The following is a 144,179-nucleotide window of genomic DNA, read 5'->3' as shown; positions in this document are numbered from 1 at the left end:
TCTTCTGCAGAGCGGAATTACACTCAAATTGACAGAGGAGCCTTGGCCATAGTGGCTGGCATTAAAAAATTTCATGATTTCTTATATGGTCGCCATTTCACAGTCTATACTGACCATAAGCCTCTACTGGGTTTGTTTACCACTAACAAACAGACCCCACATATCATTTCTCCTTGTATGCTGAGATGGTCCATTTTCCTGTCAGCATATGACTATACATTAATTCACAAACCAGGAAAAGAAATGAGTCATGCAGATGGCCCGAGCAGATTACCCCTGAACCAATTAGAGCCAGATCCTGCTCCAGCCATTAATATTCTCTCCATTCAGGAGTTGCCTGAGTCTCCCCTCAGTGCTAGGGACGTGGCTGCAGAAACTGCCACTGATCACACGCTTACATGCATGCTGACATGGGTGTTGTCTGGATGGCCTGACAAGTGCCCAGATACTGAGTTCCAAAGCTTCTGGCACAAGAAGCATGAGTTTTCCACTTTCAAGGGTTGCCTGTTATGGGGTAGCCGGGTAGTGATTCCAGCCTCATTGAGGTCTAGAATCTTGATCTCTCTGCATGAGGGACATCCTGGTATAGTCAGGATGAAAACACTTGCGCGCAGCCATCTTTGGTGGCCTGGGCTCGATAAAGCCATCAAGGCCCAGGTGCACGGGTGCCAAGTGTGCCAACAGTCTTGGCCTGAAATGCCTCAGGCCCCAGTACATAGGAAACTCAAACCCCATGGTCTAGGGTGCATATAGATTATGCTGGGCCCTTTTAGGGGCAATTCTTCCTGGTTGTTGTTGATAGCCATTCCAAGTGGCTAGAGGTTGTTCCTGTTTCCTCCACTACTACTGCCAGGACCATCCAGGTGTTGAGAGGAATTTTTGCATCACACGGTCTTCCAGATGTGCTGGTTTCAGATAATGGTCCTCAATTTACGTCTTCTGAGTTCCAGGCTTTTCTTCAGTCCAACCTGATCCAGCATGCACCATCGGCTCCCTTCCATCCATCCTCCAATGGACTGGCAGAGAGAATGGTGCGCACCACCAAAGATGCCTTCAAGAAACTGACTTACGGTAACTGGCATCACAGGTTAGCAGATTTCCTTTCCTGCACACCACACCACACCATGCACAGCCACAGGGAAGAGCCCTGCTAAACTCCGCTGGGGTCGCCACCTCATCACTAAACTGGACAGGCTGCACCCTGACCGGGTGGCTTCACAGGTGTCACAACCGCGGGCACCTAGAAGACTCCAGGTGGGTGATCCGGTTTGGGTAAGAAACTATGGGCCTGGACATCTCTGGGTCACAGCTGTGGTTTGCAAGGTCTCGGGGCCGTTGTCATACGAGGTTGCCTTGGGTGACGGCTGCGTTCTTCGCAGACACATAGACCAACTGCGTTGGAGACTGGACTATCACCCTTCCACTCCTCGATCTGCTCGGGGGGGAGGAGGACCATAATATGCATTCTGGGTCACAGTTTTCCAGGACTACAGGCCCTCACTAGCTGCTAATGAGGTGTTTGGGATTCATCCCAAGGTTCCGCAAGTGCTCCTAACAGGAATTCATTGGATAGGGGGTCATCCCACACATCCATAATTACTCCAGACAGGGAGTCACACCGGGGGTATCCACAATATTCACATATGTCAGATAGTGCTCCAGACAGGGAAACTGACCAGGGGTATCCACACAAATCACAAGCAGCAAGAGAAAAGGAATTCTATCAGGGGCGCTTGCCTCATTCTGCAATTGCTCCCAAAAGGAGGTCACCAGCAAAGGGGGTTGCCATGGAGGCAACTCCTGACTCTGGCACCTCGGGCACGTGCTTGGGGGCCACAGAGTACTGGGGCACTTCTGCTACCCAGCCCTCTCCATCTGCTAGCCTTGGGCTTGAGGGACAGTGTTCCCAAGTGGGGTCCATTGTGGACCCAGGGACTTCCATCCCTCCAAGGTATGCTGGCTTGGACTTAGAGGGTCCAGCCAGCCAGCAGCTGGGTGGGTCAACCAGGTATTTGGGACAGCAAAGTCCTTGGCCTGCCTAGCCTGGTAGGTGAGCAGGTAGGCCAGGCACCTTCACCAGGGTCACCTGGGGATTTAGGGCAGCAACGCCTTGGCCTGCCTAACCTGGTAGGCGAGCAGGTGGGCCAGGCAATCTCTCCAGACATTAGAAGATTGCAGCGGGCCAAGCGTCCACCCAAACATCTGAGAGACTTTGTGAAGTTGCTGTCAAATCATGAGGGACCTGTTCATGAGGCCCCTGAATAACGGGAGTAACTCATGTGTAGATTATTTTGTATTATTTTTTTATTTCGGATACATTTATTGTATTAATCAACATTGAAGAGGGTTCGCCTGAGGGCAGACTCAAGTATTCCACACTCCTTGCATATGAATAATGCAACTGTATGCCGCTCTTCCCAATGCATGACGTACATGAGTGTACACAAAGTATGTTCCATCTAGGGGGGGAGGGGTGTTGTGTCCTGAGCCTGCAAACGCAGGCTCAGGACGTTGCATTGGTCCTGGGCATTCCAAAAGCTGCCCGGGGACCAGACAGTGCGGCGCCAGCCTTGTGCACATGCACAAGGCGCAAAAATGCTCTGTTCCTATTGGTTGACACTGTCCGGGTTTCTGATCATATAAAAAGGCCTGCATGCCTTTTGCTTTTGCTTGGTTGTTGTAGAAGGAGAATAAAGTGTTTGTTCAGCATCGCCATGTGTCTTCATCATTCGCACGCGAACGAAGTACACAACAATGTTCAAGGGATACACTAAGGGATAAGAAAGGTTCCTCTCCTTTTCTTAAACAAGCAAGGCTACCTAAAGCCTTTTTTGACATGAAAGAAGACTGGGAATTAAGGGATTATTGGCGGGAACGTAATCAAGAGGAGAGAGACTTTACTTTTTTTTCTGATAGACACCAATCTTTTTCAAGAATTGACTTTTTCTTGATTACCACGGACTTGTATAATAAAGTAAAGAATGTAAAGATTTTTCCTAGATCACTGACGGATCATAGTCCAGTTTGGATGGAGCTGATTCAAGAGAAAGAGGAAAGAAGATCTTGGAGAGTTAATGAAAATTTGTTTAGACAAGAAAAGAATGTTCAAAAACTAAAGGAGTGTTTAAAGGACTATTTTGCTTTGAATATGTATAAGGGGACTTCAATGTCAATGGTATGGGATGCAGGTAAAGCATTTATGCGCGGTGTTTTGATAAAAATGAATAATTTTTATAAGCGAAATCAGATTCAGAAACGTAGAGAACTTGAAGATGAAATTAAATTAAAAGAAAGGGCTTTGATTTTAAATCCTTCTGATGAGAGTATTAAAGAATCTGTAAAGTTATTAAGGTCACAATTTAATATGTTGATAGCAGATCAAGCTGCAACCAACTTATTATTTATGAAACAAAATACATTTTGTAATGCCAATAAGCCTGGGAGATGGTTGGCTTATCAATTAAGAAAGAAACAGAGACAAAGAATAATAGAGAAAATAAACTATAAGGGTAAATTAGTTTCTCAGAAGGAATTGATTAAAAAATCTTTTTTGGATTATTATCAAAACCTATATAAATCTACTAATATACAAATGCTAGATATAAATAAATATTTAGCTGAGGCAAGTTTTCCTAAACTGACTGAGGATCAGAAATATGAAATTAATGGTTTAATTACTAAGGAGGAAATTACCTCAGCAATTCAACAATTGAAATTAGGGAAAGCACCGGGTACGGATGGGTTAACAGCTGTTTATTACAAAGTTCTAATAGAGGAGATGATCCAACCATTACATGATCTTTTTAATGGTATTTTACAGGGTTTAGAGATTCCTCCTTCATGGCGTAGTGCTTTTATATCATTGATTCCAAAGGAGGATCAAGATCTTACCCTACCAAAAAATTACAGGCCTATATCTCTTTTAAATGTGGATTATAAGATATTTGTAAAAATTTTGGTAAATAGGCTTATGAGGGTGGTGCATCATCTTGTGCATAAAGATCAATCAGGATTTATAACAGGAAGGTATATGAAAAATAATGTCAGACAAATTATTAATTTACTAGAATATTTAGACAAGAACAACCAAGTTCCTGCAGGGCTCATATTTTTAGATGCTGAAAAAGCATTTGATCAATTGAATTGGCATTTTATGTTAAGAGTAATGGAAGAAATGAATTTTGGTGAAAAGATATTACAAGCCCTTACGGTAATATATCAAAAACAAACGGCACAACTTATTGTTAATGGAGGTTTGTCGGAGGTTTTTACAATAGAGAAAGGTACTAGACAGGGGTGTCCTTTATCGCCATTGTTGTTTGTTTTAACATTGGAAATATTATTGATCAAAATTCGAGAGTCTCAGGAAATTAAAGGAATATATGTTAATAAAAAAGAATATAAGTTGAGAGCTTTTGCGGATGACTTGGTTGTTACTTTGTCGCAACCTGATTATTCTGTAGTAAACTTATTACAGTTGATTCATCATTATGGTTTGGTTTCGGGTTTTAAGATTAACGTAAATAAGACTAAAATTTTACCTAAAAATATGTCGAGTCAGGAGAAGCAGATTTTGGTCAACTTGACGGGTTTTGAGATTGTTAATAAGGTAAAATATTTGGGGGTGATGCTGTCTGTTTCTAATGCAAAATTATTTAAAAATAATTATGAAAGGTTGTGGGTCAGGGTACAGAAGGACTTGAAGAATTGGGAAAAGTTGCAATTATCCCTCATGGGAAGAATTGCAGTGATAAAAATGAATATTCTACCCAAGTTTCTTTTTTTGTTTCAAATGTTACCAATTTTGAAAAATGAGATTAATTTAAATGAGTGGCAGAAGGGTCTCAACAAATTTATTTGGGCAGGGAAAAAACCAAGGGTTAAGTTTAAAATTATGCAAGACTTCCGTGAGAGGGGTGGACTTAAGGTACCAAATTTGAAATTATATTATGATGCGGTGGTTTTAACATTAATTAGTGATTGGGTAAATTTGACAAATTCTGAGATACTTTACTTAGAGGGATGGGATTTACTTTATGGGTGGCATGCCTATTTAATATTTAATAAAAAAATAGATTGGGCTTTTAAATCTCATATTTTAAGAATTTCTTTACTTAGGATTTGGAGAAAATATTATAAAAGTGATTTTAAAGTACCATTATGGGCTATACCTTGGCATGCGATAGAAGGAATAAAAAGAGGGGTTAAAATGGATATGGTGTCTTATAGACAGTTACTTAAATGGGATGGACAAAACTGGCAATTAAAATCACGGGAAGAGTTAGCACAAGAAAATTTTACTTATTCTTGGTTCCAATATAGGCAATTATTAGATAGATGGAAGATGGATTGTAAGGTGGGTTTTCTTAGAGAAGATGAAAACCTTATTAAGCAACTGAAGGATCAAAGACAAACCCACATTAAGAGAATTTATGGGGTTTTAGTTGAATTGGACTCAGAAACGGAACTAATTAAAGATTGTATGATTAGATGGGCGCAGAATTTTGGTGAGCCAGTTTCATTGGACACCTGGGAAACTATTTGGGTGAGAAATGTCAAATTTACTCAAGCACAGAACTTAAGGGAGAATTTTTATAAAATGTTTTATAGATGGCACCTTGATCCACAAAAAATGTCTTATATGTATCCTGACGTGCAACCCAAATGTTGGAGATGTGGTTATAAGGAGGCTTCTTATTATCATATTTGGTGGTCATGCAGAGAGATAAAAGCATTTTGGATTAAAATATGGTGGAATATCCAGAGAATTTTTAGAAGGAGGGTAAAATTTACTCCGCAATTATTTTTGTTAGGTATTGTTACAGATTGTGATACAAAGGAGGTTGTATTGATGTTAAACTTGATCACAGCCGCTAGGCTGTTAGTAGGACAATACTGGAAGAAGGAATCTTTGCCTACATTGCAGGAATGGTTTCTTAAAGTAGCTTATCTGGCAGAAATGGCAAAGATTTCGGCTTTCTTAAAGCAACAAACGCAAGAGAAGTTTTTTGCTGTTTGGGATAAATGGATAAAATTTATACAATTTAGATTGGGTATACAAAAATATTATATAGTTTTTTCATAAGTTTTATTTTCATATATATTATAGATAATTTTTTTATATATATAAATATAAAGTTTTTAATTTAATTTTTATTTTTATTTTTTAAGCCTATATTCTGCTCTGGGAAGCTCAGGGGGGGGGAAGGGAGGGTTTTTTTTTTTTTTTTTTTTGGGAGGGCTGGGGGATGGGGTTTTGTTTTTTTTTATTTAATATATGTATTGTTTAGTTTTATTTTTCTGTATATGTTGCCTCTTGTTTTGTATTATTTTTCCTTTTTTGTAAAATTTATAAAACTTTCAATAAAAAAAAAAAAAAAAACAATGTTCAATTTGTTTGTGCTTCTCTGTACTAACTCTGTACTAATACTAATCCTGTAACTTTATTTTATTCTTAGTTCTGCACTTTGCTGATCTAAAGGAAGGTATGTCAAGAAAGGAACTTGGCTCTGAAAGAGAATTTGGCAGGAATGTGTTCAAGACAGCAAGACGGAAAACATGAAAAATGCAGAAGCTATCTTTAAGAAATGGTGTAAGAGGAGGACAAAATCCAAATCTTTGACAGACAGCACATGGGGGTGAAAAGAGAAAGTTACATAACCCTCCTTCATTCTGTTTCACCAAGCACATTTGTTGGGTCAACTACAATTTACATTCTTAGCAGTGAGGTGACAAAGTCTCTCTCCTTTGAAAATCATAGGATGCAGCTTTGGTTTGGAGCATCATCTCACTGAGTTCCCCTCCAACCTATATTTTGTCTATCTGGAAAGAAACTCTTGAAGCTCAGATGTCAGTCAAGAATAAGCAGCAAGATAAGGTCCTTGCCTGATAGGCATGTAAATATCCCTGGAACAGCAGTTTTAATGAATCCCTGGAATACAATTGTTGACCATTTAAGCCAAATTAATGGATTAATCATCAAACTTTTAAAAAATAAATTAAAGTTTACATAAATAAACTTACCTTTTCATCGCTATTCCACCAAACAAGACTTTGGGATATTAAGTCAAGATACATTTAAATTTAACAACTCACTGTTTGAAGGAAGAAAATGATTAACATTTTATTTATGTAGTTGATTGATGTACCACCTTTCAAGTTTTCCCTTTCATTCCAGATTGCAGAATCACGGGAAAAAAACAAAATCAACTTAGAAGCTAAACATATTCATTCCACATAGTAATTAATTAATTAATTAATTAAAGCAAATTTTAATAAATATAGTATTAAAATATTTTAAATACTAAACCTTTAATACTAGTGATTATGATTATGGGGTATGGGCAATCTCTAGTAGATACAATATCAAGGAAATGCTCCTTTGTCTATACCAGGGCTGGCAACCTTGCCCCTTTTATGACTCATGAGCTTCAACTAGCTCAGGAATTCTGGGAGTTGCAGTCCACGAGTCATAAAAGAGGTTGCCTACCCCTGGTCTATACCTTCTGTGTTTATGCTCATTGTTCCACAGGCTAAAGACATCAGCTACAGAAAGATCACAGCAAATGCCATCTCCTATTTGTTTATTATTCACAGTACAGTACAGTACAGTACAGTACAGAAATAAAATTCCACATTCACAGATGGAACTTAGTTACCCAATTTAATATCCTCCAAATGTCTTTTATTACAACCTGAAACACCTCTAGCCAGGAATGCTATCTGGAAATGATGGGGAACACTTTCTGAAGTGTTTCCTCCCTGAAGGAAAAGAGGGTATTTTTGTGCTGAATGCTATGTAAAGCCCAAAGGTTATGAGTGGAGTGAGTTGTCAAGGACAGGCAGGTGTCATGTGTTCTGTATCTTAGTTGACCATTTAGATCCTCAAAGCATACTTCTGGAAGAACATATTCTTCCAGCTACTGAATCAGTAGCTGGAAGTTAATAATTGTGATATATTCAGGACATAAATGTATCACTCCCAGAAAGATAACTTGTCCATTCCAGCTTGTCCAGCAAAGCTATATTGTTTTCACATTTTCTCTTAGAGGCTCCATGGCTTTCATTTAACAGGAAGGAGCCTAATTTTCATACCTCAATGTCATACCAATTACCCATTCAATATTCAATTATCTGCATTTGAATATTAGGCAAGTGAGATACACTGAAGATTTCTACACAGGGGATACCAAAGATAATACACTCATATCTGTATTTTGAACCAATTTGTTTTTCTTCTAATTGATACAAATTAGTTGGCTTGTCTTTATCCATGCATTCAACAAACCAACTGTCAAACTAGGTCCATCGTCGTCCTGAATGAAGAAAGACAGGAATGCAGGAACGTATTGCCAGTTAGGTAGTTTAATGCCTAACGAACAAAGTCAGCACTGGGAGTGGTTTGCTCCCAGTGCTTTTTATAACAGTGCCACACCCACAACCCCACCCTCCACCCAGAAACCACCATCCGCCCGGCTGCCTTTAAAAGTCCACTCGTCTGGCCCCAGCCCTCTTCCTGCTGAGCCCCGCCTCTCTGTCCAGCCTTCTACCTGATTAAGGTGGAGCCGTTTGCTGCTGCATTGTGTTCCGGCTGCTTCAGCAATGGTGAGTCATTGCATGCCTCGTAGCTCTTCCTCTTAGCGTCCTGCCGGCTCCCGACACCCAGCTGGTCGGCGGAGCTTCCGGGCCTGGTTCCCACTGCGGCCGGTGGACAAGCGAGGTGTCAGGGAAGAGCTGCAGCCTGGAACGGCAGTGGTGTGTCCTCTTCTAACTTCCCCCCACCAGCGAATGGCAGGGCTTGACACCAACAATACTAAGACTTTGGGTATCAGTGTGTAGCTGAAGATGATGTGTCTTTAGACAGACCTAGCTAAGTATACAGTATTGGTGAGTTCTAGTCCTTTTCCATTCAGACCTCTTTTTATTGTATTTATTGTGGTTCAGCCACATGAGTTGGCACCCTCTGATCCCCTTTCAAAGGTAATAATAAGCCACCAAATTCTCACAGAAATGGTCAAATCTCCCAAGACGTCTGTATGAAATTTTGCTTATATTTTTTAACAAGATGTTTACATTATTTATTTTGTTATTCTTGAACCCATGATTTTTGTGCAAAATTGTGTAATGGCACCCATCACCTGAAATGCTGGCACCTAGTTTTGTGTGGCAATAAAGGGTTGTTTAGGTACTCGATCCTTTATTTTTAAAATTGATCAGATATCTTAATCAAATCTTGTCTAAGTAGAAAAGCCCTGAAACTGAAATAATTTGACATTTTACAAAATGCTGGTTTGGAAGGTAAGCATTAAAAAAAAAACCCTATCTCCCGGAGACAAATTATATCCATTTTTAGCTTTTGTAGTCTATGAAATATTTTACTCCTTTTTGATGGGGAGTTAAGACCATTTATATTTATTGAAAGAATTCCAATTTCCTCCATAGTTTTAGTTGTGTCGAGATCTCAGTTTTCTAGGAGAGCTTATCTGTCTCTGATATTTAGGCCTCACATCTTCCTCTGGTTGAGTCTTTTTAGGCGCTTCTTCCTCCGTTTGTTTCAATGTTCCTGCAGTCGTTTCCTGTGGTTTCTTAGGTTCCGCCTCACCTCTCTCCAAGAAGTCTCTATGATTATTAAAGAAGTCCTCTGCTTGTTGTGGGGTGTTCAATCTATATCTTTTTGTGTCCCCCAAAATTAATAGTCCTTCTGGGATCAACCATCTGAAGTTCACTCCTTTACTGATCAATTTCCTCGTTAAGAATTGGTATCAATACATCAATACTTGATGTATTGATTGTACTATGTATATATGTTTTGTTCTAGGATGTTTGATTACCCTAGCACCATGGTGTGTCCTGAATATTTTGTTATAAGTATTTAAAAACCAATAAAATTTCTTCAAAAAAAAAAGAATTGGTATTCTCTTTGAGCTTCTCTAATTCTTCTTGGGATCTGTTTGAGAACTACCAAATCTTTATCTTTGTATTTTAGAAGTTGGTCCCTCACTACTCTCAGGATCTCATCCCATATTGTTCTTTTGCTGAATCTAACATGAACTTCCCTAGGCACTCTATTTCTTCTTGCATAATTTGAATTCACTCTATAGATTTGATCAACTTCTCTTTTGATTTGATCCATTTCCATTCCAAGCAAGTCCGCCAATAACTCAGTCATCAATAGTAACAAGTTCTCATCACTCTCTTCTATCACATTTTGGAATCTTAGAAAATATGATGCGGTTCAAACTCCATCATTGCCATACTTTCTTTCAGCTCCATGTTAGATTGCGCCAATCTCCGATTTTCATCTTGGAGAGCCTCTAATTTCTGGTCTACTACAACTGACTTGTCTTCAATATTTTGCATTCATTGTTGAGTATCTGACATTGACTGTTGAAAGGATTCCATTTTTTTATCCATCTTAAGCAGATCATTTTTCAAATCTTCAAGATCCTTTTTCATTTCCATTTTAGAGTCTTCAAAATCCTTTTTCATTTCCATTTTAGAATCCATAATTGCCTGGAGAATGGCTTGTGTATCCTTCTGCTGCATGTCTGGCTGTAAAAAGGTTGTAATCAATTTTTGAAGCGCTGGACTAACTGAGGTTGATGCAGGAGCAGAGGATCCTTTCCTCACCCCTTTCGCCAAATTTGAAACACTCATCTTGATTATTGTATTTATTGTATTTATTTGTAATCCAACATCAAGCCCGATGGCCCAATTAATTGTAATCCAAGGGTAGGGTGTGGAGGAATTTGCACGTGCAGCAAACTGCCGTGCATTGCCCCCCACAAACCTCATAACCTTTTGATACCCTTTGTCCCAAGGAAGCAGCCAAAAGATCACCCCCTTTTGACTTAATATTTTATCTACCTAAATAATAAGTTCCCCCTTATCTCTTCCTGTCTTTATCTCTTCTTGTCTTTATCAGTTCTTTCTCCTTTTCTAATTTACCTGTATTTGTTTTTACCTGCTCTCAACAGGTAATGTGTTACTAGAAAATAATTGCTTATATGAAGGAATTTTTCAATTACTTTATGTCAACAACTAAAGGTTAAACTTCTAAATGTAAAATGTCAGCAGTTAATGGTAAAGCCTATGTATGTAAAAAGTATATAAAAAACAATAAACTCAGAGTTGGAGAAGCTGTGTGAAGATGTGTCATGCAGCTTCAAACCTCTGCCCAAGACATGCCTGAGTCTTTTTCTTAGCATCGTTACAAATGGCGCCTGAACAGGGACATCCCCTTCCGAGGGAAAGCAGCAACCAACATATTTACAGTCGTCTGGAACAGACCACTTGGTGCACCTTCTCGTCTTCTCGTCCTGCGAGATTTCTCAAACTGTAAGTATGGGCTGCGATATATCTCACCATCAGCAAAAGCATGTAAGGGAGTTAAAGTTTCTCTTACACAAATCGGGCATGACCATGCCTGAAAGGGAGCTTAGGAAGCTGGTGAGTGAGATAGGAAAAAAACTGTCCTTGGTATCCTGAAAGGGGGACACTCCAACTTAAGGATTGGGAAAGAATAGGTAACACCCTTCATCAGGAACCCCGAGCCTCAGTGGATGTTTTGCATTGTTGGCATCAATGTCGCCATGCAGTGGAAAAATATGGAGCTGATGCAGTACAATTAAGTTCTACTCCCTCTCCAGGTTTTAATCATGAAAAGGTTTCAGTTCCATCAGCTCCTATATCTTCCACGATAGATGTAACACCTTCAGAACAAAAGAATTCTAGATCTTATGTTTCTATTCGCCATGTATTAGAAAATCAAATGGCGAAAGGAGAGGGAGATATGCAGGAAATAGCAGATATGCTCTCAGTTTGTCCTGTACATTTGACTGGGCAGGTAGATGAGAATGGAGCCCCAGTGGTTGAATATCGACCACTTTCTTATGCAATCTTAACAGAATTGCATAAGGGTATAAGAGATACTGGGTTAGGTAGTTCATATGGGCAAGGTATGTTAGAAGCAACAATGAGGAATCATGTTTTGGTACCAGAAGATTGGAAAACAACAATTCGTATGTTATTAACACCAGCTCAGTATGTGGTATGGGATAGTGAGTTTAGACATCAATGTGCATTAAGAGCAGCAACTTCTGGAGGTGCTTACCTCCCAGAGCAGTTATATGGCTCTGGTGATTACACTCCAGTGGATGCACAAATTGTTTTGCCTATAGCTACTCTTCAAATATCCTCTGAATGTGCTTACAAAGCTTTTGGAAAAGTTCCTATAACTGGGAAACCATCTCAAGCATTTTCAAATATTCGTCAAAAGGCAAATGAACCATATGCAGATTTTATTAACCGTCTGCAAGATGCCTTGAGATGACAAATTGATAATCCTGATGCCCAAGCTGAATTGCTTATGAAATTGGCTAAAGAAAATGCCACCTCTGAATGTAAACAGGCCATTATTGGATTGGGAGCTCAACCAGATTTAGCAGAAATGATAAAAGCATGTCAGGTTATTGGGACTGTTTCTTTTCAAACTAATCTCTTAGCTGCAGCTCTTACAAAACCTCAGGGGAAATGTTATAATTGTGGTAAAATTGGACACTTTAAACAGGATTGCAGAAATCCTGGAGGAGGAAAGTATGCCTCCTGACCATTTAAAAATAATGCTGGGAGACGTCCAAAAACAAAATGCCCTAAGTGTAATAAGGGATTTCATTGGGCTAATGAATGTAGGTCGGGAAACTTCAAAGCGGGCCGGTCTCTGGCCCCGGTCCAAACAGAGACCCTTCAGTAATTCCATCAACAATTAACAATAGCCCTGCTGCCACTAGAGGGAGTGCTGGGATAGATTTAACTATCCAACAAGACGTATGTTTCAAATTTCCCGGAGAAGTACAAATTATTCCTTCACAACTTTCTGGACCTCTCCCTTCTGGATATGTTGGATTAATTTTGCCTCGCTCTAGCATGGGAAAAAAGGGAATTTTTGTAATACCTGGAGTAATTGATTCTGACTATACAGGTGTCATCTTTATTCAATTATGGACTAACATGCCACAGACTTTGCCAAGTAATACTAGTCCTGCACAATTACTCCATTTGCCCTATTTTGTCCCTGCAGGGGGTCGTGATAGGGATCGAGGGGACGGCAGGTTTGGTTCCACAGATCCTGTTGTAATTGCATTAACCACCCCAATCACCACCCAGCGACCCCGTCAGACAGTCTTTTTTCAGGGTAAGCCTTTTGAGGGCATAATTGATACAGGGGCTGATGTTTCAGTAATTTCAGCTAAAGATTGGCCTGCATCTTGGCCCACTGACCCATGCCCTAGTGTCTGGGGTATAGGTGGGCGACAAGGTGCACGACAAAGTACACAATTTCTTTCTGCAAGTCTTCCTAATTCTACTGTAACTGTTCAACTTCGTCCTTTCATTCTTGACATTCATGTCAACTTTTGGGGACGAGACTTGCTTAGTAAATGGGGGGCTACTGTCACCTTCGATGAATAAAATGTTTGTCTTACCCTTAACTTGGTTAACTACTACCCCTGTTTGGGTGGAACAATGGCCTCTTCCTCTGTACAGATTACAGGCCTTAAAAATTCTTGTTCAAGAACAATTACAAGCCAAACACATTGCCCCTTCCACTAGTCCATGGAATACTCCAGTTTTTGTTATCAAAAAGAAGTAGTGAGAAGTTTGTAACAAATTTTTTTTCCTGTCTCTTTTGTTTTTCAACTGGCTGTGTTGCTTTAAGAGCAAGAGAGACCAAAAGAAAGAAGGAAGGGGGGGAACTGTTTGTTTTAAACTTTTTTTCCTTCTCTGCTTAGAATTCCAGTTTGCGAATGGAGATGAAATTTAATCCCCGCTCTTGCAGTTTCAGCTGGCAAAACTTAAGTTTTGTAAATGTTTAACCTACTTAATAGAAATTTGTTTGCATCTTTGATTAACTTGGAATTTAATTTATTGACCAAAGGAAAACAACCTGGAGATCTCATTTGTAGTTCCACTTGCAGCATTTACCACAGTTGAGCAAATTAAGTACTTGAGTACTCAATTTGTGGGCAGAATTTCATATAAAATTTGTCACTTAACACTTTTGATATTTCTTACTAGTAAACTACTTACAGGAGTATTAGCTGTGTTAGAAGCGCAAAAAGTATATTGTATTGAATGGCTTTACTTATCCCATCCCAAAATGTGTTATCTTTTATCCAGGCTGTTGCTGAAATAACCTCAGGACACAATCAAGCTTGTCCTTGAAATGGGACTGATTTAATTAATATTGCTCTTCTTATCCCAAAATTTAATTTTCAATTTTGTTTTCAGAATAACTTATCTCTTCTGCTGCTATTTTAGCTTTCCACACCTTTTCTCAACAGACTTTTAACTTAATCTCTGATTCTCATTATGTGTGCCAACTTATTTTTAATCTTATAGGTGCTTACATCATGCCCAGGATCAACTCCAATCTTATGGCTTTGTTTTTAACTTTACAGCAGCTATCCTTTGTTTCTCACATATGTATCGGTCCTTTAAGGACTGCCTTCATAAACAATTAAAAAAGGAGGGATCAAGGGTACCTAATTTGCAATTTGCATCAGGTCAATAAAGTCTTAATAACTTTAAACCAGCTAAATATTTCTTTTCAAAACACTACTGCCTACCAGCGTCACTTTCAGCAGAAAGCTGTGCTTCCTAATCCATTGGTATAATATCAGCAATTGCCTGAAAAAACCTGGTTAGATCCAATTCCTTTACTAACTTGGGGGCGAGGCTATGCTCTGTGCTTGCTCCTACAGGCCCTCTCTGGATTCCAGCCCAGTGTGTGCAACCAGCCAAAGATGTCATGGCATCAAGTCCAGAACCCAATACTGAAAATGAAGCAGGTGACTCTTCAGACAGCACAACATCCCTTTCGCTCTTGCCATCGCAGTTGACGAACAACCTGGGACAATGTGAAGAACCTGACATCCAAAGCGCAGGAGGTTCTGAGGCAACAGGAAAAAGAACCTACACCAGAGAACTTATGCGCTGCCATATTTGTGGTTTTGACTGCAAATTCCTTAGTCATTCTTTGCCTCTCTTTCCTTCTTAATTGCTGTGTGGGGGCTCAAGCTCTTCCATCTCATCCTTTAGAATCACGGATGAAATATAATATCTGGGTGCAATTAGCTAATGTAATACAAGTGACAGACTTTTGTATTTCTGAATCATATGACATGGAAAATCTACTCTCTACCTGTCTTATACCTGTGTATGTCCCAGCTTCAGTTTTATGTGTTATTTCAATCTTTCTGATCAATCTGGCGTTATTCAAAAGCAAATTAATGTTTTATATAATTTGGCTTTGGATTTAAAAATTGATACCTTAGGAAATTGGTGGAGTGCTCTATGGTCATGGCTTCCCATTGGCCTTCTTGGAAAGATTGTTCAATATCTCATTATAATAGTTGCTATCCTTATCAGCTGTTGTTGTTTATTTCAATGTCTTTTTTCTTTACTTAATAAGATGTCTTGCAATCTTCCATACTAAGCTAAGACCCACTAACTACTCCTGCTTAAAATGTCTTCATTAATAAAATAAAGGAAAGTGAGTTGTGGAGGAATTTGCACGTGCAGCAAACTGCCGTGCATTGCCCCCCACAAACCTCATAACCTTTTGATACCCTTTGTCCCAAGGAAGCAGCCAAAAGATCACCCCCTTTTGACTTAATATCTTACCTACCTAAATAATAAGTTCCCCCTTATCTCTTCCTGTCTTTATCTCTTCTTGTCTTTATCAGTTCTTTCTCCTTTTCTAATTTACCTGTATTTGTTTTACCTGCTCTCAACAGGTAATGTGTTACTAGAAAATAATTGCTTATATGAAGGAATTTTTCAATTACTTTATGTCAACAACTAAAGGTTAAACTTCTAAATGTAAAATGTCAGCAGTTAATGGTAAAGCCTATGTATGTAAAAAGTATATAAAAAACAATAAACTCAGAGTTGGAGAAGCTGTGTGAAGATGTGTCATGCAGCTTCAAACCTCTGCCCAAGACATGCCTGAGTTTTTTTCTTAGCATCGTTACAGTAGGGCCCAATGGCCAGTTATATTCCACCAAAAAGCTCAAAGGAGAGGAGATAAAAAAAAACCAAAAATATATATGTAATCCAAAACCCTCAGAAAAAAATAAAAATATCCAGCAATAGTAATATTAAAAAGTAGGAAAAAATATAAAAAGGGATAGCAGATCTCTGGGCAAAAAAAGCAAATAGAAAAAGAAAAAAGATAAAAAATATGTTTATATCCAAACAACAAGGCTTACAAAAAAAAGTAACAAATAAAAAAGAACAAAAAAGACAAAAAAAGAAAAAAGAATATTTTATTTATAATCCAAATGTAGACCTAAAAAAAACTTCTTCTATGGTTCCCTTATTTTAAAGAGAATAAAATCAATCCACAAAGGGAATCAAACACCAAGCAAGGACAAAAAAAACACAGAAAATAGAGAGAAGTCTCTCTTAGTAATCTTCAAAAGAGGTAGGAATGTCTGGGCAATCAGCCAAGTGTCTGGGCATTGAGCCAAACACCACAGCTGAATCAACAAAAATAGTGTAACCAAAAAAAATAGTGTAGCAGGAGAACAAAGGAAAGAAATTGCAAGAATAACCACCAGGGGACACTGTTTCTTCCCTCACCGTTTACTTAGAGAGAAAGTAAAAAAAAGAGAGAAAGTTCCATCAATCAATACACAAAACTAATATTCCAAAAAGTTCTAAGAAAGAGCAGTTAAGGTGGCTTTTCCCAATTGGAATAATAATAGGTCTTTCTTCTCCTCTATAATGAGACAAGCTGGTTCCTTCAATGTAGCTTCAATTCAAAGGATTTTCAAAAGTTTTTAAGATGCTGAAACCACTGCTTTTTGGGAGGGGGGAGAAGCAAAAAATCCCCTCCTCCTCCTCCCCTTAGGCTTCCAGCTTATCGCAGGCAATTTTCTTAAGGGTCCACTTTGCATCAAAAACTAATATCATCTCACCCGGATCAGTTGCTTGTTTTCTTAAACAGCTGACTCCTGTCTCGGATGATCTGTTGAAGATGGCGGCAGACGCAAAAGCTCTCCACCTTTCTCTCGCCGGTTCCAGAGGCTATTTTGAGTTCCAGGAGCTGGCTGCTGCCAGCTCCCTTTCCTCAAAGAATTCACCTCTCGGTGGCCACCCCTCCAGAGTGGCATTCAGCCCTGATGGGCCCGCCAGCAACAGAAATTCGGAACCTGGGCACGGAGAGTTTGTGTCCCAGGGTCTAGGACCAACGACATTCTAGAATACTTGAACAATCAAAACTTGGTAAACTTTATTTTTCCTTGACATCACAAAAGAAAAGAGGGATAGCTCTATATATAAAAGAAAAGATGAATCCAAAACAAATTTATGCTGATGAAGAGGGAAGAATACTGATGGTCGAGATAACATGGAATCAAAAACAAATATTGATGGTTGTGATATATGGTCCCAATGAGAAGCAAGATCAATTTTTTCAGCAATTATATGATAAACTGATGGACTTAAATTACCATAGCTTGTGTATACTTGGAAACTTTAACGCAATTGTTGATCCAGTATGGGACTATAAAAGTTATAAATAGGGGTGGAAAGGAAGTAATATTCTACCTAAATCCTTTCTAAGAATGAAAGATGAACTTTGTATACAGGACATTTGGAGAGAGATGTACCCGAAAAAAGCACAACATACCTTTTATTCTAATAGACACAAATCGTGGTCAAGAATTGACATGATATGGACTTCTTTGGACTTAAAGGACATGATACAAGAAATTGAAATAGAATCTAACATTTGGACAGACCATAATTCAATGAAAATGACCTGGAAAGAAAAGACCAAGATGGTCCTTGAATAAATCAATATTGAAAGAAAAGGAGTTTTTACAATTCGCAATAAAAGAAATGGAATTCTTTTTTAAAGTCAATAAAAAAGAAGAAACCTCTATTCAAATTGTATGGGACATGGCAAAAGCATATTTTAGAGACTTGGCCATAACTTATTTTGCTAAAAAGAATAAGGAAAAGAAACTTGCTCAGCACAGATTGAAAGAACAACTTAGTATGTTGGAAGCTGAATTACAATCAGACCCTCAAAAGAAAAAGTTTAAAATACAAATGGAACTATTAAAACATAAGTTAAACTTACTTGAGACAAATACAATGGCACAACAGATTAAAAGGTCTAAACAGATTTTTTTTGAAAATGCCAATAAACCTGGGAGATGGCTGGCATATAGATTAAAAAAAGAAAGAGAAAAGAGATTAATAAGTAAGCTACAGGATACGGACGGTGACCTACAATGTCACAATGACTTAATGAAAAAAGTTATGAAGGAGTATTATGTGACACTTTATAAGGCAGAGACAGTTTCTAAAGATGTAATTCAGGCTTATTTAAAAGAAGCAAATCTCCCAAAGGTTCCTGAGAATATGCGTCAGAGGTTAAACGAGAATGTTTCAATGATGGAGATTACAGAGGCAATAAAAAAGCAAAAAAAAAAAAGATAAAACACCAGGACCTGATGGTCTTCCTGCTGAATTCTATGTAGCGTTAAAAGATACTATAACTCCAACTTTGAAAGACTTATGTAATGAAGTTTTTACACAGACAAAAATACCAGATTCATAGACTTTGATACCTAAAGAAGATACTGATCATACACTAATTAAAAATTACAGACCAATATCGCTACTAAATGTAGATTACAAAATATTTGCTGCAATAATGGCAGAAAGAATGAAAAACTTTTTGAATGAATTTATACACCCAGACCAAAATGATTTCCTACCAAAAAGACAGATAAAGAACAACTTGAGGATTATTTTAAACGTCTTGGAGTACTATGAAATTCATCCAGGGAACCAGATGGCACTTATATTCCTTGATGCACAAAAAGCTTTTGATAACTTAAATTGGCAATTTATGTTTCAACAACTTCAAGAAATGGACTTTGGTGAAAATTTTAACAAAGCAATTTAAGCAATTTATAAGAAACAAACAGCAAGAATACTTTTAAATGGAGATTGCACAGATGGATTTGAGATTTAAAAAGGCACTAGACAGGGATGCCCGTTGTCTCCTCTGTTGTTTATTCTTACATTAGAGGTTCTGGCAAGAAATATCAGACAAGATACAGAAATTAAAGGTCTGGAGATTAAAGACCAGAAATATAAGCTACAGGCCTTTGCGGATAACTTGGTCTTCATTCTAAAGGAGCCATTGCATACAGCTGATAAACTCTTGAAGAAAATTGAGAAATTTGGAGAAGTGGCTGGCCTGAAAATAAACAGGGAAAAGACTAAAGTAATAACAAAAAAAATTAACAGACAAACAGAAAATTCAACTTGCTAAAATGATAAATCTTCAAATAATTTAAAAAGTCACATATTTTTACATTTCAGTTTTGAAGGTGGGCTCTCCAATATCTTTACGACCTGAGATAATAGAAGAAAAGTTGGAAGAGCAGATGGTTGAAAGTGCTATGCTATTGAATGTAGGAGACAAACAGGCTGAACCTTTGCAGCAGTCTCTTGAGACAGAAGATTTTTTAAAGGAACCGAGAATGTAACCTATAGACGTAAATTAAAAGAACAGCAGAAGATGGATGTTGGAATAAAGAAAAGGAAATGATGGACTTTTGTAGTAGTTTTTTGAGATAGAAGATGTTTTAAAGGAATAGTGAATGATTTGTATTTAGTATGTTTTAAAGGAACAGTAAATGATTTATGTAGTATGTAGATGTAAAGAAAAAGAATAATAGAAGGTGTTGATTTAGTTATCAACAATTATCTCTTCTAGGAAGAATAGCGACGGTTAAGATGAACATTTTACCAAAGTTAATTTTCCTATTTCAAACAGTGCCTATTAAACTTACTAAGAATTTTTTTGATGATTTAAATGCAATGATTTTAAGATTTATATGGCAAAAAAAGAAAGCGAGAGTCAAATGTAAATTGTTACAAGAATCTAAGGATAGAGGGGGCTTTGGACTTCCAGATTGGAGACTTTACTATCAAGCAGCTATTTTGCTTTGGCTTAAAGAATGGATTGTATTGAGAAATAAAAGATTGCTTTACTTAGAGGGACACGACCTTCAGTTAGGTTGGCATGCTTTTATATGGTACGAGAAATCTAAAATACATAAGTACTTTCAAAATCATGCGATAAGAAATGTACTACTTTCAAAATGGGAGAAAATTAAACATAAAATATATATGAAAATACCTGAGTGGCTCTCAACAATGGAAGCATTTGCTTATCCAAATCTGATCAATTATGACAAACTGGTTAGTTATAAAGACATTTTAGACAAAGAGGGAAAATTTAAGGACAGGCAAACTTTACAACTACAAGGTATTAACTTGACATGGTGGTCCTATTTGCAATTCAAACAAGATACGAAAAAGATATAAAATCGACAGGTTTTTACAAAGAACAGACCCCATTAGATAAAATTTTGTTAAAAACAGATGAGAATTTGATTAGAAAACTCTATAAATTTCTTTTAAACTGGAAGATGGAAGAAGAACAAGTGAAAGAAACAATGATAGTATGGGCAAAGAACTTTGGACATTCTATAGATTTGGAAGACTGGCAAAAACTTTGGGATAAAAATATTAAGCTTACAAAAGCGGTAGCATATAAAGAAAATTTATATAAGATGTTTTATAGATGGCATATGACACCAGTTCACTTAGCAAAAATGTTTAAAAATGTTTCAGATATTTGCTGGAAATGTAAACAACAGCCAGGCACTTATTACCATGCCTGGTGGATATGCCCTACCGCTAAGAAATAATAGTCTAAAATCCATAGATGGTTGGAAAAGATGATGAAACTACAGATAGAATTTAAACTGGAATTGTTTTTGTTAGGAATATTAAGACCTAATTATGGTAAAGAGAATGACTACTTGATATTACATGTTTTAACAGCTGCAAGGATAGTATTTGCCCAATTTTGGAAAAATGAGAATTTACCATCTGACCAGATTATAATTACTAAAATTTTAGAGTGTGCAGAAATGGATAGACTAACATTAGAAATGAAAGAAAAAGATGATTCAATTTATTTTAGAACTTGGGAAAAATTTTATCAATGGTTAGAGACACGTTAGAACTTGAAAGATTCAATATTTTAGAATAGATGACTGATCTTTAATCGAGTTCTAACTAACATTTTGATGATACGATTATTTTTCCTGATTTACTGATTCTCATTTGTTACTTTTGATTATTAGGATTTTTTTAGTAGTGTTTACTTAATAGATCAACGTATTTGTTTACTAATTGTTTTTATTATGTTATAGTCTAAGCTTTGGTAAAAAATGGTTGAATATGATATTTACTCATTATTATGATCCGGACGGTAGCTTGTTTGTTGAAATATGTGATTGCACCTATCCTTATTTTACCCTAATGCCTTATTACCTTCCCCTTCCCTTTCCTTCCACCCCTCCCTTTATCATACCTGTATTGTTCCTATTTTTCCTCATCTATATAAACTTAATAAAATTTTGTTAAAAAAACAACAACCTATGATATCAATGGGAAATGGGAAATATTGAGACTACTACTCTTTTTTATATTTGTGCACATTATATACATCTGTTAATAATAAATTTCTTAAATCAACTACATTTGTATTATCTTCAATCATCATTGTCTGACAGAAGCAATAAAATCTCACTAAATGTCTGTAATATTGCTGTGTTGCCTACTGAGTGCAAGGGAGTATCTGCTTGTGTGAATATAGAAATTGGCTTCCAGTAGTTTAGACCAGGCTTTTCAACCAGGGGTACGGGTACCACCAGTGGTACATTGGCACCTGGCAGGTGGTACACGGCCCTGCCCAGCCTAGCCAAGTATAGCGGGGGAGGGAATGAGTCAAACTGCAGCGCAGGACTTGCCGTGAGAGAGTCCTCAGGAGCTTCAGGGGTAAGTCGAGGACTACCTGTACTTTATCACTTTTTTCCTTTGGGGGGGGGATCATCAAGTTTTTGCTTGCCAAAAGGTTGCAAAAGGGGATCACATGACCCTGGGACAGTGTGACCATCATAAATATGAATCAGTTGCCAAGCATCCAAATATAAATCACATGACCCTGGGCATGCTGCAATGGTCATAAGTGTGAAAAATGGTCATAAGTCATTTCAGTGCAATTGCAACTTTGAACAGGGTTTTTTTTTTTGGTCATCAAGTTTTTGACACCTTGCTAGATGGTACTCGAATATTGCCATATCCTAAAAGTGGTACAGTTGGTGAAAAGGTTGAAAAGCCCTGGTTTAAACTCATTAGATTTTATGTTCCACATTTATATTGTTATGTCATTGTATTTTAATCTAAGCAATAGGTATTGTATTTTAAATAATAGCCCTAACTTAATAAATGTAGTGTTAATAATTGGAAGTTAGATTTTATTTACATATATTACACACTAATGTGAGTATTTTAAATTGAATTGTATCTTGCTTTAGACTGGTCACTGACCAAAAGAAAATAAACTGAACTGAAATGTTTGCTGAACCTGCTCTTCAATATTCTAGAAATGTGCAACCAGACTTCTCTATACACGTGTTAAGTTTGTATCCCTGAATTTCTATTGGCATTGCTGCAACACCTTGGGTTTTTAAAAAAATCAATTTTGTTCAAGAAAAGCAGCAGAGTCAGCAACCTGAGGGCTGCTTAGAATACAAAGATAGTTCTGGGATGTTGAAGAGGAGTCAAAGTCTAATTATTTATATGTTTCGTTTATTGATAAAATATAACAGAAGTGCTTTCATGGACTGCAAACTTGCAAATATTAAGTCACTGCCCCACAAGCTCACTGATGAAGGTACCTGTACATAGCATAAGTAAAATGACCTGTTTCTCACTATGTTGTTTTTTCCATGCAAATTGATCTCTCATAGCACTGCTTTTGCACTGTTCAGTTCATTTTAATTCCACCAATCAGATGGAAACCACCCACAACTCTCTTTCTATTCCCCAGAATCTAAAAATTGATTTACCTAGGTGGTATTATAGCCTCAGAGATACTGGAAACTGTATGTTCTCTTTTTAACTTCTAGAGCAGCGGTTTTCAACCTGTGGGTCGCAACCCTTTGGGGGGTCGCACGAGCCTTTCATAGGGGTCGCCTAAGACCATCGGAAAACACATATTTCCAATGGTCTTAGGCAGGGCTTGTCAACCACCTTCTCTCCCTCCCCCCCCCCCCGCTCCACCTCACTTGTTTGTGGAAAATATGCTGCTTGGCGGCAGTCTGCACAAACTCTACCAAATGTGCCCTGCAGGGGGTGCATGAAGAGCGCAGGCACAGAGCAAGGCCCCGCCCTCCCCAGGGTCTCATTGTGCAACAACCGGATTGACTTCTTCTCGTGCATGCAGGTCAGCGAAGGGGAGGCTGCCGCAGCACCCAAGTCCTGCACCTGTCAGCTGGCAACCCCCAAACTTGCGCTTGTCAGCCAGGAGGTCTGGCGACAGCCACCGGTCTCCTTTGCCACCCTGCCCATCCTCGACTCCTCCTCCTCCACCCGTTCATGTCGAGCCTGCCAGGGCTTGACAGGGAGAGAGGGAGGGAAGGAGGAAGGGACTCCTCCTCCTCTCCTAAGCTTCAAAGCACAATCAGCTTCCCAAGGGCGCCACAGTCCTCACGAAAGCGGGGGGAGAAGCAAAGGGGGCAAGAAAGCTCGCGGTGGGCTTGAAGGAGCACCTGTCAGAGTTGGTGATGAGAAATTCCCCACAAACTCAGGGAAGGGGTGGAGAAAAGGAGCCCCCTTTGGGAGGAAACCGCCACCTTCTTCTCCTTGGCTTTGCGCTCTTCTGTTCCTCAGCAGCCGGGCTGCCAAGCCTCTGCTAGCTGGAATTTCCTTTCCTTCCCTCCCTCTTGGTCTCTTCCTCCTTCTCTCCCTCTCCCATTGTCCCTTCCTTCCTTCCTTCCTTCCTTCCTTCCTTCCTTCCTTCTTTTCCTTCACCTCCCTCTTTGTCCCTTCTTCCCTCCCTCTTTCCCCTTGTCCCTTCCTTCCTTCTTTTCTTCCTCCCTCCCTCCCTCCCTCCCTCTTTCCCCTTGACCCTTCCATCCTTCCTTCCTTCCCTCTTGTCCAGGATCGGGGTGAGCCTCTACAGCTGATCCGCATTTCCGCTGAGCAGCCCAGAAGCAGATCAGCTGTAGCAGCTCTTCTGTGCTCCTGCCCAGCAAACTTGCTCGAGCTTTGCTGGAAAATATGCTGCTTGCTAATTTAGCAGAAGCGTGAATCAGCTGTAGCCTGGCGAAGCTGAGCAAGTGAGCTGGGCGGAGCTCTCCTCTGCCTCTTCCTGTGGACAGGCAGGTTTGGCATGTCACCATGGCCACCGGCAGCAAAGCCACCAGCCACGCTGGCAACCTGTCCCCCTCCCCTTGTCCTTTCCTGGGCACGGAGGGGGAGAGGAAGGAAAGGACGAAGAGGGAGGGAAGTAAGGGACAATGAGAGAGGGAAGGAAGGAACAATGGACAGGAGGGAGGGAAGGAAGGAAGGGACAAAGAAGGAAGGAAGGAAGGAAGGAAGGAAGGAAGGAAGGAAGGAAGGAAGGAAGGAAGGAAGGAAGGAAGGGACAAGGGGAGAGGGAGGGAAGGAGGAAGAGATTAAGGGAGGTGAAGGAAAGGAAAGAAGGAAGGAAAGGACGAGGGAAGAGAAGGGAGGGAAGGAAGGAAGGCACCCACCCCAGTCCTATCCCAGAGACCCACAGATTCATCCCCATAGGCACTCTGCAACCTGAGTGATCAGCTGGCCATGCCCTCAGTGATCCTGGGACACTGTGAACATCGTAAGTATGAATCAGTTGTCAAGCATCCGAATATAAATCACATGACCCTGGGGATGCTGCAACAATCATAAGTGTGAAAAATGATCATAATTCGCTTTTCAGTGCTGTTGTAACTTCAAACAGTCACTAAGCGAATTGTTGTAAGTCAAGGACTACCTATACTTTCCCATTTTTTCCTCTTTTTTTGGTCAAGTTTTTGATACCCCCTGGCCAGCTGGATGGGGGGTTGGGGGTCACCACAACATGAGGAACTGTATTAAAGGGTCGCAGCATTAGGAAGGTTGAGAGCCACTGTTCTAGAATGTCCTTGGGAGGAGCATTAATTGTGCTTTATTTTTGTTTGGATATTCAGTACCCTTTTGACCTTCAGCTTGCTTCTGAATAAACCTGTGTTTGCTTGCATTAGAAAAAAAAAGTCCCTATTTGTGTCCAAAAAATATTATTTGCTAGCACTCTCTCTCATTTATTCTATAATCACATTTCTGAAGTAAATAGTCCAATTTCTTTCTTTAAGCCATCTTCATATGTGGAGAGTATGCAGCATTACTTTGTGTCACAGATCTTGTTTAATTAAAGGTTTACTTTGTTTTGCAATTGTGGCAATTAACACAGGTGGAGGCTTTTATGTTGTTTATCTAAGACTCCTTCCCAGAGACTATTCCCCTCTAGCTCTCGTGCTTCCTCCTCCTTTCTCTCCATCTTCTTTCTACATTTTTGGGTTTGACCAGAATGAAATGAAAAGAAATAAATGAGCTGGAATTTATTGTACCTGTAGTGTATCAGCCCAATTTGACCTTCTCCTGGTTCTGCTCAGCTGAACCCCTACTGCTCCATTGGGGGAAGAACTTCTTTCAGGTCTTGTGCCCAATCCTTCCCCAGAGACAAGGGCTTCTCCACCAGCAGCTGATCTGCTTCTTCCATTCTGGGCTCTTAGGTGAAGCTTCCACCTGTAGCCAGCTGGGTCCCTCCTTCCAGTTCCTGGACCTTGGGTGGAGCTCCTGTCCATCTGGGTCTTCCTTTTCCCAGGAAAGCCAGCATTGGACTTCACTTCTCCTTTCCCAGCCAAGAATCAACAACTGCTCCACACATTCATATAACTTCACATGTCTCTCCAATCATTCCATTTTGCACATACTTTTCTCTCCTCTCCTTTCCTCTCTCTCTCTCTCTTTCCAATATTTAGCACGCATCCCAACAACAGTAGTGGGGGGTCCTCTCTGCTTCAGAGCTCTAGTCTCCAACATTTCTTATGTACCAGGCTAGACCAATGGGACTACTCTCTTTACATTACCCTTGACAGTTATGGCTAGCAACCAGATCAGCTCATCAACCCTTCAAGGCCAAGGAACTTCTGAGCTTATTCTCCCCTTTTATTCTCTCTAGTTGCTGACTCATGTCAGTAGAACAGCAGCCAGATCAGACCACTAAAACCCATATGCCACAGCAGCTTTGTGTCCAAAGCCCAATTCCACCTTCATTAAATTTAGCCTATGGATTTTCTTAACTTCTTTTCATCTTCTCACAATTCTTAGATCCTTTTTACATATATTTTGCTAAACCTGTATCTAACGATAGTGACTAAGCAGGAAATTTAGAACAAACATTTTGGAAAGTTGCTAACAATTTCTTGAGTTAATTATAACCTTTACCAAGTTATTAAAACTTCAGAATAAATTTTGAATTAGTTGAGCTCTTCATCAAGTCAACATATCATTTGCTTCCCTCATTTGTTTTCCCAAACAAATCTCCCTGTGGGATCAAGAATTGAGATTATGTTCTCCTTTTTCTAGAACAGCTCACAGAGGTGGCAAAATCTAGCTAACTTTGTTTAACCTTGAAAAGCTGAACTAGGTAAGACCTGGCAGACCTGGAAAGCTACCATCCATGCAGTTTCTCTGTGTTGTATCCACATCTGAACCCTGACTGAAAAGGGTATACTTGTAGAAGTTGCCTCCCCAACATAGTGCCAACAGTTTCCCCAAAAAGGAGAGGACACACACAGGGCAACAATTATCCAATACAGCTGTTGAAGTAAGGGCCTTTTAAATATACTTAATATACTTTTAGTATACTTAGATTTCAGTAAAGCATTTGATAAAGTAGACCACAACCTACTTCTAGGCAAACTAAAAAATGTGGGATAGACAAACCCAACAAAAGATGGGTTTGTAACAAATGGTACTCAATGGATAGTGCTCAATGGAATTACATTTACATGGAGGAAAGTAAGCAGCGGAGTACCCCAAGGTTCCATTTTAGGCCCAGTACTCTTCAACATCTTCATAAACGATCTAGACCAAGGGTGGGGAACCTTGGCTCTTTTATGACCTGTGGACTTCAACTCCCAGAATTCTTGAGCCATCCATGCTGGCTCAGGACTTCTGGGAGTTGAAGTCCACAAGTCATAAAAGAGCCAAGGTTTCCCACCCCAGATCTACACGAGGGAATAGAAGAGGAACTCATCAAATTTGCAGATGACACTAAGCAGCCAACACCCAGAAGATAAGCTCAAGAGCCAAAAAGATCTTGACAGACTTGAACACTGGGCCCTGTCTAACAAAATGAAATTCAGCGTAGATAAAAGTAAGATTTTACACTAAGGCAAGAAAAACCAACTGTATAGGTACAGGCCCAGGTGAAATTTGGCTTAAAGCCAGTAACTGTGAGAGGGATCTTGGAGTCTTAGTGGACAATCACTTAAATATGATCCAACAGTGTGCAGCAGCAGCCAAAAAAGCCAATGCAATCCTAGGCTGCATTAATAAAGGGATAGAATCAAATTCTAGTACCACTTTACAAAGCCTTAGTAAGACCACACTTGGAATACTACATCCAGTTCTGGTCACCACAATATAAAAAAGATGTGGAGACTCTGGAAAGAATGCAGAGAAGAGCAACAAAGATGATTAGGAGGCTGGAATAAAACGTATAAAGAATGGTTACAAAAATTGACATGGGGCGACATGATAGCAGTGTTCCAATATTTGAGGGGCTTCTACAAAGGTAAGGGGTTCAAACTACTTTTCAAAGCACCAGAAGACAAGACAAGAAACAATGGATAGAAACTAACCAAGGAGAGAAGCAAAATGTCTCCTAGAACTAAGGAGAAATTTCCTAATGGTGAGAGCAATTAACCAATGGAACAGCTTGCTGTCACAAGTTGTGGGTGCTGCATCACTGGAGGCTTTCAAAAAGGGACTGGACAACCATTTATCTAAAATGGTATAGGGTCTCCTGTTCAAGCAGGAGATTTGACTGGGAGACCTCCAAGGACCCTTCCAATTCTCTTATTCTATATTCTCTATTTTAAGGAAAGGGTGTACTATGGCACCCAATCACCAGCTCTTAAGGAATCAAGGCTTTGGCAAATTTGAGCAATTATCTTTTTTTATTTTGATTAAATATTTTAGAAAAGCTGCATAAACAATGCATTTTTTAAAAAAAAAGATGAAGCACAAATAAGTAAAACGGATCTGAAAATATATAGGTTACAACTTTCCAATGTATAATTTTTATCTGTTTAAGAAGCTAAACATCAAAGCTCTGAGCAAGGATAAATATAAAGAATCATGAGCAACACAATGTAATTCAACAAATAACTATAAACCATTATACATTGAATCAAAATAGAATGTGTGTTTTGATTTTTAAATCTGAGCAATTTTCCTGGCCAAAAAAAAAATATATATATCTCACATTTTTTCCTGTTTTTTTTTTTTTTTTTTTTTTGCTGGTCAGTACCTGTAATGAAGAACTACTGCTACAAAACATTATGTAAAATGGTTATAGCTGGCAGGCAGCCAGTTTTCCTCCCTGCCCAGTAAGGAAGGCAGCTAATCAGCCAGCAACCTGTCAATACTGTAAGAAAGGAGAAAAGCACTTTGCTTTTCTTATTGCCATGGTATGGGCTTGAACCTATGCACATACTCAGTTGGGTTCCCTTCTACCAGTTCTCCAGGAATAACTTCTGTTGCTGCTTCTCCTAGAGTTTTTCAGCAAACCAAGGACTTACCTGGGACTGGAAAACAAAGAAAATCTGGCTTGGGAGCACTCACGTCAAGACAGTATATTGTGTCTTTATGGCAGAGGCTTTCAACTGATGGGTCTGCCAACCAGATTGTTTGGAAGTTCCTCAAGTGCCCACAAGAATCTTTCTGGATCCATAAAATATCTAAAATGGACCATTTTTTCCACAGAGATCACAGGTGGCAAATCAAATTACTGTGGACCAGATAGTGATCTGACCACAGCAAAAAATTAGATATCCTGTTTTCCCTATCCAGGTCATCAAACAACTGCTGTGAGGCAAATACAAGGACCAACATATGATGTCCTACATATATTCTCCTGAGATCCTCTTGGTCATGTTTATGGTCACCATAAAAGCCATGAGCTCCCAAGCCTGTGTGGAACCAAGATCCAAAGTATTTAATATTTCAAAAAATACCAGAGCAAATAAAGAGAAAGAAAAATAGACGCAGTTTTTTTTCTTTATGTTACTACTAAATTATACCTGATAATATAATTTGAACAAAAAAGGTCCTATATATTTTGGTCCAAGTTTTTTACAGGGCTGTAGGGACTTTAGGTATTTTGTAGATAAGTACACCATTTCTCCTATAATGAATGGTGTAGGCTCAACCCTTTTTTTATCGGCTTGTGCTTTGTATGCCTGCCTAGCTTCATCTAGTGCTTTTCTAACTAGTGGCCAGGTGTTTTGTAGTTTTTCCATCCATTCTTTCAGTGAAGGGATCGTTGGTTCGTTTGGGGTTAACTCTGGCATAGGGTTGAAACTTTGACCGTTGGCTATTTGAAAAGGAGTGTAGCCTGTGCTGGAGTGGACTGCATTATTGTAGGTAACTTCTGCAAAAGGAAGTAAGTCCGTCCAATCACTATGTTGGAAATTTAAAAAACATCTCAAACATTGCTCAAGTACTGAATGGCACCGTTCCGTTTGTCCATCTGTCTGAGGGTGATGGCTAGATGTCAATCCCTGAGTGGTCCCTAAGAGGGATAAAAATTCCTTCCAAAATGCAGACGTAAATTGCACTCCCCTATCAGAGATGATGTGTTGGGGTACCCCGTGCAATCTGTAAATGTGTTGGATGAAAAGTTTTGCTAAGGCCTTTGCAGTGGGAATCTTTTGGCAAGGGATAAAGTGCACCTGTTTGGAAAACAAGTCCGTGACTGTCCAGATAACAGTATTCCCATTGCTTTCTGACAATTCCACTATAAAATCCATGGCTATTTCCCTCCAGGGGGCTGAGGGACTTGCCACTGGTTGTAATAGCCCTGGCGATTTCCCTTGCAACCTCTTTGCCGATGCACAGGTTGGGCAGCTGGCAACATAACGTTCTATGTCCTTTTTTATTGATGGCCACCAAAATTGCCGTTTAATTAAGTGTAAAGTTTTTACAAATCCAAAATGCCCTGCTGATTTTGTGTCATGGCAAAGCTGCATGAAAGTGATTCTTTGGGTTGTTGGTATATATAACTTTTCCCCTACCCAGGGCAACCCGTCCCTCATTGTGCACACATTTTTGTTTTTCTGGAACCATTCATCTGTTTCCAAACTTTTTCTGAATTCAATTCCAGTTTGGCTGTCCAGTTGTGGTTTTAATTTGGCTTGGGTTCTTGTGGTTACTGGTGCTGCCAGCTGTGACTCTGCCATTATTGGTCTAGAGTCTGTGGTTTGTGCGCTGTTATATTGAGGCATGCGAGATAGAGCATCTGCCAGGAAGTTCTTTCTTCCTGGTAAATGTTTGAGCTTAAATTGGAACTGGTGAAAATGCTGGGACCAGCGGGCTTGTTTGGGGTTGAGTTTCCTGGACGTTTTCAGGGCTTCTAAATTTTTGTGATCGGTCCACACCTGGAAGGGGATTTTGTTGCCTTCCAGGAACTGTCGCCACGTGAGTAATGCCCAACGTATCCCATAAGCCTCCTTCTCCCATACGGGCCAGCGCTGTTCTGTTTCTGTGAGTTTCTTGGATGTATATGCACACGGTTGCAATACTGCATCATTATTTTCTTGTAATAGCACAGCCCCCACTGCCACATCACTTGCATCTGCCTGTATTACGAAGGGCTTGTCCATGTCTGGGTGTCTTAGTACTGGTTCAGCAGAAAAAAGTCTCTTGAGTCTCTCAAACGCTGCTTGGCACTCCATTGTCCATGTTAGTGGCTGGCTAGGTTTTACTGAGGATGCTCCCTTCGTTTTTAGTAAGTTAGTGAGGGGCAAGGCTATCTGGGCAAAGGAGGGGATGAATTGGCGGTAAAAGTTTGCAAAGCCCAGGAAACTTTGTAGTTGCTTTCTTGTGCGGGGTGGTGCCCAATCTAATACTGCTTTGACCTTTTCTGGGTCCATTTCAATGCCCTTTGGGGATATGCGATAACCTAGGTAGTCTATCCTTTCCTGGTGGAATTCGCACTTTGAGAGTTTGGCATATAGGTGGGCGGCTCGCAGCTTCTTTAAAACCGCTCTGACAAGGTTGACGTGTTCCTCTTTTGTTTCAGTAAAGATAAGAATGTCGTCCAAGTAAACAAGGACCCTCTTAAACAGGTGCTCCCTTAGAACGTCATTGATTAATTGCATAAAGACTGCAGGACCCCCTTGTAATCCAAATGGCAAGACTGTGAATTGATAGCACCCCATGGGGCAGTTAAATGCAGTCTTCCATTCGTCCCCTTCCTTAATTCTCACGCGATAGTAAGCTTCCCTTAGGTCTAGTTTAGAAAAAAAATTCCCTTTCGATAGGTGTGACAGCATGTCTTTCATGAGGGGCAGAGGGTATAGGTTGCTTTCACTGATTGTATTCAGGGCCCTATAATCCACGCATAAACGTAAAGAGCCATCCTTCTTCTCTCTAAAAAGGACCGGGGCAGCCACTTTAGGCTTAGCTGGTTCAATGAAACCTCTCTCCAGGTTTTTTTTAATAAATCTTTCAATTTCCTCCTTCTCCTTTGGGCTCATGGAGTATAATCTGGGTTTCGGGAGTTTTGCCCCAGGCTTGAATTCAATGGTACAGTCTGTGGGTCGGTGGGGGGGGAGCTCATTCGCCCTCTCCTCACTGAAGACTTCAGCAAGGTCCCTATATTCCTCTGGTATTTCTGTTAATCTTTTTTCCTCTCCTATGGATGCTTTTTCTATCCTTGATTCTGGTAGCCTCCCTTGGGGTTTTAAGTCCATAGGGTCCCCCTTCGGGAATTTGATTTCTGTCGTCCTCCAATTTACCCAGGGGTTCCATTTTTTTAACCATTCCTTCCCTAGGACCATTGGGCATTCCATGCCTGGGGTCACCACAAACGTTATGTCCTCCTCATGTTTGCCCAGGGAGAGGTGTATTGGTAGAGTGGCTAGGGTAGCTGGCACCCCCCCTGCTATGGATCCATCTAACTGGCCAAATGAGATTGGTTGTTCCAGTCTCCTCGATGGGATGCCCAGATTACCCACTAGCGTTGGGCTAATGAGGCAGCGGGTGCAGCCAGAGTCTATTAAGGCTTTCACCTTCACAGCTTCAGGCATGGGGGGGGGGTTAATATAGTCACTGTCTTGAGGATGGGTGTGATGTGTCCACTTACCAGGGGTTCGCCCTCCGAGCTGTCATCTGAGGCATCCACCAGCCCTGTGGTGTAGGCTGGAGTTCTTTCCCCTTGGTGAGCAGAAGTGGGGGGTTCTGCAATTTCCATCATTCTCATGGCCGTTTCTTTTGGCTTAGCTAAAGACTTTCCGGATTTGTTGATTGGGGATCTGTCTGGGTTGTGCTGGGGGGCTTTGGAGCGGCATTCTACAGCTCGATGCCCTTCTCTTCCGCACTTGAAACACCCCATTTGCTTCTTGGCTGTAGCCGATGATTTCACCGGTTCGGGGGGCGGCTCCATTGTTTTCCTCGGCGGTGCCTCTTCAATATGTCGATCTTTGCTTCCTCTGCCAAGACGTACCATTCCTCAAGTCGGTGTGGGTCCCCTCGGGGCAGGCAAGCGTCATATAGATCATAATTTAGTCCGTCTTTGAAATGGCTAAGGAGGATTTCTTCTGGCCAATTCAGTTTGCTGGCAATGGCCCGGAATTCTTGTGTATATTCAGCCACCGGGCGTTTGCCTTGCCTCATCGTTTTTATCCTTTCACGGGCTGTGCGATCAGCCAGGGGGTCTTCAAATCGTCTTCTCAGAGAGGACATGAAACGGTTGAAGTTACTGAGTTCTGGGGCATTGGAATCATGCAAGTTCACCACCCAATCTGCAGCTGGTCCATCCAGGGCAGACTGCATGATCCGGATGCGGGCTTTGTCGCTGGGAATGTCCTGCCCGTATTCCTCCATGTAGCTGAGGACTTGGGTTATGAAAAACCCCAAGCGTGTTGGCTCCCCTTTGAATTTCACCTCCAATGGTGGACGTCTTGGAATGGATCGGTGCCTCCGTTGTTGGTGGTAGTGTCTTCCGTCCAGATTGCCATCTGTGATCCGGTAGGAGGTGGGGACTACTGGATCAGTAGGTGTCCCCGGGGTTGCAGGTTCCACGTCCCCCTCGGTGTCTCTCCCTTTGCGGCTCCAGGAGCTGGGGCGGCCATAGGGCTCAGGATTCTCCTCTCTTAGGGAGCTGAGAGTTCTCTTCATCAGGTCAATAGCTTTCTCTAGGATCCAGTCTGAGTACGGTGCCCAGCTCTCTCCCTCTTCACTTGCGTGCAGGGATTTCTCCATCTCCTGCTTCCATTCTGGTTGCTTGGTCCCCCGTCTCAGGGTCACTTTCTTGATTCCTTTCTCCACTCACTTTTCTTTCCAACGCCCATTGACCAGCAAGGCTTGTGGTCCCGTGTCTCCACCACTTCTTCTCCTGAGGAATCTGACCTCTCGGATCCCAACATCTGGCAAGGTTCCAATTTGGTCAGCGGCTCTCTTTCCAGGGAGTTTTCCCCCTTTCTTGCTCCATTGTCTGACATGGTAATTTTTTGCAAAAATCCCCCGGCAAGGGTCTCCCTTCCAGGTGGATTAATTTTGCAAGTCCTGTCTAATGTAAGGACCCACCCCACTTTGCATCTTAAGAAGACAGAACTCTTGGAATGATTCTTCCAACAGGAATCCTTTATTAAGAAGAAGTGGTTGCAGGCGGCTAGACAGGACTTGGGGTCCAAGCTCTCCCATTCAAGGTTTTAAGGGGTTCCCCAGCAGTCCCACCCAATCACCCCCCCTTCCAGTGATAGTTTCAGGCATCACAATTCCACCCCTTTGTTCCTTTCTTCCATCTGGATGGAGACTTCAGATAAACTACATGAAAGGTAAATAGGCCCCTTTGTTATGGTAAGGATCTTTGGTGCTAACTACATTCAAACTCTTTGAGGTTGCAATAAACACATTCAATTCCTTAGAAGTATACTGAAGGAAGTGAGGGCCATAAAGCCCCTTTGTTCTCCCCCTTCTCTCCCTCTTATGGCAGAATCCAGAGAAGGCAGAATTGGGGTTTTCTATATTTGATGATTAAAGATGAAATATAATTGGATTCTGACACAAACCCTACTATGAATGAGAGAGAAATCTCTCTAGCGGTTTGCAGACTTTCCTTGACAAAAATATCTCCCCTGCTTTCATTTTAGACTTCCTATTTGTAAGTCTTTGTTCTTGCATCAGTTTGAACAATGTAGCATAATTTCCAGAGGAATTTATTGCTGACAAATAATAAGAATTTGAGTCCAGCCTTTTGCTTCTAATCAGCATGATTAGCTCTAAATCTCTTCTCAAGAGAAGGGCCACAAATAGCCTCTCAGAGAAGAACCACTGAAAAATGCTTGTACATAGTTTCAAGCGCTTGCCCTCTTAACTCTTGGTACTGCACATATCTGTCTGAAGTGGCTCATCCAGGACTGACCAAGTAGAGTTCAGTAGCCTTGAAAACCAGAGGCATAAACTTTTATATGTGGCAAAGGGCTATTATTCCCTAGCGCAGCTCTAGCAGCATGTATCTCTTTTTTACTGAGCAGAACCCATCATTCTGCATTGCTGGACCTGAGCTGGGGGGAGGGGGAGAGGCTGAGGAAGATTGTGTGCACTGAACTGAAAAGAGCTAAAATAAATCAGACATTATTCTACAAAGAGGCAACACTGGAACACCTGGACAAAGAGCAGTGACTTCAGTCAGTGTTGAGCCCCTGTGCAGAGATCAGAAAAGAATGTCAGATGTACGAACAAGAAAGGTAAAAAAAATCAGGAGCCAGGCCTAGGGACCTGACTTTGTGCCTTTAATGAAAGCTACTCAGAACAGTCAGGGTAGATCAAAGTGCACTTCTCCTGACGCCATCGGTTTGCTTCAAGGCCATCTCCAGCAAAACAGGATAGCAGCTAATCACACTACAATAGACATCATACAAGTAGTCCTTGTTTAGCGACTGCCTCATTTAACAACAGTTTGCAGTTACAACAGTGATGTATAACCAATCCTCACATTACATAGGTCTGTAAAGCAAGGAAAAGCTGAAATAAAGTCATAAAATCGTGATGTTTTACTTCACTCGGTGACTGAGCTGCCAATCCCAGTTGTAAACAAGGATTACCCATATTCTTTTGCCTACCTCAGGTGGCAGAATCTAGTTGACCCACATTTATTCTGAAAAGCTAGGCATGATCAGACCTCATTAGGACCTACCCAAACTGTAAAGCCTAAGAAAATTTCCTGAAAGAAAGCAATGGCAAACCTGCAGGAAAACCTGCAGGACATATGGACTCAAGGGTATCTTTATTTTTCATACTGACTTTACACACTGAACTTTATACACCTCCAATTATAATTACTGAAAGCCATAGCTTCCATGAAGCTGGTTATTATAGGATTTGATCTCAAGAGAACCCTTGAATGACAGATGAACGTGTATCATTCACACAGGCACACAATGTAGAAGTGTCATACTAGGCTCATTGGAACTCCTAGCACAACTTCTATTCATTGCACAACTCTTGCCCTTAGTTAAGTGGGCTTGTCGGGAGGGAGATATTTTTAAGGTGTGTCATTTAAAAATAAATCTGCCAAAACTGTTTGGCCAGAAACAATTGCTTGGAGAGAGAAAAACAGATTGCAGGTTGTTTTAACTATCATTCACATCCAATTTTTTTTTTGGGGGGGGGGAATGAAGCTGTTTGCAGCACAGTGATTAAATTCAGGCTAGCCCAGTGTTTCTCAACCCTGACAATTTTAAGGCGTGTGGACTTCAACTCCCAGAATTCCACAGCCAGCATTGCACACCCAAAGATCCCGGGGAAATTCTTTTTCTCCAGGATATTTCTCCAGTTTCATGACAGCATGCTATATGCACTCTGAAGAAAAGGCAAAGCCATAAGGAAAAAAGATTTATTACACTGATGATCAAGTTCCTGGAGTGTTTTGACCATCTATACTCTTCTCCAGAAGAAACCACTCAGTATCTAATCAGACATATACTTTTGAAATCAGCATGGCAATGTAATCTAGCCTCAAATTAACCTACGTATTATTGAATAGATTGGCTTCTTTAACATTTTTAAATAATTACACTAATCATAAAGAAGTTGTTTTGTTAAATCTTAAAATATATACTGAGATTAAAAAGAGAGTATCTTTCCTGAGGTCAAACACAGATGTTCGAAATTCATTCTAAAAAAAAATTAATGCACTTTCTGATTTTTTTTCCTTACCTATTTCTACCTACACAAATAGTAGACACATGTACTGCTCCAAACCCCTCCATCAGTGGCTTCCAAAACACTATGAATTGTGCCCTTCAAATTTGAGACCAAATTTTAGCAGCAATGTTTTCTTTTAAGTAAGTAAAGTAAAAATAAGAATGGGAGTTTAAGGAGCCTGGAAAGTAAAAAGTTCCAATTCCTGTCTTTTCACCTTCAGAAAGGTCAGGTCATTCTTGTCCCAAAGTCCTTGTCTCATCCATTGCCCAGGCATGTCCTCAGACTATGTTTTTCTACACAGAGGGCATGTGTTTTGATTCAAATTATACTTGTTTGTTTATTTATTAAATTTATATGCCACCCATTTCCCCAATAAGGTGGATGGCTATAGCTGCCCCATTTTCCTGAATCTCTGTTTTTAGGACAGACTCTGTTTAATTCCCCTTTTTCAATGGCTAAGGATTGTCATTTGGAGCATGATGATACATTGCTAAAACAATATGTTCCTGTTTTCAGACTCAATTTAACTATTGATTTTTAAAACCTAGTAGGCTGTCCTGCTCCATGTATTTCTCTCTCTTGGACTGAAATCAACAAGAAGGTTCTGCTATAACTCTCTTATGTTTCTGGCTTGCCATCGGAAGTCTTGTGAAACTTCCTTTCCACAGAGATTTGCCTAACACCCCCACCCCACCCCCCATTACCAGCTCTCAGGCACAGGGTCTACCAGCTGTGAAAAGAATAAGTATTTTTAATTGGAAATATTTGTCACTTACTCTTTGCAGGTTTATAGGTAGCATTGATATTTATCTTGCATATTTCATTTTATTCTGTAGGCAGAATTTTATTTATTGAAAACTGCTCAGAGATTTTTGCAACATGGTGGCATCTAAATACGATAAAATGAACGTTTCATAAATGTCAAGAAAGTTAGCTGAAACTGCTTCCAGTAGGACAGATGCCCTGGAGATAGCAGTCTATCTGTTGCACTTTCCCTGTACTCCCACTACAATCTCTCTTGGAGAGGCATAATTTGACTTACGCCTTACCTCTTACAATAAGACATTTATTGGACTGGATTACTGTAAGACACTGTATGTAGGGCTATCATAGGAATGATCCACAGACAGCAGCTGATGCATAATGATACTAAGAAACTTTTACTAAGCGTATATAAGATTAACGTTCAAGATTTTCTTTGTTGGTCTATAAGTTGTATTGATTTTGTAAACAGATTATACAAGGAACTTCCTACTCCCATGAAGGATGACCCAGCTTTATGCTAAGGGAAGGATGCCTTCTTAGTTTGACTACAGTTCAGAATGGGGGTAAGACATTCTCTACATTGGCATCCAGCTAGTGAAATAAGCTTCCAGCACTGCTTTAGCAAGTTGCCACAGTGGAGCATATTCATCAGACCTTCTTTTGATTTTAGCAACTGCTCTAATTATTGCACTTTGACTAATTTTAATAAATGGCTTCATTAATGTGCACTGTTTTTACTGTTTTGATTATGTTTCTCATTATGTTTATTATAATTTTGTTGGAAGGAAGGAAGGAAGGAAGGAAGGAAGGAAGGAAGGAAGGAAGGAAGGAAGGAAGGAAGGAAGGAAGGAAGGAAGGAAGGAAGGAAGGAAGGCCCTCCTTTGAAATATGCATGCATAGTCTCCTTTGGAAATGCAAAGGTGTGCTACAATTTATATATTTTCATAATTTACATTCAGGTTTTTGAAATTAACCTAGAAACTGCATGCTCACATTGAAATGAAGTCTAAACCTTCACTTTATAAATTGAATTGAAAGTCTAAATTGAATTTATAGTGGGATGATGAGATACAAAAGAAGATATTACACGCTTGGTCTAGTGGTTAAGGCACTTGGCTAGAAAGCAAGAGACCATGATTTCCCATCCTGCCTTAGCCATGAAAGCCAGTTGAGTAACCTTCGGCCATTCACTCTGTCTCAGCCCAACCCACCTCAGACAATTGCTGTGGGGAAAACAGGAGGAGGAAAGTATGTTAGAGATGTGCACCACCTTGAGTTATTTGTAAAAATAATAAAGGTGGGAAATAAACACATAAATAAATAAACTTCAAGTGAAGTATGGCAAGTTTCAGCTACTAAAATTTTCTCTTCTATGCAGCTGTTAAATATGAAGGCGTAATCTGTCATCTTTTGCACTGAGCTTGAACTGAAGGTGAACCTTATTTCTCTTTTTCTCTGCTGACTTTCCCACTGGCTTGTTCTGATCTGTAACTCCTTTCAGGATAGAATTGCAATTGGCCATTTGCCCCATTTCAAAATTGAGTTTTGCCTACAGAATACCTTATAGAATTCAGCTCCTGAACTGTAAACTTAATTCTCTGGTCCTCTGAACTCTTTTCTTTAGTGTTTTGTCACAGGGACCGAGTCTGTCACAGCTGTCTTCCTGGTCAAAGAGAAATATTGTCAGAGAACATTTCAAGATTTTTTCCTGGCAGGAAAAAAGATCATGACATGCATGCATAATTTGTCATGAATTGCCTTCCAGAAAAAATGTCTTCTCTATGTTAGATAGCAATGTTACCTTCTTAGTAGACAAGACTTAGAACAAGTTTTCCTAGCACTTGTTAGAAGGCGCACCTTAATTTTACATGTGTAAATATGTAAATAACTTTTTAAATATGTAAATAACTTTGCTTGATTAATGTAACATATTGGCTGAGTTTCCATAACATGATAAGTTATAAATAGTATTTATTAACCACAGTGGTTTACATCACATCAGATCTGTGCAGTTCTTAGAACAAGTTTTCTACTACAGCGATTCAATTGAACTGCCCCTTAGAACCATACAACAAAATGAGATGGTAGCCTTTACTTAGTAGCAGCAGTAGTTTCTGTGAATGCATAACAGCCACTGCTAAAGGGTGGCTTTCCCTGCTTCAATATTTCATTGGGACAATGTGAAGTAATAATCTGGAGGTCATCAGAAGTAAGGAACAATGACTAGGTTTTGATCTTGAAATAGGGCTTAAAATATTAAGCTGCACCCACGAGTGTCATCTACCTCCTTTGGTGGCCATCACACTTTTGGTCTTTTATGATTTTTTTAAAAAAATAATTGCTTTCATTAAATCAAAATTTAAAATATCAAGTGGGAAGTAAGCATGCTGCCAAGCCTTTTGTGATGAGACATCCCATAACTATCTCAAATTCCATAGACTCTCAATTGCCCCAAAAAGGTTAGAGATCCTTGCAATAAGAACTATAGTTACTGAATCCCATCCAGAGTTGGTAAAAAAATATGAGAAGGGAACTATCTTCCACTCAATTTAAAATTGGTTTAAAAACAAAAGAGCATCATCACGCTATATTTAGGATAGCAGTAAATTAACTTGGCATTTTGCCCTTGTATAGAAATATTGGCATACTGTACTCTCAGAACATATATTGGAAGTTAAGGGAAGGCCTATTTTGCCTGATATGTTAGCCAATACTTCATCCATTAGATGGGATGCAGGTTCTACTCAGTAAATGAATTTTTATATGATATAGCTTTTTCAGTTTCTGCCTGTTCCCTCTCGCATCCAGTGCCAAACCTGTAATAGTTGAATTGTTTTATAAGCTTCATTTACATACTTCATGTTCTTCAAATATATTTTATTTTTCCAAACTAAAGGATTCTGGGCCAATGTATTGGGCCAAAGACAAACTACTCTTCCATAAATTATACTACCATTTTAAAAAGTTTTACCAATTGTATCAGTAAATTGTAGTTTATCAAAAGTTAAAAGTTGAAGTAAATCAACTTCTGAAATTACATCAAGTCCAGATACTAAAATTAGAATGCACAACTGATGATTGTATATTTGAGATGCCCATTTGATAAGAATATATTTTGCATTTTTAGCACAGTTAGAACATAAAAGCAAAGAAACATTTTAATAGGCACATGGCCATTAAAAAGAAGGAAATGTGTTTGTATTCCAAGGTAATTGTTTCAATAATCTTTATCCCTTTACCCTTCAAATAATATCAAAGGATTTGATTTCTTTTCATTTTATTCATTGTCCCTTCTCACAAAATTATTCAAAACTTTAACAAGTCTCTTTTGTAAATCCATATGGAAAAGTTACCCAGGTCATTCTTGTATATATCCAGGGCACCTTTTTTGGATGGAACCTTGTAGGATAGGCAAGGCGGGTTGTATGATGTCTGTGAGTTCCGGCACCTTTTCTTTTTTAAAAAAAAAGCACTATATATATCCTTTTTAATTGTTAAGACATCAGATGGTTTCATTTATATATCCTGTGAATCTTTTTTCATATTTTTAGTCTGTCATTTTTAAATTCATTTTCAAATCAATACATTCTTGTTTAATAAAACTTATTCCTCTTCTATATCATCTTTTAAATACAGTCTATATATAATGGCAATCTATCTATAATTAATTTCTGGATCCATTGTTCATAAATATCCTCCAATGTTAAAGTATTTTACTACATTCTGTATCAGTAAGCCAGATTTAAGGGTTCTTCTCCTTTAATTGTAATCTTCAGTTCTCTCTGGTTCCCTGTACTATCCAAACTCTCATCCTCTCATCCTATCATGTTTTGTTTTTAAAAAATTCAAAGCAACACTTACCCATGGGAACAATTCTTATAATTAATTTCAAAATCTTATTTCAAATCCATCTGGACCTTTAGTCCAATTCTAAATTTCCAAAAACTAAATGTTCTAATTATCCTTTTGATTTTTATTCCAAAAAATATGAATTTTTATATCCTTAAACTCTAGAGGTTTCAGATCCTGACTATAGCTTTCCAGTCGCAGTTGTATTTTTCTAATAAATGGTTCACAAATTAATGGAGGAACAATACAGTTAGTGGTAGTACCATCAACATGAACCTCTATGTTCAGAAGCAGTGCACATTTTTTGTAACAAAAAGCTAATCTGAACACATCCTCAGGCAGCAACTTTCTATCTTCAGGCTTATCTTCTTGAGGGAACTTGAAAAGGAAGAGAAAGAAGACACAATTTTGGTCTACTCTGCCCCTGGCAAGAGATCTTAGGCAAAGTGTAGGTGGGCTGACTTCACCAATGTTTCATCCTTTGCTGCTCCATTGAGGAGTTTCTTGCCTGCCAAGCATCAGGGCTCCAAAGAACCCTCCAAGCTAGGGTGATGAATAGCACTGGGAAAGAGAGAGGCTGATGAATATTTATGGCCCATACATGTTTCAGTGAGACACAGAAGTTTGAAGTTGTTTCCTGCAATGGATCATTAAGTGAATAAGATGAATGGCCATTGAGATTCATCAGATCACATAGGTGGATGCGTAGAGAACAAAAGAGAATGCTCTAGCCGTAGGGTTTTCCCACTTCATAGAAACAATAATTTCAGTTTGCATTGCCATCCTTTGCCTTATGGAACATTTAAAAAGAACGATCGGAATCTAATACATCAGTCACAAGTTAAGTGTCACAAAGTCTGATTTAAAGATTCTGCCTGGGAGAGAAGAGGCTGTAGAGAAGGCAGTTGAGTGAATAATGAAGATCCAAAGCCCATAGCTGCTGGCACATTTTGAGACTATACAGGAAACAGCTTCACAGCATCCAATAATTCTGAAGGGAACTGATCTGTTTATGTGATCTCTAAGACACCTTTGCTATACATATTAGGAGACCTTGGAAAACCTGAAATTAAATTACACATGGGAAGGGAAGTTGCAGGTTCCTAGCAACTTTTCTTTTTAGTATGAAAAGGAGGCTATTTTCCTTTTGCCCATTCATCCCATTCATGTGTAAGGGACCAAGACAACAAGCTAGGGGAATTCTTTCAATGATAGTAGAAATTGAGTATCTACAGTCCTATCATAGATATGCAAGCCAAAGAGACAGATGAAGTGGAATAGAACCCAATTGTTCTTCAATGCCCGCCATCCAATTAATCAGGCAATGGGAAGACCCACATGGCTACATTTCTAATCCATACCAATGCTTCAAAAATTGTTATGGGTAGTAATATAATATCTTGTTTTCAGGGGAGGTGGGTAGCTGCTCTTTAGACACTGCTAGAGGACACTGGAGAGGTATTGCCCATGGCATTACTCTCACCAGGTAGTTATCAGATGCAAGGGGAGAGGGACCAAATTCTTGCACTATGAAACTCTTCCGTTTGGTAGCCCTCCACCCAAATGAACATGAAAAACAGCCTTATTAATATATCCTTGAAAGCTGCATGAATGTCACGGAATAAACTAGAGAGGTGAGCAACTGCTTAAGCAATGGGTTCCATGCATGCAAACTCAGAGTCCCCCAAATCCTAATGTTGACATTTGATGGCAAATTGTTGCATAGGGACGTTCAGCAATTCTCAGCTACTGCAAGTTATTCAAAAAAAGTGCAGGCCCAACTGCAAAACAAGTTGCCAGCCCATGATGTAAACCAGTCTTTCTCAACTTTGGCAGCTTGAAAATGTGTAGATTTCAACTCCCAGAATTCCTCAGACCACTGGCTGGGGAATTCCAGGGGCTGAAGGTGATACATCTTCAAACCACTACAGATTACCTAAAAAATGTAGAGGAGGAAACAAATAGGAATGAACATTCCCAACAGCATTTTACCTAATTATGCATTTCATGTTCTAGTGTTTCCATCAGTTTCAAACATGAGTCCATATCATCTTATTGTTTCACCCTTTTTTTTTCAGGCCTCTGCAGATCATGAACCAGCAGGCAATGAGATTAACTAAATCTCAGGATCTCATTTGTCATTTCAAAACTTTTGCCTCAGAATCAAAAGGCATTGAGCTGAAAAGGGAGCCATCCCATTTCCTGCTGACCATGATAAAAGTTTTTAATATTAGCTCCATTTTCATTATTACCAAGATTCAGCTATTAACCATTTGGTTTATAATATCATCACCATTAGGATCAATTCCTTGGCCTGCCAGATGCCAGTAGCCAGATTCTGCCCTAACCACTATTTCCCCTTACCAGTAATGTTCTTATGCGCCTTCTCATTCTCCACTAGTACATGTAGTCCTCAGCTTACAACAGTTCATTTTGTGACCATTCAAAGTTACAACAGCACTGAAAAAAGTGACTTATGACCATTGTTTACACTTGCGACTGTTGCAGCATCCCCATGGTCACGAGATCAAAATTCAGCCACTTGGCAACTGACTCATTTATGACAATTGCAGTGTCCTTCAGTCATGTGATCACCTTTCTTAGCCTTCTGACAAGCAAAGTCAATGGGAAAACCAGATTCACTTAACCATTTTGCTAACTGCAATGATTCACTTAACAGCTGTGGCAAGAAAAGTCATAAAATGGGACAAAACTCACTTAACAACTGTTCCACTTAGCAACAGTAATTTTGAGCTCAATTGTGATCATAAGTCAAAGACTATCTGTATATCACACCCACCCCAGTCTTTGAGATTCTGGAGAAAGGTGGATCTAGACCCAATATCAATTTAAGGTATGTCTATTCAGTTCAAATCCTCTCTGTTTTATTGAGCTTGGATTATAAGGTGGAGCTGAGATCGTTACTTTGTTGGATAATAAATTATTTGTAAAGTCCTGGAGAATGTGAATACCAAAACAATGCAGTGTACAAATTAATGCACAGGAACTTACACCTCACTATCCAGATAGGACAAGGTTGTGCAAAGTGCAGGCAAAAAATAGCCATCAGTACACCCGACCTAGTGTGGCTACAAATTTCATGTAATCACCCTACCCAGCTAAAAGAGATTATATCTCTGTAACAATATAAATACCTGGCTTTGAGATTTTCTTCTTAAATGACAGCAGTAACACAAAAGGTGAGAACCTGTGGTTCTTGCTTTTTGAATGTGGCTCACAGGATTTAAAAAGAAACTGCACAAATAAGCTCTGCGGCTGATTTTTTTTTCTCGGCCATGAAAAAGAAATGCTAATATTGTTTCTTTTTCAGCTGATGTGCAGCCAGCACAGTGCCTTCACCTGCCTGAGTGAATGACTGATGAAATAGGCTCTGCAGGAAGATTGAAACCCAGCCTTTCAAGCTGAGTTTTGTGGAAGCTCTGGTTGCCCACTGGCAGTGGGGGTGAGCTAGATGTAGATCTGCAAAAAAGCGCGGGCTCTGATCAAAGTTTCCTCTGATCGTTTAAAGCAATAGTCCACCATGTGCTTGCTTGGAAGCTGAGTGCTGTCAACCTATTAAGAAGGTAAAAAGTAACTGGAATGCTCTGGCACCTTTAACATGAGGTTGATATATAGAAATTAGAAGGAATCTGATTGTTGCTTGGTAACATCTAAAAGGCAAGCTGCTGTTGAAGACATATCACCAATTTTAAAAAAATGGGCCAAACTGATCTCAAAAGAAAATAATCCTAAGTAACAAGGATACTGTTTTTGTTTTCTAAATCTAATTATTAGCTACCTCTGCTCTTCTGGCATTTTGTTAGGACAATTTTACACTATCAGGATGGAAATGAAGTCAACATCGAAGAGTCAGAGTACTCCAAGGCCCCTCAGGGACCTAAATACAGGACAAAAGGAAGTAGGCAGCAGCAGGATTTGTTCTTAGTTTCCAATTCCATCTGGTTAAGCAGGAAATAGGACTTAATTCCTGGTTTTGACACTATAGAATTATGGAAGTGATTTAATCATTCCAACAGTCAAGTGAAGCTAAGAGGAAGAAATTGAGTTTGTTCATAATAAATAGAAATTCTTCACAATTCTGACTTAATATGACCAACATGAACAATGACTAGCCAAAAAACAATCATAGTTTGGGTTCATTTGGTTCATTAAGCTGGATTTTGCTATACCATATCTATCATATTTAATAAACACAATTTATTATGTTCACAAAATACCAAACTGCAAATATGATTCCCAAACCACAATAGATGGTTCAAACAATACAGGAGACCATAATCAAAAAAGCTAAATACTTTTTCTTGCTTGGCTACCTGGGAATGCAGACCTGAATTTCCCTTCTTGATTTTCTCAAGTTTATAAGGTTTTCCAAAGAATGTTAGTTTAATATATTAATATAATGGAATGTTTGTGCAATGTAGATATCAAAGAAAGCTCCAAATGTTAAAAAACAGGAAGCAGAGAATTGAAAGGGGTGCATTTAAACTAAGACCCCAGAAGGATGTCTTCTTTTGAACCTGCTTACAGATGAATTGGTATTATGGATGAATTGGAAGGTGTCCAAGTTTGCTGCTGATTCCAAATTATTCATGGATGGGATTGCAAATAGTCTCAAAATAATGTCTTCAAACAGAAGAGTGGGCATTAAAATAACAGAGGGTGTGCAAAGTAAGCAAGTGCCAACACACATACTGTACACATAAACAATAGCTCAGTGAAAATGTCACAAGGGCATTCTTACATGTTCTTAATATTGAACTGGCATATTAGCAAGAAAATTGAAAATAAAATAGCCAATGTTGTAATCCTTATATAAATAAGTGCTAACTTTTCTTAGCAGTCCATCTCAAAAATAGCACAAGAACTAGAAATATGCAAACAAGGGAAATGAAAATAATTATTACATGCCCCAAGGAGTAACACAGTATATCAAGTGTTTTAACTTAGAAAATATATCGGGAAAAATGCTCTAGAGTTATATAGAATCAGGCATGAGCTGGAAAATGTGAACAGAGTTATTTGTTTCCCTTTGTTCACATTTTTAGAAAGTCAAATACTGAAACTAAATGTGGGAAAATTCAACACTGGTTAAAAAAGGTATTTTTTTACACAATGCTTGGTTTAAAATATGGAATTCACTGCTATTACCCATGCTGAGGGATAACAGTTCTAATAGCTGGAAAATAGACTACTCAAATTAACAAAGTAGGAAATAGCCACTCTTTCTGATGGCTGTATACTGTATCCCTTTGAGAAACAAAGGACATGTCATGGAAGTGGTTACTGGCCATTTGTCCACATTTATGAATGTTAGGGAGACTGACTAACTGCATGATACAAAAAATTGAACTAGATGAGTCTTTGGCTTGCTTCAGCATAATTTTTATTATATTCTTACATGTGCTGGTAAAGAATAAAAAACAGTAAAATTATTATTTATTTGGTAGATTTATATCCTAGCATTCCTCCAACAATTCAAAATACTATTCATACTACTTGCTTTTTTCCCCATAACAACCACATGGGAGAGAAGTTGACTGGCCCAAGTTATTCAGTGAACTTTCACAATTGGGAGCCAACTTGAATGTGGGAGTCAATTTGGATCTGGATTTACTAGATCCTGGTCCAGCATTTTAACCACTACACCATACTGACATATCTCTAATCAAAATAAACTGTTTAAATGAACATATTCTGACTATAAAAGAGATTCTTCATCACTGTCGTCATTCTCATCATTCTATACACGTACACTCATGTTCTGAAAGGTGTATAATCTTGTGCTGCTTCTGAATTGCTAATATTCCAGCACTTAATGCTCTCAACATACAAATGAATTAAATCAAAGTAGAAAATATGGAGGACAGCTTTGACAAACATGAAGATGAAAGAGATTCACACTTAGATTGTGTTAGTATAGCTATTCTAATAAAAGTAGCTTAAGCTCTATGCAGTGTCTATTTCTTAATCTGATCACCTAACAGGGCTGATAGTCACCACACCATTCTGATACTAGTGCTTTGTATCTTGCAACCAGTGACCTTAACTTCAGGAGCCACAAGGATCCTCTTATTGTATTGTTACACATGTAAGCAACTTTTCAATTGGATCCATCCAGTCAATGATTGAGAGTGATTTATCCACACATTTTCCCAGCTACAGCATAAAGATGCCATGCTAAATATTTTTAAAAGGCATGTTTCCATGATGTGTTTATCTCAGCTCTAACTTACTGCAATTTGTCTTTAGCTATTTATACATCTGGTGCTTTCCCTCTTATTATAGTTGATGTGATCTACAATGTTTCATAAATAATGAAATAAATGGATAATAAGATCTATGGGATCTATCCAGCTCCTATCAGTTATTTTAAGTTGCTCTGGGCACTGTTTTCCAGGTCTGTTCTAATTTTGGCAGCAGGACTTGGAGGGTTGGCAAGTACTGGAAAGACGTGACTTTTTATTCACCTGATCTTTGATCTCATAGATCAGTTTTGAGTGATCCCACTTCTCTTGTGCCTCTTTTCAGTTCTAGGATCTTCAGGAACAGCTTATGAAAAGCTCTCAATCAGCAAATCAGCTGCTTCCAAACCAAGTGTTGAGAGAGAGCTAAACTCATAGGTATAACTCGGTAAAATTTTGCTCCAGCCCCATCTTACATTAAAGAGAAATGTGGGATAAGGCTGTCAATTTGATGGTAGGACAAACCACTATCATCTTCCTTAAGTTGATACTCACTAAATGTATAAGAATAGCTCCACTCTCTGGCCTTGTTTGTGAGAAAGAGTAGGGCTTCACAAAGAGAACTCTGCACATATGCTGTGCACATATTTTTTTTCAGAGGAAATTACTTTAACTTAGCTATAGGGAAGAATCTAATGAGGTAACCAGATAGAAATACTTTAAACCTCAAAAATGATACAAAACAGTTTATGATTTGTAAATGATTTTGTGTATTCCTCATTAGTGGGTATAAAGAAGTAGTGCCACCTGGAACTGAGGCAGTTTTATCTGTACTGTTTTATATCCAACATTTTGTTTACTTATTGCCATTCTAGAAAGGCAGCTGTGTTGTCTTGTAAAGTAAAGAGAGACACCTTGTGTTGGATGAAGAAATGGCCAGGATCTGATGGCAACAGTTTTTTGAAAGAGACTACTAGGATTTCAAATCCAAGCATTTTTTTTTAAGCTTCAGGATGATTGATAAGAAACTGTCCTAACTGGCTTAAGAAACATATACTTTAAAATAAAGGCTGCAATTACCGGTAGCTATTCATTGGTCTTTGGGTGAGACCCAGTGTATTTTTGAATAAATATGTAAATATGACTAGCTGATGTAGCTTTCCATTTTTACTCTTCCATCAGTTAATCTGAAGGTATAAATAAATAGCATTAGCAAAAAAAAAGATTGTAAATTCTGTAGTGTGAATGGATTTATAAGAATTGTCTATTAACAAGGGGATTCTCTTTCCATTTCTTGTTTTAGTTAGAATAAAATATTTACCGGTCAGAAAGCAGTCAGGTGCAAAAATCAAATGAACTCAGGGATTTACTTTAGTACTAGAATTGAGTAATATCTACACACACACACACACACACACACACACACATACACAAACACACACACCTGTATCACAAACTTTCTTCATATCCAGTGCTACCGGGAGTTCCTTCTGTCTCTGTTAAATAATCATGAGTGGGAAATCCATCTTTCTCCATTGTAAATCATCCCCAAATCTCCCAGCAGATCTAACTGTACCTTCTACCAACTTTGCCAATACTATTTGATCAAACTCCTTCAGTCTAGTGCTATTCAGACATTGCACAACTCTGACATTGCTAATGATAGGAGTTGCCATCCAACAATTTTGAAGAGCCCCAAATTAGGGAAAGAGTGAAAATGTGAGAAAATGATGTTTCTCAGGCCTTATACATCTTCCTTTTCTGCTTTCTGTTTTGCTTTTAATTAAATAAAGAGGATTTCCAGTATAGAAATGTGCATTATGACTGAATTTTTCCTTTTATCTTGGAATAAAAAAAATCATATAAAGAAATCTTCCTCTACTCCTCTCTTCTTCTCTCTTTCCTTTCCCTTGCTTCTATTTGTGCAGAACAAGCCTTACTTAAATTCATTCTTCTCTATATTCTATAGCTGAAAATGGTAATTGGGTTACATTTTTGTTTCCTAAGGCTTACAGTTTAAATTGGTATCACATCAATAATGCCAACAAAATAGTATTTACCAGCAAGGACCATGGTAATTTTTATCACTGGGGGAAGTGGCTTTGTCTCAAACTTCCTGTACTTAAAAAGAAAATTATGAGGTAAGGAAAAACAGTAGAGAGTTCAGTTTAGCACAGTAGCTAAGTAGCGGCAACAGCTATTAAATGCTCTCAGTGGATGGTTTTAAATCAATTTCTGAATGAAATGCTAAAGCTGTTTGGACTATACTATTTCAAATTCTTACATGACAAAAGACTTTATGACACAAAACAAAAAAAATACTTTGTAAAGAAAAAATACTAATCTAGACATCTTTCTGACAACTGTTTGTCTCTAAAGTAGTTTTGTGTAAATGTGCATGTTTATATGTGTGTGCTCATCCTGATAGATTTGTATGCTGAAGGATTTTATTGTTGGTTAATTATTGTGAATTTACATATTTTATTTATATCCCTTTATTATTTTTACAAATAACTCAGGCATTGAACAAATCCAAGGACAGCACCTTCCTTCTCCTATTGTCCTCGTTAACAACAACCCTGCAAGGTGAGTTGCATTATATATCCAGAGATAATAGGCACAGTGGGTCTGAAATGGGACAAACCAAGCGCACAGATTTGCCACTTCGGTCATGATCTTCTGCTGAGATCTCTGAGATGCATTTATAAATCTTTAGCCAGAGAGGACAGATTCACATTCTGCCACTCAACATTTGCAGGAAAGCTGGAATTCAATCTGATTTTAGAATTCCTACTGATGTCTGTACTGTGTGATTTGGAACTGACATAAGCACAACAGAACGTTCAAAATGTGGGGGAGGAATACAGATTAAATGGGAGTTTTTGTTCCAGGTTGGCTAGAGTCTTTGAACCCACAATGTAGATGCATCCTTTGTGTTTATCTACTCCTACAAAATCAGGAGGTATTATCTAAACTATGGGAACAATCAGATCCAGTGATAATAATGTGTCATGGCTAGATGACAGATTGGGCTTGTGCCAGCGTATCTCACCTCCAACCTGCCTTCTGTCATTAAATATAGCGTCCTTGCCCTTCTGCCATTGAATGCCAGTGTCCTTCATAGCCAGACTGTGCTGGATGTTGCTGGTACACAGGTGTTCTCTATGGCCTCTGAATACAAAAACTTGGAAAGAGTCACACAAGAGAAGGTCATGATGCTTGTGCAATTGGAGCACACTTTTCAGTTGAAGCAACAAGAAAAACAGTGTTGTGTAGCTGCCTACCTCCTACTGTACAGACCAAAATATCCCCAGGAACAGCAAGGAGAGAAAAAGCAGGGAGCTTGATGGACTGCCACTGGATCTCTCTTCAGATTGTGAGTGAAAAATGGGGCAGTTTTTCAGCTATAGAATAAAAAGCAGCTCTTTTTTAGTCCCCAACCCTACCTGCATGCTCTGCGCCCCCTACTGGTGATACAGGGGACTGCTTGTAAACCCCTTTTCATATAAGCTCTACTTTTCTACTCTGTTTTCTTTGAACATACAATCACCAAAGCAAGGAGCCCTTTCTGAGACCTAATTTTAGAACAATTCATGCAAAAATGAGCAAAGACATAGTTTTCTAATTCTTATGGAAAAAAATAAAGCCCATTATATTCATAGCATAGAATTAGCAAGATAACACTCTTGTCTATAATCAAATCAGAAAACAAAATTTTAAGTGTTTTCCTGCAGGGCTTCTTTCTGAAATCTCATCTACTGAATCTGCATCAGAAGAAAAAATGAGAATAATGCCTTACTCTACATTATTAACCATAGATATATTTTATTTAGACTCTGATTATCAATTCTTAAAACAGCAAGATTAACTTTGAGTACAAAAAACAAACAACACACAGCAAAATGTAATTTGTCATGCAAGCGATATAATCTGAAAATTTCCTCTGAATGCAGTGATTAAGATACAGAGACCCTGTCCATTTTTTCACAAGGCCATATCTACCACCTATGTTGAGAACAGACTCAGAGCAAATACAGACACCAATGAAGGTCTGCTGTGTTTTTATCTATGTAAATAAGTATATAGCGTTTTTGCTACCCTTAAATCTTAAAGCAAGAGTGAGAAACATGTATCCCTCCAGACACTGCTGAATTACAACTCCCAACATCTCTCACTTTTGCCTATGCTGATTGTGCCAGTTGAGCATTTTACAGCAGTAATATCAGCAAGGCCACAGGCTTCTTCTCCCCTCATCATTTTTTAATGAGAATCGTTGTCATGAGAATCTTACGGAACCATAGTCTAAGAAGTTGCTATTGAAGAATCTTAGCAAATTCTACTCTCTGATCTTCAGTACTCAGAGAAATGACTTTCAACCTACCTTGGTTTAGTGCCTGACTTCCCTTTAGCTTTAGGCATAATGTACCATAGTTACCACAAACATCAAGTCTTACATCTGTTTATGATTTTCAATCGAAATTAATCTAAGGAAAGGATTCAGGGATTTTAAGATGTTCATGATCTTGGTTCTTAATGTAAGTTGGGGAGTCCAAGAAGTTGCTTTTTGTTGTCAATATATATTACACTGCATCTCATTGTACTTATATTTCCTTATAATATCTGTTAAAGCAGAGATGAGCAAACCACATTCAGTCCACAATCATGCAAAACTTTACACACGTCAGGTTATATTGATACAGTTCAATGAATCTCTAGGTAAACAAAAGCTGCCACAATCTCCACAATGGCCCAGAGTTAAACTTGATGTCTTTCTGCACATAATGAATGCATCTTATTATTTATGTATACGTGGTGCCTCTTGTTTTTTTACCCTAAAGGGGAAAAATACAAATCTTTAGAATGGCTTTGCAAGCATAACACATAAAAACAACCACCACAAAAACAATCCTTCTGATCCATCTTAACCATTTGTTTAACACCATCATAACATCATTCTTCCTTTCACCCATTCTCCACATGCAGCTTTCAGGTATCTAATTGTTTTTTAACAATCAAAAAAATTGCCTGCTTCTGCATTAAAATATACTATTGTCAGTGAAATAAAATGGTAGTTGTGAATGGTAGTTGTTCTTTATGCCTTCGCTCATTCAATAAATCTTTTGCTTTCCATTTCAACCTTGCTTATATTTTAAAAGTGAGCCTCAAAACAACTTGCCCCAAATGGTAGATGCTGAAAAGAACAGCAAAGATGATTGGGGCTGGAGACTAAATGATGATGATGATGATGATGATGATGATGATGATGATGATGATGATGGAAGAGACCTTGGAGGTCATCAAGTCCAACCCTCTGCGCAGGCAGGTAACCCTATACCATTTTGGACAAATGGCTGTCCAGTTTCTTCTTAAAAACTTCCAGTGTTGGAGCATTCACCGCTTCTGGAGGCAGGTTGTTCCACTGGTTAATTGTTCTAACTGTCAGGAAGTTTCTCTTTAGTTCTAGGTTGCTTCTTTCTTTGGTTAGTTTCCATCCATTGCTTCTTGTCCTGCCTTCAAGTGCTTTGGAAAATAGCTTGACTGCCTCTTCTTTGTGGCAGCCCCTGAGATATTGGAAAACTGCTATCATGTCCCCCCTCGTCCTTCTCTTCATTAAACTAGACATACCCAATTCCAGCAAGCGTTCCTTATATGTTTTAGCCTCCAGTCCCCTAATCATCTTAGTGGCTCTTCTCTGTACTCTTTCTAGAATCTCAACATCTTTTTTACATCGTTGAGGACCACATGCTGAGTATGGCCGGTCAGCCAGCTAAGGAGCCATCTGGTGGTGATGCTGTCTAACCCGCATTTTTCTATCTTATCAAGTAGTAGGTTGTGATCTACTTTGTCAAATGCCTTACTGAAGTCCAAGTAAATTATATCCACCACATTCCACTGGTCCACTAATTTTGTCACTTGGTCAAAGAATGCAACAAGATTTGTCTGGCATGATCTGTTTTTGACAAACCCATGTTGGCTTTTAGTAATGACTTTGTTTGCCTGTGGGTATTCACTGATTCGTTGTTTGATTATCTTTTCCAGAATCTTCCCAGGTATTGAGGTCAGGCTGATAGGTCTGTAATTTCCTGGATCCATTTTTTTTTCTTTTTTGAAGATGAGAACTACATCAGCTCTTTTCCAGTCCTCTGGTAGTTCCCCAGTGCTCCAGGATCTTTGAAAAATATAGTTCAGTGGTTCTGAGATCACATCTGCCAGTTCCTTGAGAACCTTGAGGTATAATCCATCTGGTCCTGGTGATTTGAACTCATCTAGGCTGGAGAGGTGCTCACTTACCATTTCCTTGCCTATCTTAACTTGTATTTCTATTCTGTTTTTATGGCACTATTTTTGATAGGTAGGTCTGTTTTTTCCCTTTGTGTAAAGACAGATGCAAAAAAACGAGTTAAATAGTTCTGCTTTCTCCCTGTTGCTTGTCACCTTCTTGCCACTTTCACCCACTAATGGACCAATCATTTCCTTCACTTTTTTCTTGTTTCTTACATGTTGAAAGAAGCTTTTTTTGTTATTTTTGACTTCGCAAGCCTTAGTTCATTTTGAGCCTTAGCTTTCCTCACTTCATCTTTGCAGGCTCGGGCTATTTGCTGATCTTCTGACTTAGTTATGTGTCCCTCTTTCCACTTTCTATACTTGTCCTTTTTATCTTTCAAGAACAGTTGTAGGAATTGGGTATGTCTAATTTAGTGAAAAGAAGGACCAGGGGAGCTATGATAGCAGTGTTCCAGTATTTGAGGGGCTTCACAAAGATGAGGGGGGCAAACTATTTTCCAAAGCACCAGAAGGCAAAACAAGAACCAATGGATGAAAATTAATTAAGAGAAGCAACCCAGAACTTAGGAGAAATTTCCTAATAGTGAGAACAATCAACCAGCAAAATAGCTTGCTTTCAGAAGTTGTGGGTGCTGCATCACTGGAGGCTTTCAAAAGGGGACTGGACAACCATTTATCTGAAATGGTATTGGGTCTCCTGTTCAAGTGGTGTATTGGACTATTAGAAGACCTCCAAGGTCCCTTCCATCATCATCATCATCATTATTATTATCCAATCCCAAGTCTGTTTGGATGGATGGATGGATGGAAGGATGGAATGAATGAAGGAAGGAAGGAACGAAGGAAGGAAGGAAGGAAGGAACGAAGGAAGGAAGGAAAACTGAGAATATCATCCAACAACTATTCACATTGAGTCCCACTATCTATTTTCTATATTTTCTAATGCATATACACTGGTTGAATATTAAAAATATTTGTTTCATGATTCTGCTGCCCAGAGGAAGTTAGCAAAATAGATTTGGCCAAAAAGTTAAAACAATATCAAAGAATTCTGAAAAGCCCTAAGATTAAGTACAGGACTATTCAATTCTCATTACTTTTTATTAGCTATATAAACAATGTTTTTCTAATACATAAATTTTTTACCAATATTGTTCTGAATCAAATACTTAATATGTTTGCATTTTTCCTTAAGATTAGATATGCATTCAGTCACATACCAAAAGCTCCTAATTTTTGTGCCTTTTTAGAGCTTTTGTTTTCATCTCAGGTTTATTTCTTTTCTGAATTATAATTTCACATTTTAATGTTTTGTTTCTTCAATTTAAGTAAAAAGAAAATAATATCCAATAAGGTTTTTGGAATGCTAAGAGTAACCAGCCATAAGCAATGCCCACAGCCTACTGGGGCCTCTCCTCCCAGACTTATGGTTATCCATATCACATTGTAATATATCTTGACATGTGGCAAGTTAATGTAAATGAAAAGTTTGCAAAAGCCCAGGGGTGGCCTGCAGCAGTAGGCATCACTGATATATTTCCTTAGTGACAAGAGTGAGACAACATTTCCTTTTTCTGAAGTAATGTTAGAGATTCCATGTTTTGTGTGCAGAATATTGGTGCCAGTAAATCCTCCATCACAGGTACCTTTCCAGTCTCGGAGCTAGTTCATATATTACATTATTAAACCCATAAGATTTTTTCCTGGAATTATTCATATAGCAGGAAGTGGGAAGATACTGGGTCAAAGCTGGTCCAAGAAAAGTTCTCTGCATTAAGACAATAACAATCTCCATTTGCAATTCTATATTTAATCTTTTGTTTCTCCCTGAAGGTGGCAGGCATTTTTAGGGAAAACTACCAGACTGCCTCCTCTAAATTGCAAGTATCTGTCAATTTATGACCACTTGTTCAGAGACTGTTCAAACTTGCAGGAGCACTGAACAAGCAGGACTTATAATCAGTCCTTGGAGTTTTGGCCCTTGTAGCTTCCCTCGGGTCACATGAACACGATCCGGGCACTCAGTGCCTAGTGCATGATTATGTCACAGTGTCCCACAGTCACATGATAGTCATTTTGCAGCCTTCATGGCCAGCTTCTCAGAAGAAAAGTCAATAGAGAAGCCAGCAGGTCACAAATGGCAAGCCATGTGACACTTAACAACCTGCAATGATTCATTGAACAACAGCAACTAAGACTGCCAGAATTGCCAGAATTGCCATTGCTAAGTGATGCAGTCACGTGACATCATGCTTCATGAAAATTCCTGTCCCAACTGCTGTCATAAATTGAGGACTACCTATTCTGAACCGGCTCCCTGAACACAACAGACGCACCAATAAATCTCCAATGTTCCTTTTATTCAGGAACGCCAGCAGTTTCAACACAGCCAACTATTAAAGTTTTTAGTTGCCTCCAAACAACGAAGCTCATTCCCTTTTCCCCTGCAGGGGCCTCCCAAACACCCAGAGTTAATCTCAGTCTCTCACCACGCTTGCAGCAAGAGTCCTTCAGGCACGCTGGCTCTCTTCTAACATAAGACACATGCACATGCTCTGACTTCCAGTGCCACAGGATCCGAGAAAACTTTGGCAGGTTTCCAAACAGGAGTTCCAACTAGAAGTGGCTGGCCAGCAAGGAGATGAATAGTTGTCTGCCACACCTATTTGTCTCCACCCCTGCCTTTTATCCACAGCTGAGGGTGGGGCTCTGTTAGCAGCAGTGGCTCTTCTTCCCCAAAGACCGGCCCATAGCCTCTCACTGTTCTCCTCTCCTCAATCACTGGCCCAGTGGTGGGATTCAAATATGTGAACAACCGGTTCTCTTTGTGGATGCCACTTCTGGAAGTCCATTCTGGGCCTGGGCAACAAAAAATTAGCTACCTGTTCTGCTGAAGTGGTGCGAACTGGCTGAATCCCATGTGATCCTCCTCTCCTGAATCACTTGCCTCAAGGCATGGAGGTCTCAGCCTTTCCATCTGGGGGCTGGTGGACAGCCCACCTCTGTCCCTGGCTTTGACAGCTCCATTCCTTCATCCTCATCAGAGCTTTCAGATGGCCCTGATGCTGGGCCCCAATGCTCACTCCTGTGCTTCCTCTTCTGAGTTGGCTGTGAAGTTCTCCCGCAGCCGACAGGCCACAACACTGTAATGGTTTCCAAATAGAGTTTTCCAAACTGTATATGAAGTAGAGGTCAACCACCAAAGGCCTGCAAGAATTCTGGCACCTGTGCCAGAGTATACAATTGAATCTGCTCTGGTCGGATCACTGGGAAAGACTCTGCTGAAAATTCACTCCTCTTACTGAGGTTCATGGTGCATGACTGAGATGGCATTCCTTTTCAACAATAGCCCCCACTTTGTGGAATTCTTTCCTAAGAACTATGTTCAGCATCTTGCTGCAATTTAGTAAACAAGATATTCCAGTATGATTTTGATCCCAGCTCACTTATCATGTTCACTTATCTTGGGTTTTATCTTTGCTTTGCTTTTGTAGATGTTGTTGTTGTTGTTTTGAGCAGTTTTACATTAATTTGGATTTGCTATTGATTATGTTTTTGGTTGATGCTATATACTACTCAGAATCTTTTGGGGTTGGGAAGGGAAAGGTTAGAAGTACTGTAAATATATATAAATGCATACTCTGGAGATAAATTTGACTATATAAACAGCATTCTCAGAGCTTCCCAAAGCCTTCAGACCATAAACAGCAGTCTCAGTGGTGAATTCTGTAGGCAAACCATTATTTTATATATAGAAAATATCCTTTGATGTATTTATGCATTTCATAATCCAGAATATCTACTCAAAACAACACAAATTTAGACAGTTGTTCAAAGTAAGGAGTAGGAGATAGCACCATATTTATAGAAGAGTAGACATTGAAATATATGAGCAAAGTTGCTGAAAGAAATTCTCATTTCTCAGATGAGATGGCACCAGATTTGGCTACAAGGAACTACCACAGAACTTCTCTATTCCTGCTATTGTTTTGCACAGAAGCCATTCAGTTTTGTCCTGTTTGTCACATAGGATATCATATAATGTACTTTAAGGTCCAAGTTGGAAACTCAATGGCAGCTTTAGGTTAGGGAACCTGTAGTAATATCAAGAAGCTGGTAGGAGGGACAACATTTTTGTTGATTTCTAATGCAACACTTCCTACATTATTGATGGGAGTCTTGTGGTTTTGATGGCAACTGAAAATCACAAGATAATTGTTCACTCACATTCTTGAACAACAATTGACAAAGAATACCTCACACAGCATTTAAATGTACCACAGCCAATCTGTATTAGACAAATGTCAATGCTGTATAGGGTTAAAAGATAATTCAGCAGTGCAGTATAGTCCCCAAGTCAAAGTGAGAATAAGAAATGTGAATATGATTTTACAGATTAACTTACAAGCAGTTAACAAAAGGTCTATCAGAAAAAGTATTCCAAGTAGGATTACTGCTGACCAGATATGCACAGAGCTTTCTCAAGGCAATGCAGCCTATCTATGCTTCCCAGCAACATGATTTACATCAGATAATTTCCAAAGGAGTCAGGGTAAGAGGTACACTCTGGGAATGGGTCTCAAATTCAAATCATCAAAAGTGCCTCTTACGCCCTAGTTCACAAGGTCACAAATTGAGGGCTACAACAGTGGGAAAAAAATTCCAATATTGATACAAAAATCTTCAATGATTCAAAACTGAAGAAATGAAGAGTACAACAGTATGCTAACAAACATAACTTTATTGCAAAAGAAAGCCATTTCACACTGGTCATTTAATTGCCAGCCTTTTTATTAACATCAATTGGACTACATTTTTTGGTTTTATTACTGGGATGATATGTAAAATATTTCAAGGTTGTGCACTGCATAAAATGTCTTTGAGTGTGTGTATAAGTTTGAGGAACCTGCTTTAGAAATCAAAACATCAGAGTCTTCATACAATACCAGGCTGGAACCAAACCCTGAGTATTTTATACAAATAACATACAAATAAAAAATGAGATTTATTCCCAAGTAAGTATATGTTCTTCTTCAGTACAAAGCAGCATAATTTAATTTGCTCCAAAATCACACAGATCTCAGTTGAGATCTATTCTCAAGAAATATACAAGAGATCCTACGTACATTTATTTAAAAAAAGACGTTTGTTGTTCTTTCCCAGTTGGTACCCTCCAGATATGTTTGGCCTACAATTTCAAGCCAATTGAGCAACGGATTATGAATACCTGTATTAAGTGGCAATGTACCGTATTTTCCGGTGTATAAGACGACTTTCTAGAGCCTGAAAATCTTCTCAAAAGTCAGGGGTCGTCTTATACACAGGAATATACGGGTAGCTGTTCTCTGAATTTAAAACCAATCTGCCCCCTAGTGGCCAGCCCTATTTTTTTTACAGAAATAAGCACTGACAGGACAAAGCTTTCTAGCAGCAAAGGAGCTCATCTATAAACAGAAATTCAATATTGTACTGTATTTTCTGGCGTATAAGATGACTTTCTAAAGCCTGAAAATCTTCTCAAAAGTTGGGGGTTGTCTTATACGCCCAGTCGCCTTATACGCCGGAATATACGGTAGACTATTAATAGTTCCCTTCCTGGAATGGAAGACAAAAAATAGGGGGGATGTCTTCCTTTTCATTTTATGTCTGTCTCTATACCATTTGCTGTAAAACTGTTCTTTAAAAGTACCAAGCAAATAAAAGTGAAAGGGGCTTATCCATTAGTTCACATTTGTGCTGTTATCCCTTTGATAACAAGCTCCAATGCCAGTAAATAAGAAGAGTAGCAAAGAGATCATAGAACTACCATGTTTGGGTAAGGCAATGGCTTCTGATCAGAGGACCAGCCACAGAAGTATCCTGGATTATTTGTTTTGCAAATGATGTGGCCAATATTGCTGAAAATTCTGTTGCAGATGCCCAGTGCCAGAGGCTGCTGTTGTAATAACCTGATAAGAAAGAATTGTCTTGTAACATTGGCAATTTTTCATAGCCTTCAGATCTCTATTGTTGACTGCGCAATAAGAATATTTAAGAATATTTAACCACCGCTCCAAAATGGTGGTTATGAAAAGTTATACTAAGTTTCAGAACTGTACCCAAAACTTTTTGCCAATGAATTCATTCAAAACTGAATTTGATGGAGAAGCTATAGTGGATTCCTGAAACAATTGGAACACTTAAGTTTTCCCATACATTTTTCTCTATTTTTCAATATATACAGAAAATATACCTCTAGGACAAGAGACTGGGGCTACAAAAGCCATTGTCTCCCTCCTGGCTAGTCTGCAGCAAAATGTTCAGTTGGATCGATCTTTCCCAATCTTGTGCTATCTAGATTTGATGACACCCCCCTCCCTTTCCATTATTAAGGGATTATTAAAAGGATTCTAAAGGAGTATTAGAAGGATTCACATTGTTCTATTGATAACTTTCTTAGGTTGCTGTTTATAGCGTATTACAATATAGTTTTATGTCCTGAAACTCCTCTTTCTTAAACTCCGCCCCCCACTTTACATGTGTAAACTCACATACCTGAGCAGGATTGAACAAAGGAACTGTCCCTTCTGTGTGGGGTAGAGGCACACTATCAGGGTTGTACTGATGTCTGAAAGAACTAGTCTGAAATATCAAGGGGGAAATTATTAATTGTCAAGAGTAGTCAAGAAAAGCAAGAAGTAAGTTACCTACAACTTCAATCACTCAAATGCCAATTTGGTTTCTTCAATATATTTCTGAATTTCACATCCAATAAGCCTAAATCAAGATTATTATGGATACTGTAACTGAAACATTGGGAAAGTTCATGGTAACCTATCACTGGAATGTAGTGTACCACCAAATGTGAAGTTCCCACAACAATTGGCTTGTTCTTTTTCCAATCTGGATTGCCAGAAAGTCTGTTTATTAGACCTCTTACCTCCCCAATGACATTTTTTTCCAAACCAAAGGTTTCATTTTGAATTCCACATCTCACCTGATCACCAGCATCTGAAACGATGGTTGCTTCCATGCTGCTAGGGCCTTGTGAATTTTGAACTTCTGGAGAATTAACAGATATTATATATTTTTCAAAAGTAGATCATCATGGCTCAGATTTAAAGTAGCACTGTAGTACAGGTAGTCCTCGGGGTCATATAGTGCAATGTCAGGTGACCACGCAGAATTACAACAGTGGTTATGGCAGTCCTAGCTGTATTGTTAGGCAAATCTCACAAGGTGGTCATGTGATTACCATTTTTGACCTCTTGCCACCTTCTTGCCAATGACTTTGTTTGTCAGAAGCAGTAGTGAACATGATGTTGATGTGTCCACAGGATACTGTGATATTGTAATTGAGAGGACCAGTTGCCCAAAACCCAAATCAGAATCACATGACCATTGGGACACAGTCACAATTATGAAGATCCATCATATTTCTCCCCTTGCTCAGCACTATAGTACGTTTGAGAGGTCTTCCAGTGAGGACTGCCTATGGGAAGGGTACTTTTCTACTGCATCCCCTTGATATCAAAATCCTTTAGTTTTCCCTATCTCCAAGAACCTGATATCAAATGTTGACGGGTATACCAAAAATTGGGGTTTCATTATGTACAAAAAAGAATATGAAATGCCAAATAATAATAATAATAATTAATTATTATTATTATTATTATTATTATCTGCCCATCTTGTGGTTCAAAGCAACAGAAAATCTTTAGTTACAACTAAACTAACAAAATATTGATCAATTCATTCAGAAGCATGCAGGGTTATATTTACCTGGAGATCTCTTGGAAAAAGAATTGCCTTGTGTGGGAGAAAGAGGAGGAAGGCAATGATGTTGATTCATGGGTGAAACCAAAAGGGACTGAATGATTTTCTCCTAGAGAAGGAAAATATATAATAGTGATAAAATAAATTGCTGGCTATCACCTCCAACCTTCCTGTGAAGATTGTGGAACATGCTTTCCCTTGAGATCTGGCAAGCTCCCATTTTTCCTTAAATCAGTGAAGAATTAGCATTTCTCACACGCTGGGATAGAAAGATTGGAGCCCAGAGACCAAGATTGGGTGTGTGTTTTTGTTTTTGTTTTCTTTTTTGTATTGGTTTATTGTTTGTGTTTTTAATACTGATGTTCACTACCCAAAGCTGCACTTACAAGATGGTTGACCATATGCATCTTTTAAATAAATAAATAAATCCTGAAATATGAAGCAACTATTTGACAGCGCACAAGACTCCCAGAAGTCCTAGAAGAATGTGAGCTGCCCAATAGTTAGCATTAGTTGTTATGCAGGGGCCCAGCTTTAGGGCAGGTTTGCTCTTCCTTTGGTAGTTCGAAGGACCGTGCACCAAAAGAGTTTTAAAATAAAGCAAAGGACCAAGATAGCTGTGATAGGGCATTACAAAGAAATATATAATTTAGATGCTGCAAGTACACTTCCATTGCATTTCCAATTTTCATTTTTTGCAAAGGGAAATTCAAAATGAAGCAAACTGATCAGAAGGTCTTTTTCCCACTGCTACTTTGTGAGCTCAGTCTGTTCATTATATTGGAAAGTTCCTTTTTACTAACCATTATTATTCAAAATGCTTTAGGAATGCAATTAATTCATACAACTGAAAGAGAGAGAAGCAGGATCAATGTGGGAAGAAAGAACTGATACATCATGAACATCACCAGGGCTGACACTTGTTGATACAAAACATCTCTCATTTGTCAAGATTTTGTGCCTGTAATAAAATCTGTAACCACATCTGTAGCCATAGTGTGCTCAGTGTGGGGCTACTAAACATATTTGGTCTTAATTGGACCATTTGAAGGGGGAAAAACTCAATGGAGTGAGGAGTATTTCTGAGAACTCCTAGGTTCTCCTAAGCATGACCATCTTATTCTTGATGACACCATTTTACCTATAACTGCTGTAGCACACATCGGCTGACTTAATTATTCTTATTTTCTGATTCCCCCCCCCAAAAAAAGAAAGCTAATTATATGCCATCTGGCTGTACGTTTACTTCAGAAACTGGCCAATTTAGCCAAGAAATTGAAAGTTAACTTCAGGTTGTTGTCATGGAGATTCTATCTCAGTGCCTGAAAGTTGTGAGGGCTCGAGTTGAGTGCAACAGGCTTCAGTTCAACCCAAACAAGACTGAGTGGCTTGAGAATTTTGGATCTCCTAGAGCTAAGGTCCTCCATCTTTTGTCCTGCATGGTGTAGCACTGCCTCTGACAGCTGTAGGGGTCCTCTTGGATTCAAGGTCCTGCTTGAGTAGCAGATAGTAGCCAGTTACCATATCACTACTCTTCGAGCTACTTTTACTACTGCTTTGCTTCTAGATGCAATTGTAGGTGTTGGTTGTTACCTTTAAAGCCCTTCCTAGCGTGGGAGCAGGTTACTTATGGGAAGGTCTTTTCCTGGTTGTTTCTACCCATCCTGCCTAATCCAGCAACAGAAGTATGCTCTTGGTCCCATCAGGGTGACGGCTGCCAAGGAGTAGAAAAGTTTTTCCACTGTGGCATCCACCCTCTGAAACATCATCCCTCCAGAGATTAGCATGATCCTGACTCTGCTGGTCCTGCTTTTGTGCCAGAACCCAAAGGCTCTGGGTATGTTTGGAGCCCATCTCTTGCTTATGTTAATGATTGTTCATGATTCCAGCTGCTGCCTCTTTTATCTTTTTCATTATATGTATTTTATTTAATGTTTAGCTGTTTTTGTTGTAACCATCCAGAGTCACATTTGTGAGAGGGCAATTATTTAAATCAATATATTTAAATACATATAATTCTTATTTGCCACTGCTTTCTTTTGGATCTTTTCTGACTTCCCAGTTTAGCTTACAGCCCCCCAAAGTCCTAGTGGTTTCCATCCAAGTGTTAACCATATTCAACCCAGTCTTCTGAGATTACTCAAGATTGCCCAGGTGTTGCCTGCTGTTGTATCAATAACTGCATTTATTAACAATATTATTATTCCCACACAAGAAAGTGCAAAGCAATCAATAAAAATAAGTATTTCTTTATCTCTAGGTCCTGAAGAAACAAAAGAACTGAATTAAAACAATGCTAGAGAAAAATTAACCTTGAAGCCAGGATAGATGGAAGAGAAAAGAATCCAATAAATCTTTAACAACATCATAAATATTAACAAAACACTCACAGTGGGAACTGAAGGTCCTATGCGGTATATACAAAGTTGGAAATTGAGGTGGGAAAGCAAACAGACAAAGACTAAGAGAAGGACAATGGAAGAGAAGACGACCAATACAAGAGACAACATATGAATAATGCATCTGTGAATTTTTATTTAGACACACCAACTGCAGGGTGCAAGAAGGAAAAAAGAATGTTCCTTCATGTGAAAACCTTTCTGCACAAACAAGAAATGTCAGAGAGGATCCTGCCAAGTTTTCACTTTGGCATGCTGTTTTTCTATTGGCAAACAGACTGTGACATTCATTTTTACCTACAGTTGTTCTTTTTTTTACTTGGGTTCATTAGGGGTGCTCTAAAGTTTGATCCTCACAGTAGTTGAAAGTGATACAATCTGACAAAAGCTTTACTATTTGATTCTGTTGAGCATACAAGCTAATCCTTAAACTTTTTTTTGTGTCAAATGAAGCTGTCATTTCCAGCCTTTCCCTTGTAGTTCAGTCACCCTCTCCCCATCACATAAGCCTCTAGCAAATATAATGCAAGACTCCCAAAGCCTCCAACAACTCCAGTATCTTACTGGTTTCCTATAAAACACAAATGTGCTGTATAAGCAATAGTGATCCTGCTTTTTGTATTCAGCCTTTCTAAAATGATAGATCTAGGATAATATTTTCAAGCTGGGTGTTCCTTGGATACTTTCAGAACTGCTGTCAGTTAAAAGACCATTCATGGTAGCTCCTGCTGTTTGGCTAGATTCTGCTGCTACTGAGAAACACTAGGAGATTTTTCTGAAGAGGACACATCATTGAACACACACACCCCAAAACACCCCAAACTCTTTCTTCTAAAAAGTTTCTTTGTTACCTGAGAAACTGAAGCAGTTGAGTCCAAAGATGGTGCTTCATCTTTATTTGCCTTGGAACGGAACCATCGGAACCAGCCAAAACCAGAAGTCTGGAGGGATACAAAAACTTGAATGGAGCATGCTGGGCTTTTCTTCTTCTAGACATAGAAGACATTGAGTCTCTGATCCAGCCATAAGCATATCATAGGGCTTGTTGTGTAAAATAGAAATTATGTAAGGGGCAGGAAGAACCAGAATCTCAAATTTTACTGTTGAGAATATGAGCCTCCCCCAACCTCCTCTTCTTCACCTACAGTGATTTTTCATTCCTGTAATTCTTCTTCTGGTCCAGCATTATGTTTCCAAAAAAACCCAATTAAATATTTCTGAGAAGCCATATGTTGGCATAGAAACAAACAAATTTCCTTTTTGTTCATCCTCACATCAAATCTTGAATGGCATGTTGCCTCCAAACACGGAAGATCCCTTACACTTCCATAGTCTAACTTAATCTGTTCTAATTTCATCTAACCTGAAATCATATATAAACTGAAGCAATATTTTACAGTGGTTCCATGATTTCATGAGTGGATGGTTTCAGATGGCAATAGTGGGAAAGAGAGCTCTACCCCTTACCCACTATGATATGGCGAGACAAAGACTTCTCTCTCTTTCCTGTTTAAAACTGCAGACCTCTATCAGTTTGGGATCAGGTATTGCAATTTTTCTGAATATACCCAGATAGACATCTCTATCCTGGCCAAGCTGGTGATATCAGGATATCATGGGGACCCTGACCAGTGCCTGAAGGCTGTATGGATTGGGAAGAAATAGATTAAAATTGAAGCCCAAGAAAACTGAGTTGCGGTTTGTCCCAAAAATATATGGCAGTGGTTCTCAACCTTTTCTTCATCACAGACTCACTTTAATTACTGTTTATGGCCATAGATCATGGCCACAGACCACCAGGACTTAACTCAAGATTTAATTCGTAACATTTCTTCTTCGCGGACCCCCTGTGATGACATCACAGTCCCCCAGAGGTCCATGGACCACAGGTTGAGAACCACTGCCATATGCTGCCTCTCTCTGAACCAATGATAATTCTGGAAGAAGCAGTCCTCCCTTTGAAATAACAAGTCTATGATTTGTGAATCGCTTAGACTCACGGCTATTGGTGGATAGATAGTGGGAAATTATAATTAAGGGGCCTTTGCTCAGCACTGGGTGGTGCATCACTTGAAGCTCTTCCTGAAGGAGACCTGAAAACCCTGACTCATGCCCTTGTCATGTCCCAGTTCGATTTTTGCAAAGCAGTCTAGATTTCAAGACTACTCAGAGGCTATAACTGCTCTAACTTATCTATTAAAAAATGAGAGTCCGCTGGGGCTTAGGGCTCTACATTGGTCACCAGCAGGTTTCAGGAACAATTTAATATGCTGATTTTGACTTTTAAAACCATTCATGAGTATCTATTTGAAGTAGATTAAATCCATTCAGTTTGTGCATCTTGAGCAGGGAAAATTAGGCTTCCTCCCTCATATAAGGACCATGGAATAGGAGGAGACTTTGTCAATTGCATTTACCCTGTTTATCAACCTCCTTCCAGAAATCCAGATGACCCTATTGCTAGTGACCTTTTGAAAAAAAATTATTTTTAAAAAAATTTATAAATACACAAACACACATTAAAGCAAATAGATACATTTAAGGTAAATAAGTAAATCAACGATAGTCTCTTTTGCTAGATCTAAATTGATTTTCCCAGAACTGAAGCTTGCATAATACTCACTGGAACGTAACAAATGAAAAATATAATACTGTTTATTTTTTAGTTAATTTAAATTGCCTGCCACAATGCAGTTATGTGTTGTATGAATTTCAGCATGGATCAATTACCTACAATAAATCCACCATCTTCAAGATAGACTAGAATATAATCCTAGCATTCACAATTGCATAATTTTCAGATAATACAACTGAAATTTCAACAAGATTGCCTCACCTTCAGTACCTCTTGCTCTGTATTTTCCATTAATTTCTTCTCCGATGAGGTTTCATCCCAGGAGGCTTCTAGGGACTGAGGTGTATCTTCTGAAAGGGTTATTGTGGAACTCTCAGAGACAGTCCGGGTCCGTGAATTGGCCTGACATCAAAGAGAAAACATCAGCACAAGGTAACCCGAATAGATCAGTTCCATAGAGATAACTAAATAATAGCTTTGTTTGTAGCCTAAACCATCCTGTCTTTAAAACTGACACTACTGTAAGTCAAAGTCTTTCCTTATATCAATATCACAGAAAATCTAGTGAGACAGATCAACATTGTTTCCATTCCTATAACGAATCAGTACTGTTAAAGATGGAAAGTGGGAGATAAGTGACTTTCTCAAGACCAACTAGAAACCTTTGGCAGAATTTAGTCCTAGTATTTAAATTTCACACATCCAATTTTATCATAAAACTGCTGCTTTTTATAAGGCATGAGTCACTAGTGGGATGCAAGAAATTGAGATATCCCAATTCAATGATCCCTAACTTTAAAAAGCAGAGTCAGCAAGACAGGTGACATATATAGGAGAGCTAGTTTGGTGTAAGTTAAGATAAGATAACCTTTATTGTCATTTTTTTACTGTGGACACAACGGCACACATCAAAAATGAAATTTAGTTGCCCGCTTTCAAAGTGAAACACGTACATGACACGCCCTAAAAACATACTATATACAACATGTGTATAGACCCACACCCCTACATATACATAACAAATAAATATTAAATACTGTCCATCTTGGATATATAACGGAAGGAAGAAGCTTGAGAGTTCACAAGGTTAATGCTATATGGAATGAAACTATGGCTGAATCTGGATGTTCTGCTGTGGATACCACGAAGCCTCCTCCCAGTGTAGTGGTTAAAGTTCTTGTCTTGCCTAAGGCATGAAAGGTGGCTGGGTGATTTTGGGCCAGTTACTCTTTCTCAGTTCAACCCACCTACCAGGGTTGTTGTTGTGGGGAAAATAGGAGGAGGAAGGAGTATTAGATGTGTTTGCTATCTTGAGTTATTTATAAAAGTAATAAGAGGGAGATAAAAACTGAATAAATAATAAATATATTGTAACGCTCTGACCAAAGGCTTATTAAAATTGCCCACCTGGATGGTTTTGAAACAATAGTTAATCTAGGATTGTTATAGTTTGCCAAAAAAAAAGAAAAAAAATCTTAGATCTGACTCCTGGATCCTGCTACCATCATGGACCTTCTTCTTCTTCTTCCCCTTCTCACCTGATATTCTAGAATGTGCTTCTTTGGCTCACTAGGAAAATGGTCCAGCCCACAAGATTCCACAGTCTCCCCTGCAGATCAAACAAAATTTCAGAGCACTGTTCAAAACTGAGCTCCCGTAAATAGTGGAATAATATCCACAGACCACCCTCATACCCTAGAAACAGCTCTGGGCAATTAAAACCTCTGGCTTCTGACGAAGATACATTGATACGTATGTAACTAAGTAGACAAAAACAGGTAAGAAACATTTTCACATAGAAACCTTCCTCATTCCAATTTTATTTGGGAGAAGAAAAACATCCTTTCTGTTATGACAATTACAGCTCCTTCATTATTTTCCAAAGAATGTTAAACAATGTTAATTTTTCCTCATGTATCACTGTGTTAGATCCGGTTTTGTTAGAGCAGCTGAGAAGGTAAAATAAACTTTCTGACAGACTTATGAGGAATTGAACATTTGGTCTAGCATTGTAACAGTATCACTATTTACAGAAGCTTAGGAAACATATTTCAACAAACAAGCAGGCACACTCATGCAGGATGGTCCACCCTTCCATTAGGCTTTCCCTGTTTTTTTCCCCTGATGAAAAAAAAAGCACTGATATCCCATGAAGCAGGAGTGCTGAAAAACTTAGAAAAGAGGAGGAGAGTGCACTCCCTCTCCTGGCCAAAAAAAGTCAAGGCTTTTTTTTTCAACCTGTTATTTCTGTTTGTTTTTAATATCTGGGCTACTAATCTAGGAGCAGAAAGAAAGAGATACTTGTCTCTTCCTTCTGTCCTACTTTAGTAAAACTCTGCTCTCTGATCTTTCATATTTTCATCGGCCTCTGTTTGGAAACATCCTGTGGGAAAAAAAATTGAATTGGAACCTGGACGAGTAAAAAAAAATAAAAATATATTTCGTAGCAGGACCTGGCTCTTTATTTGCAAAGCAACAAAAACATCAAACCAGTGTGAGTAATGTCACATCTATTTTGGTCTTCAATTTAATGTGCTTTTAGAAAGCAGGCAAACAAACAAAAAAAGGTCTCATTGTTCCTTAGCAGCTATTTTGTAGACTTTTCCTGAATCCAATCTGTGACCTGATTTCCCTATATAATTTCCTTCTCCTAAAAGCAATCACAAATGGCAACTGAAGATCAAGACAAATTGTGCTATGGAGAAAATAAGGTATATGGACCGGGACTCTGGCCCAGAAGAATTACCAGCATGCATCCCCAGTGGTAACGCTAAACTAAACTGGAAGATCTCCAGAGCTTTTAGGAACAAAAGACACAGAAAGACCCATCATCAATCTCAGAGATGATATCTAACTTGACCCAGAGCAGCATTTAGATCCAAGCAAGAACATACAGGAATAGTTTGGAAATTGGCAGAATTGTTGCAGTACCATCTTTGGAAATAATGAAATGCTTACTAAACAAGCACCAGGGTATTGTGGTGGTGGTGGTGGTTAATCTTCAAATCAATTTACAGTCTGGGACTGGTAAAAATTTAACAGTTCAAGTCCTAACCAAGGACCTAAGAGCTATTAAGGCAACATCTGAGTATACAGTATAGGCAGTTCCAAGTAGGGTAGGATTTTTTGCAAAGATATTCAGGTCTAATAAATTCAGGTCTAATATTCAGGATATTCAGGACTAATAAATTCAAAATTTCTAGGCAACCCTTTGGGTACTGCTGCAAGGGTTCATTCTACTATTGACACAACCATTGATTTCTTCCTTCACAATCACTCAAATTCAATTTGCAAATCGCACTATTTTGTTATTTTTTTCTAGCTGTTTCTCAATAGGATAGGATAGGATAGGATAGGATAGGATAGGATAGGATAGGATAGGATAGAGCTGGAAGAGACCTTGGAGGTCTTCTAGTCCAGCCCCCTGCTCAAGCAGGAGAACTATACCATCCCAGACAAGTGACTATCTAGCCTCTTCTTAAAGATCTCCAGTGATGGAACGCCCACGATTTCTGAAGGCAAGCTGTTCCACTGGTTAATTGTCCTCACTGTCAGGAAGTTTCTCCTTAATTCCAGGTTGCTTCTCTCTTTGATCAGTTTCCAATCATTGTTTCTTGTCCTGCCCTCCAGTGCTTTGGTGAATAATGTGACCCCCTCTTCTTTGTGGAAGCTCCTCAAGTACTGGAATACTGCTTTCATGTCTCCTAGGGGAAAGAAATAGGTTTCTTCTTTTCTTTAGACTAGCCAAAACCAAGTCCTGCAGCCTTTGATCATCTTAGTTGCTCTTCAATGAATTTTTTCCAAACTTTCAACATCTTTTTTGTGATATGGTGACCAAAATTGGCTGCAATATTCCAGGTGTGGTTTTACTAGGGTTTTATAAAGCGGTACTAATACTTCGTGTGATCTTGATTCTATGCCTCTGTTTATACAACCCAGGATTGTATTAGCTTTTTTGGCTGCTGCTGCACACTGCTGGCTCATGATTAAGTGATCATCCACTAGGACTCCAATAACTCTCACAGTTACTGTTTTTAAGCCAGGTCTCACCTAATCTGTACTTGTACCTTTGATTTTTCCTGCCTAAATGTAAAACTTTGCTTTTCTCCACATTGAAACTCATTTTGTTGGATAGGGCTTATTGTTCAATTTTGTCAAGATCTTTTTGGATCCTGAGTTTTCTTCTGGGGTGTTGGCTACTCCTGCCAGTTTGATGTCATCTGCAATTTGATGAGTTCCCCTTCAATTTCCTCATCTAAGTCATTTATGAAAATATTGAAGAGTATTGGGCCTAAGACGGAACCTTGTGGTACCCCACTGCTTACTTCTCTCCATGTGGATGTAGTGCCATTGAGGACTACTCGTTGAGTACGGTTTGTCAGCCAGCTACAGATCCATCTAGTGGTGATGTTGCCTATTCCACCTTTTTCTAGCTTACCAAGGAGGTAGGTTGTGGTCTACTTTATAAATGCCTTACTGAAATCTAGGTATACTACGTCCGCTGCATTTCACTGGTCTACTAGTTTAGTCACTTTATCAAAGAATGAGATCAGATTGGTTTGGTTCAATTCATGCATCCCCTGGTATGGCAATATCAATGAATCAGACTGTTTCTTTTCCACAATACTGATATCAGGAGTTCTGTGGACCAGATGTCTGTCTGTTTGGGATCTGAAAGTCCCATATTATGCAGTAGGCGTTCAAGGAACAAAAACAGCAATGAGGTTTTACAAGTTTATGGAACAATCCCAGGATTTCAATGATTTGCTGTAAAACAGTTGAGCAGAAAAAGACCAACTAAAGTGGAATGGAAAGACACAGGCAGGTGGATCTCTGGCCTGCATCTCCCTGCTTAGATATCTCTTATTTTCCCCTCTTTGGAAGGTTTTCATTACATTATTTTCTCCTGTTACGCAGTCTTCAAACTCACCCATCAAAACATCTCAGCCTTCTCTCTCAAAGAATCCATGTCTTTCCTAGATTCCCTAAAATCCAAAGAGACTTTGGAATTTAATATCAAAATAAGGATTGTCTTCCTGCCTCCTCCCATTCAAAGCTAAAAAAGAAACCATTTAATGCATAAATAAAGTCTGGCATTATCAACAATATTTGCCAAAAGAGACAGGCCTGAAATTAGTTATCTGAATTGCGTTTTAAGTGTAGAATTTCACTTGTCTAATTTAATTATTTTTAGATCATTGCAATCAGGAAAGGGAGAACATCGTGGTTTATCAAATGTACTTAAAACTGAAATTCTATTTAAAATTCTTTGGTTGTCTTTGTTCTATTCTTGAATGAACAATTATTCCTGTTCTTTTGTGCCTTCCTTAAGTAGTATATACTCCACTACAATAGAGAGAGAGAGAGAGAGAGAAAGAGAGAGAGAGAGAGAGAGACTTTATTTTGATATACTGTATTTTTCTAGATTAAATATATTTGTTTCCTTCAGTACTTTCTTCACTCTCTGCCTCCAATGTCCTTGAACTCCACTAGAGGAGAATAAAGTGCAATAGGAACAAACTGTAAGGGTGGCCTATTGTTCTTTACAATTAAAATCAACTCACAGAACATCATGGATAACTACTACAGAAGCACCCATCTTTACCTGATGGTTGTTTCAGATGTGAGGAAGGATCATTTGAAAGGCCTCCTGAAGACAAAGTGGAACTGTGGTCATTTTCTGCTAAACAAGCCTCTAAACTAGCAGGTGTCCTCTCTGAAGGATATCCATGTCCAGAACAGATATGCAGCTGTTGATCCACATCTGGTTGGTGCCCACTTGAATTAACAGGTGACGGGTGTCTATAAGGCTGATGCTGTAGATTCTCCCAGCATACCTCAGCTTGTTCAAATTCAAAATGAGGAGCTAAACCTGATAATACAAGTCTGAATATTAGTATTATTCCCAATTGATAGATCAGGAACAGAGGTGAGGAACTAATGGTCTTATTAAGGTTAAAAAATGACATTCTTAAATGGGTTAATTTAAAAGAAGATTGGCCTTGTAACTATAATTTGTAACCATAACTGCTGAAAGGTTTAAATGTCTAGAAAGCATGTTTAAAATCAGACTGCAAATAGGATTATCTCTTCCACCAATAATTCTCAGATATAGTGCCACTATGCAAAACTGATGAATATACTTAAAAAAAGCAAACGGCTCTCTGAAAGAGTTGTAGAAAAGAGAGGGAGAACAGAATTAGATTCCAAAAATCAGATTCATTCTTTTTAGAAGCAACCTTCTTTATACTGTCATGCATTGGGCCACAATTCTCCTCATCTCCCCTGACCCCCCAAAAAAGCCATGGCCAAAAGCTATTGTTTTTAGAAGGCTTTATAGGGGTCACAGTATGACTACAGAGGAGAAAAATATAGTCTTATGAATTTCATTATGTTTCCTTCCATCTCTCAATAAGAGAGATGCTTACTGATTCAATAAGATACATTCTTAAACAAATACCGTACATATGCAATTACAACTGCAGACTTTCGATCTAAATCCCTTTTTCCAAGTGGCACGTATACTTGAAACCAACTCAGTTTTCAAATCAAACTTGAAAGAGTTTGAAAGAACACACCTTCTGGGTACACCTGCCACAATTTGTTCTTTCATTCTTTTACCTGATATTGATCCATTGCCTCTGCAAACCTCTAGCTGGGTGGATGTAGTGTTGGGAAACCCTCTTTGATCCTTAAATTAGATATGAGAGAAAACACACATAAAATACAAATCCTGATAATGGTGTAAGCTCTGAGGCACAGGTAAGAAAGGGCAAAACAGAAACTCCCAGTATAAAACCCTCAATTTCAACGTCAGAATAACATCTTTATCTATTTGTTTATTTAGTTACTTATTCATTCCAGGTATATAGCTGCCTGCTTGCCAAACAACTCACAGTGGCTAATATTGTTTAAAACATTAAATGCAAAGAAAATATAAAGAATAAGTCATTGGAAAATAAAATACACTGCTCAAGGAATTAGATACACAATGCTAATAATTTCAATTGCCTACCTCTGAGGTAGGAAACAGAGCACTAAATAATACCTGGGGATTATTCTACCCCCTATATGGGGATTAGTCTACTCCAGGGGTTTTCAAACCTGGTCTTTGTATGACTTGTGGACTTCAACTCCCAGAATTCCTCAGCCAGTGTGCCTGGCTGAGGAATTCTGGGAGTTGAAGTCCACAAGTCATACAAGGGCCAAGTTTGAAGACCCCTGGTCTACTCCATGCAAGGTTGCTATTTCCAGCTATACAAAGCAGTTTCTACTTGTATTGGCTTTTGAATCACTTTGCCTCTACAGTCCTGGGTTTCCTATTTGAAGACAAGGAACCTGAAACTTATGATAAAGGTTGAACATTGACATCCTTTGATATTAATTCAAATTCTGCATTTGGGGCTGCTGGCAAATTTATCCAGTTTGACCATGTTTCTGGAAATTCCTGAAAATAAAAAGACTGCTGCTTTTAAAAATTAATCTGATGTCACTCCACCTAACCCCTCTGGAACAAGGCAGTTTATAAATCTTATGAATGAATGAATTTGAGACATAGGACATTGTCTCCTGCATGGCTTGTTCTGACCTTCTATTCTGGTCATCTAATTTGATATACATTTGAGATCCTGGGAACCCAATGTCATATAGGTTAGGACTACTTTTATTATATATTATATGTACAATATGGTCTGTATGTATGTGTCTATTAGAAATTCATTTTGCCACTTGGACCACTTTTCCCCCCACTCAGTTTATAAACAGTGGCAGCTCTATTATGTGCAGTTACATTTCTCTAAACAATTCAAAACACTGCATGCACAGAAGCATACATACATATCTACATTCTTTACTGCAATCACTGATCCAGATACATTAACAAATAAAAGAATATAAAAGCAACCATCCATTTCTTCTGAAAGTTTCAGTAAATCTGGATCACAAATTTTAGCAGATGCCAAGATAAAATACCTGCCGCTATATATTCAGTATGAGAGTTACAATATTTCAAGGACAAGACTCAGGCCTCTCATTGGTACCCAAGCCAATTTAAATAACTGCAACTTATCAGGGAAATCCAATTCTTTCTAGTCTGCATATGGCTCTAAGGATTCCACGCTCCCATGAAACATTGCCTTCAATTTGGGCATATTGTGTTTCTGGATATATAAATGTTTTAGAAAAGGTTATTGACTTCAGCTCCCTTTTAAGTTTTTGAAGCATTCCTCCTCCTATTTCATAGCTGCTATTGTTGGGAATTATAATAATAGGATGCAGGTTGACATTATAGAATACCAATAACAGGGCTGCTGACACTTCTAAAAGCTTTATCTTATATCTGTCCCCACCATCAAATGATATATTTTGAGCAGTATATTTAAAGTTAGTTGGTAAAGTCTTCAGTTAAAAGTAGAAATCTTTCAAAATACTGCACCATGCCCTGAATCTCCCTACTTCAATTAAAGGTAGTAGAGAAGTTTATTCTTAAAATAGCTTCCACTTTATTTGGATGTGGGCTCATTTTATATTCATTTCTGCAATGTCCCAGGTATGTAAACTCTTCCAAGCACCAGAGGAATTTATATTATGCTTATTCTATTTGAAAATTACAGCTTTTACAGGACCTAAAACTTTGGGCAATCTCAGTCAAGTCCATTAGACTAAGTTGCCTTTCCTGAAAATCAAAATATCTTTCAAACGATATAGATGTTTTCCATTGTAACAACCCAAGAGACCTAAAAATTCCTGTTGTCTTTTAAAGAAAATTCTACCAAATGATATAAGTCAGCCTAAGACAGTGGTTCTCAACCTGTGGGTCGGGACCCCATTTGGGGTCGAACAATCATTTCACGGGGGTCGCCAAACAACGCAGTCCGCCATTTTCCCCCCCTTTTCCTTAGCTGTGCTACTCCCTTTTATTCTATTGGCTTTTGAAAGCCAATAGAATAGACTCTCTTGAATAGAGTCTAATTCTATTGGCTTTCAAAAGCCAATAGGAATTGTCCAGGCTGTCTCTGCCCTGCTGAGCCCGCCAAAAGTCCCATTCTGCAAACGGTGCTGCACCAGTTGAGTAGTCCTCGACTTACGACCGGTTGAGTAGTCCTCGACTTACGACCGGTTGGGGGGTGCGGCATTAAAAAGGTTGAGAACCACTGGCCTAAGATGAGCCTAATCTACTGGCAGGCTTTTGCAAATCATTGAAGAATGCTGCTTCTATTGACAAGAACATGTTTCTCTCTTTTTATGACTTTGTACAGTTTTTTAAATTTGTAAGTACATGCACAGCTTCTTGGCATGCATTAGTTTGCTACAATCATTTAGTTACTCCATACTGAGCCCTCTTTTCCAATTCTGCTTTTATTTTGACAGTAACGAGTTTGATATTCTGGCCAGCTGAACTGCCTAGGCAAAAATTCTTTCTTTAAGCTGTAGTTTACTGAAAGAATCTTTATGGTTTCTTTTTCCTTGCAAGACTCTATGTTGTTTTTCCTCATAAACATATTATTTCAACAGATGCCTCTTTGCCCATTTACTTTCTTTGCCTCTGTGCTGAGTAGTATCTATAAATACTCCTAGGCAGCCTAATTTCTTGCTGCCAAAGTTGTTGTAGTCAGTTGGAGACAATGTGCATTCTGGAGCTTTTTTAGACAACTTCTGAAAATCCATTTTCTTTAGTTTTTATATCAGCTTTAAACCCAATGCACAGCTGTTGGTCTCCAAGACACTTCTCATGATTTGGCAGAATCATCAAGCTTGCAACTGGTTCTCCCCCCCCAAAAAAATCCTCATTATGTATTGCATGTATTCTCACTTTAGAATGCAGCTGTGGCCTCTTTATTTATATCTGTAACATTCAGCAATTTTAGCATGACATTCTAAATGACTCCTGTGCATGTCCCTTCCCACAAAAGTACTTAAGTCCTTCAGTTAAATTACTGTATATTCTTGTGACTGGGGAATAAAGTTTGTCGAACCAAACTTTTTGTCTGCTTTCCTTCTGTAACAGGATTGGACAAAGAGTGGGCAATGTCCTCTGTAACAAGAATGGGCAACTTTTAAGGATGCATCAAGCCTTATGACACACTATAAAGGTGATTTGCTCCAGGATTGATTATGAAAGTTTGGGAAGAGAGAGTTTAAGGAATGAACCCCTAAAATCAGTTTTAAACTTCTCCAGAACTCCCTTTTCAAACCCTTTTATTAAAAAATAAGATATGAATAGTTTGGCTGCAATAGTCTTGGGACCAGAAAAAATTGCTATCAGACCTGGCAAAAAAATTTGCACCCATCCTTTGTAGATTTGTTTGGATGGCTGTGCTTTTTAGCAAACTTCTACCAGCCTCTTTAATAATCTTGCTCTTAAAAAGCTCCAAGCATACCCCTTATTAAAATAAAAACAGCGGCATCCACACAGAGAACTGGTTGTTCACATTTTTGAATCCCACCACTGCACAAGCTGTCTTGTGGATTTCTTGGGCATCCAAAGTTCATCAAATTTTCTCAAGAGAAACTAATCACCTTAACCAGTGGCAGCAGAAAAGCTCAGACATTTAACAATCTGCACCATCTGGGCCTCCATACCATAAACGATAGTGCATGTCTAATTTTACCCTTCTCTTGCATTCTGGTTGATGGCCATTCTGGAACCTGTTTCCAAGCAGTGCTATTAAAATCAAATCCATCTGCAAATTATAGGACTTCACATGACTGAAGTACTACTTATGCAGCCTGTAACACTGCAGAATGGTTAAGAGTTCCAACTCCTATTTTTCTTTTCATATTTTAAAACCCTGAGACTTTAAGTTAAACAATTCTTTAGCTGATTTATATTTAAATAAATATATGAATTGCTTCTCTTCCTAACTAACTCTGCCTATTTTTTTCTTGGGACAGGTTCTTCCTTACCACAAATATAAAGAATTGACTCCTCCTTCCCCTATTCACTGCATAGGATTACATTTCACTATAGAGCTCCATTGTAGTGAAAATAAAATATATGTAGATGCCAATCTGAACCACTATCAAAATAATTGGCTTCAGTTGGAGAAGCTAATAGTTAGTTAAATTTCACACCAGGCATGGCAATAAATCTTAGCTCACCAGAACTCCATATTCAGGAGTAGGAAGTTATTTACAGAAGAAGTTTCATAGATACAACGTGGCTAGATAAATTATTGTAGTCAAGTTAGCACACAGAAATTGATCAGGCTTGGTTTGCCTGTGTGTTTGTGTTTCTATGTATCTAGCTAGTGTGTATCTATTCCAGGGTTTAAATTTTAGATCTTTTTCTCCTGCCTTTTTAAGTCAGTGGAAGTTCTGTCATCCTCTTCCTAGCCTTGATAATGAAGGATATGTATTCAATGCTTACATGACAGTTCTGACTGACCTGAGAATCAGTAAGTTCCCATCTCCTCAGCTTCAAATGTTGAAAAAGAGTCAGTCCTTCAGTTGAACTACATTCCTGGTGACCAAATGGACCCATCATGAGGCTTTTTTGGCAACGATACAAAAGCAGTTTGCCACTTTGACTACCATCTCTAACCTATAGTCCTGAGACTTTCTGGCTGGCTCCCATCAAAGTATTAATTAGGTCTGGTCCCACTTTGCTTTTTTTTTTAATCTGTGAGTCAGCTAGGTATTGTGGTATGTAGATTCAATTTTTAAAAAACACCCTAAATTTCAAGTCTGCTCGCCTCAGAATACTGAAGTCCAACTCAGTTTAAAAGTAATACATTCAATAAACGACAATTAAGTAGAAAACAGAAAACAGTCAGATATTTCTTAGACCCAGATCTTGACTTTCATCCCTAGGTTTGAAAAAAATAAAAATACTTTTCCCTGATCATCAAATGGTCTCTGTAACCAGGAGAGCCAACTGGGTGACTTTGGGCCAGTCACTCTCTCTCAGCCTGACCCACCTCCCAGGGTTGTTTTTGTGGAGAAAATAGGGCAAGGAAGGAGTATTAGATGCCTTGAGTTCACTCCCTTAAGGTATCTATAAAAATAATAAAGGGATAGCAAAAAAAAAAATAATTCCAGTAACATGTTGATGTTGCATCATTCAATTCAATCTGAGTGGCCAGAATCACAAAATCACTAATCAATCCATCTGCAAAGGCACACCATCCCATAATTCTTACCTCCCACTGTTGATAACGGGCTCTGAGTTCAATGAGCCAATCTGGTTCCAAATCCATCTCATACTCTGCCTTCTCCAGGAGTCGTGGGTCAGAGTACTTTAATCGTTCTGCTAGCTATTCCATTGGAAAATAGAAAAGAAGAATTAGTCACCAACCTATTAGAGACTTTTTAAGCTATATGACAAAGATTTTTTTTAAATGAAGCAAATAAATTGTGGGCAGAAGAGAGTCATGAGTCTAGTCTAATCTATCTTTGACTCTACAGACATTGCATTGCCTACAAAACCAAAGATTATATTCTATTAAAACCTTTTGATGAGCAAATAAAGGGAGGAAAGCCACAAAGTGTCTAGAAAAGTCCAGGTTTTGTGGATTCTTTATAAGAACATCTCTATTTGGGTATGATTATTTTAAGTTCTGGGTTTTTTGGGGAGGGCTAAATTCAGTATTTTTCAAAGATGATGAGTCATTCTTCACAAGCAATTCATCAGAAAATAAGCCAGGTTGCAGCTGTAAGAAAATATTAAGATCAGCTCAGTTGCAATCTGGCTTATTTTCTAACAGAACTGGAATATGACCTCAGGCCAGGAACTGCATTTTAAGAATCTGAAAAGTGAATAATACTACATTATATAAGTGGGCAGGGCTGGGTCTGGGGGGGGGGAATCATTGAGGGCTTTATTGATAGATACATTTAGGGCTTAAACTTCTGTTTTCATCTGCTTTGCATTAATATTGCAAGAAACTATGCCTTAGTTTCCAGTGATTGTAGTCAAAGAAAACCCTGTGGATATACAAAAGGGACTTGGGGATTACAAGTATATTTATTTATTTATATCCCACCTTTATTATTTTTATAAATAACTGATGCTCCTAGAATTATTACTCCTACTATAAGTTGCCCTATTTGCCCTAAAACCTTGTTTAAAAAAGAATGTGCCATAAATAATGCTAGCTCATTAGTATCATCTAAAATTAATATCAAGCTTTGCTAATAAGAATGAACGCTGTTTTCTCCTCCTGCTTTCTGCTTTGCAAGGAGTTATATGTTCTAATTAGTGAGGGAAACAGATCTTAATATGCTAGCATCATTCACATTTCCAAAGAATGCTCAGCCATGTTGCTTTGTCACAGTATGCCTTAAAATGTCTTTTGTACAAATTAATTTAAATTGCCTGAAAACAGCTTAATGTCATGGCTCCGACAGATGAAACTCTTCAAAAGAACTTCGAGGCATTGTTTACCTTAAAGAATCTTTTATTCGAGAAACAAAGTATCGGCACTACATAGTTGAAGCCAAAAACTGAATTCCCCTCCCCTGCGCACAAAGTAGCAAAGCACAATTCCCTCCTCCAATTAACAGTCTTAAATCACATTCCCTAATTAGCTTGAAGTGCAGACTTTCTCCCCAGCTCTCCAGCCCACCAAATCTTTATCAACTCTGGGTACAATAACCTTGGATTCCCTCGGCTGAGTTATTATTGTTATGATTAGCTGGACTCTCATCCACATTCCCCCTCCCAGCATCAACTAAGTCTAAAAACGAAAAAGAAAAGATGGCTACATTTCCGTCTGTTGTCAAAGCAAGAACATCCAATGTTAGCAGTACTGATATCCGCCCCCCTTACAAAAAGGACAAATCCTGTAATGTAAACCAAAGCACAGGTTAGGGGTTGCCTCTGGGTTTATTAGGGTGTTTCTTATAGAACCTATTAATTAGTCTGTCAGCTTTTACATCACTAGATTTCACCCAGGTGGCCTCAGACAATGGATATCCCTTCCATTGCACTAAGTACTGCAATTTCTCCTTAAAAATTCTAGAATCAAGAATATGCTTTACTTCATAGTGAGTCTGTCCTGCCACCACAAGGGGTCTGGGTGCCTGCTTAGGGGAAGATCTTAAGGTGGAACCCGGAAAAGGTTTCAACAGGCTACAATGGAAAACAGGGTGAACTTTTCCTAAGAGCCTAGGAAATTTTAATTCCACGGTGACCGGGTTAATGATTTTTACAATGGGGAAGGGTCCTAAGTACTTCAGTCCTAACTTCTTATTAGGTAACTTAAGCCGTAAATATTTAGTTGACAGATAAACCTTTTCCCCAACTTGGAATGTTCTTTCAGGAGCACTTTTTTTATCTGCCTGTTTTTTGTATGTCTCAGAAGCCTTTTTCAAAGCAGTTTTCGTGGTTTTCCAAACTTCCTCCCACCCATTGATCAAGAGTCTGGGAAGCAGAGGTCACTTAGGGGTATTTCTCTTTTCCTGAGGCCACTTTAAAAGGCATGAAGCCAGTGCTGCTGTGAACAGAGTTATTGTAAGCCACCTCTGTGAAAGGGAGGAGATCAGTCCAGTTTGTTTGTTGATAATTTACATAGCATTGAAGATACTGCTCCACCATTGAGTTCGCAGATTCACCCCATTGGTAGATGGGTAAAAAATTGATGATAGTCCTTGAGATGAGGCAATTAGTTTAAGAAAACTCCTCCAAAACCTAGCTGTAAACTGCAACCCGTCAGAGATTATTCGTTTAGATGCGCCATGCAGTCTGTAGATGTGTTTCAGAAACATTTTGGTTAGTTGTTGGGCAGATGGGAGCCCTTTGCAGGCAATGAAGTGAGACTGCTTTGAGAACAGATCTATCACAGTCCAGATGACTATATTTCCCCTACTTTCAGGTAGATCTACTATAAAATCCATAGCAATTTCTTCCCATGGTTGGGAAGGGTCTGCCACCGGTTGCAATAACCGAGGAGTTTTCCCCAGAATTCTTTTCATAGTGACACATACAGCACAACTCCAGACATAATTTTCTACACCCCATTTCAGTCCCAGCCACCAGAATTGACAGCGGATAAGGTGTAGTGTTTTTAAATATCCAAAGTGCCCAGCCTGTTTTACATCATGGCCATGTCGGAGTGCATTAAGGCAGAAAGTCTCTGGCAAATATAGTTTTATCCCTTTGTAAGCCAAACCATCCCTGCATGTTAGGGAGGTTTGATTGTCTTTGAACCAGTGGTCAGTGAGAAGCCCTTGTTTTATTTTCTTTGCCCCAGGGTCATTGGGATTAGGGGCTCTTGGAGGTGGAACTGTGTGGCGTACGTTGAGAAGCAGCTTGTGGATTGGAGATAATTGTCTCATTAACTTCTTTACACTAGCTTTTGTACTGGGGAAGTCTGGATAGGGCATCAGCTAAGAAGTTTTTTCCTCCCGGTATGTACTTTAGGGTGAAGTTAAAATGGGTAAAGTACTGCGCCCATTGTTCTTGTTTCAGGGACAATTGCGGGGAGTCTTTAGTGCTTCTAGGTTTTTGTGATCAGTCCATACCTCGAAAGCCACTTTACTTCTTTCTACATAGTGTCACCAGTTTAATAGAGCCCAACGGATTGCAAAAGCTTCCTTTTCCCACACAGCCCACCTCCTCTCACATTCAGTGATTTTTTTCAAAGGGTAGTCTCAGGGTTGTAGGGTCCCACTCTGGTTCTTTCGCAGTAGCACAGTTCCAACAGCCACATCGCTGGCATCAGCTTGAATACAAAGGGCTTCCCTGGGCAAGGATGTTTTAAGACCGGTTCGAGCACAAATAGACTTTTTAAATTTTCAAAAGTGGTTTGACAGTTCACAGTCCATGCTAGTGGTTGGCCTGGATGCAGCTTTCCTCCCTCTTTGCCTGTTTTTAGTAATTCCGTAAGGAGCAGGACAATTTCAGCAAAGGAGGGAATGAATTGACGGTAGAAGTTGGCAAATCCTAGGAAGCTCTGGAGCTGTTTGTGAGTCTTTGAGGGCTGCCATTCAATTACGACATTCACTTTGGTCGGGTCCATTTCAATGCCCTCACTGGAAATTCTGTAGCCAAGATAATCTAGTCGGGTCTGGTGAAATTCACACTTTGATAGCTTAATATAAAGTTGGGCGTTCAACAGTTTCTTTAGAACTTCTCACACTAGTTTTATGTGGTCAGCTATATTCGTGCTATATATCAGGATGTCATCAAAATACACCAAAACTCCTTTGTATAAATGGTCATATGGTAGCTGATTAATCAGCTGCATGAAGACAGCTGGAGCCCCTTGCAGTCCAAAAGGCATGACTTTAAATTGGTAGCTCCCCATGGGACAGTTAAAAGCAGTCTTCCACTCATCTCCCTCCTTTATACTCACCCGGTAATAAGCCTCTCTTAAATCCAACTTAGGGAAGACCCTCCCCTTTGCCAGGTGGGTAAGTCCTTCAGGAGGGGGAGGGGTATTTGTTTTCCATGCTCACCGCGTTCAGACCTTTATAATCTATGGAGAGACGAAGCAACCTGTCTTTTTTTCTTTAAATAACCCCCGGGGTCCTATGGCAGACTTGGCCCATTCGATAAATCCCCTTGCTAAGTTTTTGTCCACATACTGCTGCATTCTTCCATCTCAAGGGAGGACATAGCATACACTCTTAGCCGTGGGAGTTTGGCTCCCGATAACAGTTCGATAGAGCAATCATTAGGTCAGTGGGGAAGCAGGGTGTTGCGTTCTTTCTCACTAAACACCTCCCCTAGGTCCCGGTATTCACTGGGGATGAGTGGCTTGCCTGGCTGAGACAAGGCAGCCACGTGCGCTAGCTCATTGTGTGGGCTAAGTCTCCTGTAATGTCCGTCAGGTTAAAGGGGGGCTTGGGTCCTATAGGTAACCTCTCAGTCCTCATTCCCTTCTCCCACCAGATAAATGGCTTCCATCTGTCCAACCAGGCTAGTCCTAGGATCACAGGTTTAGTCATTTTCGGAGCCACCATGAAACGAATGAACTCCCAATGCTCACCTATTTCTAAGCATAGGGGTTCAATCAATTGCGTGACTAAAGTTCCTCTTATTAGGGAACCATCGGCTTGCTCAAACCTCACGGGTTTGGAGAACAGCCTTGCTCATATGCCCATTTTCAGGGCAAGTGATAAGCTAATAATACACCGGGAGCATCCGGAGTCGACTAGTACTTTTAAATATACTATGTCCCCGTCTTAGGGATTATGAGTTTGGCAGGTAGTGAGAAAGATGGAACGTGTCAACTCACCATCGGGTCGTTCTCTCCTTTGTCGTTGTTGTCGTAGGAGGGTAGAGCAGCGGCAGGTCCGGCTTGGGTCTCGGCATTCCTGTGTGGGGGATGTGATTTAGGCAATGGGTTCCTGCACGATCCACTTGGATTTCTCTTTTGGCGGCTACTGGGCTGGTTTCTTTCTCATTGGTGATCCCGGTCTATTCTGCTGCTGAGGGTAAGGGACTGAGCAACTCGCTGTTCGATGTTGTTGTTGTCCACATCTGAAACACTTGATCGATGGACCAGCAGATGGCCTGGGATTTTCAGTAGCCATAGCGGTTGGAGGTTTTGGGGGGGGGGCTGTCATTTGGGTTGATTTGGCCTCAACTCGGTTTCTTGTAGGGGTGGCTTCTTATAGCAGGTGAGTTGAACATCTAGTCTTACTGCTGCCTGGTACCATTCTTGCAGGGATTGCTCGATAGATACAGGCCTGGGAGAGGTGATCATCTAGTCCCTCCTTGAAGTGATGGACTAGGGCAGTGATGGCAAACCTTTTAGAGACTGAGTGCCCAAACTGCAACTAAAATCCACTTATGTATTGTCAGGTGCCGGATGGGCATGGTCCATTGGGTAGGTGAGGCCCATTGGGTGGGACTAAAATCAATCAATCAATTCCAACTTTCCAAAATCTTTTTTTTTCCACGAGAAGTTGAAATTGATTGATTGACTGAACCTTTTTTTTTCACACAGCAGCAGAGGCCTAAAGCGAAAAGATTTTATAAAACCCAGCTGAAGGCCTAGGACTGGGGCGCTGGTGCATGTGCCCACAGAGAGGACTCTGTGTGCCACCTATGGCACACGTGCCACAGATTTGCCACCACGGTAGGGATTGCTCAGCCCACCTCTCCATTTGGCCGGCTATTTTGCGAAACTCTCATACATATTCTAGTGCAGGCCTGCTGGCTTGTTTTATTTTGTGACTTGTTCCTCCACTTTGAGAGCAATTTATGGGTCCTCAAACCTTGCTCTCAGTCCTAGGAGGAAGAGATGGGGGTCCTCCAACTTGGGTGCTTGATCATTATATAAATTGTTCAGCCACTTGGATGCTTCCCCTTCCAAGCTGGACACAATCATGTCGCCCATAGTGACTGGGTTTGGATAGAAATAGACACAGCGGTTCAAGTGACAGCGCACCTGGCTGAGGAAAAAGATCAGCTTCTCCGGGTCCTCATCAAAGGTTCTCTAAGAGGTGGCACCATCAGTGGTTGCTGGCCTCCCCACTGTGGATGTTGCATCCCCAACTGTTGCCGCCTCCCCCCATGGTGGCTGCCGCATCCTCAGTTGCTGCAAGACTCCCAGTGGTTGTTGCACATTTAGGGGCTGTTGCCACCAGCACGGCTGTTGCTGCATTGATGGTGGCTGTGGCATCCCCAATTGCTGCACAACCTCCACCAGTCTCAGTGACTACTGTAATGGCACCCCCCAGTTACTGTGGGCATCCCAGCGGTTGATGCATGGGCGGGGGCTGCTGCCATCCCCACTGCTGCTGGCCTGCAGAGGTTATGGTGCCCCCAATTGCTGCAGGTCCCCCTGTGGCCCCGGAGGTTGTTGTTGCTGGATCGCCATCGGTTGTGGGCCCTCAGTGGCTGCTGCACGTTCAGAGGCGGCAGCCAGCCCCACAGCTGCTGCTGTACTCCCAGCGGTTGCTGACTCCCTGGTGGCTGCTGCACATTTGGGGGCTGCGGCCACCCCCAGCTTGGCTGCTACACCACCAGTGACTTCTGGCTTCCCACCTAGGGAGGTTGTGACATCCCCCATTGCTGTATGGGCCCCAGGCTGGGTGACTGGTAAATGCGTCGATCCCGGGCTTGGCTGTCCCGGCAATGGCTTTTATCTTGGCAGCGGCAATCTGGGCTATTGGAGAGGCAATGACTGGAGCTGTCTCTCCCTGCAGGGCTGGAGGTCATGGTCGGTGGCTTCGAGGACATGGAGGCTGCCTGATCTGCACAGGGGGACTGGAGGTTCCCCTTGGCAGGAGTTGGTGGCTGCCTTGCCGATCATCATTATTGCCGTTTGGGGAATGGGAAGGTTGTTCTCCACTTTTCATCTCTAGCTCCTCAAATCTTTCCACCAACTTCTCCACTGATTGACTACAAGCTGTGGACAGGTACGTCCACTCACCCGAGTCCTCAGTGGTAGATGATTTTGTGGTTCTCCACCGGTCTGGGGAACGCAGCATGTGGGAATCCCCTTTTTGCAGCTCAATCTCGTCCATCTTTGAAGCACTTGATTGTGGCAAGGCTGTCTTGATGTGTCTGGAGTCTTTATTAGGTAGGGTCCATTCCTACGACCAGATCAATTGTCGTTGCAGCTTGGACCTTGCCCCCAACTGAAAGGCCTGAAAAGGTTCCTTCTCCACTGGCATGCTGGCTTGCGCTCCCCCCCCCCCGGGGTAGCAGCTGTTGCCAGGGTGCTGGTTTCAGGCATTCCTTCCTTCTCCATGCTGAGATCTTACCCGAATCATTGTCGGTCTATCCCTCAATTCTAGGGACAGCAACTGGGGCTTGGGACCCCAAGATAGTTAGGTAAAAATTGAAGTTTTTGGCTTAATGTCATGATTCTGACAGATGAAACTCTTCAAAAGAACTTTGAGGCATTGTTTACCTTAAAGAATCTTTTATTCGAGAAACAAAGTATCGGCACTACATAGTTGAAGCCAAAAACTGATTTCCCCTCCCCTGCGCACAAAGTAGCAAAGCACAATTCCCTCCTCCAATTAACAGTCATAAATCACATTCCCAATTAGCTTGAAGTGCAGGCTTTCTCCAGCCCACCAAATCTTTATCAACTCTGGACATAATAACCTTAGATTCCCACAGCTGAGTTATTATTGTTATGATTAGCTGGACTCTCATCCACATCCCCCCTCCCAGCATCAACTAATTCTAAAAGCAAAAGAGAAAAGATGGCTACATTTCCATCTGTTGTCAAAGCGAAAACATCCGATGTTAGCAGCGTTGACAGTTCCTGGATTCTCAGTTTAATAAGACTGCATATTGAAGATGAATCTCCCACCATCTCCTTTACTGCTCCTAAAAGCACTTTTCTCTTTTGCCTTGTTTTTCACTTTATTATCTCACCAGAAGAAAACGAGATCATTGCTATCTTCTTTTAAAATAATTCTGAGATATTATGTTGCAGGATGGATTTTTTTCCTCCTAACATCTGGATTTTTTTTAATGCTGGTACCTGAAGGTTTTATCAAAACAGAGGCCTTTGCACTGGGTCTCAACCTCACGTAAGATCTATTTGCGTTAGTATTGTGCCTAATAGTTTATTCCCCTTTTAAATTTTTCCTACATGTTATTTTTTTTTCAACAGAATGAAATAAAAGGAGGTGAGGTAAGAACTGATTTGGAAAGTCTACAGGGGGGGAGAAGAGTTCTCTTTACTTCCTTATTTGCTGGAAATGGTAAATAACTTTTTTTCCCTTGCTCTCTTGGATCACAGAGCCTGTAAGAGCGCCTTACAGCTTGCTTCCTTCTTGCAGGTACAGTATAGTTCTAACTCTGAAATGGTAAGGAACCAGCTGTATGGATAAAAGCCTGGGTGCATGCCACAAGCAAATACACTGGGCATTTTTAGAGTATACAATGAAAAATGAAACACCTTCTCAGCCACCTCCTGCAACCTCTCTTTCTGACAATCTTTTTAATCTTATAATCTCTCTGAAAAGGTACAAAAACATTGTACCACATTGTACCTTTCCTGAACAAGAGGCAGAGTTCAGCACGGCATTCATTTATATCTTGAACAATCCGAAGGAAGAAAATGTGTCATACTAGCATTATGAAAGTCTGTATAGGAATGAACAAAAATGGGCTGAGAGCTGCATTTGTATTCCTGAAATTAATATTAATTGTAGTAATGTAGTATGACATTTACTTTTAGGGAAATGGTTATTAACACATGTTTTTTGTTTATGAGATTAATTAGGTTGGACCATTTGTTTGAGCGCTTCAATGGGTTCATTACACCAAAGTCCTCACTTGGTTCTTACAAAAATATACAATGATTTGTTGTAGGGCAGCACTAACTCTCTCAGAGGACAGTTCAGGCGGGCTGAAAACTGTAGGCTTTCTCTCCAGTTTCTCTCAAAAACAAACAGCCACCAATAGCTATTGTGCCAGCCACAGACATATCCCAAACAAATAGGGCCCATAACTTCTTCTATGGAAGGTTTCCTCATAAAGAGAGAAAACTATTGTGAAGGCCAGCTAACTTTCTACTGTTGTAGGAATACAGTGATACAGATCTCTGAAGTAGCCAGGTGCTCAGTGGTCTCACACTGAGGAAACTTGCAACTTGTTCTCTAAGGCAGCTATAGGAAACAATGCAACAGAAAAGCACCCACCACGGTCCTCCTGAACACTCTCTAGGCCAAACATTTAGAGGTCTCTTAGCTCTGGTTTTAGTAGCAACATAGCAACACCACTATTGGCAGGGTACATCTGGAGTAAGTGTATATTGCTGAGACTGACACAGAATATTTAGCTGTGCTTTACAAACATTCCCAAGCCATCTTCCCACCAAAAAGAAGCCCCTCTCTGATGTTAACCCCAGGCACCACATTTTTCTCTGTTACTTTTGCAAATGCTGCCTGCTCGTTTGTTCCCTCCAGCTCCTACAAAAACAGCTTGGATCCAAAGTTACTTTTACCTTTTGGATTACTTTTACTGTGCATAACCAGTCTGATCAATGGAGCCTTATCCCTATATCTATATTACTCTGCACCAGAATACACACATTTGCAACTATCATCTTTAAATCTGATTCCTAGGAGCAGATGATTCATGTCAGCTACTTTTCTTGAGGGATGTATTTCCTGATACAAGTCAAAGATACTTCTCAGATTGAAGGGCCTACAGTCCTTCATATTAATGTGTTTATGTGAAAGAAACACAAATGAAGCAAAATATAAATTTCATCAGATGAAATATTAGACAAAACAGGCTGATTCATAACTGTTGTATTGAAATAGGCAAAGTACTTTTTTTGTAATTTGTGCTGTTTTAATATTGAGAGAAGTCATTTCTTCTGAGCTGGTATATAACTGAATCAATGTTAGGGAAAGGCAGAGGCTTTGTCTTAGCTACTGCTATTCAAGTGAATAACACCCTCCCCCATTCATAAGAAGTAACTTATTTTGAACAGTAATTATTTGGCCATTTTGACATACGTCATGGTAACCTCTAGGACAGACTATTGAAATTATTTGCCCTTGAAGACTCTGTGAATCAGTTCAGAATACAGCAGGTAGTTGTTTGAGCATATTACATTTGTAGTAAAGGAGTTTCAAAGAATAAACCTATAATGAAATGCAATTTTCTTGCTTAAGAATTGTGGGTAAAAATCTGGTGTTCATTCAGAAAGACATTGAAATCAAGTTGCTTTCTTTGCTTCCATCAAAGTGGACAATCCAGCAGCTTCTAGGAGGGAGGTCAAAACAAGGAAGAAGGCCATTGCAACAGCAGCATCAAAACCTCTTCTTTATGAGCTTGTACATGCCTACTTTGATGTGAATATCACTGGAGCTACCTCATTGTTAGAGATAAATGGGAGAAGCAGTTCAGTCTTTCTGAAATTTCAGGAGCTGAAAGTTTTCCTTACTATTTGCATGATACATTTGACAGGTTTGGGGGGGGGGGAGGAAAATAACTATGTCCAAAACAGAGTTCATATCTAGTTAATTAACTCTGCAGGGTTAGACTCAACCTCTAAGACATCCAGTTTTGTTTGGTGATAAAAATCACTCATCTTCCCCATTTGTCTGAACTTATTACAAGATTAATTTCCCCTCTAATGTCCATGCCTGAGACAAAGTTCTATGAAGATCCAGAAATGTGGGGCTTATTAGTAGCTATGTCTCAATTCCCCTCTCCTCACCATGGCCACAGTGATGGATGGAAAATGATCAGAAATAGGTGGAATGAGTAACTTCTCCCAAATCTATTCACAGCCTTGCCAATCCCAGCAAAGTCTTTGCAGACATTATTTTCCTGTTCTGTTAAACATTAAAAAATGGGAGGAAGAGGGAAGGAGACAGGAAAAAACAATCTCAGCATGGTAGTCAAAAAGAACATAAATATAGCCAGAGGCTATATTTAAGTATGGCTCAGTGGTTTAAAAGACCCTGGAGAATGTCTGTACTCCAGTGGTTGGAACCCTACCACCAGGTGATGGAGTGAGGTGAAAGCATGTAAATGCAAGTAGATACATAGATACCACTTCGGTGGGAAGGTAACAGTGTTCCACGTTTTGTCATATGCTTTGCACTGCAGCATGGCCACGAAAATGTCTTTGGACAGTGCTGACTCAATGGCTTAAAGAAATGGAGATAAGCATTGCCCTTTAAAGTCAGGTATGACTAGCATAGTAAAACCCACAGGGACTCCTTTACCTTTACTTTACAAAAGATGCAGCCATTCTATACTGTAGGCTCGCAAAAGAGACATGTTTGTGAGAGTGGATGCCTTGGTTGTTCATGTTGTACAAAAAGGATTGTTGTATTCAGAAAAGAAACTATTGTTAACACAGGGACATATTTATAAATCACCTCTGTCATGTTTTAGTTTAAGAGGACCTGCAAATAGGTAGTTTGTTTCTGAAAATATTTGTCCCTTTTATGTTATGGAAAGATCTTAATTTGCCAATACATTAATATTTGAAATTATTGTTGCTGTTTTAAATATGGCTGTAATTCTTATAGTGTTGGAAAAGGAAAATCCTTTAGTGCAGTGGTTTTCAACTTGTGGTCCGCAGACCACTGGGGGAAGGGAAACCTGATGTCGTCACAGGAGGTCCGCGAAGGCTTGAAGAAATGTTATGATTTAAATGTTGAGTTAAGTAGGTGACCACAAAAGGTATTTAAAGGGGGTCCGTGGTGAAGAAAAGGTTGAGAACCACTGCTTTAATAGCTATGCCACAATTACAGATGAAATACTCCTTTTCTATTTGGCATTGGAGAGAACTGCCCTTTGGCACCAACATGAGTTTCTAATCTGCACCAATCGTGAAATGTTCATTTTTATCACAACCATGATTTGGGGGAAAAATATAATAATTCTTCTCATATACTACAATCTAGTCCTGATTAGAGCCCCAAGAAACTGCTGTACCCAGTGCTAATACACATTTAATATCTTACACAGTTTGTTTTGCATCATGTCCCTCCCTTTTAATCTTTCATCTATTAGCCAAAGAAATCTGCATTGTGGGTTTAAAAATGGTTTCTCCCAACTCTTTTCACAACACAAAAACAAAGACTAACTCTGTAAACTGCCCAGAATCATAAAGAAAATGTGTCTGAATTTGATAAATAAAACAACCACAATGTATACAACTGCATTATGAATTGTATGTGAAATTTCCAGCAGTATAGAATTCCAACACATATTATGAGTACCTGAAGAATTATAGCCTTAAGAGATAAACGCAATTCCTATTGGGGTCCCTAACTAGACACTCACCTTGATAACCTGCTCTAGGAGGACAGGATAAGCATTCTGGTTCTGGGCAAGAAGTGCCATTCCAATCCCTTCACAATAATGTAAGGCCTGGGCAGTAAGACCATAGTCAACCAGGCGAGATGCATAAATCAATTTATATACCTATGAAAGAGAATTAAGAGAAAATGTATGGATGCAAGAGAGGAAATACTCATACACTAGAATTACTCTCAGTGTTGTAGCCCATCTGCTCTTGTTTGTATGAATCTTTGTCTTAAAATACTGAGTTAACTACTGTGGACAAATGGCAAAAAGAAAGTAGGGACACAAGAAAAGTATGTGCATAATATTATTTGCATTAATAAGCTTGATAAATAAATCACTGAGCTCATGTACATGAAATAGTTTTGTCAAAATAATATACAATACTGTAATTAATTCCAGTATAAAAACTCCTAGTACAAACTAGATTCCTCTACAAAGTATTTTGAAACCAATTAGTTAAACATATATCAATACTCCTTGGAATTTCTTGGCAATGTAGATGGCAGTAATGTATTTTTGACATTTATTACCCAGTAACTGCTGTGCATGGTATCAGTTAGAAAGGCAATTGCCTACATTCGCAGAAGACTATATATGGTGCTCAATGTGATCATGCTGAATTATTGGAGAGATAGGAAGGGATAATTATTGTTATTTACTACAAACAGCCCTGGAGATTATAATTTTGATAGACCACTAAATTATAATCTAAATTAAAAAAAAATAACAAAGGTAACCACATAAAGCATACATACTCTGCTGGAATTGTCTCAGATTCTCCATGCAAGACTACAGCAGTAGTTTTAAACAAATCTTCATAAAACAAGGATCGGCAACCCTTTTGCAGCTGTGCTTTTTAAATATGTATCTTTTGACAGCAAGGGTATCACCAGAAGAGGTGGGGCTTGCTGTAAAAGAGCTTGGGGGATCCCTTAGTATCAGGAGTCAAAAGCAAAGTGTTATTTGCTCCTTCACAATCCTCCTACCAAAGAGGTGTCAGTGCTTTTGCCTTTACAGGATCTTATTCTTTTCTTCCTTACTGTAAAACGATAGAATGCCTTGTTCAGTGCTATATCCCTTCCCCTAAGACTCCAGCAGAAACTTTGCTAACCTTGAAGAAGTTCAAAGAGCTGCCTCCTTCCATTTGCAGATAATGGAAGTTGGCTAAACTAAACAAAAAGCCTCACTTCAGGAAATATTTTTATTATAAACATTTTTTATTATAAACATGTGAACATTTGGCCCTTTTTAATTGGCTTATTACCTGGAAAGAAGGGATGAAAGCTTGGGAACACCCCAGTAACCGACAATACTCAAGAATTTCCATTCTGTGAATACATTCTGTCCTTGCAAACTGGGAAAAGGTTTGGCTGAAAGAAAAAAGCAGATCAAGAGTTGAGAAGCAGAAGCTAATTTCATCCTTAGAGCCCAATTTATTCTTTCCATCAAATTCTGTCTTCCACAGAAGTTGGAGGATAAAATTAGAGATGCTGGCAGTCTAAATGGTAGGCGACTGTTTAACTAATTTAAAAATTAATGGGCAATTAAGCTTCACTGAAGTATTACCAAAATTTCACTATTGGATGTTTTTCAAAATATTAAAGAAAATGGCAAAATCATTGTCTATTATGCTAAATAAAAGGTATTCTAAAAATTGGAATCTATCTTTAATGTTTCTTCCTTGATGAATACACTATAATTAATAGACTTTAAAAATAAAACTGCTCATGACAAAAATGTGTTTCCTGTAGCACTGTTTGATTTTTATTCTCTGTTCCTCTTCATCCAACAACATGGAGGCTTCATTTTTGTATCATTATTTGTATTTTATTAAGTCATCTGGCACTGAACGAGTGAAAGACAATACAGTATATAAATGCTTTAAATAAATGCAACATTTTGAGTTTGTTTTGATTTTTTTCCTTTCCTTTGTGTCTGCTTCATGAAATGGAGACTTCCTGAATGAAGCTATCCAAAAGTATAAAGCAAGGTAGAATTAACAAATCTGGAAGACCTCTGTTTTATGATTACTGTGGAATGGGGAGAACACAGATACTTATTCTGTAATAAACAAAATTTGGACTTGTTCCTTTGAGCTCCCTCTCAGGGGATTCACTGGCCACCCAATTCCTGTTAAGCTTCCACTCAGAAAATAGCTACAGCTTCCCAGAGGGATGTATTTATAGACCAGCAGTCTCCATGGTTTCATTTTGAGTACCTAAGAGTTCACTTATAATATGAGCTGGAAAGATACATGAAGGTTGTTTCTCTACTCCTAGGTGGAGCTGTTGCTTTTCTTATTTTTTTTAAGTGGAAGTTGTATTTAAGATTAGGAAAACTTAAGAAAAGGGGAGGTTACTTTAATGGAAAAAAACAGGAAAAATAACAACTAGGATTGCCTTTGGATACTTCATTTTTAACTACAGGAGCAGTAAGCAGAAAATCTGGTTTCACCTAAGACCAGATTTCTAAACACACATGATTTCACAGAAATTACTTTAAGCGACTCACAAGAATTGGTTACGTGTGTTGCTTGAAGATGCAAGGTGCATTTGGTTTTGTCATACTAATAAGGCATAATCAGCTTAAAGGTGAAACAAATCATTAAACACTTATCCTTGTTATCTGGCCAGAGCGCTATTAATATAAGTGGAATTGTTGGCTCTGTAAATTGGATTTTTAACCTTACCTGTGCCTCTTAAGGTGAATGATTAAATCAGCTGCAGGGTTTGCCTTATCTTATAGGAAGCTAGCTTCAACAGGGCACTTTGGTATACTGAAGTTCAGATCTCTGTCTCATCAGCTAGAGAATCACTTATGTATGCCTACTCAGAATACCAAACACTCTCCTTTCCACATTGGAACTAAAATTAATTTTAATATTCCCTGGTCTGTCCAATACTTGAACTTCTCATCAGCATTTGACATCCACACTGAATCCTAGTGAAATCAATAGCTGGTGAATCACCTGTTTCACAGAATGATTCCTATCTTGTGGTAGGCTGTAGAGTATACTTTATATAGCAAAAAAGAAGGGCTCGGGCACTGGAGAGGAAATACATAATTTATATTTCTATATTCCAGCATACAGGATATGCTGTTTTAGATGGTTAACATTTATTATTTGGAATAAAACGCTATTTTCTCTATAGTACTCTGTCATTCCATTTTATGACTACTAACGTTAAGTGTTCTACTTTTATTAATATTTTTATACAGTCTGGTTTTATGAAAATAATTCAGAAGTAAATCCCATTACATTTAGTAGATGTACTTCTAAAGTTATCACAGGCTAAATTCAAATATTGTTATCAAAATCAAAATGTCAAATTTTGCAAAATTGCCTTGTTTCAACATTTTCTTTACATTTTCATTTTGGATCTATTCCCTAATTCAGAGGCGTTCACTTTAGTCTGGTTTATAGAGTATAATAGTGGAAACAAATGATTGATGAATGGTTAAGGGAACTTAATTCAAACAAAGAGAAGGACTGGGGGTGAAATGATAGCTGTCTTACAGTACTTGAGTGCTGTCACAAAGAAGAGATCATGAACTTATTCTCTAAAGTACCTGATGGGTGGAAGCTTGTTAAAGAACTAAGGAGGAATTTCCTCAGAGTGAGAACAACTAATGAATGAAACAGCTTGCCTCCTGGAGTTGTGGAAGCTCCATCACTGGACTTTTCAAGAAAAGATTAGACAATCTTTTGTCCAGGACGGTATAGGTTCTCCTGTTTTGGACAGAGGGGTTGGGCTTATCTCCACATTTCCAATGTAGCATGGAATACTGCAAATTTTCCTAACTGCTGACTTCCAGTAGTGTGGGACTTCAATAATTTTTGACTGGGGCAAAAGTCATGTCTCCTAAAGACTTTGAGAGCTGAAATCGCACATACAGAATAACAGAATTGGAAGGGACCTTGAAGGTATTCTAGTCCAACCCTCTGCTTAAGCAGGAAACCATATACCATTTCAGACAGAAGGTTCTCCAATCTCTTCTTAAAAACCTCCAGTGATGGAGCACCCGCAACTTTTTTTAAAAAACAAGTTTTATTGATTTTTTTATTATTATTTTTACAACAAGGTGCTTGAGAAAGTTCACATATTTAATTAATCTTTATTCAATCAAGATCTCTAAAGCCTTATTTACCCGTCAAGTAACGTTTTAAATCACATTTTTAAATCTAACTCTGGGTTTCTTTCTGTGCCAGTCTGGTTTCCATAATAGAGCTTCTATATCATCGAGTCTCAATATTTGAGTGAGGGTACTTATCAATACTCAAATCTGAGCCAAGTTCACTTTCCCTTCTTCCAATATCATCTGTATAGTGTAGGCGGTTTGTTTCTGTGTTACAGTCACAAGTTGCTTATCCACGATGTCACTATTCTCAGTAATTCGTATCTGAGAGTCAGTTCCTGCTACTTTTAACACTGCAAGTGTCTCAGTTAGAGTCGTTCTTTGATCTTCAAAATTCTCCATAGATTGTAGATTAACATCCATTTGCTCAGTGACTTGTTCCTCTGTCTCTTTAAGTTGTGTATATTGCTGCATACAGGCCTCTCTAGAGCTAGTTCCCTGGCCTGTAGATTGATCCATTAGGATTTGAGATTCAATTTGTGGTTCAGAGATGTCATCTTTAATGTTTCTCCAAGATTTCATATATACTGTTGCTTCCAAAATAGCTTCTAATATAAGTTCATAATCAAGCTGTGGATGAAATTCCTCCATTTCAGTGGTGAGATAGTTTTTTATTTTTTTAGAGGAGGCTATATTTACTAACAGTCAACACATACAAACAGTCAGCACTTACAGTATCCACCTCCACAATTACTAGTAAACAACTTCACAACCCAGCTGTTTCAAATCCTTTATTTTTTCATTTTTATCATCATTTAAAGGTCAAACCCAACCTCAAAAAACAAAGATAAAATGTACTTGCAGTAATAGTTTTTGCCACAAGATGCCCTCAGTAAGCTGTGAAATCTCTTTTCTGGCTTCCAATAAAGTTTTTTTTTTCAAACAATAAAGATTTATCCCTTTAAAAAAAATAAATCCAAGAAATAGGAAAACAATATTCTCCAGCTTAGAAAATAGATATAATAAGAAAGTTCTATGATAGGGCTTTTTCCAGGGCCCCAAAGTGACCAAAAATAAAAATAGTCAATAAAAAGTTAACTTTTTTTCTTTTCTTTTGTTAAAGCTCTTTTTCCCAGATATACAAAGGCAGTTCTTTCAAAGCAGGGAAATAGTTCCAGAAAGCTTTTAACAGGAGAGTAGTTAGGGCAAAGAGACAGAGGGAAAGGTCTCGCCTGGATCATCCACGGTGGTTTCTTAATGCTTAGGTGTTCTTTTGACTTTCGGCCGGTGCAGCTAAATGATCGGCCATGTTACTGGCCGATCGTTTCTCCGTCGGTCCTGAGGAGCTGCCTCGGATCACGGAAGGAGCTGTCGCCTCCCCCTGCGATTGACGAGAGTCCTCCTCATTGGTAGTCACCCCTCCAGGGCGACTTTTTGACCCAATTAAGGGTCTATCAGCAGAGGGAAAGCAGCCTGCACATGCCGCGACCCAGAACCGGAAGTCGAGCACCCACAACTTTTGAAGGCAAGCAGTTAAAGATTAATTGTTCTGTCAGGAAATTTCTCCTTAGTTCTAGGCTGCTTTGCTCCTGGATTAGTTTCCATCCATTGCTTCTTGTCCTGTCTTCACATGCTTTGGAGAATAAGTTGACCCCTTTTTCTTTGTGGCAGCCCCTCAAATATTGAAACACTGCTATCATGTCACTCCTAGTACTTCTTTTTGTTAGACTAGACCAGGGGTAGGCAACCTTGGCTCTTTTATGACTCACGGACTTCAACTCCCAGAATTCCTGAGCCAGCATGGCTCAGCTTGGAAACCTCTCCCTTTCCCCTCAGCACGGCTGGCTCAGGAATTCTGGGAGTTGAAGTCCACGAGTCATAAAAGAGCCAAGGTTGCCTACCCCTGGACTAGACATACCCAATTCCTTCAACTGTTTTTCATGTTTTAGCTTCCAGTCCCCTAATCATCTTTGTTGCACTTCTCTGCACTCTTTCTAGAATCTCAACATCTTTTTTATGCTGTGGTAACCAAAACTGGATGAAATAGTCCAAGTGTAGTCTTATCAAGACATTATAAAGTAGTACTAATACTTCATGGGATCTTGATTTTATCCCTAGGACTATGTTGGCTTTTTTGGCAGCTGCAGCCCACTGCTGGATCATATTTAAGTGCTTGTCCCACTTAAATATAAGCCAGCCTCAATTCCCCACCCCCACCCTGAAGAAAAAATATCAAATACAATGGTATATAATGAAGATGCCGATGATGCTTTTGGAAGGCTGCAAACTAAGGCAGATTGATATAGAACTACAGTAGCATTATTTGACGAGCCTGGACACAAGTTAGCAGCATTCTATATCATAGCCAGTATCTCTTCAATATATGTCAAAGCCTCTTATTTCTAGTCAATATAAACATTCTAAAACATCTTGTAGCAATATTTCAGGAAATAATATAGATTTGTCTATGATGGTAACTGCTGTCTCTATTTTAGAATGAATGTTCTAACATTACAAATTTGATATTGTGTAGAAACAAAAAATTAGTGGTCCACCACAAACAATTATAACTATAGTATCTGGAGAAGAAGCTGGTCCAGTATAATGATTGTGAGATATGTTGCCAAATGTTCAACCAGCCTGTGACTTATTGTGCATCATTAGCAAATGATATTGTGTTATTCTCTTCCCATGGCTAGCTTTCTTTGTTCATTTATACAAGCTATTGTTGAAGGAACAGTAGCAAATCCTAAACTTAGTTCTAATTTCCACTACATGAATCAAGGCAGATCTACTTATCTTCCCATTCTCATATATCATCTCATACAACAGTGGTTCTCAACCTTTTTAATGCCGCGACCCCCAACCGGTCATAAGTCGAGGACTAAACAACTGGTCGTAAGTCGAGGACTAAACCAGTCGTAAGTCGAGGACTACCCAACTGGTTGTAAGTCGAGGACTTTCCCTGCCCGGGAGCGCTGCACATGCGTGGTGCTGCCCCCTGCGCTGGCCGAGGTGTAGCTGGCAAGCGGCAGAGATGGAGCAGGCCAACCACCGGCTGGGCCACCAGCTGGCCCAGCCCAAGGGAGATAAGGCACCTGCCGGGCCCCACGCACGGCAGCAACCCTCCCTGCGCCCACTGGCCTCCCATCTCCCATCCCTGGCCCTCTTTTACTTACATTTTTAGTAGTTGCTCAGCGGGGAGGGGTGGAAACTTCCAGACAGCTCGCCTTCGCTGCAGACAACTTGCAGCACCGTTTGCAGAACAGGACTTTTGGCGGGCTCAGCAGGGCAGAGACAGCCTGGACAATTCCTACTGGCTTTTGAAAGCCAATAGAATTAGACTCTATTCAAGAGAGTCTATTCTATTGGCTTTCAAAAGCCAATAGAATAAAAAGGAGTAGCACAGCTAAGGAAAAGGGGGGGAAATGGTGGACTGCGTTGTTTGGTGACCCCTGTAAAATGGTCATTTGACCCCAAATGGGGTCCCGACCCACAGGTTGAGAACCGCTGTCATACAACCTCAGTAAAAAATGCTATCTTGTCTTCCAGCACCATCCAATATTGTTGGGGATACCCAGGTCTGCTTCAACTTGGAATCAGTACTAAGGCTGCTCATGGGAATTTTGAAAGTGATAAGCCCCAGTCTGGGAAAGAAAAGTATAAAATTAAATGTTTTTTTTTAATTAGGTGGGAACTTCTATTTCTTGTTCACTTACCTCTGATTACTTCCCAGCAATACCATATAATCTGTTTGAACTCGATAGTGGCCGAAAGGAACATCTGCCATCAGATAGCAGAAGTGAGCAGCTTCTATTAACCCTTTCCCAACTGAATAGATAAGAAGGCACACATTAAACTATGGGAAGAACATAAGAGAATACAAAATGCATTATGTTTCTTTTAAGGAAGCCTTATGAGAAAAGAGAAGATTCACTGGGGGAAATTGCAACCTTTTTGTAGCATTTAGATACACCCACATTTCCCTCTTTTAAAGACATGGACATTATAACAGTTAGCCAATCCTGTATAGTTAAATACAATAAACATTCTAGTTCTTTTATGATTGCCAACCTGACTGATTGTTTCTCATATTGTCACTGTTTTTTCAGGCAGACGTGGAGGAAGGAGATAAGACAGGAGGGATTATATGAGAAGATCATGTGAGGATCAAAGGTTTGGTAGAGGGAGGATATCTCCGTGATTCTTCCCACATAGCCTTTCCTCTTTAAGTGATTCTTCCATTTGTATGCAACTGAAGTACCAAGGAATGTAGATGCAACTTCCGTGGCATTGGAATTGGAAATCATTCCATCCCCCACCCCCACCCCCTCATGTCTGTGTGAATTTCCTCACCCAATGTGTCTCCCATAGAGATGATGGCTCTGGAATTCAGGTCCAAGTCTCCTACTTGATTAGACAGCATGACAGCCAGGTGTGGCCTCCAGTCTCCCCACTTCTCATCTCCACAGGACTATAGTCAAAAAAGAGGAAATTACAGGGTATAAAGGATATAAAACATCATTATTTACTCAAATTTGTTTCCTCTGTCTGGCATAAGATCCAGGAAAAAGGCTACAAATATTTGGAAAGCAAACCAATTTTGTGTGTGTGTTGTACCACTTCATGCATTCAGCAAAATAACATTAAACAAAGCACGGAGGATACCTGACCTGAAGCACGAAGAAAATATATAATCTTTAAGGAAACCTTCACCAAATGCCAGTGCTGACACTGCAACTCCTAAAATGTTCAGCCAACCTAGCCAAAACACGGAAAAGTTTATTTTCCCAGCTTTTATTCAAGGCAGCTTATAGTATATAAGAATCTCCCTCTTATGACAGTAGCCAGGTAAGGTTGAGAGAAATGAGCCAGCAAGCTTCATGGTTGAGGGAGCACTTGAATTTTCTTTCTTTAGTTTGATTCCAACATAATGAGTCAGTCACCTCATGACTCATTAGATTGGGGAGGGCTGACCTGAGGTAAACTTTCAGCACATTTGACTTCTGAAGTATACCAAAGTTTCTGGCCCCATTATTGCCTCCCATGGAACAGTGGTTAACCTTTTGACTTCATGGATTCTTTCTCAGCAGTAAATCTTTAGATTGCTGGAGAACTTGGCCCAAGGAATCACATACATGAATGATTTAGATGCTCATAAGAAAACAAAAGTAGTAAAGCAACAAGAAAGGGGGTAATAGCAGAACAGTTACTCCATTCTCAGAGTGTTTCATTCAGACTATCTCTACCCCATTAAACTCATTCCTTCTTCAAACTATATTTTAATTTGCCCTAATAATCCAGCAAAGGCAAAAAGTAGAATGTGCACTTAGAGTCAACCTGAAGGAGATACTCCTATCAAGGACAGGTCAGATTCAGGCTAGCTATATCTGAGGCAATGTCCAGACTCTCATTAGGTCAGTTAGACTTCAGCTGACCATGCCTTTCACAAGAGAATGGATAAGTACAGCATACAGCCCTAAAACTGGCAGGCAGAAAGAGGTACCTGGAATAGCATAATTTCACACTTTAACACATTCCACACTTCTCTGTTCAGCTGAAGGTCAGATTGCCAGATCCTTAGTTCCAGCCTAAATATAAATCAGCTGATTCCAATTCAGCCTTGATACTATTGATTAGCTGTAGTCACTTTTGGTTTAGACCAAGATTATTCTTAATCATTCCCAGAACATAGCCAATAAATTTAAGACATAAATAAATATTTCCTTAGCATTTTTCAGGTATACCTAATATGTCCATCAGTTAAGTAGCTTAACTTATTTAGCCACCAAATAAATGAATAGGATATAGTTGATCCTTTCTTAACCCACTGCCTTCTGTACTCATGCCTTCTCAAGCATTGTCAACAAATCTGGTCAAGTCCTAGATTAAAATGTCAAAATAGTAACAGTTAGCTTAGCCTTGGATTCTACCAATCTAACAACTACAGTAAGTTTGGGTGTCCTAGCAATCCATAATTGTTGCTGGTGTCAACAAGCTATTGTCAATCTTCCTTGTTGAGCCTTGTAGACATTTAGTAGAATTACACACATGCCATGCCTACACCAATTATGGCATTGTCAGATGATCACATGCACAGAGGTGGCAGGAAGGAGAAAGACACAAAAAATAAGTGATTCCAGCAGTCTCCTTAAGTGCCCATTCTTAGTAAAAAAAAAAAAAAAAAGCTTTGTTTTATCAAAGTCTAGCTTTGGATTAGTCTGGTGCTTCTTTACTTTATGCATCCTAATTGATGCTTTGTAGCATTGCTGGCCTGCTCTCTCTGCACAAAGAGTCCATGACTCCAGGGGCCAAGAAGATTCCACCTTGTCCTATCAAACTGCTGCCTTAGGCTTGGCTCCTCCATCTGAGCTGCCCTTCATTGTCCATCTCCATTTGATGGTTTGCTCGCCTCAGATTCATCCTGATTAGGCCAGATAAACAGGACCCATGAAAGCAGAGGGGCAGGGGCAGAAATCAGTACCAAAGATGCCTGCGGTATCCTTCCAGACATGAGCTGGAAAAGTGTCTGCAGAGGATCATTGGAGGCCAGTGTGCTTGTGAACCTGCAGCAGGACAGAATAAATATTTTTTTGTCAGTCATGGCAAATATGAGCATTTAAACAATAGGCTAAAATGAAGGAAACTGCAAAACAGTCTACACACCCAGTCAGGACCCGATTGTAAATCCTTGGGTTCATTTTGCTTGATAGAAAGAGTGCATGGCCCCATAGCTGGTTTCTCATAGCCCAATCCAGGGCTTCCTATGAGCAAGCAAACCATAATCAAAACTCTTGACATCCACCAACTGCACCCTACTCTATCTCATACTATTATTTTCCAATGTGACTAACGCTCAAAGTTCATGGCAGATGAGAGCTAGCCTAGATATCAGTTTCCACTGTGTTTCATGGATTGGGTAGTGCTCGGTCTAAGTAAAATGGATATGAGAATCAAGAAAAGCACAGGGATATATTATTACCCTAATATTATATTCCACAGGAAAAAAGAGCTAATCAAATATTAAACAGAACAAGATCAACAACTTGAGATTCTTAAGATCTGAAAGAGTGGACCAGTGGATCTTTGGCATGCAGAGCAGGCTGTGTACTACCCTTTGGGGGTTGGAAATTCTACTGTAGATGTTTCAAATCAACTAGCAGTCAATGGCAAGTGATTGTGTAAGCTGTAACCTTAAACATGCAAAAGACATCAAACTGTCACTTCTGAACCAATATAATCATTTGCCTAAGTATTCCTATTGTAATTTAGTTTTTTACTGTTTTTTTCCTCATGAAGGAGCCCCAAAGGCTATACAAAAAATAATAAAAACAATGTTCCATGAAAATAATTTGACAAAAGTAAATAATAATAAAACAGAATTCCATAAAGCAAGACAATAAAACCAGTGGAGTACAACACTTTAAAATAGAGTTTAATTAAAAGACAGTCTAATAGTGCTGTACTTCTCAATAAAAGCAATATATTTCTCTGAGGAAATATATTGTGTCTGATTTGCATTCTCCCTGCATTTTTCATGTGAAATGAAACTGTGGATTAACAGACATATTGGGTAATCACTTGAGGTTATAACAATATGAGTGTGATCCAAGGCTCTGTACAGATAATCCCCTCAGCAAACGTGGAAACTTAGCTCTTACTTTCTTTCTGCCATAGAAAAGGAGTTTGGTGAATTTCTCTATTTTTTGCTCTGGTGTGCCAGCAGTTGGGACCATCTCCCCTGTGAGAAGGTCCATGGTTCCATAGCCAGACACTGGCCAGTCTTCTCCCGTCAAGTTAATCAGGTTCATACGTGGCTCTTGTTTTTTGAACTTTTCTGGGTATTTGCGATCTTGCATCAGCAGCTCAGCTGTATCTGATCCCACCATGGACTGCAAAGGGGAGGGAGAAAACAACACACATTCCATGAGTTGGAAGATCAGAAACATCAGGGTTAATAATAAAGCAAGAAAGGGGGCAGTAGCAGAACAGTTACTCCATGGGCATTTCCAGAGTGTTTCATCCTTTAATTTGCTTTTAATTTTAATGTTTTACTTTGCTGGAAAATAAGCCTCTCAAATTCATGAAAACCAGATTCAAGAACTGATTTCTCAATTTTCAAATCTGTTCTTCAGATTAACTCATATACTTTACTGCTAGAATTTGAGAGTTAACATCATCTTAATGTCTTCCAAAAGCTATCTCAGAAGATTTGGAAAGAGTTGAGGAGCCCTTCATTGATGGAGAGAAGCTTCACCAGAGGGACAGCCCATGTGCGTTCAATACGTTTACAAAAAACTCTGCAGGCACGAGACCGACCACAGTCTTCCCATGTCAATAACACAACCTTGGCAATATTGGGGTAAATGGGGAAAGGAAGAGATCAAGCATTCTCCATCTTCAATTCTATGATCGGTAACTAATCATCAGATACCCCAAGGAAGTGATTAAAATACTGCAGATCTGCAGACTATATTCAGTTATGGGGACAACCTACCCACATCCAGAAGAATACAGACTCATTCTGTCTGGACTGCATTCATCATCTGCCATAACCAGTCCACCCAGGACTGCCCTCCTTTATACCTACTCCATTTTGTCGGCAAAGGAGGAGGAGGAGCTTCCAAAGCAAGGCAGAATCTCGGCCCTGCTTAGTTGTCAAGTCACAGCCAGTAGCTGCTTTGCGCTGACAGAATGTCATCACATCCACCTTGTGCAGATCTTCCCTGGCAGAAAAGAAAAGAACAACAATAATGTAATTAAATCTCAGCAGGGTTTAATGCATATGTGTAATATTTGTGCAATTTTGCATAAGCAGCTCACGAAAAAGCAAAGGCTTGTCCTAGATAATCATTTATGTCACCTTCCATAGAGAGCACCGATGTTTCAGTTAAACCCCCACCCTCCCATTTTCCTCCTGATTCTTCTGCCTCATTCTCTCCACATTCATACATCAAAATGCCATTAGCCATTTTTGTTCCTCTTCCAGAACTGTCTCCCTCTTTGATGGGTATTTCACTCCCAAAGCTGAAGAGCGATTCTTGGCTATTAGTAGACCATTTCCTGTCACCATTCCCCTTTGATGAAATGTCAACCAGCCATTCTAGACCATTAGCCAGTAATTATAGACTTTAGAGAGACTCCTCTGCCAGCTCCCATAACTGGAACTTCTGGCAAGCCAGCAATCTATCCAGCATCTAGAAAGCAAAAGTACGGCTTATCTCTTTGACCTAGCTACAGAAATAGGCTCAAGTAATCACATTCTCCAGCCAATAATAAAGAAATAGGTAAAGATATCTTTCCCTTTCTTTCATTCTTCCCTTTTAGTCTTCTGCCATAAAACTAAAATAGTTGAATTATTGTGCAATACTTTCTGTGACTCACAGCATATTAAAAACATCTTCAAATGATATAAAATACTTATCAAATTTTGTTCTGAAAAAATACCATAACAAAAGACCCCGTTAAGATATGGAATGCCTGAAGCAGAAAATCCCAATGGTATTTTTTTCTTAGTCACTATATATCATGAGACAGAATTGTTTGTCAGAATAAACAAGAATTGTAGAAGCTTACTGTCATCTTAATCACCCTTTTAACTTTCAGGGAAGCACTTAAGACCTGGATCTTCTCCCAAGTGTTGCAATAAGGTGAGGTTGGAATGGGAGGAGAATGTTGGGAGTTGCATTATGGAAGGATAGTTGTGGCACCTGGCTTTGGGTTTTAATGCTTCTTTTCTTTTTATTGCTGTACATATTGATTTATTTGAGGGTTGTAAGTCACCCAGAGTTTGGCTGGGTGGCAGATGGCTAGATAAATGTTTTCATTAAAACAGTATTATACTGCACCCATTTACAGATAGTCCTCCACTTATAACCATTTGTTTAGTGATCATTCGAAATTACCAAAGCACTGAAAAAAGTGACTTATGACCGTTTTTCACACTTACCACTATTACAGCATCTCCGTGGTCACATGATCAAAATCTGGATGCTTGGCAATTGGCATGTATTTATGATGATAGCCGTGTCCCAGGGTCATGTGATCTTCTGACAAGCAAAGTCAATGGGGAAGCCAGATTCACTTAACAATTGTGTTACTAACTTAGCAACTGCAGTGATTCACTTAATCACTGTGGTAAGAAAGGTCATAAAATGGTGCAAAACTCACCTAACAACTGTCTTGCTTAGCAAGGGAAATTTTTGGCTCAATTGTCTTCATAAGTCAAGGACTAAGTGTATTACTAAGGACCTGAAACAGGAGAATTTCCTCAGTTTCTCCATACATTAGTTTCATTTTGTTACCCTTTAGTCCAAACTTTGCTATTGGCAAGGGCAAGGGCCGACCTCCCCTCAAGTCTTATACCTGATCAGAGGTCCTGGAAAGATTCTCATCATTTCTTGCTCAGCAGTGTCATGTAGAATAATCTGTAAAACAGAAGCAGGTTCAAAAGCCTGGCTTGCTGATTAGCGTACGGCAGAATTGTCAGTAAATTATAATGGCCTGGTTCACTCATAAAGAATGGATTTATAACTCACACTAAGCCAAAACAAAGAAATTGTTTTATAGTTTAGCATTATGTTCACAAGTAGGTTTCTATCAATAATTGCCTGTACTCGTTAAGCTAAACTATAATGTAGGCAGCATGCTACAACATACTGGTTTAAGTCAGCAGAAAGCATATGCCTTTTGAATATCTGTTTGTACTACAGGAAGTCCCTGACATACAACAGTTCATTTAGTGACAGTACAAAGTTACAACGGCATTGAAAAAAGTGATTTATGACCATTTTTCACACTTGTGACCATTGCAGAGTCTCATGGTCATGTGATCAAAATTCAGACATTTGGCAACTGGCTCATATTATGATGGTTGCTTGTCCCAGGCCATGTGATCACATTTTGCAACCTCCTGACAAGCAAAGTCAATGGGGAAGCCAGATTCATAGAACAACCGTGTTACTAACTTGACGACTGCAATGATTCACTAAACAACTGTGACAAGAAAAAAATTGTAAAATAGGGAAACTATTTTGCTTAGCAACATAAATTTTGGGCTCCGTTGTAGTTGTAAGTCAAGGACTAACTGTACTCTGGTTCCCTTTCCGTGGCATACTGAAATCTGACTTTATTATTTTCTAAATAAACGTTCAAAGAACTTCGTATTCATTATGTCAATCTCTTTGATCTAAAAGGGTATCAGACCCTGCCTGACAGTAAACTAAACTGAGCACAAAAGCCCCAGTTGAGACCTCTGGGTTTATCTTTGAAGAGGGAGAATTTAGAATCATGCGCTTCCTAACTCAAAGTGCAGTCGCTTAACTACAGTTCATCTGGGTCTCCACAGTCAAGTAGGTTACAAAATGCACTTTGCAATATAGACTTTATTTGCCTGCATAACCTCTGCACTCTCCTTCTTTCAGAGCATTTAATATGTAAGCTGAACGCTGAAAAGCCTGTTGGATGTCTAGAGAATGCATTATAACAACCATGCTACCTATAAGGGGAATGATGGAAGATGCTTAGAGAAAAAAAAAAGGTATATAATAGGGCACGCTCTTTGTTTACTAGGAACAACTATAAATGAGATAGGGAAATCAGAGAAGAAAGTAAAACCAAGGAATAAGAAACAAAAAAACAATCAAATAGTGCCACAGTTCTGATCCCATGCAGCCAGATATGCAATATCACAGCTTGTTACTAACGAGCAATTAAAAGTTTACCTCAAGGCTGTGTATCTCAACAAGAGCAGGTTGTCCATCTGCTGGATCATTTGGACATCCTCGGACCAACTGCCCTCCAGCTCCAAAACACAGAGGTACATGAGGGACAGTAAATTTGGGGGAGGTCACACAGTTAGACATAGCTTGGAAGTCTTCTGCTAGAAGACAAGAAGACAGTCCTTGTACTGGTGGGCAAATGGCCTAGATGATAAGCTACAAATATAATATCTCCAAATTTGATGGCTGGGCTTTCTGCTCCTGTACAGCTACTTGACTTTTCAATGTGAGCATCACTTTTTATTTTATCTGACTGGAACCATTTCAGATTGTAGAGCATTGAATCATTGGCCTGGAAGGGACCTTAGAGATCTTTAGTCCAACTCTGTATTGAGCTAGGAGTCCTTATACCATCCCAATCAAATAGATGTCCAGTCTAGTTCTGAAAACATTCAAAAAAAGTGGAGCACCCATAACTCTGGGAGGCAAGCTATTCCATTGATTAATTGTTTTAATTGTCAGAAAAATTTCTCTTTACTTCTAGGTTTCATCTTTAAAAGCACAGAGCAGTTTCCATCAAGTCGGATCTAGCTATGAATATATAGTCAATACTCTTAAAAAACTAATCTAAAGAAAGTCTAGGGCAGGGAACAGAAGTATATTATTTATTCAATATTTTCTAGTCAACATTTTCAGACAAATCCTGCTAGAGCAGTTTTCAAATGTTATCAATAATGAACGTAATAAAAGTAATGCTTGTTTTTTAAAGATATTTTTGGAGGGTAGGAATAAAAGCAATAAAAGCTTAACTGATTTTTTTTTTAAGTTTTAGGAACAACCTAAAGGGGTAGGAGGAATAGAAAGTGGAGTTCACTCAGAACTACTATGTAAATCTGGAGCAAACACCACAAGTAAAAAAACCAAAACCCTTAAGTCCTGAAGACCATCCAACCTGACTGTAAGGACCCACCCCACTTTACATCTTAAGAAGACAGAACTCTTGGAATATCTCTTCCAATAGGCATCTTTATTAAGAGAAGATGGTTGCAGGCGTTCTAGACAGGATCTGAGGGGCCAACCCCTACCATTCAATGTTTTAAGTGTTCCCAAGCAGCCCCACCCCACCGTCCTTCCAGCAACGATCCCAGGCGTTACATTTCCACCCCTTTTTCCTCACTGCCGGCAGAAGGGAGACTTCAGAGGGATAGTAGATGAAAGGCTATGGCCATATTGTTATGGTCAGTCCTCTTGATAAGAATAACATCCAGTCCTTTGTAGTTTAAATGAAGGAAGTGAGAGTCATAAACCCCCTTGCTCCCTCCTCCCCTTTCATAGTATGACAGAATACACAAAAAGTAAGAAATGGATCTTTTTTCAGAGTCGGTAGTTAGAATTGAAATATAATTGGATTCTGACATCCTGCCCTCCTTAAAAATAAGAGAGATCCACCTGTAAAGAAAACAAAACAGGTATAAAAGTTAGTCTGGCTTGTTAGGATACTCTGTATGAAACTTCTTTAATAGCTTTGAGGCATTGGAATCGTGCAAGTTCACCACCTAATCTGCGGCCAGCCCGTCCAGAAAAGATTGCACGATCCGGATACGGGCTTTGCCACTGGGGATATGCCACCCGTATTCCTCTATGTAGCTGAGGACTTGGGTTAGGAAAAACCCCAAGCGTGTCGGCTCCCCCTTGAATCTCATGTCCAGCGGCGGGAGTCTTTGAATGGATCGGTGCCTTTGTTGTCGGTGGTAGTGTCTTCTATCCAGATCGCCATCTGCGGGTCGGTGGGGAATGGGGACTACTGGATCAGCAGATGTCCCCGGGGCCGCAGGTTCCACTTCCCCCTCGGTGTCTCTCCAGTTGTGGCTCCAGGAGCTGGTGCGCCTGTAGGGCTCAGAATTCTCCTCTCCTAGGGAGCTGAGGGTTCTCTTCATCAGGTCAATAGCTTTCTCTAGGATCCAGCCTGAGTACGGTGCCCAGCTCTCTTCGTCTTCACTTGTGTACAGGGATTTCCCGATCTCCTGCTTCCATTCTGGTTGGTTAGCCCCCCGTCTCAGGGTCACCTTTCTTGATTTCTTTTCCCACTCGCCTTTCTTTCCAACGCCCATTGACCACCAAGGTTTGTGGTTATGTGTCTCCACCACCTCTTCTCCTGAGGAATCTGACCTCTCAGATCCCGACATCTGGCAGAGTTTCAGTCAGGGCAGCGGCTCCCTTTCCGGGGAGTTTTCTCCCTTCCCTGCTCTGTCATCTGACATGGTAATTTTTGCAAAGTCCCCCGGCAAGGTTCTCCCTTCCAGGTGGACTAATTTTGCAGATCCTGTCTAACGTAAGGACCCACCCCACTTTACATCTTAAGAAGACAAAACTCTTGGAATATCTCTTCCAACAGGCATCTTTATTAAGAGAAGATGGTTGCAGGAGTTCTAGACAGGATCTGAGAGGCCAACCCCTACCATTCAATGTTTTAAGTGTTCCTAAGCAGCCCCACCCCACCGTCCTTCCAGCAACGATCCCAGGCATTACAGTTCCACCCCTTTTTCCTCACTGCCGGCAGAAGGGAGAGTTCAGAAGGATAGTAGATGAAAGGCTATGGCCATATTGTTATGGTCAGTCCTCTTGATAAGAATCACATCCAGTCCTTTGTAGTTTAAATGAAGGAAGTGAGAGTCATAAACCCCCTTGCTCCTTCCTCACCTTTCGTAGTATGACAGAATACACAAAGAGTAAGAAATGGGTCTTTTTTCAGGGTCAATAGCTAGAATTGAAATATAATTGGATTCTGACACTGACTCTCCTTTGGGCAGACCATAAAACAGGGCCTTTCTCTCCAATCTTAACATCACATACCCTTCCAATGAAAATGAGCCAAATTAGTACTAATATCACAACAAGAAATTATGGCCATGTTATTCTGATGAAAAGCCTCATAGACAGATCTATTCACCCCTTCTTTATACACGGAACATCTCTCCCTCCCTACATATCAAACTGCTATAAAATTACCCCAGCTTTTTAGCCCAATCCAGTGCCAACATTCAAATTTGGGGGAATCCTCAGATGGTACTTCTGAGCCAAATATATATTTTTTGTTTTCTAACCATGAGTTTCACCATCGCTCTATCCAGTCTTTGATAAGTATTCAGCTTTATTGCCATCACCCTGCATCTTATCCGTGTTGAATAACTCACCTGACTGAACAGGGCTCCAATCCTCGGAGAAAGTTGCTTCATGGTGGTTGGAAGAATTTTCCATATATTGACTAAGCTCATAACTGCTAGAACTGAGGCCAGATTCCTTGTAATGTTGGAGGGGAGTTAGCCCGTCAGGCAATGAAAGCTATGTGGGGAAAAACATAGAAAATATATGGGAGTGAATGCTAGCCTGAATTAAAACAAAGCAAAACAATCTATAACTTCTTTCCCAAGGAATTTTACTATTGGAAAAAAAAATAGAAAAATACAAGGTCTGGACCACTTTCCTCCCACCAATGGTTTATACTAAACAATTGCAGGCTAATCTATCAGCAAGAATGAGATTAGATACCTCATGGGCTGGAACAGTGGCATTCTTCAAAGAGTTCTCTTGGAATTTATCCCAAATGTGTCCTTGTAACAAAGGAGAATGGTAGTTGATATCATCAGAAGCATCTTTCTTTGAAGCATAGCTATCTTCATAGGAATTCTTAGATCTGGAGGAAATCAAACGAAAAAGGTTGAGCTTAAAATCTACTGGATTCAACCTTACAGCAAATTTACATATCTGTCTCCTTACATCATGATAAGTACATAAAATTAATGCCATGCTTGAGTATCTACTGTTCTGCACAAGATTCTATTTCAGAATTTTGACCCAATTTCTTCAGCAAACTGGTGTACACAGCAAACTGTCTAAGCATATGTCTCACTTAGATCTTTCTCACCTCTCACCAAGTCCAGTGCTAGGTGAGAAGAGGCTCCCTCTATTCATAATATCCCCTCCCAAGCTAATAATTTTGGATTATAAAAGTCTGTAGAATACTAGATAACAAAGAATTGCAGTTTTCTGCAAGATCACGTGAATGTTGGTACCATTTTATAATGCCTTGGCAAGACCATACTTGGAATATTGCATCCTGTTTTAGTCGCCCAATATAAAAAACACATTGAGACTCTAGAAAGAGTGCAGAGAAGAGCAACAAAGATGATTAGGGGCCTGGAGGCTAAAACATATGAAGAACAGTTGCAAGAACTGAGTATATCTAGTTTAATGAAAACAAGGATTGTGAGTGACATGATAGCAGTATTCCAATATCTAAGGGGTTACCACGAAGAAGAAGGATCAACCTATTCTTCAAAGCATCAGAAGGCAGGACAAGAAGCAATGGATGGAAACCATCCTAGAACGATGGAGAAATTTCCTGACAGTTAGAACAATTAATCAGTGGGACGACTTGCTTCCAGAAATTGTGGGTGCTCCATCACTGGAGGTTTTTAAGAAGAAATTGGACAACCATTTGTCTGAAATGTTATAGAGTTTCCTGTTTGAGCAGGGGGGGGGGATTGAACTAGAAAACCTCCAAGGTTTCTTCCAACTTCGTTACATATAGCAGTTTAGCTTTATCTTCAATAGCTAGGATGAAAACTCCATCAAAAAAATGCACAAAGGAAAGAAGTAGCCAATGTGATACAACTGTAAGTGATGAACAGAGAAAGAAAATATAATGGAGGAGGACAGGGGGAAAAATAATAATTTTCTGTTACCCAAAGTCATCCAGCTGGTTTCTGTGCCTAAGGAAGAACTAGAATTTGGGTCTATCTACTTCCAGCCCAGCACCTTAACTGACAACATGCCACAGACTCTCAAATAAAGCATTCTTTAAAACCTTAATTATGAAATTATATAAAAACTAAACATTGATATATTAATATAACTATATTATTGTTGTATTACCAAAAATAAACTTAGTCTACTACATTTAAAAACACTATACAGTAAAGAGAAAAATAAAAGAACAAAAGTAAATTATATATAGTAAATTACCTATGTTTATTACCTTCAGTGCTAGAAAATAAACTAATTCCTACTATAATAAGAACAAATATTTCTGGACCAGAAGGTAGTAAATTGTAATTCTGAATCTGTCAGGCTCCTCAAATCATTTTCGGGGTGCTGCCATTATGTTGGGAGAGGGGAGGCTTTTCCTCTGTTGGGAGGGGGGAGGTCGTGAGCTGTGGGATGTGTTTCATTTGCTTTGTTCTCTCAACCTTTGTGTGTGAAAGGGGGAGGAATGTGCCTGGGGCCATCTGCCTTATCTCTGCTCCTTTGAGAAGAGGATGCAATGCCTGGGAACAGAGTTTTATCGCTCCTTCAACTTCCAGTTCCCATAATAACGTCACACCTGTGGATTGGCTGGATTTGGACCGGGCACCTGGGCAGCCACAAAGAGCAAGTCGCTGAGAGGCATACCTAAGGAATACCACCATTTGGCTAAAGTATTTAGCGAGAGGGATTCAGATGAACTCCCTCCTCACCGGCCCACAGACTGTGCCATTGAGATTGTCCCAAAGCTAAACTTTCAAAACCTAAACTGTACTCCATGACTTCCAGGGAGTTAGACGAACTGTGCCAGTTCACAGATAAAAACTTAGCTCGGGGTTTCATCCAGCCGGTTGGATACAGGTGGCAGCCCCAGTGTTGTTCTGGGAGAAGGAAGATGGATCTGTTCGTCTCTGCGTGGATTACAGGGATATGAAAACAGTGTGCAAGGAGAATGTATATCCCTTGCCCCTCATGAAGGACATGCTGGCCCACCTTTGTAAGGGGAAAGTATTTTCTAAACTGGACTTATGAGAGGCTTATTACTGGTTATCAGAATTAGAGAGGGAGACAAATGGAAAACTGCTTTTAATTGCCCCCTGGGCTGCTTTCAATTTAAAGTGCTTCCTTTTGGATTACAAGTAGCCCCTGCAACCGATAAATGAAGTGATACATGAACACCTGTATAAGGGAGTTTTGGTGTACTTGGATGATATATTATATACGCTGAGATGAAAACTGAGCACTGTTACTGTCCCAGTAATCACGAGGGTGTAATCAAAAGGCATCCCACCATTAGAAACGCTATCACCCTGGCCTTTAAGCAAGGCCTGCAAAAGGGCAAATGGTTCATTAGTCACAAGAACCTTTGCTCCATGTGGGAGGGGCTGGCAGAGATAGGAGGGAAGTTATATGTCCCAGCCAGAGACTAAAGACTATGCAGACCTGCCATAACTCAAAGGTGGCAGGACACTTTGGGTTTGTAAAGACCCTACACTTGTTAATTCTGGTGGCCTTCTATCAAACAGGAGAGTTTTATCGCTCCTTCAACTTCCAGTACCCATAACAACTTCACGCCTGTGGATTGGCTGGATTTGGACTGGGTAGATAGGCACCTGGGAGGGGTTTTGAAGAGAGGGGTTTAATGTAACGTTTCGTGTGGGAATTATTCAGATCTTGCTTAGCTTTTCTGTCTTCACTATCTCTCAATAAAAGTTTCTTTTGAAACAATGCCAGTTTCAAGAGTTGTGCTTTCTTGGGAATATTAGCTGAGGCTGGGCCTTACAGAATCTTATGATTGTAGCCCATGATCATAAGTACCGGTAGCTAATAAAGTTCCATTCCAATACATGACTTAGATCAGTGGTTCTCAACCTGTGGGTCGGGACCCCATTTGAGGTCGAACGACCATTTCACGGGGTCGCCAAACAACGCAGTCCGTCATTTTTTCCCCTTTTCCTTAGTTGTGCTACTCCCTTTTATTCTATTGTCTTTTGAAAGCCAATAGAATAGACTCTCTTGAATAGAGTCTAATTCCATTGGCTTTCAAAAGCCAATAGGCATTGTCCAGGCTGTCTCTGCCCTGCTGAGCCCGCCAAAAGTCCCATTCTGCAAATGGTGCTGCACCAGTTGACTAGTCCTCGACTTACGACCGGTTGAGTAGTCGACTTACGACCGGTTGGGGGTCGCAGCATTAAAAAAATTGAGAACCACTGACTTAGATTAATAAGTAAGCCAATGACAAACTGGGTATTTCCTCCATCCATAAAAATTTACAATAATCATTAATTTTTATAAATAAAACAAAAACTACTTATTTAAAATATTTAGGCTAAACCAAGATAAGCATTGCTCTGAAAATATGTATAAATTTGATACTAAATTTGTCTTTAATAACACTAGTTCTTCCCAAGAAACCTAAGGATGTTTTCATTCGCCTCTCAATAGCCTCTTTTACCTGAGTGATGCATTTTGAAATATTATTACCTACTAAATTCAATAGCTTCCTGGGGATAGCTTCTGAACAATATAAAAAAAACCCTAATATTTTCCAGACAATGAACTAGTACTTACTCTATTCTATTGTATTCTATTGTATTCTATTCTATTCTATTCTATTCTATTTTTATATCTAGAATATTGACTATGTATATACACACATACATACTGTGCTTCAAATTTAGATTACACAATTGTTGAAAATTATCATCTTCATATAAAATCTTATACTCACATTCAACTATACAAATCCCTTTGATGTTATCAGATAGTTTTATTAGGCATGCCAAGTTAAATTAAAAATTAAATGAGACAAGTTCCATCCTTTGTTTTTATTACTGGTGAAAAAATTCAATTGATATTTACAAAATCAAAAGGATTATGGTAATTGTTAATCCAAGAAATTAATTGCATAGGAAATCTAATATCCTGCAATACTTGATACAAATCCATGATTTGAATGATAACAAATGTCTACTATATTAGCCAGAAGACTTATACAATCTGAACCCTAACACTCTTTCATGAATTGTTTAAGATAAATTACAACAGGCAATGTATTTTGCAGTCTTCACACCAACGTAGCTGTTAAAATCTTAACATCAACATTCAAACTCTTTATAATACCATACTTCTATCTATTTAACATTCAGTACAAATCATTCACAGTCTCAAACAAAATTAGAACACTAGATGCATACAAGCACATTTACATCCCAACCAATATAAGATCACCATGACTGTTTCCTTTTATTTATTTATTCATAAACACAGTAGACACCCAAGCCAAAATGCTCAATGTTGACCCATTTGCTAAATATTCCATTTATCCTCTGGAATCTTTAATTCCATCACATACTATTTGTATCATATTCAACAATCAACCTTCAATTCTATATTAATACAAACCATTCCATAATCTCTGCCTATTTGTTCCATCATATATTTTCTCTAACTCAACAAATGTACAGTAAATTTTCTCATCTCTGTACATTCTAGTTCAGCTCTTTTTTCCCCAGTTCAAAAACATTTTGTTTTGTCTTCATTTTTAATCTTAAGCATATCCTGCTCTCGTTGAACACATACTATATTGTTTTTCTCCATATACACTTTATAAAATATCTTTCTATCTGGCTCATTTTTGCCACAAATTTGTGTTTGTGTGCATTTTCCTAATCCATAGTTCTTTTACCTCTGTAATGTGTTTTTATTTCCTTTAATATAACCCTACAATTTTCTACATTGCTCTGTTACATGCTCCGAGCAGCTTCCATGTCCTCTTTCTTTTTACATACTTCTCATTTATTCTGTTGGAAAATACATTTATCTTCTAAGACTTTTCCAAGCAGGACTCTATTTTCTCTTCCTACAGTCCTTCCACTTTGATTTTTTCCAATTATTTCCTTTCTTTATGTGCCCTTTATTCTCTAAAATCCAATTCTTGGTACTGTATAAAAATAATCTGGTTCACATTCAGAATCTCTCATAATCCTTGTATGATACTCTCAATCTTTAACTGTAAAAATCAATCATGCTTTTCAATTCATTTTTATGCATGCATGAACAGACTTACAGCGGTGGCCAAAAGTGTGGAAACCTTTTGGAGAAAGTATATTTTTGAGGTTTGATGGCTAATAACACCACTTTTTTTTGGAGTAGTACCATAAGTACAGGCAGGATTTCGAAGAGGCAGAGGAACTAGAGATCAAATTGCCAACATACGCTGGATCATGGAGAAAGCTAGGGAGTTCCAGAAAAACATCTACTTCTGCTTCACTGACTATGCTAAAGCCTTTGATTGTGTGGATCACAACAAATTGTGGCAAGTTCTTAAAGAGAGGGGAATACCAGACCATCTTATTTGTCTCTTGAGAAACCTGTATGCGGGCCAAGAAGCAACATTGAGAACTGGACACGGAACCACTGATTGGTTCAAAATTGGAAAAGGAGTCCGGCAAGGCTGTATACTGTCGCCCTGCCTATTTAACTTATATGCAGAGCACATCATGAGAAAGGCAGGGCTAGATGAAATAAAAGTGGGAATTAAGATTGCCGGGAGAAATATCAACAACCTCAGATATGCAGATGATACTACTCTAATGGCAGAAAGTGAAGAGGAACTAAAGAGCCTCTTGATGCGGGTGAAGAACGAGAGTGCAAAAGTTGGCTTGAAATTCAACATTAAGAAAACCAAAATCATGGCATCCGGCCCTCTCAATTCCTGGCAAATAGATGGGGAAGAAATGGAGGCAGTGACAGATTTTATTTTTCTGGGCTCCAAGATCACCTCAGATGGGGACTGCAGCCAAGAAATTAAAAGACGCTTGCTCCTGGGGAGGAAAGCTATGGCAAATCTAGACAGCATACTAAAAAGCAGAGACATCACCCTGCCAACAAAAGTGCGTATAGTCCAGGCCATGGTTTTCCCAGTTGCAATGTATGGCTGTGAAAGTTGGACCATAAGAAAGGCTGAGCGCCAAAGAATTGAGGCCTTTGAACTATGGTGCTGGAGAAGACTCCTGCGAGTCCCTTGGACTGCAAGGGCATTCAAACTGGTCAGTCCTAGAAGAGATCAACCCCGACTGCTCTTTAGAAGGCCAGATCCTGAAGTTGAAACTCAAATACTTTGGCCACCTAATGAGAAGGAAGGACTCACTGAAGAAGGGCCTAATGCTGGGAAAGATTGAGGGCAATAGAAGAAAGGGATGACAGAGAATGAGATGGCTGGATGGAGTCACTGAAGCAGTAGGTGTGAACTTAAATGGACTCCAGAAGATGGTAGAAGACAGGAAGACCTGGAGGAATGTTGTCCATGGGATCGCGATGGGTCGGACACGACTTCGCTATTAACAACAACAACCATAAAATTATATATCAATGGAAAGATAATTTAATCAAGAATGTAATGCAACAAAGTTTGTTCAATTATCTGTACTGTATTCTATGAAAAGTTATAGCCAAATAACCAGAAAAAGGAAGCACAACTTGCTTAGGTTGATATCAGATAGCTTTCCTTCATCTGATTGTAGCCAATGAGCATGAGTGTTTAGAGAGCCAATTAGGTGTCATCTTGTTTTGGCAATGAGCCAATCAGATCACAGTAGGATTCAATTATTGATGTTATGTATTGAAGCTGAGAAGAAGACATTTGTCAATGTGTTATATGATCGCTATCAAGTTGGTTGGGGGTTTTTTTGTGTTCTTTCATTTAGTGAGCTTGTAAAACGTAATAAAATTAAAGTAATGCTGCAAAGAGTTGACTGGTTGCCCAGAAAGCAATGTAAAATAGTATTATTAAGTGAACAAGGCTACAGTTATAAGAAATTAGAAGAAAAATTGGTGAAAACGTAATCAAAGGTGGCATTTCTACTGTACCCTTTTCCCAAAAGGTTTCCACAATTTTGGCCACTACTGTACATTTACACTAAGCACTCAAAACAAACATTTATATAAGCAGATACTCACAAATCACCATTTCAGCCAAAGCTCAATTTTGCCCTCAGTACAGTATTTCAACCTAATACTATAGTGTGCTCACAGTATAGTACTGGGTTCTAATCTAAATGACCTTGCAAGCCAGCATACTTTTGCCATAACCCACCAATAGGAGATACATGCAATGCACTGATAAGCACTCAAGGTATGTTCAATACCTTCGTTCTCCATATACAGGTAATCCTTGACTTACAACAGTTTGTTTAATGACCATTCAAAATTACAATGGCACTGAAAATAGTGACTTATGACAGTTTTTCACACTTATGACCATTGGAGCATCGCCACGGTCCTGTGATAAAAATGCAGATACTTGGCAACTGATTCATATTTATGACAGTTGCAGTGTCCCAGGGTCATGTGAACAGCTTTTGTGACCTTCTGATATGCAAAGTCAATGGAGAAAGCAGATTCACTTAACAATCGTGTTACGAATTTAAGTGATCCACATAACAACTGTGGCAAGAAAGGTCGTAAAATGGAGCAAAACTCATTTAACAAATCTTTCACTTAGCAACATAAATTTTGGGTTCAATTGTGATCGTAAGTAATTATCTTAGAATAGAGCCCCCAACCTTTTGGGCACCAGGGACCGGTTTCATGGCGACCGGAGAGGGTGTGGTTTTGTGTGCTGCCTGCATCCCATAGATGGGGCCTAGTTTGTTTGTGCGAACCAGTTGCCGGCATGCCACAATCCAGTACCAGCCTATGGACCAGAGGTTGGGGACCCCTGTCTTAGAAGTTCCCTAAAATAATGCATAGAAGTTCTATGCATGAAAAATTGAAAGATGAACACATCTTCTCACATACAGTATCTCAGCTTGGAAAAATCTAAAATATTTCCAGTGGTTTCGAGAGGGTACACATATACACATAAACACTAAAGAAAAGGCAGAGATTGGTATAACATCCACAACTCTGTCCTCAACCTGGCCTGCCAGTGATCATGGCCAGAGATTTTGTCAATAAATATGGAAGCCACCAGTTGATCCAATAGTATTAAGAATAACTGGATATGGACAGTGTTAAACATTGTCTTTTAAGAGTTTTACTTACTGAGTTAGTACAACATCATAATGCCCCAAAGAGTTGTTACCATCCCTAGGTTGGCAATCTCTATAATAATTCTGGTTCCAGGAATTTGCACTTTCATTCCAGTTATCTCTCCATCTTGGATCTGTACAAAGTAAATATAAACAAATAAATCTTCTTGGATGCATTAAGAATGAAAAACTAGTCAGAATTAGGCGTAGAGGAATTGAATGTCATTCTCCTTAGACTACACAATTGAACTATGCTCTTGCTCTACTGGAACAGATTAGATAATGCCAATTATTTACCTGGGGGGGAGGGGATGGGAAAGGATTGCAGGTAAACCGCATGAAGCTGAGAAACAATTAAGAGAAATGAAATGGTTGAGTTATACGATAGTAATTTTTCCAAATACTGGCTAGGGTTATAGGACTCCTACTTGCTCTCTTCCTTCTTTTAGCAAATCACCATTGCAGGAATGTTTCCTTATTTAAACCAAATTATAATATAATTTGGTGCAGTGTTAAGACATCAAGCTAGAAACCAAGACATCATGAGTTCTTTGCCGGCCTTAGGCACAAAGCCAGGTGGGTGACCTTGGCCCAGTCACTCTCTCTCAGCCCTAGGAAGGAGTCAATGGCCATCTTCTGAAAAAATTTGCCAAGAAAATTGCAGGGACTGGTAGCTTTTGCTTTTAAGAACCATCGTATTTGGGATGCAAAAAGCTTAAAAACTATATGATGGAAGGTTTACAGCAGGTGTCCCCAACCCTTGGGCAATGGACCGAAAGTGGGCCGTAGCATGCAAACAAGTGAATCTCCATTCATAGGATGCAGGCAGCACATGAAACCACGCCCCCCCATCTGTGGAACTGGTCCCTGATGCCCCAAAGGTTGGGTGCTGCTGGTTTACAGCATCTCACTACTTCCATCTACAGGTTGTCCAGATATTTATAATCCAGCTATAGCACAGCTAATTTTTTTAAACACATGCATTAGAAATGAAATGAAATGTAGGTGTATGTGTCTATGTATGTATGTGTTTGTGTGTAAAACTTTGGCCCAAGGTTCTCTATAATTGAGCTTAGGAGTAAGTAGTGCTGCCTGTGGTTTTTCACAGTCTCAAGGGGAAATAGAAATTAATGAAGAAAATAGCATCCATGCTTCTTGCAGCTGAAATACTTTGAGAAAAACAGGGGAAACAATAGAAAGGAGGATGAGGTTGGAATGATATATAGTTCTAAGGCTAAGCTGAAGGGGGAGGAGAAAACTTCCGGTTTTGCGCGGTAGCGACTGGTCATGGGCTTGCGGATTCTCCGCACCCCCACGGCTAATTTCGCACTGCCAGGAGACCCTAAATGGGTCTAAGTCGCCCCAGAGAGGCAATGAAGAAAGAAGGATGCTCCAGTGATTCTGGAACAGCAGCGGCCACTCTGTTCAACTTGGGGAAAGCCTTCTAACCCAACAGGAGAAAGGCTGGCCATATTGCATCGACCAGCCTAAGCTACTAGCAACCGAAGTCCAAAAGCACTAACCAGCACAACTGTGAACAGCGTGCTTGAAACTAGGTGAGGAATTCGATCTTATCTTTTCTGTTCTACATTTAATTTCCTGGAAAAGATCCCCAAGAAGCAAAATACCTCCGAAAGGGAAGGAGGGGGATTTCCGCCCCACCCTTATACTATCCGAAGCTGCGAATTAATCTTTTTATGGAGGATCAAAATATATTGAAATGAAATAAATATAAAACCTGAAATTTAAAACTTAAATCTGGATAAATCTAAAATTGTTTGAATGGTTAAGATTCTCATTCTAAAGATAATTGTTTATTTTGGAAATTGAAAAACAAATAGTTCCTGACACTTAGTGGTGGATAAAGACTATGACAGCTATGACTTTAATATAAGACTTGGTAAAACCTGGGAAAAGCTACTCTGTGTTTGTGACCTTCAAAGTTTTAACAACAAAGAACAGCTGTGACAAAAAAGACAATAATCTGGGCTGTAGACAAAGAATTATAAATTTCAGGAAAAAAATCTTTTTTTAACTATTTGGATTACAAATATCTATTCAATTGGGACTCATAGCTATTTGCAGAGAAAAGGAAGGAAGAGAAAAACTCAAATTCTTGGCCATCATGGATCAGAGACATGTAGAAAGAACATATCAAGAAAACATAAATACTTCACAGGATGAGATATAAAGTATATTGCAACTAATTCAAACAACAATGACTTTAAACCACAAAGAAATCCAAAATAACTTTGAAAATATAAATCAATCTATTTCCAAGTTAACTCTACAACAAAAAAATTCCCAGAAAACAACAACAGAGAAGGAGCAGATAAAACAGATAAATGGATATAGAATTGAGAATAGAGACTTAAAGATGGAACTTAACAAAACAAGGAAACATGATTTAATCCTAGAGGGAAAAAAATTCACAAGAATTGGAAAAAACAACTTATCCCTTAAGACTACAAAATAAATCTGAGGATAGAAAACAGATTGGATAAAATGGACTGTAGAGATGTTAGGAACATCGGAGAGAAAGGAAATCATAAGAGAAGTAGAGAGAAAGAAAAAGATAAAGATTTTCAACAAACATGGAAAGGCAGAAGCCCCATACAAAGACACTTCTCCTGATTTACTTTTTATATCTACAGCAACATTTACAAACATACGGAAAAACTTTTTGATTCAGCAAAATACATTGATTAAGAAAGATACTGGGCAAAGGAAAAAGACTAAAGTGGAAACCAAGAAAATAGACGATGGGGCTTACCAGAGAGAATACCTAAAAAAGAAACATTTGTTTGAATATGGTTAAAGAAATAGAAAAGTTTTGGAATATATATGTAATTCTAAGAGGGATGAATTCCTTAAATAATATAGTATGTTTTTTCCCTTTTTTGTTCTCTTTCTTGATATAAGTAATATAAAAAAGTTGAAATGACTTAGATAAAGGAAATGTTTTAAATATTTAAATGTGATTGAATTTAAGAAAATTATAATGGATAAAAACAATGCTTTGAATAAGAGTTAAAGGACTAGATGACTAGATATATTAAATGGAATGTTTAAAGATTAAACATAATTTGAATTATGGTTAAAAAGAATAAGAAATTTAGGAAATATATATTAGCTTAGAAGGGATATATATTTTAAATAGCATATTATTTTTTGTTTCTTTACTCTTGTTCTTTCTTTTTTTTCACTGTTTTATCTATTCCTTAAGAAATGTTAAAGTGTGAGATGGTTCACATGAAAAATAGAGTTAAATTTTTAAATGTAATTAATTTTTGAGAAAATCTTAACCAGTAAAAAACTCCTAGAATTTGGTGGGAGAAACAAATTAAAATAAGGACTGTAACAGGATCTATGATAAGGTAACCAGAATGATTGGATAGAAAAGAAATATTATATTGATGTGATTATTATTTTAGGAATATTGGGGAAAATTATATATTTAATTGTTATCTATCAAAACAACAAGAATTGTATCAACTCAATGTTTGCAAAAGAGGATATTTTGGGGAAAGAGGAAATCAACTAAAACCATTATGTAGATTATGGATTATAGAAATCAATTGTTAGTGATTGTTTTACAAATGTAAGCCCAGACAACACACCGTTCACCAATTATTAAGTGATTTATGTTTTTAAAAAATCAATAAAATATATTACAAAAAAGATAAATAAAGGGGGAGGAAAAGAGAAAGAGAGACAGAAATGTGAGTTATTTAATCCTACAAATGGGGCCACAGAACTGAAATAGCATTTTGGATTTAACATGTGATCCCAGGAAGGTTTTGAGACTGTGATCAAGATAGGATACTGAAATATTTTGGGGTATCACATTACATTCCCAGTTTTTACAAACTTGAGGATAGTGTATTTGACACTTTCTACCAAGTTTTCTCTACAAGAATATCCTTGTTAGGTTGGGCTAAGTGAATGGCTCAAAGTTGCCAAGTGAATTTCATGGCCAAGGATAGACTTGAACCTGAGTCTCTCTAATCCTCTCTAGTCTTCTAGTCCCTAGACCATAAGCAATATACTACACTGGCTGCTTCCTTAGTCTCAAAATGTTAGTATACTGTAGTAAGTTACAAATACTTAAGTGTTGCAGTTTCACAGGCCTGTTCTCTCCTTTTCAGGAGGACATTCAACTCTAACCATTCTAAACTTCAGTCCCTCATTATACTAAGATACAAAGGATGCATAAAGAATAAAAAAATTGCTTACAAATGACTTCCTATAACACACATAAATACAAGCACACCCTATTAGTTTACTTCATTCCCCAATATCCATTATTCCTATATAAATTGGCCTTTGCCTGTGCTAGTTGGAAATTATAAATTGTTTTAGCCCAGAAGGCACCAGACCAGAGAAAGATATTTTAGCTCCATAATGTTCTCAGCTATTTATTCTATGGGGAATGCAGTACCTCTTTTGCTTGGATGTACTTGGGTGAATCTTTGATATGCTTCATGATCCTCCACAAAGCCACGGTGCAGCTCTTCATATCCTTGCCTGAAAAGTAACCCCAAAAGTTATGAGCTAAGTAAGAGGCAGAAAAATCTGCTTTAGTGGGCTTTCTATATCTTTTTGATGAAGGAAATAAAATAGTTGGAATTAGTACATATTATTTTGATTAATGTGCCAGCAAGTCATTTTCAACTCCTAGTGATCTTCTCCATGATGATCTATCTCTAACCTGGTCCTCCACATCTTCCCATGATGCACACAATCACCATTGTAAGTCCATCTACCTTGCGGCAGCACTAACAAAAAGATGGGACAAATTGAAGGATGTGGAATAGCAGGCAAACAGTACAAGTGCAGGCAAATCTAAATAATATATATAATGCATTGTTTTCAATGCAAAGAATAGATAAGCTAGAGTCTAGACCATAAAATATCAGTGTGTAAGAATGTATGAACTGGAATAGCCATAGCAAACCAGCCAATGAGAACTGTTTTGATTAAGACACAGTATTGGCTGTGTGAAGCATGTGATCCAGCCTAGGTCTGGGGGTATCTTAGTCTTTCCCTGTGTCCTGATCTCCTGAGTTAGTTGTTGATATTCCCCAGAGCTGAATGAAACTGTATGTATCATATTTATATATATATTATAAAGTTTTTCTAAACTATGCCTCCTGCTCATTTTGAATGTGTGCTTATTTTTTGGGCTTATTTTTCTGCTAGAAAGCTGTAAAACTCTAATATAAAACATACTAAATATATACTGTATATTAAGCATTATACAGTATGTAGGTCAGGGAAGCATGACAACATACAATAAATTACATATTAAGCAATATACAAGCCAGGGAAGCCACAATTCCAGTCAGTCTATGACCAAAATTAAGTGGTGGTGGGGTTGTCAACAAAGGTTTTAAGTCCAGATATAAAGATTAAAGCACCAGGGGAAGCCAAGTTGAAAGCTGTAGGACCCCTCAATCTTGCAATTGCTTCCAGAGGATCAGGAAAAGCTAAACATGACAAGGCGGCTAAGTAAATAGATTTTGCGTGGATGTTACTGCTCAGCCACACTGCAGGATCCAAAAGGTCAAAATTAAGATTATCATGTGGCACTTGGCCTTATTCAGGACTCCATGCAGGGCTCTGCAGTCTATAGAGATATGAGAGGAAAAGATTCAAAACACACTTTCCCATAATTTCTGAAATCAGAGGATTTTGTTTCTTTAGACTATGATTTAGAACCAGCTGAAATCATAGCCTGTCTATTTCATTTCCCAACATTGTTATTCCTTATTTTTTATGTGAGCTTTACCTTGTGTAAGACCAGTCTGAAAAGCTGCTTTTGTAATACTCTGCCCTGGAGTTTGGTCTCATATAGTTCTGGAGCCTTGGATGATGGATGGGATAGTGGTGCTGAGTATCTAGCCAAGGCTGAGGTCCTACTTGGAAATCAGGATGGTATTCTTCATGCCTGAAATGTGGAGGTGGAGGGCCATGGTAGACTTCCCTCCGTGGGCTCCTTCCATATCCTTCAAACCAGACTGCATGACTCCCTTGGCCCTGGGGCTGTCTTGGTGGCAACCATGAGTCCATTCAGGACTTTTTATTAAAAATCTATTTTTATTTAGATTTTGTTCAATATCTAAATGTCTTCAGTTTCCTATAAATATAAAAACAATCAAAAGGCAGTAGGTTCAATGAAAAGAAACATTCTTCCAAATATTTATAGCCAAACTGTAAAGGCTTTTGCCTTCATGTTATAGGTCTAGAAAGGCTCCAGGGAAGACTATTCTTGCTATGGTCTAGAGGCATATCTATAACTTTTTTACAAATTAGGATTTTTAAAAAACCTTTTCCCCCTTTGGAAAAGAGAATATATGAGATTGTTAATGTTTATTCATCTCTTTGTAGTTTGACAGAAAATGCATGAAGTTACTATTAAAGAAACAAGTTTATGCCTTAGACACAGAATTCTTACAAGTTTTTAATACTGCAATTAGCTTTCACACTAATTGATATTTAACGTTGGTAACTTTGATGCTAGATGAAAATAAAAAGTTATAATCAGGCCAATCAACATACATTATTTCAAAATTATACAACAAATCCTGCTTGGTTTACCAGAAAACAGTGGCTTAATAAATACTTTCATTATTTAGTAATAATGGATTATTTTCTGGCATACAGTTTAATGTTTCTGCTATTATTGAAAAGAACTGTAACAGTTCCCTAAAGGCTGAATAAACTTGAGCTCTTTCTGGTCTCTTAAGTCCATTTTTAAAAGATTCATACAGATACACAGACCAGCTGTGTACATCAGTCAATCACACTGCCAAACCAGCAGGGAGTGATATTGTACCAACATCTGACAACACATTTTATTGATTACAACCCTCTCTATCAAACCTGTCTTCGTGCAACTTTAATATTTTTGTATGGTGAAACCTATTTCATTTACACACCAAAAGAGAAAGAAAAAAATTCAGGTAAAATGAAAGATGCTACAGGATAACTCCAGGACAACTTGAGTGAACAATGCTATCTTATGTCTATACACCCACAACACTCCTACTTCCAAATGCACATACCTTTATTAGAAATGTGACCACCAGCTCCAGTTCTTTCAGCTTAGCTGCAGTGGTACTTGCCCGTCTCCAAGACAGCTGTCAAAGTCCATTTGTCACATGGGTGGATACCTGACCAAGTTTCTACCCACCGTAGATGAGCACTCTCAGTTTTTTCCTGGTGTCAAAGTCCTAGACAATGCAATAATCCTGACTGAGCAGAGCAAAGGGCACCTTAAGCCTTTGTAAACAATACATTGGATCCTTCCAAACAAACTAAATATTTAGTGCATTTTGCATCACTTAAAATGCATGTAGACTAGAATGAAATTCATTTAAAAATATAATACAGGGGAAGTTGCTCAGCAAAGTTGGGTCACTTTTTCCCCCTTCCCACCCATCTTCAGGAACCTTTTCTACATGAGAGCCAAATATTCTTGGGTTTTTATAATGAAAGATGAATGGCTTGGAGCAAGTTGTTTCAAGATGCTCAGGTTTGTTCCAAAAGCTATTCTAAATTTAAAACTTAATACTGGCCAGGTAAAACCTAGTGAGTTCTAGCCAGGTGGAACAGGTGTCCTCAAGGTGTAGATATAGCAGAAGAGGAGTATGAAAGACAGTGACTGGGAGAAGATAGCAACTTGCCTTTATGGAATCAATGGGGGAAAAGAGAATGAAAAAAGAGAATGAATCCAGGAGTCCAGTTAATTACATCAGACGCAGAGGACATACTATGGGGTACTGAGACAATTTTTTTGTTTCCCAGCCAAAATGTTTGATGATTTCACATTAAACTGACTCTGAATTACATGGTTAGTAAGTTATGGAGGTGCAGAAAAAAATTTAATTCAGATTTTCATTGTTTGGGTGATAATGTATTTTTTTCTATCACATAGTACAGCAACTGAAAGTATTTCAAGACTGGACACAACTTAGAACTAAATGTGCCATCTTGCACATTAAGTTCACATTATCTTGAGCTGTAGACATTTTTAATCACAGAAATATCTAACGGGAGGTAGATCACCATGCAGATCACCACTGAAGATAAACTGAACATAATCTTACCCAGGGCTAATTCTTAGCTGGAACAAAACTGGATCCACACATGATTGTAAACAAACATTACAAGAAATAATTATTTTCTTTCTTCTTCCTCCCTCACCCCAAAAGAAACTGTAAAGTTTTCTCAGAGACAAAGTTCATTTTATACATCGTTTCTCTATCCTGACTTAGAAACTACTTCTTTCCCTTGCTTCACCTTTAAAATCTCCGCAATTCTTCTCAACTGATACTTTTACAGAGATTACTTACAAAGTCTATCACTAAACCAAAACGTCTGCAGATGCTTCTGCATCCCATGACCGTAGCAAGCTCAGCCGCTGAATTGGCTCTTTAGAATAGCCGATCGCACAGGCTTTCCTTGCCACGTCAGCTAATAGGAACCTTCGAGCGGGGATTCTTCCCCCTCGCCGGAACTATTCCTTGACACGCTGAGAGTGAGGGAAAAATTATAAAGTTAGATTGGGTCGCCATGCAAAGAAGGTCATTCCAGCGTTGGAGAAATTTGACGGCAATTTATAGTTACGCTTGCCATGTATTGGCGGAGGCAGAGTTGCAGTCAATGTTGCAAAGTGAGTTTTGAGACAACCGATTGCATGTTTGAAGAAAAATATTCAAGGTCTGCTAGAAGGGAAGGAAGGAAAGAAGGAAGGAAGGATTTTCCCACTTACGAATTCAGAGTGTTTGTCAAAGCCACGAATGATGAAACCCAAATGGGAGAATTAGCATTGCGGGCCTCGACCTAGAAGATGCCGGAGAGTGCTCCATTCAGCATATTTTTCTCTAGTTTGGAAACGTACCGTTCGGTCTGATTAGCATGCATATTTGAGCCTGTGAGGTTCTTTTCTTCTCACTGCAACTGATCCCCGTATTTTTGTGTCCCCCCCCCGGTTTGGGGGGGATTCATGTCAGTGATCCTTTCTGATAGAGGGTTTGTCGGGAAGGACTGAAATCATTCTTGGGATTATTTACTGTCTTGAATTATAAGTATTGAGTCCCCTGATCATTTCAAATAGCGGACCTACTCTATTCTGCATGGGTGTGGTCCAAACTAATATACAGTAAACCTACAGTTTATATCAGGCAGAATGGAGGATATGAATAGGGAGGTAAAGGATAAGAGTCTTCATCCATTTGATGCTTGGACTTCCAAGAGCCCCTGTTTGGCATTGTTCATCTTTTTGCATATAATATAGAGATTGATATCAGTCCGGGATTACTGTACATTCATGGATAGTGGTAAGAACTGCTGAGATAATAATTATCAGTTATGAAATTCAGAAGGAAGAACAGTGTGGAGTCCATCTGGTTTAATTTGGAGCCTTTCTGCTTCCTTGCATTTCTCAGATAAGTACACTGTCAAAATCAGAGACTCATGAAAACAAGTCAGTAGGACAGTAATTTAAATAGAGTCATGAACAATTCCCCAAAAGAATGTTTTCTTTTGTTTTTACGGTACCATTGTAATGAATAATGCTAGGTGTGATTTCTGAAAGTATCTGTACTCTGAAGACTGGAAGCTGAAATATGGAGAGTAGTTATTACATGTAATTAGGCAAGGAATTAGTTTTACAGTAGAGAGCATGTAGGATGCAGAGAATTTTAAATTGGCACATTCAAATTTAACCGCTTTAAAAACATTTACACAGATGAAATGGCTGAGTTCATACAATATGTTAAATGTGTTTTATTTATTTATTGTCTTGGTATGTTGAATGAACCAGCCATTAAATCATAAAATTTTGATATTGCATATTATGTCAATGCACAAATTGTATCCTGTTAAACTCGATTCAGAGTTTAGAACTTCAGATCCAGACTGAGCATAACAGAACTCTTTTTTCCCTCTAATTTCTATTGTTTGCCTGACCTCTACAATCCAAGTGTTGAAATGACAATTTTGCTATCTCTATTTTATTCATTTTGTGGTACAGAATACATGAAATGAATGGTCATCCATTGGCTTTGTAGTCTATGCATTAAAAAGAGCAAGCTTGTTCTATTGCATTGGTACATCTATTTTCTCTTGTTTGTATGGTTACATTTTAAAATATATATTACTGTACACTTAAATAGCTTCATTGCAGTTCTTGACTTTTTTTTTTGTAAAATTTCAATCTAATACTCTTCTGGTAAATTGGCAATATCAGTTCTCATTATGAATAAGCTTCAAAATATTAAGCTGTGAAGCTCCAGGAAATGCAGTCAATCTGGCTCCTTTGTTGTAGTTGTCCAGCATGTTTGCTGGGAATTATGGGACTTGAGATCCTAAATAAGCACTAGATTGGTGAAGGTTTCTCTAGCACAGGGGTAAGCAACCCAAAACACTCAAAGAGCCACTTGGACCCGTTTCCCACCGAAAACAAAACACTGGGAGCCGCAAAACCCTTTTGATAACTAAAATGAAGATAACACTGCATATATCCTTTTTTACCTTTATTATAGGTAGACGTGTGTGTGTGTGTGTGTGTGTGTGTGTAAAAAGGATATATGCAGTGTTATCTTCATTTTAGATGTCAAAAGGGTCTCTCTCTGTCTCCCTCCCTCCCTCTCTCTCTTTCTGCCCTTGGTCTGCCAGTCCTCTTCCCCCACTCTCTTTCTTTCTCTCTCTCTCTCTCTCTCTCCCTCCCTCTCTCTCTTTCTCTCTCTCTTTCTCTCCCCCCCTCTCTCCCTCCCTCTGATCTTATGCTCACCTGGCAAGCTGGCTTCAAGCTGTTCTCCAACAAGCTCAGGGGTAGGCAACCTCGGCTCTTTTATGATTCATGGACTTCAACTCCCAGAATTCCTGAGTCAGCATAGCTGAGCTAGCTAGCTCTCTCCTGCCCTTCCTGCTTCCTGCAGAGACGCAGCAAAGGGAGGAGTTCCGCCCAATAAGCTTTTCAGCTCCTCGGAGAACACTGTGAGTGCACTCTCTTTTACACATACATATACACAGACACACAGACACAAACACAGAGAGAGAGAGAGACAGAGAGAAGCAGGGAAGCACAATTGCCTCTCTCTGTCTCTGCAAATGGCAGAGGAGGTTGGGAGCCACAGGGGAAGGCTCAAAGAGCCGCATGCGGCTCCGGAGCCGCAGGTTGCCAACCTGTGCTATATACTCTCAAGGCAATCAAATTATCTCTAGTTCTATAAACAATAAAGCAGAATGTTACCACTTTCAAAGAAACAGAATTGTATAACAGCAGCTATACATTAAAAAGACCATAACAATCTTGAAATTTTACTATAATGTTCCCCTTTGTAAAAGGACTAAGATAATACCATAATTATGATCTATTTTTTCTAAGGAATATAAGTTGATACAATATAAAAAATACAATTCCTTAAATTACAAAGCAAAATCCTGTAAAAGTAAATAGCATTTTTCTTTAAGTTGAAGAATGTAAATATTTCTTTACTGAAAAATTAACACAATAATGCAGTCATTACTATTAAGGATATGTTTATGCATTTCTAAACACCATTTCTTACCTGGATTAGTAGTATTTCTCCTAATAGATTACTTTGATTCAAATAACTAGCATTCTGTAGAAATATTAAATACTATTTTTATTTTTTTCTAAATAAGACCACATATTTATATACACACACAGACTACGTATATATATGTATGTGTGTGTATATGTATGTATGTATATATGTATGTATGTATATGTACATGTGTGTATATGTGTGTATATGTGTCATATATATATGACTAGATATCTATTCTATCATGAGAAACTTTTTATCTCAATTTATAAAGATTGTCAGACTAATGAACTACTTAAAGAGGACCCACCTAACTCAGTAATTTATCAGGTGCCTTTCAGTTTTCAACATAGAAGTGCTTTGTCCTTTCTTTCTTCTGGAATGCCCTTTTTTTTTTTAATTGAAAGTTTTTTAAATTTTACAAAACAAAACCCCTCCCCAAACCCACCCTCCCATACCCTCCCCCAGCTCCCCAAACCTCCCTAACCCTCCCCTAGCCCTCCCAGAGTTGATTACAGGCTTGTCCAAAATGTTTCAAAAAAAAGAAAAGAAAAACTTAAAAAACATATAAATCCAAAACAAATCTAAATACCTTAAATTAAATAGATTATCTTCTCTAAAAAAATAGTAATTAGAATCATTAAACACATTATAATATACTCTAAACATCTTCTAATCATACTTATAATATTATCCATCATTCTATATAAACTCCTTCCAAAACACAATTTTAAACACTACTTTCTTTGAACATCTATACCTACAATATAAAATCTAATATAAATCATAAACAAATCTGAATACATTTAGTTAAACAAGTTATACTCCCTCCAAAACACAAATTTAAACATTACTTAAAACTTAAAACATTAGAATAAAACATTAGAATCCCCTTATACGCATTTAATCAAATTCCATCTTAAAAATAATAATAATTAAAAAAAACCCAACACTAAACACATTGTAGTATACTCCAAACCTTTTGATATCATACTAATATCATTATCATTCTTTATAAACTCCCTCCAAAACACAAATTTAAACATTACTTAAGACTTAAAACATTAAAATTCCCTTATACATATTTAAATCTTTATCAATAACAAATTCCATTCACAATAAACACATTAAACATTTAAATCTTCACCAATAACAAATTCCATCCACAAGAAACACAGTCCTTATCAGTCTCAATTGTCCATTTTCATTCTCCATCCTTATCATACTGATATTATTATCAGTCTCAATTGTCCATTTTCATTCTCCATCCTTATCAATCTCTAATTTTCATTCTCCGTCCTTATCCTTATCAAGCTCGAGAGAAATGCTTTAAGATCTGCCTTTAAAGATTGCTCCAAAGTTCCTAAATCTCCCAACGACTCCGAAGCCAATATATGTGAGGATTCCTTAAACTCCTTATTCTGTTGGTCTTTACAATTATATGTTGCACGAGTTGTCCTCTGCCCCTTCCTCTCAGCTTGTTGAAACCCCTCAAGCTGAGATTTCCCTTTTCCATTTCTTCAGACAACAATTCCACCCTTGAGGATTGCTCCAAAGGCTTTATAAATCTTGCTTCTCCCGCAGATTCAGAAACCACTAGATGTGAAGCTTCCTTAGCCTTCTTCTGTTGCTGCTTTTCTTTACAGTTATGTGCTACACAAGTTATCTTCTGCTCCTCAATCTGAACTTGTTGAGGCCTCTCAGGCAAAGGTTCCCCAATTTTCATAAATATAGGCTCTTCAAACTGTAATTCTACATTTTTTTCTTCCAAGGCTTTAAACTTAATAGATGGCGATGAACATACCCCCAGGACCGAAGTATAAAAATCTTTTGCTTGAGAAACAGTATTAAGTCTATAACATATCCCCAGGTAGTTCACCACCATTCCAATCGGAACATCCCATCTGAACGAAATTCGTCTCTTTTTAAGTTCATCTGCTAAAAAAGCAAACTCCTTTCTTCTTCTTAAAATTTTAGATGGGATCTCCTTTAAGATTATGACATCTTGTGAAGCAATTTGAAATCTCTTCTTATAAAAAGCTTGTATAATTTCATTGCGTAGAGATCTTTTCCCAAAGTAAATTACCACATCTCTTGGCAAGTTCTTTTGCACTGCCACCACGGAATTAACTCTAAATAATTTTTCAATTTCACTAAGTATTTCCTCTTTTTCTTTATTCAAAATCACAGCAAAGTCCTTTGCAACCATCTCTTTCAGATCTCCTTGCAAGGACTCTCCCAAGCCTCTAATTCTTAGGGCATATTCCATTTGTCCATATTGAAGCATAAGAATCTCATTTTCCATTTCTTTTTCCATACTTTCAATTTTTCCCTCCATTAATTCCACTTTTTCATCTACCTCTTCCACATGGGAATTCAACTTTTCAAGAACAGAAGCAACTCCTTTTAAAGCCAAAACTATATCTTGCCTCAAAATCTTATTATTTTCCTCTAAAATCTTTTTCATTTCTGCCCTAATTTGAATTATAACATTTCCCATCATATCTTGCAAATCGTTCACAATTGTTGGCTGGACCACAGAGGAGGGTGGAACTATTGATTTAGGAACTGTAGAAGTCCCTGGACGCTTTGGAGCCATCTTAAAAAAACTTTACTCCTTCTTAAGAAATACAAAAATTCCTTCAAAAGAAAATCATAACTCCCTCAAAGGAAGATCATTGTAATAAAAAGAAAAAAGGGAGTTAAAAAATAAAAAGAAAGGAAAAAAAAGGAATTAAAATATCCATTCCAGTCATTAAAAAGAAAAAGAAAGAGAAGGGGAAGAAAAAACACCAAAAAGCCTACCTTTTAAAAGTACAAAAGACCAAGCGAAAAAGTCAAACAAAAACAATAATGCTTAAACACCAAGAAGCCTGACTGTTAAAAATACAAAAAGCAAAACTAAAAAGTTAAACAACAAGAATAATAATGCTTCTAAAATCCATCCAATCATTAAAAAGAAAAGAAAAGAGAAAGTAAAAGAAACTGATCGCCATTCTAGCTTCCCCAAAAAAAAAAAAAACGCCGGAAAGTCTGCCGATCGCCATTTTACTTTCCCTTTCGGCAAAAAGTAAAAGGAGAGAATATATACGTGAAGATAAGTCTTTAAACGTAAAATACATATAAAGTCAAAGAAAGCAAAAAGTAAATCCTCTAATCAACTCTGTCCGCTTCTAAAAAAACCTCACCAGATCCCTTTAAACGCGGAGGTGGTTGCAACGGCTTGTTTTGTCCCTAGGGACAAAAGCAGCTGGGAAGCGGAGACAGTCTGAACTCCGTGGGAGCACTCCTCTCACCCCCCAAAAAAAGCCTTGGGGGTGCATGAGAGTGGCTCTACCACTATTCAGACAACCCTCTTCCCCCCCCCTTTGCCCGGGAGGGGGATTTTGAACCGCTGAACAGCTGATGTCTGCTGTTCATAGCGATTCATTACACTTACCCAGGAGGACGGCTACAAAGTAGCCGCCATCGCCCGCGCAGATCCACCGGAAGCCCTTCTGGAATGCCCTTTTGACCTTCTAGTCCAGCTAATAGCTCAGAGAGTTCTTAGAGATTTGATTAATCAGGTCTGACCCTGCTTAGCCTCTGAGCCTAGAATAGTCAGCCAGATGTTCCAACCTGGTGATCAATTCATTCTGTTGTCAAGATCCACTGAGACTGAATCAGCATTGTTCACAGGGTATGGTAAAAAAAAAGTCAGGATGGTAGACATTGTCAAGTTGCATATAAAAACAGGTGGAGTTTGAGGACACCTTCCTGGCCAAAATCTTGACTTTTTCTCACCATACTCTGCTGAGACATCTGGACTGAATCCAAACTATAAGCTTCAGTCTTACAGCATCTAGGCTAAATTACAGATTTTTTCTAAATTCTACCGCTATCCCCTTGTTTTAACGCCATCTTGTCTGAAGTATCTGAAAATTTATTGTCGTCAGTTTGGTTGATCCTAAAAAAATGTACCTATGGGTTTTCCTTTTCCTCATGAGCCAGCCCTTTGCTGCATAAGCATGCCTTCAGATATTCTACACAAATATATTAAATCCTCAGTTTAGCAGATTTCAATTTAGAACAGTGGTTCTCGACCTTTTTAATGCCACGACCTCCCAACCGGTCGTGAGTCAAGGACTACTCAACCGGTCGTAAATCGAGGACTACTCAACTGGTGCAGCACCGTTTGCAGAATGGGACTTTTGGCGGGCTCAGCAGGGCAGAGACAGCCTGGACAATTCCTATTGGCTTTTGAAAGCCAATAGAATTAGACTCTATTCAAGAGAGTCTATTCTATTGGCTTTCAAAAGCCAATAGAATAAAAGGGAGTAGCACAGCTAAGGAAAAGGGGGAAAAAATGGCGGACTGCGTTGTTTGGCAACCCCCGTGAAATGGTCGTTCGACCCCAAATGGGGTCCCAACCCACAGGTTGAGAACCACTGATTTAGAACATTTGAAATACAATAGAGCATTTTTCTTCATTTAGACTTCACCTATGTTTAATAAATTGTGTATATTAAACCAAGATTTCATAGCAAATAATACCACAGGTCAATGTTATAATTACAGTACTGGCCAAAATTTTGGAAACTTTTGGGAAAAGTGTATTTTTGAAGTTTGATGGCTAATAACACCACTTTTTTGGAGTAGTACCATAAAGTTATATCAATGGAAAGATAATTTAATCAAAAATGTAATGCAATAAAGTTTGTTCAATTATCTGTACTATATTCTATGAAAAGCTATAGCAAAATAACCAGAAAAAGGAAGCACAACTTGCTTAGGTTGATATCAGGTAGTTTTCCTTCATCTGATTGTAGCCAATGAGCATTAGTGTTTAGAGAGCCAATCAGGTGTCATCTTGTTTTGGTCATGAGCCAATCAGATCACAGTAGGATTCAGTTATTGATGTCATGTATTGAAGCTGAGAGGAGGACATTTGTCAGTGTGTTATGTGATCGCTATCAAGTTAGTTGGGTTTTTTTCTTTCATTTAGTGAGTTTGTAAAACGTAATAAAATTAATGGTTGCCCAGAAAGCAATGTAAAATAGTATTACTAAGTGAACAAGGCTACAGTTGTAAAGAAATTAGAAGAAAAATTGATGGAAACTTAACCAAAGGTGGCATTTCTACTGTACACTTTTCCCAAAAGGTTTCCACAATTTGGCCACTACTGTAGATAAATGATACAAATGGGCACAAATGATGCCTATTCTCATTTAATGAGCATTTTAATTTAACAGACACCTCCTCCCCACAAATGGCCCTTTAAAGTAAGGATTTGCTGTACACAGTATGTTAGTTTCATAGAAACCAGTACTGACAAATGGCCAGGAGATGTCACTGTGAGCACAATAAAGTAAGTTTGAAAAAAATGGGATTATTATTGTTTTTCAAAAAAAATTCTAGAATTATTAACTACTGTATTACTTCCCAGTGACTGCATCTGATCTATGAATGAATATGTTTGCTATAAAGTCCATTTTAAAATATTAAAAATGGCAGCACTGAAAAGATCTGAAGCAGGGATTCTCGTCTGCGAAGGTAAGATTCCTTTTTGTCCTCAATGGAGAGTTCCTCCCCTGGGTGAGACTGCAATTCTTAATATATGAAGATAGAGGAAAAAGAGAGAGAGAGAGAGAAGAATACAGAGCCTTTTTCCATTTTTTTTTAATGTGTGACACGTCACTGTTTATTTATATGACAAAGAAAAATCAATTGGTGCTTTTACTCAGCTGGAAAATATTTTCCTGATTGAAATGCAGTTAGGTAAAAGCATTTGATGCAAATTATGCTGACCTGAATGTGTCACTACACCATTTGTGGAAAATGATGCAAGTATGATTTGCACCATTTGTGCAATGATATCCTGATGAGACATCATTCCCCCCCTCCCCAGTTGTGTATGAGAGTAGTATTTAATTTTGTTTCATAAAATGGCCAATCTTATTTTAGCATGATAAAAAAGATGGCATCATTATTTATTTCTGGTAAATTTACATTTCATGCTTTGCAATTACAGCATGATGAAATCATCAATTACATTAAGAAAGAAGGCAAATTGGTGGGGAAGCGCATCCCCTGTATCCCTTCTTTCACTCCTCCTATTGCATACACTGCTGGAAAAGACATATATATGGTTATCGTTTACCAATTGTATCAAGGTGTCAGTTAGTTAGGCTTAGTTGTACTGAATTGTGTCAGGCCAATAATGTTGCTTAACTAAGACTGAAATAATAATCTAGGGAGATAGACAGATGTTTTGCTTTTCTTGTGATACTTAATAGACACGCAATGTTGACTGTATCTGAATGGTATTTGATGTATTCTTTCTCTCTCTCTCTCAAACATGGTACTAGAATGGGACTTGGATGGATTAGCGCATTCTCTGCAGAATGTTGAATCATGATATGCAACCTGATTATGTCATATTATAGCAGTTTGATGAAACACACTATCTAAAAAGTTAATGACCATAAATATCCTTGGGACAGTATATCTGGAAACTAAGGGGTAAAGACATAAGGAGCTAATGCCTATGTCTAATACCAATAAAGGGCTGAAGTCAGGAAATTCAGGAATACTACAAAAAGTGACATCCCTGTTTTCCAATCACAGAGACCCAAAAGTTGTAACACTGCTTGAAGGAGCTACTCCTGCTCCATGAGATGATAGCAGTTCAGTCCAGAGCACAGAGCATTCAAGGCAAGGACTAGAAACCATCAATGCCAATGGGCTTTGGAGGTAATGAGGACTTCTGAGGATTGAAAAGTGCTGTGTTACCACCTGGCTGGGAAATGTTACCATGTACCTCCTGATGCATCTCTTGCCCTCTCAAGTAGATAAATGAAGAAGAAAGGAACTACAGTACAGGATATCAGTGCATCACTCTTTCTTTTCCAGCCAAGCTGAAGGTCTTTGGATGCAGAGTTGAATTAGCCACCAGACTCTTATGTCTCATGTCATCTAAGTATATATTCTTATGCCTGTACATTTTTTTGCACTTTCCTGTTTCTCATAAGTTGTATTCTTAACATGTAAACTCTGAAATAGTCTTTCAGTCAAACTGAAAGAAAAGTTTGTACTTACAGTAAATGTGTTCTTTACTTGTATCTTGCATAGGAAGGTGCACCAAAGCCATTGTAGAAGAAAGCTTTTACTTACTGCTATTTAACACATTGTTTGCATGAATGCCTGAGTGGGTGGAGAATTCATATCCCACATTGGTTTATGAGCCAGTGAAACCTGGATATGAGCTCTGTATTCCAGGAATCCAAGTTTTAGATTATGTCTTATAATAAACATTATTAACAAAAGGTACGCAACATGGAGATCCAGTTTGGAGTAGTGGTTAAGGCATCAAGCTAGAAACTGGGAGACTTTGAGGCAAAAAGTGAAATGGGTGACCTTGGGCCAATCACAATTTCTCAGTTTAGGAAGCAGGCCATGGCAAACCACTTCCAAAATCTTGCCAAGAAAACTGCAAGGACTTGTCCAGGCTGACTCGAAGGCACCATAAACAAACAAACAAACAAACAAATACTATTACCAGGGAAATTGTTGGTAGTAAATTGTGAAAACTTTCCCAGACCTAATAAGCTACATCTGAATTCAGATCCTGAATTCAAATAAAACAAACAGCTTATTGCACATTTATACATTGAACAATGCTGTGAACATTTTATCCTGCTGACTGGAAACTCTAAGAGTTTGGATGAAGAGCAGTAGGCTTCAACTGAATCCTGGCAAGACTTCCAGATCCATCCAATTCAAGGTGGTTTTAAAGCCCTTCGTGGCATGAGCCTGGGTTATAGGAGGGACCCCTCTCCCTGATTACATCTGCCCATCCTATCAGATCTTGCAGAAAAGGCATGCTCTAGGTCCCATCTGCTAGGGTTTTACAGTCTTAGGAGGTGAGCCTTCTCTGCTGTGGCACCTGCATTGTGGAACATTCTTTCATCTTCCCAAAATTAGGTTTCTTCTCCATCCCTGTTAATATCCTGGAAGTTCTTCAAGATCATCACCCTTGGGATTGGTGACATTCTAAGATGGCTCCATTATTGCAGCTAATTATGATAATTTCTTATTATTTTTTTACATTTTTACTATTTTATTACTTGTATACTGCCCAGAGTCACTTTTGTATAAAATTTGCATAATATAAATTTGAAAATAAACCTCAATAATATCCAATCTTGGGTTGGAACAAAATATGGGATTTTTGAGATATGGAATAAAAGCTCACCTATTAGGTTTCCCCATAGTAAATCAAGTCCAGAAATATCATTTCAACAGGATTCAGGAAGAATTACCTAAGGACAGCCTAACAAAGAAATCTTAGTACACTTGAGAAGAATTAGCTATTCTCCTCCTGGCTATTCATGCACTACAAATGAATACAGCTTAACAAGTTACTTGCTATCACCCACACATTTTCCTAAAATGAGAGGTCTATAAAAATTATATGTAACATAAATAGTATCTGAGCAAAACCCAGTCTGGAGAATTCCAACTATTCGAGAGCCCTTCTCCTCTTACACCCTCCTAAAAAGAACAAGGTGAGAGCTATCTTGAGCTCAGGAAATAAACTGCTCTGAAGAAGAACAGTTGCAACCAAGATGACTTGACTTTGTGGTCCTGCAGATGATAATCTTTAAGAAATAGGATGTGGAGTAAGCCAACCCTACCCAATTTCACTGAATGAGCAAAAGCCACTGACATAAGCAGTCTTGTAAATATCTAGTCCCTGAGTAACTTAAGGTTTCAAGAGCATCTTGAATTGTATTTGGATGCCAACTAGCAACAAGTACAGCTCTTGAAATAGGTTTGTTACGTGGGAAAAAAAAAATTGGTACTCTCATCATTACTTGACCTGTTGCATTCTTGACTAGACTATTCATGATGGTCAGATAAACAAGTAAGCATATCTAAACTTTAAGAGATTTCTGTTTTTAACATATTCTCTTTTCTTTCTTGTTGGTCAAAATATGATAGAAGATGGCACAATAGATAAATGGTACAGTTAAGGGTTGGATACAAATAGTAAGAAAATACTGAGATTTGGACAACTGGTCTGAATAAATGGAGGGAGAGTGTTCCCAACTATACAGAAGAAAATGTATATTGCATCTGCAGAAAGAATCAAGGGCCAACTCATTCTTTTCTCAGGAGAGAAGAGGAGAGGACAGGAGCTGGCAGCAGGAGCCTGCAGCTCTCCAAGTGGAATCTGGAAGAAATCTAGCCTATATTGGCCATCTAGGAAGGACAACACCTGCAAGCCAAACATAACCAGGTTTTTCTCTTAGATGATCTTCCTTTCCATCATTTACAAGTAATTTTGAAGTAATGAGGTGGGACTGGCAGCAGACACTTTGCTGCAGCTATGAGACAGAGGGACCTTCAGGGGATCTTCTAGGGAGACTGAATATTTCTTTTGTTTGACATGAGAGGTGTTTGGAGGAAAGAAAGGAATCTGTCAGCAGCAACAACAACAATAATAAAGATGAATATTGAATCAAGGCCTGTATAGCATATGATACATTCAGGTAATTAATTAGTTCCTTAAAAAATGGTTAAAAAAATAAACTCCTAGGACCTGGAAAAAGCTTTTCTGTTATATGATATCTCCTTTTATTTGCTCCCTCATGTACCTTTCCCCTCCCCAAACCCATCCTCCATTGAATATTTTTTCCCCTCTATTGAACTAGAGTTTGGATTCAGAGAGTGGGATGGTTGCACTTTGCCAGAAACAGCTGGGATCCTGACTCCATTTGTTACATTCCACCCATCAGTGAAATTCTACTTGTGCTACTGGGCAGCCATGGGGATGAATGTGTTGCCATGGAGCTGCTGATATATGCCTCCAGTTCTTTGAGTTGCTGGCTATTCTTAATTTGCCTCTTCTCAGATAAGCAGCAACCTTATTTTCCACACAGGTTCTGGAAATATTTGAAGAGGAGAAGCAGGAGAGCAGGTAATTTAAGGAACTTCTTCATTATACCTACAGATGTAATGACCAAGTTGCACCACTTGCCCTTCTCAGACTACCGGTAGTCCTTGACTTACAACTATTCATTTAGTGACCATTTGAAGTTACAACTGAAAAAGGTAACTTATGACTGGTCTCACACTTAACAACCATGCAGTAATCCTGCAGTCATTAATTCTGGAGCTTAGCAACTGGCATGTATTTATGATAGTGTAGCATCCCAGAGTCATGTCACCATTTGTGATCTTTAGAACCAGCTTTCAATAAGCAAAGTCTATGGGGAAAGCTGGATTTACTTAATGATTGCATGATTCACTTAACAACTGCAGTGATTTGCTTAACAACTGTAGCAAAAAAGGTCATAAAATTGGATGTGACTCACTTAACAATCGTCTTTGGTCCCAAAGTAAATGAGGACTACCTGAATACATTTCAGATTGGAGTGGAATGGAAGGAGATCATGGGTTCCATCTAGGCAGCTGGCTGACAGTGTGATCAAGCATAATATTGTGATGATACCTTTAATGCCATCAAACAACAACATCTGCCTATCTCAGGTCCTTGGGAAGGACTGAATAAATGCATAAAAATGCCAAATCCAGTCTAAACATCTGGCTGACTGTCCAATATTCTACCCAAGTTTCTTTTTTTGTTTCAAATGTTACCGATTTTGAAGAATGAGATTAATCTAAGTGAATGGCAGAAGGGTGTTAATAAATTTATTTGGGCAGGGAAAAAGCCAAGGGTTAAGTTTAAAATTATGCAAGACTTCCGTGAGAGAGGTGGACTCAAGGTACCAAATTTGAAATTATATTATGATGCGGTGGTTTTAACACTAATTAGTGACTGGGTAAATTTGACAAATCTTGAGATACTCCATCTAGAGGGATGGGACTTACTTTTTGGGTGGCATGCCTATTTAATATTCAATAAAAAAGTGGATTGGGCTTTTAAATCTCATATTATAAGAACTTCTTTACTTAGGATTTGGAGAAAATATTATAAAAGTGATTTTAAAGTACCATTATGGGCTATACCCTGGCATGCGATAGAAGGAATAAAAAGAGGTGTTAAAATGGACATGGTGTCTTATAGACAGCTACTCAGATGGGATGGACAAAATTGGCAATTAAAATTACTGGAGGAGTTAGCACAAGAAAATATTATTTATTCTTGGTTTCAATATAGACAATTAGCAGACAGATGAAAGGTGGATTGTAAGGTGGGCTTTCTTAGAGAAGATGAAAATCTTATTAAGCAAGTGAAGGATCTAAGACAAGCCCATATTAAGAGAATTTATGGGGTGCTAGTTGAATTGGACTCAGAAACGGAATTAATTAAAGATTGTATGATTAGATGGGCCCAAAACTTTGGTGAATCAGTCCCATTGGATACATGGGAAACCATTTGGGTAAGAAATGTCAAATTTACACAGGCACAGAATTTAAGGGAGAATTTTTATAAAATGTTTTATAGATGGCACCTTGACCCACAAAAAATGTCTTTCATGTACCCGGACTTACAGCCTAAATGTTGGAGATGTGGTTGCTTGGATGCCACCTATTACCACATTTGGTGGTCGTGCAGAGAGATAAAAGCATTTTGGATTAAGATATGGTGGAATATTCAGAGAATTTTTAGAAGGAGGGTAAAATTTACTCCGCAGTTATTTTTGTTGGATATAGTTACTGATTGTGATACAAAGGAGGTTATATTGATGTTAAATTTGATTACAGCCGCAAGGCTGTTAGTAGGACAATATTGGAAGAAGGAATCCTTGCCTACACTGCAGGAATGGTTTTTTAAAGTGTCCTATTTGGCGGAAATGGCAAAGATTTCGGCTTTCTTAAAGGAACAAACGCAAGAGAAATTTCTTGCTGTTTGGGATAAATGGATAGAATTTATACAATTTAAATTGGATATAAAAAAAATCACATTGCTTTTTCATAATTCTTATCTCTATATACATATATATATATTTCAGTCTTATTTTTTTTTCTTTTTTATATATAATCTTTTTAATTCTTTTTTAATTAAGCCTATATTCTGCTCTGGGAAGCTCAGGGGGGGAAGGGGGGGTTGTTTTGGGGGGGATGGGGAAGGGGATGTTATGTTTAGTTTTTTGTATATATTGTTTTCTGTTTTTGTATTGTTATATTTTTCTCTGTTTTTTTGTAAAAACTTATAAAAATTTTCAATAAAAAAAAGAGTAGATATTAAGTTTGGTTTTCTATCATTTATGTTATATCCATGTTGTCTCCCTCTTTCGAGTAATCCATCATAAGTTCTATAGTCTCTGTAATTAGCCTTGTCAAGCTGGCCAAAAACTCAAAATCCAAACAGTCCAATTTTGAATAGTTCTTGTCTTTATATATACTTTTTATAATCCACTGTAATTTTCAATTGTCAAGGTTCCAGTAAAATCAATATTTTATAACAATTCTTTCTTTCAGGAGTCAATTGTCAACCAGTCAGAATTGCAATTCAATATATTTAACCACCTTAAATCCTTCCTGTAACTTTCCCTCTCAAAAATTAGTCATAGATAAAAGTTTTTAAATAGTTCATAAATTTAGACTACAATCAAAGTATTTCTTTTCCTCCAAACACTTTCCAATCTTATAGCTGGCCCAGTATACAATCTGTTCTTTGTTCCCTAGCAACTAAAGGTTATTCGAGTTCATGGGAACAGATTTTTCTTTGTTTCTGGGCATTGTCTTTAATGTGCTATATTTTAATTGTCCACTAGATGTCAGCAAATATTTGTTTTCCAGCTCTTTCAGACAAGAAGTTCTCATTATTTTTCTTTTTTTATATAATTTCATCAAAATCCTTTAGAATATAATCTTAGCAGTTTGTTTTAGTTTCCAAGTTTGATCAGATTGTAGCATTTTAAATTTAATTTCAATATATTTCTTTCCTCTTTCCGCTTCCGTCTATGGGGGAATTGGAATGTAATCCCCTCCTCTCACTTTCGGAGGTTTTTTGCTTTGGGGATCTTTCCCAGGGACTTAGTTGCAAAATAAGGGAGAGAAGATCAAATACTCTCACCAGTTCCAAGCCCGCTATTCATCATTGTTCTGGTTAGTGCTCTTGGACTTCGGCTGCAGGTAGCTTGGGCTAGATGCTGGCATGCAGCTAGCCTTTCTCCTGTCAGGTTCAGAGGGCTTCCCCTGGATCAAACGAAGTGATTGCCGTCGCTTTGTGATCAATAGGATGCCTTCCTTCACAGTCACCTCTTCAGGGTGACTTCAAACCCATCTAGGGTCCCCCTGGCAGAAGGAAACTAGCGGTGGGGTGTGGAGGTCCACTCTCACGCGGCCATGTGCTATGGGCACAAAACCGGAAGTCCTCAGAATCAGGCTAAGTTCTGCTTACTCATTAGCTGAAGGCACAGCAAAAACAGGAAGACACCATAGGTAGAAAGAGCTGGACTCTCCTGCATTCCAAGCCAAAATAGTCTTGCACCAGGAGCCGTGAACCAGGAAGCACATCCAGAGCAGCCAAAGTGGTTAACATGTACCTGGTTGATCCCAGCTGCTAATTACCTGACTGTGACACTGACAAAATAGTTGTCAAAGCACATCTAATTCTGCCCATTGTAAAACTCCCTGGGTTTGTTGCGTCTTTTATGAGGGTAAGCAATATTTAATGCCAGAACAACTAAAACTGAATTAAAGCTATCTGAACTCTGGTTCGGAACAAGATAAGGGCAGCATCAAGGAGATACAATTGAAAAAATGTTGTTAGAACATTTCTTCCCATTATTAGGTACATGTAGGGACTAAGCCTGTGCGCCTTGAGGGCTAGGGAGACTGCCTTGCCAAATTTTACTTGGCTCACCTCTATTTTTCTGGTTAAAGGAAGAGCCTAGGATGGCTCGAATGAAGAACCTGCCCTGATGTACAGTAGTATAATTGGAACTCAGCCTCTGTCTACTGATTGCCAAATGGTAATACTTGATCTGTTTTAAGTGAATGACAGTCACAGCAGTAGTGAGATCTTTCTCATTATT

At 38.9% G+C, this 144,179-nt stretch overlaps 1 protein-coding gene across 5 annotated transcripts; it reads right to left on the bottom strand.

The window, feature by feature from the left end:
* Positions 1 to 59,006: 59,006 nt before the first annotated feature.
* On the bottom strand, positions 59,007 to 127,098 carry LOC120319514 (protein transport protein Sec16B-like). 5 transcript variants are annotated; one of them, XM_039368448.1, is made up of 27 exons: positions 126,967 to 127,098; positions 125,677 to 125,844; positions 124,401 to 124,748; positions 123,051 to 123,136; positions 118,623 to 118,743; positions 110,322 to 110,466; positions 109,967 to 110,114; positions 106,776 to 106,933; positions 105,418 to 105,479; positions 103,643 to 103,778; positions 102,714 to 102,944; positions 101,719 to 101,816; positions 101,537 to 101,618; positions 99,409 to 99,526; positions 98,772 to 98,883; positions 92,240 to 92,345; positions 90,952 to 91,092; positions 78,419 to 78,532; positions 72,900 to 72,969; positions 71,884 to 72,150; positions 67,817 to 67,887; positions 66,549 to 66,680; positions 64,555 to 64,644; positions 61,311 to 61,413; positions 60,526 to 60,590; positions 60,084 to 60,170; positions 59,007 to 59,497 (listed from the first exon to the last, which is right to left on the bottom strand). In XM_039368448.1, exons 3-27 carry the CDS (start codon positions 124,679 to 124,681, stop codon positions 59,414 to 59,416), a joined length of 3,108 nt encoding a protein of 1,035 aa, XP_039224382.1. In that variant the 5' UTR covers positions 124,682 to 124,748; positions 125,677 to 125,844; positions 126,967 to 127,098; the 3' UTR covers positions 59,007 to 59,413. The 5 variants fall into 5 exon arrangements, with proteins under 5 accessions (XP_039224382.1, XP_039224378.1, XP_039224381.1 ...); XM_039368444.1 differs by having other exon boundaries at positions 66,540 to 66,680; positions 126,967 to 127,097; XM_039368447.1 differs by having other exon boundaries at positions 66,540 to 66,680; positions 106,776 to 106,930; positions 126,967 to 127,097.
* Positions 127,099 to 144,179: the final 17,081 nt, after the last annotated feature.

The sequence above is a fragment of the Crotalus tigris genome, unplaced genomic scaffold, assembly GCF_016545835.1.
Source record: "Crotalus tigris isolate CLP2741 ecotype Arizona unplaced genomic scaffold, ASM1654583v1 scf7180000020791.254202, whole genome shotgun sequence".
NCBI classification, from domain to species: domain Eukaryota; kingdom Metazoa; phylum Chordata; class Lepidosauria; order Squamata; family Viperidae; genus Crotalus; species Crotalus tigris.
The sequence above is the reverse complement of the archived record's forward strand: the minus strand, read 5'-3'. Positions and strand labels throughout refer to the sequence as shown.

Bases quoted from the DNA above. Each gene is read 5' to 3' on its own strand.
- LOC120319514 (XM_039368444.1), bottom strand. From the start codon at position 124,681: ATGGACTCATGGTTGCCACCAAGACAGCCCCAGGGCCAAGGGAGTCAT. The intron at 91,093-92,239 runs GTAATAAGCCAA...TCTCTTTCATAG, and splicing joins CTTTCATCCCTTCTTTCCAG to GTATATAAATTGATTTATGC. The intron at 61,414-64,554 runs GTAACAAAGAAA...TTCCTTCTCTAG, and splicing joins CAACTGCTTCAGTTTCTCAG to GAGAAAATCATTCAGTCCCT.